Consider the following 144179-nt stretch of genomic DNA (forward strand, 5'->3'; position numbering starts at 1 on the left):
TTTCTCACATTTAAACCTTTCCACCACCCTGTTCTGCCTGTTTTTGCCACTTCTAAACCAGTTCTTGCCAGTTAAGCCTAATGTTGCCTCTGTTGACCCATTATTGCCACTATTAACCCCTTTTTTTAACCACTTTTTTACACCAAATTTTGCCCATTTTAACCACATTTTAATATCTGATGTGCCAATTTGTGCTAGTTTAACAAATCTGCCTATTTTCGCTTTCTCAGTTAACACTTTTTACCAGTTTATATCAATTTTTAATTCAATTTTTTCATCAAATTTCCAAACATTTTTACCAATTTAAAGCCTTTTCAGCCACTTTTGAACTCCCCTTTACCACTTTATATGCCCATTTTTTCAACTTTAACCAATTTTTGCCATTGATTTTGTTTTGTTGCCATTTTTATGTAATTGTTGCCACTTCTAACCCATTTGTGAAGCTCCCCCAAATTCTTGAATGGATTTTGCTTGACAGTCCTCTCAAGGCTGTGGTTCTCCCTCATGCTGGTGCACCTTTTCCTACCACACTTTTTCCTTCCACTCAACTTTCTATGAATATGCTTGGATACAGCTCTCTGTGAACAACAAGCTTCTTTAGCAATGACCTTTTGTGGCTTACCTCCTTGTGGCGGGTGTCAATGACTGTCTTCTGGACATCTGTCAAGTCTGCAGTCTTCCCCATGATTGTGTAGCTACTGACCCAGACTGAGAGAGCATTTAAAGGCTCAGGAAACCTTTGCAGGTGTTTGGAGTTCATTCAAATATTGAACTTTTTCACAATATTCTAATTTTCTGAGACATTGAATTTTGGGTTTTCATTTCTTGTAAGCCATAATCATCAACATTTCAAGAAATAAAGGCTTGAAATATTTCACTCTATGTGTAATGAGTCTATATAATATATGGGTTTCACTTTCTGACAAGAGTCACAAAAAGTATTAAACTTTTCATGATATTCTAATTATTTGAGATGTACCTGTTTCTGGACCATTTCAGCCTCTGCTGTGATCACACAGCCCAAAGTTTAGACACTTTTGAGTTTATTCAGTCAAACTTTACATTTCTTTTAACACTCATTATTTTTGGTTTACTTCTTCTACAGTTATAATTTAAAAAAAAAAACATATGTCAAGTTTTTCCTTCAAAACTAACAGTTCCTCTTTATTCCTTTTATTCACTCAGTTTTGTAGAGTAACCCTTAGAATGCCATCGCTACCTACTTTATTTTTTTATTTTATTTAACAGTGAATGCACACATGGAAATTTAGAGTTTACAGTCAAAATTTATCATTTTTCTAACTCCAAACCTCCAAGTTTGGTTTCATATTTATTTATTTTCCCTTTCATTTAAATTTAAAACTTAATAAAGAAAAGAAACAGTCACGCTATTCCCTTAGATGAACAGATCTTTATTTTATTCTTGTAAGCCTTTGTAGTCCAGGACATTTGATGAGTTTTTTATGTCTAACTGCAGCGTCAGAAATCTGTGTAAATCCACAGCCAAACATCCTGAGAGGACTCTGAGCCACATAGAGCTAACTTAACAACTTTCCTTTACCTGAGTAAATACTTCTACTTTCATTCTGTATTATATTTTATTTTGAAAGGGAACATGTGTTTGTGTACTGACTCAGGCTTCAGTTTAAGAGCTGCCTCTTCTTCAGTTCCAGGGTTATGAAATTCCTAACCTATAAGTTTGGTTTACACCACACATCTAAAATAAAAACGCTTCTATTCACAATCAGAAACACAAACTGAAGCTCCATCTGAGAGAAACAGACAAAGTTCATGTGCTGACAGGGAGGTTTCGTGTTTTTATGGATATCAGTTACAAACCAGGAAATGTATTTGTCTCTGCCTCACTGAGGCGATCAGATCCACTTTGACCATAAAAGGCAGCTGTAGGAGGGAATGCTATGACGGTGGAGAGCTGTCTTTCTCTGATCCTGTTACTGAGACTCCCCTGCACACCTTTAAACACACCTTCACAGACTCGCTGTTTCCATACATCAGAACTAAGGGGGAGCATCAGCTGGAGATTTTACCGCAGAAGGTCTCTGTGACTGTGGAACAGCAGGAATAGAGGATGAAGACCAGGGTCAGGGTGATGAAGGTGATGAGGAGGGTAAGGGTGATAAACCGACCCTTTCAATCCTCATTCACAAACTCAGGACAGAGGTTGCTATGGGGAAGTAGCCATCAGAAGCTACGATTGGCTATCAGAAGCTACAGTTGGTCTGAGATTAGCTAAAGTTGGTCTGAGATAAGCTACAGTTGGTCCCAGATTAGCTACAGTTGGTCTGAGATTAGCTACAGTTGGCATGAGTTTAGCTACAGTTGGCTATCAGAAGCCAAAGTTGGTCTGAGATTAACTACAGTTGGTCTGAGTTTAGCTACAGTTGGCTATCAGAAGCTACAGTTGGTCTGAGATTAGCTAAAGTTGGTCTGAGATTAGCTACAGTTGGCTATCAGAAGCTACAGTTGGTCTGAGATTAGCTAAAGTTGGTCTGAGATTAGCTACAGTTGGTCTGAGTTTAGCTACAGTTGGCTATCAGAAGCTACATTTGGTCTGAGATTAGCTAAAGTTGGTCTGAGATTAGCTAAAGTTGGTCTGAGATTAGCTACAGTTGGTCTCAGATTAGCTACAGTTGGTCTGAGATTAGCTACAGTTGGCCTGAGTTTAGCTACAGCTGGCTATCAGAAGCTAAAGTTGGTCTGAGATTAACTACAGTTGGTCTGAGATTAGCTACAGTTGGTCTGAGATTAGCTACAGTTGGCTATCAGAAGCTACATTTGGTCTGAGATTAGCTAAAGTTGGTCTGAGATTAGCTACAGTTGGTCTGAGTTTAGCTACAGTTGGCTATCAGAAGCTACAGTTGGTCTGAGATTAGCTAAAGTTGGTCTGAGATTAGCTACAGTTGGCCTGAGTTTAGCTACAGTTGGCTATCAGAAGCTAAAGTTGGTCTGAGATTAGCTAAAGTTGGTCTGAGATTGGCTAAAGTTGGTCTGAGATTGGCTACAGTTGGTCTGAGTTTAGCTACAATTGGCTGTCAGAAGCTAAAGTTGGTCTGAGATTAGCTACAGTTGGTCTGAGATTAGATACAGTTTATCTGAGATGAGCTACAGTTGGTCCAAGATTAGCTACAGTACTAATGGCATGGGACTAGTATGACCTGTTGACCTCTGATCATTAGTGATTGACCCCTGACCTCAGTGTTTGGTGCGGTGCATTCACAGTGAGTAAGTCAAGTCTGTAATGTTCTTAAATTTACAGACATTTCTGAAGAACATGAAGGTGCTGCCAGACTGCAGCAATGAAAACAGATTTTTAATTTCTAACATTCAGACTATAAAGAGCAATGTTGTTCCCATGGTATTCTGCAGGTGATGTTTCCTTCATGTGTCCTATACAGACTGTTAATCAGAGTTTATAATGAAGAACATTCACTCCAGTGTTTTTATGTTTTTAAAGGTAAACTCAACACCTTCCCTTTAAGTCTGGCCTTAACTAAATTTTAGATCTTCAACTTATTTTTTTTGAGTGTTTTAGCATTTATCTCTCTAGTTTTAATGTCAGGACTATCTTTTAGTATTTTATCCTCTTATTATTTACCATTTTCTCTTTATGTGTATTAGACTATTTTTACAATTTTATTGAGCTATTTCAGTGCTTTTATTACCTCCACCAAAGAGGTTATGTGATCAGGTGGGTTGGTTTGTTTGTTAGCAACATAACTGAAAAAGCTGTGGACGGATTTTGATGAAATTTTCAGAAAATGTCAGAAATGGCATAAGAAAGAAATGATTAGATTTTGGGAGTGATCCAGATCACCATCTGGATCCAGGAATTTTTTAAGGATTCTGTACTATTGGGAGATAGGACTATTCAAAGTTTTGGAGTTTACAGAGTTTGAAAGATGCACGCCCGGTCGAGGAGACGAGTCGGAGCATAACAGAGAGAAAGACAGCGAATTGTAGCAAGAATACTCAATGCTGGGAGGAATAAAGGAATATTCACCCTCTGCCATGACTTTCAGTTGCCGGTGAGACCATGGGTGAGACTGTCAGTGCATCTGATGCCACTGGCAGGCAACGCTTCCACCATGACAATCCACCCATTGTCAAGCCAATGCTTTGCCTCGCCGTGTTTCCACCTCATCGGGGGGGAGTAATCAGTGAATGCCATGGTGACGGATCCAGGAATTTTTAAAAGGATTCTTCACTATTGGGAGATAGAGCTAATGATGGAGGTCTGCGCTCTCTGAGTGCTTTTCTAGTTCTTATTTTAGTATCTTTATGTTCTGTTTTTATTTGTTATTATATGTTACTTTGTTTTAACATTTTAACCTAACCTCCAGTGTGTCCTCATTTGGAATTTTTAAGATGGAATTCCCTCAGTAAGGAACTCGCTGCTCTTACCAAATCATTGTTATAAAATGAACTTGGTAAATGGATTTGAGCTTCTATATTGCTTTTGTAGTTGTCTTACTACTCAATGCACTTTATGATATAATTGCTAATATTGTGTTTGGATTACGGGGAGGGAAAGAGGGGACAGGGATGGGGTAGGGTGGAGTCATGCATGTTTTTTTGTCTGTAGGTAAAGCATTTTGTGCTACATTGTTTTTTATGAAAGATGCGATACAAATAAAGATTGATTGATTGAAGTCTGTAGCAAACTGTCCATGACCTATAAACTAGAGCATTGGTGTCAAACTCAATCACAGCAGGGGCCGAAATCTGAATTTAGGTTTAACCTGGGGGCCTAACGGTCAAAATTTAACTGAAAACTGTCAACCATGTTTTCAAAGGAAAGGAGTTTTGGGGGAAATTAAACAGTGATGATAAATGGTTTAAGATTTCAACAAAAAAAAAAATCATAATTCTTAAATATCACAGCATACTGTGTGTCCATGTCAAATAAATGATAAATAATAAATGAGTTTAAAGGCTCAAAATCTGAGATAAAAAGTCAACTTTATAAGTCCTAAAGGTCAAAATACAAAATTTAAAGTCAAAATAAGATTTTTAAAGGCAAATATATGAGAAAAATTACAAAATCAAGAGTTTAAAAAGTAAATAGAAGATAAAATTCAAAGTTGTGACTCTAAAAGATCAAAATATGAGATAAAATTCTCCATTAGGTGTTTAAAAAGTTGAAATATGTGATTAATAATTGAAGTTAGGAGTTTAAAAGGTCAAGATATGATTTAAAATGAAAGACTGTGAATCTTAAAGGTCACAATATGAGAGGAAAGGTCAAAATTATGAATTTAAGGTCTAAATATGAAATAAAAAAATCAATATTCTAAGTTTTCAGTCATAATTTCTTTCCCTCATTCCTGACTTTTTATCTAATGATTTCTACTCTCTACTTTTTCAGATTTTTAGAATTTAAGGATTTTTTTTTTAATCTTCAAGGTTAAATGTACATTTTTATACTGGAGGAAATCTGCAGACCTCATAGCAGCAGGCCAACTAAGATATGATCTTGTGGGCCAGGTAAAACTGCACCACGGGCCACATTTGGCCCCTGGACCTTGAGTTTGATCAGACAGAGGAGGAGAGAAAGTTGAGCATCCCTCCGTTAATGTCTGAGAGAGGGAGATGTGGAGTGTTACAGATGTAGCCGTACTGTTACTCTAACAGTTTAATTCATGTGATGCTGCTGATGTTCTGCACTCACAACCCTCCTCACAGATCAGCTGTTACAGCCTAACCACTTTTGAGCCACACATTTTAAATCATACACGGCGTTTCATACCAAATATATGGCTACATGTGCTAGTTAGCAGTACCATGTTGTCTGATGGGAGTTTTGTCTTATAAGCCTTAGCTCGTCTGACAGGAACGTCAGCTTGAGTATGAAAGAGAAACCAGTTTAATGGAAACAGAATGTCAGAGCCAGTGTGTTCTCAGTAAAGGAAAAGAATCAATCACAGATCAAGAGTTTCATTAAAATACAAAAACAACACAGCAACCAAGAACAAACAGAAGGACATGTGTTTTAAGAACAAATCAAAGAAGGCAGACGTTCAAAATATTCCACCATCAACAGATTAGTGCAATGAGAATGCTAGACATGAAGGCAACTTGAAACAAAAGAGTGACATAATCAAAGAGACAGCCTGCTGGTAAAGACCTGAACAGCTTGTTCTTAATGTTAAATTATGAGGAGTCCCTCAGGGCAGCATCCTAGGATCCCTCCACCTCAATTCAAACCTCTACTGTTCCAAAGTCTCATGAGTAGATGGTCCACTGAAAAAGAGCTGTTCCATCAACTTTCAAAGTGCTTTAACATGAATCCTGGGTTACCGCTTACAATTTCTCTACAATTTACAGAAGAAACAGGAAGTTCAAAGTGAATTACAGGAGGTATTTCAGGGTGAGGGGCAGTGTCAAAGTTTCTCTGTGCTTACAGAAATCTTAGATTTTTTTCACTTCATTGCTTTCAGAATTATCATTAAGTCTTAAAATTCCAAAAACAGCACTCATACGAACATTACAGTTAAAGAGAAAGAAAAAATCCCCCATTGTCCTTAAAAACAGTCACATTCAGAGACAAAATAATCAAAAGATGCTCCAGCTCAGCATCTGTGTTAACAAACAGCATTTCATATTGGAGGCACTGGGAAATTAGCTTCAATTAGCTTAGCACAAAGTAGAACCATCTGTGGACACGTGGACTGGTGGGTTGGCCAAGGCACTGGATATGAGGATCAGCACGTTATAAAATCTCTGATAGAAAAATAACAGGACTATTTTAGATTAAAGCTGACTTCTGCTCGCCATCTTCAACCTCTGGGTTTGGATTTATCGGGAATCGTACAAAAAAGATGTCACCTTAAATCTCAATCCGTTTAATATTATCTGGACTAAAAAAAAATTCATTATATCACAATTCACCTGTAGCTAGGCCCCACCCTCTATCTTCATGAGCCAATCACATTTCTTACAGCTCAGACACCCGGCTGTTAGACTTCCATAGAAAAGCATCAGAAATGTAAATATTACCATGGTCTACGGGAAGTTTGTCGATTATAACTTACAAACAATGGTCATGGCAGAAAGGCAGCACTGATTCGAAGTATTCTGAGACTATTGAGGATGACGTGGATTTGATCCTGTTCCCTAAAGCTCACATGAACACAGCAAAGCGTCGACATTGGGAGGTCACTTTGCTCCATTTGTCTGAAAATAATAAGTGCTCCAAAAAACAATGACTTGCTCACTAGAGATGGAACCGTATTGTTAATGTGGCGGTGGGAGAAGCGGCTCAGTGACGTCGTGGATGTTTCACCGGCCGGTCTTCAGGGTAAAAAGTGGAAGCGAAGGCAAGTGGGAACTACTGAATACCCATCATCCTTTGCGCTCCACTTGCTGAACTAACAACATGAAAATGGAGGAAATGGAGAACGGTGACAAAATTTTTGAGACTGTGGCTTCAGTGACTTTTAAATCTGAGACTGGAAGCATTTTGGTTTCTCTATGTCTAGAAATGAGAGAGGAGAAAAGGTGACCGAGTGAGGGGACACACTGGGCAGGGAATATGGGGAACACGTGGAGCCTTTCGGCAAATCATCAGCCGGAAAAGCCAGGCCAAAAGCCTCGTAAGGGAGCATTCACAATCACACTTCACCACAACAGCGTGAGAGATCAACAGATCAGGGTGTATCTGAACATCTCAGCAGAGACCTGCAGCTGCTTTAGCGGTGGATGATGAAGGTGTAGGAGGTCAGTAAACACTGGACTCATATTTTAGTATTCTAAGTGTAATTGTTGTTTTAATAAATAAATAATATCAACAAATGCAGATGTGACTTTTTCTAAAGTCTTTATGTGTTGTTTTGGTTTCTTTTTTGAGACCGTAATAATTCCCCTGTCAACAGAGCCACTAGCCTCATCCTGCTGCTGTGAGATCAGCTTTTCTGTTTATTCTGATTTTTTTCACATTTCTGTGTGCTCGATAATGTTGGTGGCATGGCCTGAAGATATTTTTCTCTCTCAGATAAAGTCTGGGCCCCGGCAGCCCGCGGTAACACTGATAGTTGTGAAGTACAGACCCACACAGCCGACGTAAAGGCTAGTCTTCAAGGTCCAGGTCTGCCTGAGGAGCCTCATTTTATATTAGTGCTCTGTGTAAAGAATTCATCTGATTAATGCGAGGCCTTTTAATTAATTAATCGCAGTTAATCTCACATGTCGATCATTTAAAAGGATTGCATTCCTGGTAGATTTACATAAAACAGTAACAAAACTATCAGAAAGCACATTTTTCTGAATGGCTTCAAAACTTTTCAAATAGGATAAGTGGAGAGCGAGGACATCCTAGTCAATCTAGGACGGTGTCAGTCTGAAGATTATGGATTTATCCATAAATTATACAGATTAAGGGCACAAGGGATGTAAACCAGTCAAAGACACATGAGCGGGATTTATCAGCAAACGTTTTGAACCATATTTTCACTCCTGTGGTTAATTAATCTAAATTATTATTCTATTCAGCTTTTCAGCCGTAGATCAACCTCAACAAACTTTTCAGACGGGTTAAAGTGTGACCGATCAAATCTGAGAGTTTGCTGTGAACTGGACCGAGATTAAAGCAAACACGGCTCCCTCTGTATTCACATGACTCTTTTATTAATGGATAAATTATCTATTTGAAACCTGAGCTGGATGTTTGTCCTAAATAAGAGATATTAAACAGAGTTTAGGTTTAAATCTAAATGTCCTGCAGAATTGAACAAATCCTGCTTTCTTATGTGTGGCTTTGTCTCTTTAAAAAGATCATCACATGCAGTTTAACTGTGACTGACAAATCGGCTTCACCTGTGGGCTGGGCTTCACCCACTGTGAATCTCTAGTTCACTTGTCCTGCTCTCTGATTGGCTGCTGGTTCGTTGGGGTTTTATTTTACTAAATCGGGAGGTAAATGTGAAGAAAAGGAGCTTTTCGACCATAATGCCCTGGGGTTTAGAGTCACAGTTGGTCATCTTTTACAGTGTAAACTCTGGAGAGGGTAAACAAAGCCGGGCTGTCTAAGAACACAATTCTTTGTTTGGATCCGTTTAAGGCGGCATGACAGCATTCATAGCAGACCCACGGTTCTCTTTGGTGGACTTGCTGGGAGATTTGGGACCTCATGCTGAGCAGAGGCAGAAGGCACCAAGGATTCTTTTTTAACTCAGAGATTTGATCCACAATCATACATTCAGTTTTTTCATCCAAACGGCAGTTCTGCCAGCTGAGCGTCGCTTCTTACATTCTTCACTCTGATGTACCGAACATCTTCTGTACACTAGAAAAAATAAAATCAGGTTCTGTCTCTGTAGAGGGTCCCTTCAGGAGGATTTCCTTTATTGCTTTGGAGACGGTCAGTCCTACAGAGAGGAGGAGAGAATCAGTGAATATGACTCTGATCAGCTCCTCTGGCTGATGGACTTCACTTGAAAAAACCCGAACTATCCCTTTAAATCTGATGAGACTAAACTGGAATCAGACATGCTTTACCTGGCTGGAGGTGGGAGCGTCAGGAGCGGAAGACGTGGACGGCTCTGACCACGTACTGACGACAGATCGGACATTCACTCATCCTCTTGCCACACTTGGTGCAGGTGATCATGTGACCACACTCCAGCAGGACGCAGTCGATGGGAGAGTCCATGCAGATCTTACAAAGGTTCTCCTCCAGACCGCCGGCTCTGCCCCCTTCACCAGACTCTACACAGACAGAGAAGTACAGCAGCTCATGAGGGACAAAATCATTGCTTTAATAGACATGCTTTTAATATAGTAAGAAAATAGGAGAGGAATATGGAAGCCCACCAGGGCCAGTACACTGGTTACAACACTTAAACAGTTTCACAAGAGATATTTCTGAAATTATGGACGGTTTTTATTTGGAGGAAGTCCAGAGAACACAAACACTCACCTGAAGCGTTGACGATGTTGGCAGCTGGAAGACAAAAACAAAAACACTTTTATTATTTCATGTAAGACTGATGTAACCTCTAAGGCCTCACACACACATCATCAGCATGCCTTACTGACTAGAAGATCATACATAAACATTAGCGTGATTTCACCAGAGATGTCACACCAGTGTTTACTAAGGTACCACAGTGACTTCTGCTAGTTTTAGTATCCATCAGGGGATTTTAGTTAAATCTGAGAACTAAAAATTTGTCCACAAAAAAAAAAATCACCACAGAAAAATTTTTGGCTGTCTTTGGCCTGTTTCAAGCTGTGATTGTCTCCCTTCCTCTGGCTCTGTTTCTTGCCTTGTTTCCCCTGTTTTAAGGATTATCTGCTCTGTTCTTGGCCTGTTTGGCTCCTGTTAATGGCTCTGCCTCTGATCATGTTTTTGGCTTCATTTTTTGTTGTTAAGCCTTGTTCAGGCTCTACTGAGGCCCTGGTTTTGAACCAGTTTTGCCAAATTTGGCACTGTTCTTGACTGGCCCTGTTTAAAGCTCTATTAGCCCCTGTTTTAGCCCTGTTCTTGGTCTTGTGTTTGGCCCTGTTCATAGCTCCATTTTGCCCCTGTTCTTGTCCTCGTGTTTGGCCTTGTTTATGGCTCTATTTGGCCCCTGCTCTGGCCCTGTTCTTGTCCTTGTGTTTGGCCGTGTTTATAGCTCTATTTGGCCCCTGTTTTGGCCCTGTTCATGGCCTTGCATTTTGCCCTGCTTGAGGTTCTTTCTGGCCCCTTTTCTGGCCCTTTTCTTAGCCTTGTGTTTGGGCCTCTTTATAGCTCTATTTGGCCCCTGTTTTTTTTCCCTGTTTATAGCTCTATTTGTCCATGTGTTTGGCCCTGTTCTTGGCCCTGTGTTTCAACCGCTCTGTCCTGTCTTGGCCTCATGTTTGGCCCTGTTTTTAGCTCTATTATGCCCCTGTTTTGGTCCTGTTCTTAGCCTTGTGTTTGGCCCTGTTACTGGCCCCGTTCTGCCCTGTTTATAGCTCTATTTGTCCTTGCTTTTGGGCCTGTTTAAAGCTCTATTTGGCCCTGTGTTTGGTCCTGTTTATAGCTCTATTTGTCCTTGTGTTTAGTCCTGTTTAGAGCTCTATTTGTCCTTGTGTTTGGTCCTGTTTTTGGCCCACTCTTGCCACTGTCTTAGCCTTGTGTTGGGCCCTGTTTTTAGCTCTATTATGCTCCTGTTTTGGCCCTGTTCTTGGCCTTGTTATTGGCCCACTCTGGCCCCTGACTTGGCCTGTTTTGGCCCTGTTCTTGGACTTGCGTTTGGCCCTGTTTTTAGCTCTATTATGCACCTGCTTTGACCCTGTTATTGGCCCATCCCTGGCCTCTGTCTTGGCCCTGTCTTGGCCTTGTGTTTAGCCCTGTTTATAGCTCTATTGTGCCCCTGTTTTGGCCCTGTTCTTGTCCTTGGGTTTGGCCCTGTTTGTACCCTTTTATGCTCCTGTTCGTGGCCTGTTTTGGCCCTGTTCTTGGTCTTTTTTGGCCCTGTTCTTGGCCTGTTTTGGCCTCATTTGACCCTTTTCCTCACCCAGCAGGTTCTGTTGGTCCTGGTACAGCCGTCGCACTCTCTCCATCAGCTCCCACTTCTCACAGCAGCCCTTGTAGTTGACGAAGTTCCTGGCGAGGATTTCTTTCAGCTGTCGGACGCTCAGAGCCTCAATGTCTTCCAGACAGCTCAGGTCGGACAGAGATGCCCTGCGACCTGAAACGGGGGCCCCCTCGGTGTCCCAGATCTGAGACACAGGACATATGGTGCTGGATCAGTGATCAGAAACTTAATCTTGAAGCGCAGGTAGTGGTTCAGGCACACTCCATGTGATTTGTATATAAATTAATGAGTTTGTTTCTGTAGGAGCTTTTTTATTTGTCATAGTTGATGAATAAAACGTGGTGTTGAGTGATCGATCCAGACCTTTTTAGATCAAAGTTAATACTGTGAAGTTTGAACAACACAAACTAGAGGTTAGAATGGGATAAAAACCAGGACTGGGTTACCTGATCTTATCCAAGATCCCTAGGCCTCTTTCTTTCTTCTTAACAACAAGATTTAAGGACTTCATAGTTCAGACCCACAACTGGGCCCAGACTAAACAACACTTCTTATTTTGGGGTTTTGTTTTTATCCATTTACAGGATGCTTCACCGTTTATACGTTTAGAGATTACTGACTGCAGCACCCCATACCAGCTCTTTCCAGAACATTCCCTGCCAACCAGCTCCCCCCAGCACTACTCTGATGTCTAACTTCAGCACCGGTGGTCTACCAGGAACCTCATCAGGGTTTTACCTGATCCTCGTCCTCCACCTCTGCTTCTGCAGGAGCATCCTCTGTGGGCAGGGCTTCAGGCTGTGCAGCAGGAGGCTCAGGGGTCGGCATGGGGGGATCAGGAGTCAAGGTGGAGATGTCGGAGGTCAGATCAGGGAGGTCTGTAGTCACAGAGGGGGGGCTGACGTCGGGGGTTTCAGGGGCTGACTCGCTGGATGGAGACGACTGCTGACCGAGGACGAGCTCCACCAGTTCCTCCTGAATGACAACAGAGTTTAAAGCCTGGGTTATGTCTACACCATCATGAGCACTGTGGTAGTGTCAGCTGTGATCAACAGCTGATTACACTGCAGTTATTGCTCAGGAGAAAAGAGAGCAGCCATCAGAGGAGATGGACAGTACGATGGCTGAACCAGCTGAGGAGGAGGATGGGGACACGGACCTTCCACCATCACCTGTTATACTGCAAGGTTCAGTTTAAGGTCTGATTTTATTTTCTATTTCTATGCTGCCCCTTAGCCAAATAATCCAGAATCATAGAGTCTCCTTTCAATGCTATGCAGACGACACACAGATATACCTGCCCCTGAGACCTGAGGACCCTAGAATCCTAGTTGCTGTCATAGACTGCTTAGATGACAGTAACTTCTGGATGGCACAAAACTTCCTACAACTCAATCATTCTAAGGCTGAAATCATTCTGTTCAATATTAAAAACTCCTCCACTATGGTCACAAACAGCCTTGGTCCATTGTCATCTTATATTAAAGTAGAATCTGACTGCAACCTCACCTTCTCAGCACACATCAATAAAGTTAAACAGTCATGCTTTTTCATTTATGCACAATTGCGAAAATAAAACCAATTCTCCACCAGTCAGACATGGAAAGGGTAATCCATGCTCTCATTTTTTCCTGTGTGGACTATTGTAACTCTCTCCTGTCAGGTATCAGCCAGAAATCCTTCTCTCGCCTTCGACTGGTATAAAATGCAGCAGCTAGGCTTCTAACTGGTTTCAACAGACGACATCACATCAGCCCCCCTTTTAGCATCTTAACACTGCTACCATTGGTCTTAGAATTGATTTTAAGGTTATTACTTTTTAAAGACCCTGTAAAGTGTTATGAACCTAGAGGTCAAATTTCAGTCAGGTAAAACATCTCTAAGTTTGTAAAATTAAGCTTCAAAATCATGACAAATGAGGCAGTAAAATCTGCTCCAGGATGGTGTGGGCATGTCTGTTGAAAGAGCTGAAGCCACACCCACTCAGGAGAAATATGATCCTCTCAGATTTAAAAAAATGATACAGTCTGATAGGAGGAAAACTCTCATGCCATTATCCTTCCTCTTGACCTTTTGTTGACCTTAGAAGACAAGACAAAGTCTGCTTTCTGGCTCAAATCTCTGTTTTGAAGCTTTAAATGATCCATAGACTACTGTGGCTGATAGAATTGATAAATCTACCTCACACTGAACAAAAAAACAGCATTTAACTGAATGTTCATTTTTTCAACAGAGACAGTGACATCAGCTAACAACAGACTGGACTGAGATGAACTGCCCTGTGATTTTAGATTGGAGTGTTAGAGGGGCGGGGTCATTCCCCACTGTGGGCTCATGACATCACCAGCCCACATATTGGCCCCGCCCACATTAAACCCAGCCAGGTAAGAGGTGAAAAACTTCCTAACAGTCTAAATCCAGAATTCAGTCACATGTAGATCTCAGTGTTTTCACATGTTTACAGCAACTATATTCCAACAGATCTAGAGTGTTAGCACGCAAACTTTGGATTTCACATACAAGGGTCTTTAAGGCACTAAAGGGTCTGGCTCCAAACTATACGATAGAACCAGTCCGCAGCCTTAGATTCTCAGGTGGGAACCTACTGGTCATTCCAAAGTCAAGACTTAAAACTAGAGATGAAAGGACCTTCTCCATCAGGGCTCCTCGACTTTGGAACGACCTGCCTGATGAGATAAGGCGTGCAGAATCAGTCACTTCTTTTAAATTACTTCTTAAAACTCACTCTCACAGACTTGCTTTTATGTGATGTAGTCTTCTTAATTGGATTTTATCTTTTAACAGATTTATTTTTATTTTTTAACCTTATCCCTTTAATGCTTTTGCCTCTTCTATTGGTTTCCTTCTCTCTACATTTGCTATTAGATTGATCGATCTTAACGTCTTATATTTATAGAACTTTATCTTACTTGGATTTTTCCCCTTCATTGCTGTTCTTACTGTTCTGTTTCTCTCATCACGTCTGACTGCTTTTACCCTCCTTTGCCTGTTTTTATTTCTCTCATGTTTTTTACCTCTTTATGTCCCTTTTAACTGTTCATTTTTCTTACAATTTGGTTCTCTTGGTCTAAACCTGTGTAGCTGGGTTCCTATAGTTTTATGTCATGTGAAGTCTGTGCTCCGCTGATGTCTGATGCCTTAGTTTGCATGGTGTTTCTGGGTTCTATTGTTCTGCTGTCTTTTGCTTGAGTTTAGTTGCTTTGTTCTTTTTCTACACGTCAAAGCACTTCGTAAAGCCTTGTTTTTAAAAATGCTTTATAAATAAAGTTATTATTATTAGTACCTTCTGATTAGCCTGCTAACAGTGAACGCTGTCATTTCTGTATTTCTGCCCATGCCTGAATGTACTTGTCTCTCTCTGCCATTGTTGAGCTGTGTATCTGAGATACATGGGAGTTACAGTTAAAATGTCTCGTAGGGCTCCAGCTGTTCTCTCCCAGTAGTCCTTGATAACAGAGCAGTCCCAGAATCCATGGGAATGGTCTGAACTGTCCCTGTTTTCTCTTGTGGACAAGGGGATTCTGGCTACTCCAGAAATCATCACTGACCTTCTCTCTGCACAGGTGGGTGGAGACCTCATGCAGGTGCAGATAGTCCCTCAGCTCCTTCACTTTCAGCTTCATAAGCTCTGCCCGCTCCAGCAGGTTGCCGTAGAAACGCTGGCAGGTGTGACAGAGGCGGGGGCGGGGCTCCTGCTGGGCGGAGCAGCGGCTGCAGTAGTTCTTCTTACAGTCCACACAGACATGCTGACAGAGAGAGAAAGATGAGGACAGAGTCAGAGCAAGTTTTAAACACACGGAGGGAAGTCACAGACACCAGGATGTAACAGCTGGTTTTAACATCATCATCCTCTGAGCACTAACACTGCACAGCCGCTGTCAGTGTGGAGATTCCAGACATGACATCTCACAGAGACTAGCACACGTTTGGTGAATGTTATATGCTGTTATATGCTGGTGTGCATCGCTGCAGAGACAGAACAGAACCGATTCAGACTGACGATGATTGTACATTCTCCCCTGCAGTTGTATGGACTGAAAATAACTAAATAATAACCAGTTTACCTGTTTTTGATGGTGCAGCTCTTCTTGTCATCTCAAGTACTACAGGCTCTAACGACTGGGATGGATCATTGATAGACAAACTAAAAAGAACTGAGGACAACATTCATCCCTGTCCGACGCCAGTACTTGCATCTAAAAATGCTTTTAATGACACAGGAGGCTAACAGCCACACTTTCAGCTCAGATTTAAAATCCTAACAGGACGATCTGAAGTCCATTCTCATTAAATCAGAGATGTGTGAGAGCGAGGAGAAGGTGATAAAGATGTTTATTTTCAGGATGATTAACATTGATGAAAACTACAAACCCTCGTCAAATTTCATATTCGATTCACAACAGAGCAGAAACAACGCATCAGTCCTTAAACTGAGACACTTTAACATTTCAGGAAAATATTACCTCATTTGGAATCTGATGGCAGCAACACATCTCAAAAAAGTATGGACAGGGCCATGTTTACCACTGTGTAGCATCCCCTCTTCTTTAACAACAGTCTGTAAATGTCTGGTAGTGAGGAGACTAGCTGATTGGAGAGGGATGTTGTCACATTCTTGTCTGATGTAGGATTCTAGCTGCTCTTTGTTGCTGTTTTTTTCTATTTTTCCTTTTCTGCTGCTCCAAATGTTTTCTATTGGTGGAAGGTCTGGACTGCAGGCAGACCAGTTCAGGACCCAGACTCATCTCAATGAAGCTATGCTGTTGTGATGGATGTGTTATGTGGTCTAGCATCGTCTTGCTGAAACAGTAAAGGCCTTCCCTGACAGAGACGTTGTCTGGATGGGAGCATATGTTGCTCTAAAACCTCTCTCTACTTTCAGCATTGATACTTCCTTTCCAGATGTTAGAGCTGCCCATGCCATAGGCACTAATGCAACCCCATACCATCAGAGATGCAGGCTTTAGAACTGAGCCAAGAAAACAAGCTGGATGCTCCCTCTCCTCTTTAGTCCACAGGACGCAGCGTCTGTGGTTTCTTCTGACCACAGAACAGTTTTCCATGTTTCCTCAGTCCATGTTAAATGAGCTTTGGTCCAGAGAAGATGGCGGTGTTTCTGAATCCTGTTCACATATAGCTTCTTCTCTCCATGATCCAGCTTTAACTGTCATTTGTGGATGGCACGACCTACTGTGTTGACAGACAATTAAAGTCTTCACAACTTTAGAAATATGTTTTCCTCCAGAATTTTTAGACAGTTTTTCATAGATTGAAACTCTGCCCATTTTTACTCCTGACACTCTTCCTCTCTACAGTCCTCCTTTCATACCCAGTCCAGTTACTGACCTGTTGATAATTAACTCAATTAGCTGTAAAATGATCCTCCAGCTGTTTTTCAATCATACCTCTTACTTTTCCAGCCTTTTATTTACTGTCCTGTGGTTTTGACATGTGTTGCTGCCATCAGATTCAAAATGAGTTAATATTTTCATGAAATGGTAAAATGTCTCAGTTTCAAAGCTGGTATGTTGCCTATGTTCTATTGTGAATAGAATTTGGGTTTATGAGATTTGACAATTATTGACTTCTGTTCTTTACATTTTATACAGTGTCCCAACTTTGTTGGAACTGGGGCTGCAGTTCAGTCAAATTAGGGCAAAGGAAAAGCCCAACTTCATCTCTAAAACCTTAAAAATAAGATAGATAAGATAAACCACAGTGTATGGTTGAGGATGCTTCCCATCTTGATGAGTCCTGATGCTTCATGATATCCAGGGGAATTGTTGACATAAAAATAGTCACTGAATCATGAGAGCAGTGAAGACGGACAGCTCTGGGCTGCATCCCTGATATCAGGATATGACACTAATATCATCATGTGGAAATTTACACGCTGTCATCATAGATGACGGTAAGAACACAGCACGTCACCACGGCCTTTTGTTGTGGGCTGACTATCACAGGAACATTATAAACTCTGATTATTATATTAGACTTATTACACAGCATAAGGGTCTGACTGGCAACCCCACTGCCCTGGTTCGATTTTATCGTACTTTATTTATGACACCATCAATCCTCAGCACAGCTCCGCCCGCTTCCAACCTGTCCCAGTCTTATCAGAGAGAGTCATTAAATTCACCTGAGAGGTTGCACAGAGATTAAAAGCACTCAGACTGGTGGGAGGAGTTACCTTCTTTGCTGGTGTGTCAAAGCGCCCCCCGCAGGCCTTACAGGTGTGTTCAGGAGGCGGAGGAGACGGCTGGTTGTTATAGGCCGAGTTAGTGTACGACTGGTGAGCTCGTTCCATTCCTGAAGACTCATCGACAGAGTCATCGCACAACCAGCCACAGCAGGACGCAAACATCACTGGAAATACACAAAAACATACTGAGAAATACACACAAGAAACACAGACTAAGAAACTGAGAAATACACACAAGAAACGCACACCAAGAAACTGAGAAATACACACAAGAAACACAGACCAAGAAACCGAGATATACACACAAGAAACACACACCAAGAAACTGAGAAATACACACAAGAAACACACACCAAGAAACCGAGATATACACACAAGAAACACACACCAAGAAACTGAGATATACACACAAGAAATACACACCAAGAAACTGAGATATACACACAAGAAACACACACCAAGAAACTGAGAAATACACACAAGAAACACACACCAAGAAACTGAGAAATACACATAAACAGAGAGCAAAGCACAAACTGAGAAACACACACACAGAGAAAGCCCCCTGTACGAGGATTATAACTACAGATTTCTCTCTGTTACTGTGACTAGATGCTGTGCTTTTCAAAGTGACAGCATTCCCTGATCTTGTTTAATTTAAATGACAGTAAAAAAAAATGTATATTATCTCCTATTTTTATTGTATTTCTCTGTAAATAAGATAATCTTCTGTTAGAGATTCCCTGACTGATTGGCTAATATGAATAAATGACTGAGATATTGGTAATAATGCTGGTGCTGTTGTGTCTTTATAATGACTATCTGAGCCTCCAGTGGTGATGGGCCAGTGACAGCAAAACTCTGGAGCTTGTGCCAGTCTAATGAACCGCCGTGTTCCCACACTTTGTGTCCAAGCTTATATAAAAAAAACACGTATGTATGCAGATTCTGTTCAATCATATTAGCACTTTAAATAAACAGGCCAAGAGTGAATGTGCAATTTCCTTCAGCACACTCATGATCATGTGCAACACATTGGCACATTAACTACAATGGTGCTTTATTCCTGGTCAGTCTTAAAATCATGCAGCTACCTTTTAGATTTGGCTCTTTGTATTTTATTGGACTGTATTTGTTGTTTGGAATCTTGGTGTTTCTGATTTTATGTAGATTTTTACTTTCATTCATGTTTAATGTACACTTTTATATGTAAAACCTTCAACCTGCTCCAGACTACACATGGAAATTAGCCATCTGGCACTTTTACGTGTCCATGTTCACGAATGTGCTCTGTCCCTTTTAATAAATTAACTAGAATGGCCGCCTGAGGTGGCAGACCCACGCCTAAGCAGCGCCACCGAGGAACTTACGCTCCCATTGATTACTATGGTTTCAAAATTTCGAAGTCCGACACGGGTGCGCGGATCATTACCAAAATCTAATCGATTCTTCCCTGTCACTATCCCAATATTCCCTGGAAGTTTGGTGAAGATCCGACTTTCTGTTCTGGAGTTATCTTGTACACATACAAACAAAGAAACAAACAAAGATACGGAACCCTTTACATAAACCCCTGCCGATTTCATCGGTGTGGGTAATAAATAAAAATAAATGACAGCTGTCATGTGACTGATGACGCTTCCTAAAGCGTTACTAGTTTTTGACAGCTTCAAAGTTTTGGAGCCTGGATGTAATACCTCAGTGGCACTGAACACTGCAGTTATTCTAGGAGGTGGATTTAAAAACCAGCATTCTGCAGTGTCTGACCATTTTAATCTGACTCTACTATCATGATAGGGTCAGAGAACTCCTTTTTCCAAGGCTGGAGAGATCGTCAACCAGGACATGAAACGATAAAGTCCAACACTGTGATGAAACACTGTTCTAGATAAAAAAATAAGACAAAGAATGTTACAAAAAAACAAGCCTCTGTTCACAAGCTGTGTCCCAATCACTCAGAAGTGACTGATAAATCAAAGTACCACTGTGATCCATGAGTGCCAACAACAGAAAATGTACGAATCTATTGGCACAAAGCTGATTATGATGACTGAACATGTTAAATCTCATGATATTCGGAGCAGTTTTGTGGTTTAATGGACACTCCGGTCAAACAGACTTTTTTATCTTATGAACGCTTTATTTTATTGCAATAAAAAAAACTCTATTAATGGTTGCATATTTGGAGGGTGAATTTAAAGAAGGGAACGCAGCATTATATATTAGTGCAGAAATCTGAGATTGAAACATAGAGATGAGCCAATGCTACGGTCCCTCTATTGAACAGCTGCAGTTGTTTTAGTATACCACCAGATGGCACTGTTTGTTTTTTGGTTTTGTTTTATTTTTACCAAGAATGAAACCCCAAAGCTTCTAATGATTTTCAGCAACACTGGAAAGAACTTCCTGGTACTTTATGAGGCTTCATCTGCCCATCACTAGCTTCCAGCCAATCAGAATTAAACACATCAGCACTGTGAACCTAATTAATCTCTGCAGCTCTGTACACCGTAAGCTTGATCAATAAACTCCTAAAGCTTCTCTGATAGGTCGGTTTCAGACTGGCTGTGTGTTTGCTGTGTGACGGCTGTTTCTCCCTGCTGTCACAGACCTTTGATTTCTCAAACTGAACTTAAAACAAAAAGTAAGGAAATTTGTGTTTGGTACATTATTTCTTTGATGAAACAATGCTACTTGGTAATAAATCTTATACCGTTGGAAAGCCTGTTTATCACCTTTTTAAATGATGCCACATCTGTAAGGAACATGATGAGCAACAGAGCTGAGTATGTGGGTCGCGTTCATGAAAAACTTGCCAAATCTTCTCTGTCAATACCAAACAGCAGATTCTGCCATTGACTCTTGTTTGGTGTTTGATGGATTGGATGATTGAAGTTTGAAGAAACAAGACATATTGACAATTTAACAATTTATTCATTTAACAAACAGGAGCCTCAGAAGCCTTTGGAAGAACCAAACACAGCCACAACAGCCTGGCTCCTCCTCCTCCTCATGCTGGTCACCAGCCTGGTCACACACTGCTGTGGGATGGCATCCCAGTCTTCAACCAGCATTTGTCGCAAGTCAGCCAACGTGGTTGTGTTGGTCACTCTGGCACCAACAGCACGCCCAAGCTGATCCCACAAGTGTTCAATGGGGTTAAAGGTCAGGACTGCTGGCAGGACATTCCATCCTCTCCACTCCCAAATTCTGGAGGTTGTCTTTGATAAACCCCGCTCTGTGGGGGCGAGTGTTGCCATCTTGGAGGATAGAGTTCTTGCTGACAGGGTGAGAAAACAGTATTCTTGGGGTGTTGTCTTCTTGGGACGCCCACTTCGCGGCCTGTCTCTGACATTCCCCATTAAATGGAACGTGGCCTTCAGTTTGGAGATGGTACTAGGGTTCACTCCAAACAATGCTGCAACTTGGTTTTGCGGAACACCAGCTTGTTGCCCAGCCGACGGGCCCTATCCAGATCAGTCAAACGTGGCATGCCGATTCTTGAAGCAGACATCTACTGACCACTGTAGCCCCGCCCATGCTCACAGGTGCTGCCAATCAGGCATCTGACTGGCAGCACCTGGGGGTACCAGAAGCCCAAAACAAGAGTCAAAAGCAACAGCAAAATAAGCTGCTTAGCACCGGCAGAGAAGATTTGACACATTTTTCATGGGCGCAACCCACATACTCAGCTCTGCTGCTTGTCCCACAAATGCATGATCCTTACAAATGTGGCATCATTTAAAAGGGTAATAAACAGGCTTTCCTATATTATATTAGATTTATTACCAAGAAGCATTGTTACAACAAAGAAATAAGGTACCAAACACAAACTTCTTTACTTTTTGTTTTCAGTTTAGGAGAAAAAGGATGAAATCTGACATTTATCCTGGTTTTAATATCAGAATTCTGACTTAGAATTCTTAAATTAATCTCAGAATTCTCAAATTAATCTCACAATTCTGCCTTTAATCTCAAAATTCCATCTTTAATCTCACAATTCTGAATTTTATCAAGGAATTCTGTCTTTAATCCCATAGTTCTGACGTCAAACTCAGATTTGATTTATTCTCAAAATTCCACAATCTCACAATTCTTAGTTTAATCCCACAATTCTGACATTAATCGTACTATTCTGATTTCAGCTCAGAATTTGAAAAAAAAACAAAACTTTTTTTATGTAGTCAGAATTCAGACTCAGAATTTGAAAAGAATGTCTTTGTTTATATCCTTAGTCAGAATTCTGACTTCTTCTGTACCATTTTCTGTTTTGTTCCCAAGATTTGAAAAATAAAGTTGCGATAAACAAAGTAAAACAAGCATTTGTATTTGTTTCCATATATCATTATTTTAAAAATGTATTTACAAACATAATTGGCACTTGAAGTAATATATTGTTAAATTTAGAGGCATGTATCCAAACAGAATCAGGTAAATCTATAAAACAAGGTGTGATAATAAGACTGCTTTACTGCCATAAAACACTTGGGTAACGCTGGCAGGGAGCTGGGTTAGTCTGCCTTTAATGTTAGTGTAATGGCTTGATAAAATCTAAACGGACAGGCTTGGTGTTCGTTTGAAAACGTCAGGTATTTGTGCTAAGTAACAACACCTGTTGAACAAAACATTCTCCTCCACACCTGAAACAGCTGTTCTTAAACTATCGGGACTTTTTAATGAGGTGTTGACGGCGTTGAAAGACCAAATATAAAACTTGGATTTTTTAAACACTGAGTTAGTTTTCCGTTTTAATTAAAACATATGTCTTTACACCGCTGTCGTTCATGCGCAGACGGTTTCACACCAGGCTACGTTGGAAAACTCGAGTCTTTATGCTTCTCTTAAAAATTTAGACCAAACCAACGTAAATTAACCGATAAAATATAATAGGATAACATTTGGAACACCTGTTAAGAAATCGGCATTAAGTTTGAAGAGAACAGAGTCCAGAATGAGAAAATATCCGGTCCAAAACTTGAGCATACAGGTGAACTATCTCATTAGAATACATGAAGCTGAGCATGCTAAGCTAACCCTGCTAACACAAAGAAGTTTATATTGGATTCAGATAAACGTTGATTCGTTCTAACTCAACGCCGAATGATAAAGTGTCTTATAAAACTGTCTTACACTCGGAGAGGCCGTGTTTGAGAATGATTTGTCTTCTTGGTGTTCCGTGCTCCGTTTAAGTCATTAAAATGCTAACGGGATTCGGTCAAAGGACTGCGGAAGTTACTTTGGGCTGCTAGCATGCTAACGCTTAGGTAGCATAAGGCTAATCGGTTTAAAGTTTAAACAAACTAATGAGCCAAACAAACACGGGCCAACAGAGATGACAACAGCATGAACGGCTAATCTATAATAAATTAAACCTATCTGAGGCTAGGTTATCTGTTTACCAGAGAGGTTATCAGCATTACTTACCTGTTAATGACAGCTAGCAGCTAGCAGGGAGCTAACGAGCTAACTAGTTAACTAGAACAGAGTTAACCTGAAGTTAAACATCCAGCGGTTAGTTTATCCACATGATGACCGCGATGGGACGAAGACACCGGAGAAATAAACCCGAACAGAGTCCGAATGAAGTCCGAGATAACAACAGAGAGAACCAGGAAGAGCACAACTCCACAAAACTACACAAACAGACGTGGACGCGCACACGCACGACCACATACACACTGAATGAGAGCCGTTTATTAAAGCAGGAAGGAGAAGGAGCATTAAGAGACAGCTCAAAGTTCAGGACTCAGTGATTAACATAAACTTGACCAAAGTTCATTAGTGTAAATGATGAAGGCAAAGATCGTTTATTCATAAGGAGCAATCACACAGAACAAGTCAACGGGACTCAAACTGTCCAAAATATTAATATTTTAGCTTCATTACATTTATACACTGAGGAGGAAGGAGGATTACTGTACTCAAGAAAAACGTACAATTACTTTGGTTCAGATATTATCAAGTAAAAGTTAAGATTACTGGTCTATTAATCTACTAAAAGTAAAAAGTAATCAATGTAAAGTTCCCTTAAAGTCCAGAGTCTACTGAGGAGGGGGAGAGCTTTCCAGGGCCCAGTCAGATGAAGGGCCCATGGTGGTGCCGATATCATGGTCCATTGTAAAGCTGTGACATCCATATTTAATATCTAACCTGAATAATAACCACTCTAATCAGAGCAACAAAAATGAATTTTATGTATTAATGCTCTTGTACAGTATAGCCTTTGCCAAGATGTAAATCTATGAATTATTTACATATATATCCAGTATTAATCCTGTCAATGTACAACTTCAGTTTTGTACCATCATGACTTTCTTCAGGTAGTACAAACCTGCTGGATTATCCTGATTCATGTCTGTCACAGGAGGATCCATCTTCCTCCAAGCTGCATGCTGAAATGCTTATTCCTGGTTGGAGAAAGACTGGACCAATCAGCATCATTTTGAGAAAGAGAGGCTGTGATGAAGAGAGGAGTGTGGACTCAGCTACAGCAGCAATTTGATCAGAACGGGACATTTCTTTATCAAAAGAGCAAAGAATCAAACTTTCCTTGTTTTTGCTCGTCTCCTGATCAGATTCAACAAGCGTTGAATTTACCAACTGGCTCCACTGATGCGGACTCCTGGACCGACAAGTCCAACACCAAGCTTTCGAATGGAGTAAAGCACACTAACACTGGGCTGTGGAGTGACCAATTATCTTCTCTGTTTACAGTCAGATGGTGAGTCTGGGTTTGGAGGATGCTGGGAGGATGTTAACTGTCTGACTGTGAAGTTTGGTGGAGGAGGGATAATGGTATGGGGCTGTTTTTCAGGGTCTGGGCTAGACCCCTTATCTCCAGTGAAGGCCAATCTTAATGCTTCGGCAGACCAAGACATTCTGGACAATGCTATGCTTCCAACTGTGTGGCAACAGTTTGGGGAAGGCTCTTTTCTATTCCAGCATTACTGTGGCCCAGAGCACAAAAATGAACTAGAAAGACATGGTTCAGGATGAACTAGAACAGAGACTGTGAGCCTGACCTCACAAATGCTCTACAGAATGAATCCAGCACCTTGTGGAAAGCCTTCCGAGAAGAGTGGAGACTGTTAGAGCTGCAAAAGGGGGTCCAGCCCCATATGAAAGGACATGATCTGAATAGAATCCCATTACAGTCCCTGTTGGTGGAATGGTCAGGCAGCCATATAGTGTATATGCCTGCTACACAAGACCAACCTGTCTATCACTTTCTGTTTCGGTCAAAGACATGAGCAGTCCTCAGACAAAATAGGCGAGCTCTCTATTCTCGGTGTTCTCAGAGCGTTTGTTGTGGCGCCCACACTTACAGTCTCAAATTTTTGACTTGTTTAAACACAACAATGCAAATGAGGCCGGGACGCTGAGATGGGGCTGCCATGCATCCGGTCTGAAACTGCTGCCTTAAAAAGTAAGCTGCTCATGATCCTGCAGCACTGGACTGGATCCAGTGGGAGAGGTAACACACCGTTCAGTGGTGGATAAAGCAGGTAGAGATTTCTCCTTCTTCTTAGACACTCTGTTCTCCTTAGTACCCAAAAGATAACATCACTGAAGTTAGAAATCAACCTTGTCAGAAGAACTGACATGGGAGACCAAAGCCAGCAGTGAACCAGCCCTCTCTGCATAAAACCAAACGACCAAATCGTGGCGTTAAATAAGACACGTGGTCGTTGATGTATGATGATGATAGTTTTATTGCCATAAACAGTGTAGGAAAAAATTAACAACAAAAAGTTAAAACAGCCGTTTTTATTCTATAGTACAGTGAAGCAAATCAAAGTGTTCATCAGCGACAAACACGTTCTGAAAGCGACGCGACTGAAAAACCACCCACTGAAGGTTTAAACACTGCCCACCTGATCCACACTGAGAGCTCACCTGGACAGGTGGACGCCCCCGGCACGGTCCAGAGCCAGAAATTAAAGTCTCAAGCACAAACTGGGAAAACTTCATGGTCATAATTTTACTAATGGTTCTGTCTGGGAGTCAGCTTCAAATACTGAAATTAAAAAAAAAACAACAAAACGTTTTAGGTTTCTTCTTTTCTGTTGGCGAGTCGACGTGTCAGCACCACCTTCTGGTCAGGATGTGTGGCTGCTGATTTTAATGAATCAGGGCTGCATTCAAGGACAGCAGGAAGAAGGGGAGAGGTGGAGAACAGAAAGATGAAGAAAAACGGGGCAAAGGAAGGAAAATGGCAAATTAGACAAAATGGAAGAAAAAACACTTTTGTCAGTTTCTTCTCCTTCCTTTTTCTACATTCAACCAATAATGTAACACTTTGACCTCGTTAATCTAGTTCTTAGTAACTTTGTAAATTTACAAATTCTCATGATTTAACAATGTTTTTACAATTTTATTCTTGTTAATTAATAGAAAAAAGTTGTAAATCTGGAATTTTAACATCAAAATATAAGAAATTTGTTCTTTACAAGTTCATTTCTTATCAGCATGAATAAAGCAGAACAATTTAAAACAAGTTACAGAATATTCTCAGAATAGCATTATTTCCTTCTCTACCAATGTGTTGTTGTACCTCATCATTTTCAAACTTGAGTCCTGTTTCTTCTTTACGAGTTTTTTCCTGTAAATAGCCAGAATAAAATTGTCATTAATCCACATCAGTCTCATTTGATAAAATTTCTCTTTACAATTTGAGGAGAGTTGTTGAAATCTCAAATCAAACCTTCCTCCTCAGGATTCTCCTCTTAAATTTAAGAGAAAAATATTCATTAATGAAGCAGAACTTTACAACTTTAATCTCATCATGTTACAACGTTATTCCCATAGTTTAACAAGAATAAAGTCGTACTCTTCTGACTTAAGGCTCAAAATTTTACAGTTTTCTTCTTCAGAACTTCAGTCCTATACATTCCTAAAAATAATGTCGTTAGAACACATTCTCTCACCCCTCTGTCATTCCCTCATGTCCTCAATGAACCTTCAATGTTATTTCATATCAAACTCATCTTTTCAACTGTTATCATAAAAGTCCTGTTATTAACGAAGCCCTAGAGAAAGGGGTACAAAATAAACAAACAAAAAAAAAAAAAAAAAAAGAAAGACGAGAATTAAGGTATTTCCTTTACATCTTTTTCAACCCATCAGATCTTAAAAATGTCTATTTCCTGTTTGTAAAAATTGGTTGACCATGTCAAAATGTCATTACAGGAAAAAATGAAAAAATAATAACAACGAAAGAATAGAACCAAAAGAGAAAGGGGAAAATGCAGAGAAAATAGAGTTGAAAAGAAAAAAACTTGGGTTCCGTCGTTGTCCTTCATGTTCCTGATCTTGTTTTTTTTTTATCACATTAATGGTTCATTACCAGGGTTAAGGTTTTCAGCTTTTTTAATGTGGACACGAATTTAAGGAAAACCTTTCTCTTCACGTCAGTTCCTGTTGTCATGTTCAAAGAGCTTAACTGTGAAGAGTTCTTCATCAACAGGAAGTTACAAACGGCTGACCAAAAAAATCCTATTACTTAGATACAGAGCTGAATATAAAGACTCTGAGGCAGCAGGAAATTATGATCAGCTTCTAATGACTCTACTAATATTATGATGATAGAGTACAGCAGAGCTTCTGATAGAAGTTCAATGTCTCTACTAATATTATGATGATTGAGTACAGCAGAGCTTCTAATAGAAGTTCAATGACTACTAATATGATCATAGACTACAAAGGAGCTTCTAATAAAAGTTCAATGACTACTAATATGATCATAGACTACAAAGGAGCTTCTAATAAAAGTTCAATGACTACTAATATGATCATAGAGTACAGGAGAGCTTCTAATAGAAGTTCAATGACTACTAATATTATGATCATAAAGTACAGTATAGCTACTAATAGAAGTTCAATGACTACTAATATTATGATCATAGAGTACAGCAGAGCTTCTAATAGAAGCTCAATGACTACTAATATTATGATCATAGAGTACAGCAGAGCTTCTAATAGAAGCTCAATGACTATGATTATGATTGTAGAGTACAGGAGAGTCTCTAATAGAAGTCCAATGACTACTAATATCATGATCGTAGAGTACAGCAGAGCTTCTAATAGAGGTTTAATGACTACTACTATTATGATCATAGAGTACAGTAGAAGTTCTAATAGAAGTTCAATGACTTCTAATATTATGATTGTAGAGTACAGGAGAGTCTCTAATAGAAGTTCAATGACTAATATTATAATCATAGAGAAGAGTAGAGCTACTAATAGAAGTTCAATGACTACTACTATTATGATCATAGAGTACAGTAGAACTTCTAATAGAAGTTTAATGACTACTAATATTATGATCATAGAGTACAGTAGAACTTCTAATAGAAGTTTAATGACTACTACTATTATGATCATAGAGTACAGTAGAGCTACTAATAGAAGTTAGATGACTGGTCTTATCTTTGTCACTGGGCTGATAGAGTCGTAGATTGAAATGGTCAGAATCACCAGTCAGATCTTTCTATAGTATTCTTATTGTATGTAAGCTTCTACGCAGCAGTTTGATAAAAAGACATGAAAATGAGAAGAAAACATTCTGACGGCATGGAGATGGACTGTTGCATTTTTAACAGGCTTTAACATCTGTCAGTTAATATCAGAATGATCTTTACCATTAATTCCTTTTAAAACTGATTGTTTAAGGTTAAATATTTGCTGAGGATTAATGATATTCTCAGTATAATATCATTATACATTTCTGATAATATTTACAGCTGATATACTGGCTCTACATACTAGCAAAAGGTACAAATGTACCACACTGTGAATAATACATTTCAAATATCATGGACATGTCATCTGAGAAAATTACAGCACGTTTGTCCTTGCTAAATGTCTACATTTAAGGAAGAACACATCTATTCATTTGTTGTAGAATTAAATGTTATCCACCTTTTTTTATCAGTTTCTTAAATATCTACAACAAGAGGAACATAACAGTTCTAGTAAACAGTTCCAGTACAGGAGAGCCCTAGTGTTCTTTACAACACAAATTAAGTTTGTAAATGTATCAGTATCACCCATGTTGCGTAATCCTAAAGTCTAATTTATTCTGCCTGCCTGGGCGGTGCCATAATGTGGTTAGAAGAGTCTGGATATTGGTTGAAAAATTCTGGAAATACAAATGAAGTGTTGAAAAAAAGGAGAAGAAAAGAAGAAAGGTGACAAAGAGCATTGTTTTTTTTCTCGGTTTCCAGGCAGGTCCCAAAAGTTCAGGTGAGATTTTCAGTGTGGATCAACTGACCAATCAGAGAGAAGATTAACAGACCAATCAGAGAGAAGATTAACAGACCAATCAGAGAGAAGATTAACAGACCAAAGGATCAAAAGAAAGAATGATGTCATTCATTAGCTGTGTTATGAACTCTAAGTCTGATTGGACGGAACACTCTTCCTTTAAAAGGCATCACAATGGAGAAAACCCAGACAACCAATCGGAGGGCTGTATCTGCGCTGCGTTCAGGACGGCTGGTTTTTACAGGTTCGATCTTTTAAATGACCCACAGATTCTTCATCATTATTTCTGGTAGAGATGAAAACTGTTGCAATTTTTCTGATGAATTCATTTTTTAAAGTCAGTTTTCCCTTTTCTTTCCTGATCGCAGCGTTTGAGCTAAAGGTTTTAATCATAGACAATAATATACACAGACGCGTCATTTACTGGTTGCCTGCTGCTGTAGTACGTCAACGTGTCCGCCATATTGCCAGAGGCAAGACCGCCTGATAAGCATATACAAGCATAGCAGGAAACTATGGGTTTACTGCATGAAAGCACTCACACTGACATAAAATGGGCTTTAATGAAATTATGTTTGTACTCAACAGGCCGCATTCATGTGAATAATAACAATGACAATCACTGAGACCAAAATGAACGAGGTTAACCGTCACAGTGATCACTGAACAATAGATTAAATATCTGTTGTTACCGTGCTCTCCTTAGTGTCAGGCTCAGGTGTTAATTATTTTTGTTCATATGTAAAACTGACGGTACTGTTTGTAAGAAGCCTGCCAGTGTTTGAATGTGTCTGCATGTGTGATAGTAAGTGATAAACTAAGTTTACGGGTGCTGGTGACAGTACAGAGAGTGTGTGAGAGAACATTTGTATTATGTACTAATACATGAATATGGATTATTAAGTACAGCGTGGCTAATTAGAATCAGTTAAAGTGTTCGTTTGTGCTCTTTATTCTGGAAACTCACAATTCCTTCTCTACTTGTGTTGGCTCATATAGCAGACCTGCCTCTGGCAAAATGGTAGCAATGTTAGCGTACGACCAGCCAGTCAATGTGGTGTCTACACATGTCCATGGTTTTAATTCTACAGTCAGTGAACGCTCCTCTCTGATTGATCAACAGAGGTCGTTCTAACAGCAGTGCATCTTGGGATTTGAAACTTCAGGACTTTTTCATGTCATTAAAAGTTTCCATAACATGTGGCTGAAGCTCATTCCTGTGGGTGAGCGGGGCCTGTTCAGAGTCTGAAGTAACCCCGTCCACCGGAGATAACCTGCAGATCAAATCAAACACTCTTATGACAAAAATATGAAAGGATGTTTCTCAGAAGTGGGGAGTCGGATTATTGAGTCACCATGGCAACAAGCAACAGTAAAGAAAGGAAAAAAAAAAGTTTAGCCTCTGACTTGACCAATCAGAATGAGGGGGCGTGGCTGCAGCTCACCGACTAGAAAATACAAAAACAAATTGGCTGTACGGGTTTAATGTCTGGGCGTCCGTCTGTTGCCAAGTAGATGAAGGATGACCTTTGAGCCAGCGGCAGAGAGGGGGCGGGGCTACAGGACAAAGCGGGTATGACATCACAGTAAGCAGAGGCAGCGATAAGGGAGGGGGTGGGGCTGGGAAATCCAAAGTTTGGACATGCATTGACAAGCTGCTCGTCGTGTTTGTGTTACAGATTTCTTATTCATCAGTGTCAGAGTGTTTCAGCTTTGTTCCTAAGAAGAATAAATATTCTGCTCAAACTCAAACAGGAAGTAGAAGAAGAAGAAGAAGCAGAAGAAGCAGCAGAAGAAGAGGAGGGCGGCGTCTGCTCGAGTCAGGAAGGAATGCTAACTGTGCCGGTTAAACCATCCAACCATCCAGTTGGCGTTTCTTTGTTTTTGTGTTTTTTCCTCTTTAAAGTTCTCTATCTGTCCTCTCTCGCCCCCCTCCCCCTCTCCCTAACCCCGACCCCCGCCCCGCTTCCCCCTCCCTCTGGCCCTCTCGGCCTTCAGTCTCTATGGTTTATCCTTGACGATCACCTCCTCTCGCGGCCTGCCTCCGCCGAAGATGGCAGAGTTGGGGTTGGCGACCTGGTTGAGCGGAGCGGCAACGGTCCGAGGCTTCAGCTGCAGGCGGGGTCGCTGTGCACGCTCCTCTGAAACAAACAAACAAACGCACAGAAAACAAGAAGTTACACGCTGTCATGAGATGCCAAGGTAGAAATCAAACATTGATTTTAAAAACCTCCTGACAAAAGAGAACAAACGAGGGCAGAGATTCAACTTTGGCTGCACCATCACTTTGACCAGTGGAAGTTGTTCGCAATCATGTGATCCCAATTGTCTGTTGGGGGCCAGGAAGTGGGTGACAGCCATTAGGAATGAATGAAAACGGAGGGAAGTTAGAACTTTACAGCTCTAAATAAGACCTACGCTGCAGTTATCAGAAGATTTTAGTATGATCCCTACACTTTACAAAACTGTGATTTTTACTACAGTTGAACTGATTTACCTAGAGAGGAGGGGATCAATATCACAAATTAGTTTTAGCTTTACACATAGGAACTTCCTGAAACAGCACTACAGTACTCAAGAGTCCTGAAAGAAACGACCCTGATCTTTCCTGTCTCAGCAGCTGATGTCCGTCTCTGTTTAGACATCTTGATCATGTGGCTCAGTAATAAGAGTCGATGGTTCGGCTCCCAGTTGGCTCTTCATCTGGTGCAAGTTTAACTTTTTAAATGTGGTTTAAATAACAACAAAGGAAGGAGACAAGACACTGGCTAAGACAGGAAACTGTCGTTCATATATCAGACCGTTTCATCTGTAAACAACACAAGATCTCTATCTAACCCTGAAACTTTGGTTTCCTTATATCAGCGAATCCATTAAAAGCATGTTTCTGCAAAACAAAGGAGAAAAGCTGTTAAAAAGGTTAAGCTAGCATCGTATCTTGGTCCTAGACTCCTCTAGACTCTGCTCTCAATCCTAGACTCCTCTACACTCTGGTCTAAGTCCTAGACTCCTCTAGACTCTGCTCTCAATCCTAGACTCCTCTACACTCTGGTCTAAGTCCTAGACTCCTCTAGACTCTGGTCTCTGTCCTAGACTCCTCTAGACTCTGGTCTCAGTCCTAGACTCCTCTACACTCTGGTCTAAGTCCTAGACTCCTCTAGACTCTGGTCTCAGTCCTAGACTCCTCTACACTCTGTTCTCGGTCCTAGACTCCTCTAGACTCTGGTCTCGGTCCTAGACTCGTCTAGACTCTGGTCTCTGTCCTAGACACCTCTAGACTCTGGTCTCAGTCCTAGACTCCTCTAGACTCTGGTCTCAGTCCTAGACTCCTCTAGACTCTGGTCTCAGTCCTAGACTCCTCTAGACTCTGGTTTTAGTCCTAGACTCATCTAGACTCTGGTCTCGGTCCTAGACTCCTCTAGACTCTGGTCTCGGTCCTAGACTCCTCTAGACTCTGGTCTCGGTCCTAGACTCCTCTAGAATCTGGTCTCCGTCCTAGACTCCTCTACACTCTGTTCTCAGTCCTAGACTCCTCTAGACTCTGGTCTCGGTCCTAGACTCGTCTAGACTCTGGTCTCTGTCCTAGACACCTCTAGACTCTGGTCTCAGTCCTAGACTCCTCTAGACTCTGGTTTTAGTCCTAGACTCATCTAGACTCTAGTCTCAGTCCTAGACTCCTCCAGACTCTGGTCTCTCTTTATCAGTATAGACCAGTAGTAGGAGGTCTGAATGACTAAGTCAGTAGTGATCTGGATCTCTCCAAGTAAACCAGCTCACCTGTGGTAAAGTGCAGGGATCATAACAGATGTATGTAGAAATGTCCTGATGATAACTGCAGCCTGTAGCACCACCTAGAGGTTTGCTGGACTAACTTTACTACATCATCATTGATTCATAAGTACAGTGGCTCACTTCCTGAGACACTTTAAAATGTATGATTGGGGTCATGTGACCATGGACAAGTTCTGGAAGGGTCCTGGTTCACTAAGATCAGTATAATTTTACAGTTGATTAAATCTCATCTACTAACATCTTCATAAAATATAAAACACAAACCTTCAGATGGTTCCCTGAAGTCTGCAGTCTGTCCTCCACGTGGAGGGGGTCCGTCCCTGTAGCGACCTGATCCAGGTCCTCCCCCCCTTCTGTCTCCAGGGCGACCACCACCTCCTCGACTCCGCCCCCCCGCGTAGTCGTCATAACCTGGTCAGACAGACAGCCAGAGACACAGATAAGTCACACACAGACACCTTCAGCCGTGTCCTGCAGCGTCTGGGACCTGAAAGGTGACGAATGAACATGAGATGGTCCAGGTGAAAGGCAGGATGGGAGGACAAAATCAGGGGGTATGGTCCAGCAGCTACAGGAGGCCACCTGCTAGAGTAAAAACAAGGCTGCAGGACTCATCAGATCAGGATTAGAGAGGAAAAACAAGGTGGCAGGACTCGTCAGATCAGGATTGGAGATAAAAACAAGACAGCAGGACTTGTCAGATCAGGATTGGAGATAAAAACAAGACTGCAGGACTCATCAGATCAGGATTAGAGAGAAAAACAAGACAGCAGGCCAGGTCAGATCAGGATTAGAGAGAAAAACAAGGCAGCAGGACTCATCAGATCAGGATTAGAGAGAAAAAGAAGACTGCAGGCCTCGTCAGATCAAGATTAGAGATAAAAACAGGGCTGCAGGACTTGTCAGATCAGGATTAAAGATAAAAACAAGACAGCAGGACTTGTCAGATCAAGATTAGAGATAAAAACAAGACAGCAGGCCTCGTCAGATCAGGATTAGAGAGAAAAACAAGGCAGCAGGACTCATCAGATCAGGATTAGAGATAAAAACAAGGTGGCAGGACTTGTCAGATCAGGATTAGAGATAAAAACAAGACAGCAGGCCTCGTCAGATCAGGATTAGAGAGAAAAAGAAGACTGCAGGCCTTGTCAGATCAGGATTAGAGATAAAAACAGGGCTGCAGGACTTGTCAGATCAGGATTAAAGATAAAAACAAGGCAGCAGGACTCATCAGATCAGGATTAGAGATAAAAACAAGACTGCAGGACTCGTTAGATCAGGATTAGACATAAAAAAAAGACTGCAAGACTCGTCAGATCAGGATTAGAGATAAAAACAGGGCTGCAGGCCTCGTCAGATCAGGATCAGAGATAAAAACAAGGCAGCAGGACTCATTAGATCTGGATTAGAAATTAAAACAAGACTGCAGAGGCCTGTACAACGAAGCTGGATTAACACGCCTAGGATATCTTTCAGCTAGCTGGATTGACTTGTCAAGACATTCGCAATCCAGATCAGCTGTAGGATGAAGCTGGTTATCAACTTGGTAACTGCACTGCGGGTTTTCCAATCTGTATCAGTTCACGCTCACATAAAAGGGCTGGTGTTTGCAGTGTCTGACCAATCGCAAACATGGAGAAACCCTGCAGAGCATCTTATTTCTCAATGGAGGAACAGACAATCATTCTTAAAAAATATGAGGAATTTAAAGCAATCATCCAGGCCAGAAGCAACACTGTTGCCCCAGCAAAAGCCATTATACAATATGAATTCATCGGACAATATAAACGGACAGCACTCTGATCATTCAGTTTCACTCTATTACGGCACAGATGTTTGGGGCAGAGCTTTCTCAGTGAATTTTGTGTTGTAATATTAATTCCTCACCGTGACGGCACGAGTAGTTGTGTGTTCCATCAATCCATGTTTCTGCAGTTATGCCATGTGTGACCATTATTATTAACCCCATTATTTCAGATGCAATCCTAGTGGAGCAAAAAGGATTGGGGAACAAGTGAAAATCAAATATAAAAACATACATCAAAGCGGCGAGTGACAAGGCTTTATTTCTCCACACTGTCTCTGTTGTATGGATGAAATCACCAGAATTTATCTATCATCTATCCCCAAATATTCTTTCTCTTCTAAGCGCTCTTCTCATGATCCGTGCACCAACGTCTACAGGATCTTCTAAGAATGGGCAGGCCATTTTCCAAGACAACTGATAAGTCAGGGGGCGGTGCTTTCTACTCGCTGATCTCATATCCAGAACATAACCTGCTCCGGTGCAGGTTAGCCATTCAGCATAAGTTACCGTGGTGATTTATCCTGACAAGAAGTGAACTAGTGTCATCGTACAGAAAATCCAGGGTTAATCCTGAAGTTATCTCAATATGAGAAAATCCAGCTTCGTCGTACAGGCCTCAGGACTAGTCAGATCAGGATTAGAGAGAAAAACAAGACTGCAGGACTCGTCAGATCAGGATTGGAGATTAAAAACAAGACTGCAGGACTCGTCAGATCAGGATTAGAGATAAAAACAAGGCAGCAGGACTCATCAGATCAGGATTAGAGAGAAAAACAAGGCAGCAGGACTAATCAGATCAGGATTAGAGATAAAAACAAGACTGCAGGACTCATCAGATCAGGATTAGAGATAAAAACAAGACAGCAGGACTCATCAGATCAGGATTAGAGATAAAAACAAGACAGCAGGACTCATCAGATCAGGATTAGAGATAAAAGCAAGGCAGCAGGACTCATCAGATCAGGACTAGAGATAAAAGCAAGGCAGCAGGACTCGTCAGATCAGGATTAGAGATAAAAACAAGACTGCAGGACTCGTCAGATCAGGATTAGAGATAAAAACAAGACTGCAGGACTCATCAGATCAGGATTAGAGATAAAAACAAGACAGCAGGACTCATCAGATCAGGATTAGAGATAAAAACAAGACAGCAGGACTCATCAGATCAGGACTAGAGATAAAAACAAGGCAGCAGGACTCGTCAGATCAGGATTAGAGATAAAAACAAGACAGCAGGACTCATCAGATCAGGATTAGAGATAAAAACAAGGCTGCTGTTGGCGCAGCGTGATGAAAGTTTAAGTTGATAACGTCTCTGTCTCATTAATGTCTTCAGGTACAATTTAGCTTTTTTTTTACTTTTAGTTATAATTAATTCCTAATTATTTGTTTTATTTAGCCACTGAGGCACTGAAGCGTTGCAAAAACTGCACTTGGTAACTTCTCAGTGTATATTGCCATTGTAGTGATGCAAAAAGGCAGAGTTGCCCAAATATGTTTGCTGAATATGTCGTCAGTTTTTCAGTAGTAGACTCTGCTGTTTTAACTCTGCAGTGCTGCAGAGAAGCAGAAATCTGTCAGTAATGTTTTGACACTGTTAGACTGCCTGTGCGATTGTGTCACTCTGTTAACGGTTAACTGCATAGGCCTTGTTGCTCAAAAACATTTGCCAAATACTTTGGCACTATTTCAATGCTTTAAGACTTCTATTGTCGTTCAAATTTAAAACACTGTCTGATTGGCTGTGGCTCAGCAGTAATCTGATTGGTCCGCTGCTGTCCAACCTGAGCTGCTGAACTCTCTGACCGCACCTCCTCCTTGGTGGTCGAACTCGTCGCGGCCGTCGCGCCCTCCTCCTCCTCCTCTGTGACCTCCTCGAGAACCTCCTCGTCCTGCAGAGGATACGGGGAGTTTAACAACCAGAGGTGGGACGGGTGGGGCAGAAGGAGTGTAGAGGGTGGGGGAGCAGAAGAAGAGAGAGAGAAAGAGGAGGAAAGAATTCCAGAGATAAAAAGAGGAAAGAAGGTAAGACAAAGAGCAGGAGAAAGGGCAGTAACGAGGAAGAGGAGGAGGAAAAGGAGAAGAGTGGGAGGAAACAGGCGGCGCCCCCTTTAGGAAGGAGCAAGAAGAGCAGCACTGAAGTGGAGGAGCTCGTTAGTCGTTCATCAGCCAATCAGAGCAGAGAGGTTACAGAGAAGCAGCTAAACTAGGTGAAGGAGGAAAAACCATCAGTTTAGTTGGTTGAATGTGTCTGACTCAGTAGGAGGAGGGAAGGAAAGGGTGAGGATGACAGGATGAAGGGTAAAGGCCTGTGTCCATAGATGGCAGGGTCCATTTAGCTGCGAGCTAAAAACACCACACTACAATGGTCTGAATTAGAAATGGGCAGTGCCAGCACAATACACAGTAACTATGGACACAGGCCATAAGTGGGCGGGGCTTTGAATATGAAGATGAGCATATGGAAGGATGAAGAGTGGCAGATGCTCCTAAACACAGCAAGTCAGTGATCTAGCCACTGTCTGGCGTTGGTTCATACCTCTCCCCTCGTCTTTCCTGAAGCCGAAGCCGCCCCCTCCTCGCTCTTGTCTCCGCCCCTCTGCAATGTCCACTCTCAGCGACCGTGAATCTAACAACTGAGGAAGAGGAAGGGGGGTTCAGATTTACAGAGGACCGAGGATGAGGATGGACCCTCATCATATGGAGTCACAGAAGGGCCAAAACATTTGAAAAAAAACAGAAATGACTAGTCATATGCACAGAAACGATGTGGAAAGGTGTTTAAGCATATAAAACAGAATATATACGTTTATTTTAAAGAGTGAGATGTAAAGAAGGACAGAAGTTTATTCTAAAGACTTACTAACCTCTCAGGTCTTCATTCAGATATAAACCTCTGTACTTGTGGATTTAGTAGTCCTGCTGATCAGTTTGGGTCCAAATCTTCATATTTTAGAACAAAGTATTACAATTAACTTTTTTGGTTAAAGATGTGCATAGTGACTGCCTTCTACAGGATGACACCATCAAATATGGAAAGGAAATAAAGTTATAAAAGCTCTTTTCTACACGGGCAATCATTTCACCTACTACACCACAGAACAGCCTTCCTATTGGTCAGTTTAGTCAGATAAGTCTTTACTAGAGCTGACTATGAGAATAAGCCATGTTAAATCATAAGTTAATTGTGATTAACCACAGTTCCTGGAAAGCTGAGTTCAGTTTCACTGGCCACACCCAGGCCTAATTACCGCCAGATTAGTTGAATGAAGAAATCCCTTAAATAGAAGTTGTCAGACAAAGTGAATTAGGCTACAAGATCTCAGAAAGAAACGCATCATGCCACCATCCAAAGAAATACAAGAACAAATGAGAAACAAAGTGACTGAAATCTATCAGTCTGGAAAAGGTTACAAAGACATTTCCAAGGCTTTGGGACTCCAGCGAACCACGGTCAGAGCCATTATCCACAAATGGAGAAAACTGTGAACAATGGTGAACCTTCCCAGAAGTGGTTGACCAATCAAAATGACTCCAAGAGTGTAACGACGACTCATCCAGGAGGTCACAAAAGGACCCAGAACCACATCCAAAGACCTGCAGGCCTCACTGGTCTCAGTTAAGGTCAGAGTTCATGACTCAACCATCAGAAAGACACTGGGCAACAATGGCATCATGGGAGAGTTCCAAGGCCAAAACCACTGCTGACCAAAAAAGAACATAAAGGCTTGTCTCACATTTGCCCAGAAACATCTTGATGATCCCCAAGATTTCTGGGAAAATATTCTGTGGACTGACCAGACAAAAGTAGAACTTTCTGGAAGGTGGCCCGTTACATCTGGAGTAAAAATAACACAGCATTTGATCAAAAGAACATCATGCTAACAGTCAATGGTGGTGTCAGTGTGATGGTCTGGGGCTGCTTTGTTGCTTCAGGACCTGGACCACTTGCTGTGACTGATAGAACCATGAATTCTGCTGTCTACCAGAAAATCCTGTAGGCCAACGTCCGGCCATCAGTTCATGACCTCAAGTTCAAGCACTCTTGGGTTATGCAGCAGGACAACGACCCGAAACATACCAGCAAGTCTACCTCTGAATGGCTAAAAAATAAATAAATAAATAAACAAATAAACAAAAATAAATACATTAAAGTTTTGGAATGGCAAAGTCAAAGACTGGACTTAAATCCAACTGAGATGCTGTGGTGTGACCTTAAATGGGCAGTTCATGCTGGAAAACCCTCCAATGTGGCTGACTTAAAACAATTTTGTAAAGAAGAGTGGGACAACATTCCTCCACAGCGATGAGAAAGACTCATCAGGTTATCACAAACGCTTGATTTCAGTTCTTGCTGCCGAGGATGGAACAACCAGTTATTAGGTTCAGGGGGAAATTACTTTTTCACACAGGGACAGATAGGTTTGGATTTTTTTCCCTTAATAAATAAAGTCATCATTTAGAAACTGCATTTTGTATGTACTTGGGCTGTCTTTGTGAGATATTAAAATTGGTTTGATGATCCGAAACATTTAAGGATGATAAATATGCAAACCAAAAAGGAATCAGAAAGATGGCAAATACTTTTTCACAGTGCTGTAGCAGAGAATGGTTCGACATTTCTTCCCATAAAAGCTGCTGCATTGTACTTTAGGTTAGGGCAAGCCTTATAATAAATGACCTGGTTGGAGGTCCAGATTTTCTTGTTGTTATTGCTTGTTAAAGACCCTGTAAAGTGAAATCCAAAGTTTGTGTCCTAACACTCTTGATCTGTTGGAATATGGTTGCTGTAAACATGTGAAAAAACTGAGTAAGGCCGGTAAGGACTCATCTGTACTTGCAGTTCACTACAGGAAATGGTGGGGGCAGTATCGCTCCCACTGTTTACATTATTCACAGAAACTAAGAAGAAGAAGTTAAGCATGGCGGAAAGCACGTAGAACGCACCAAAAAGCCGACCCAGAGCTTCTAAACTTTGGGAACATTTTACAGAAAACAAATTGGTGAAACAAGTCAACTGCAAACTGTGTCAAGTCAAACTCTTGTACCATGGCAGCACTACGGCAATGCACGAACACCTGAAAACATAAACACACTGTAGCTGCCGCGTCATCAAATACCGCGAGTTGCAAGTTGCATGAATATCTTCTAGATCTTTTGCATTTAGTTACTGAGCCCCTTGTGCTTCAGGCACGAGGATTAATTCCAGTAGCCTACTTATAACGTTGGTGCCGTACGTTAATCAGTCGGAAAACCATCTTTGATATTTGTTAGGGTAACGTTTTTTTCAGTAACGCTATTTAGTGTGCAATTTACTTTAGTTATCAGTTCAATACTTTTATATTAGAAGAAAAACAAACCTTGACGATGTAGCAACTTGACATGTCATGTCAATTTGCTAAACCATTAAGTTTTCACAGGTGTGCATGCATAAGAAGGCAAGGTAAAATGGGGATCCAAAATACTATGCCAAATAGCCACGATTAGTCGACCAATCGTAAAAATAATCGCCAGATTAGTCGACATAAAAAATAGTCATTTGTTGCAGCCCTAACTGTCATACAACAAACCTAAACACAGATTCATTTTCACTTTACAGGGTCTTTAAGGACCAGTCATATTTCACCGTGAAAGGCCCCTGGGTATCAAAAGAAGCTACTCAGTACTTTGAGTAAATTTTAAATTATTTACTTTTTGCTTTAACTTGAGTAGATACATAGAGCAGTACTTTTACTTCTACTCATGTACATTTTATTTAGAGTAACTGTACTTTTACTAGAGTAAAATAGTCTGGTACTTTTTCCACCCCTGTGATTCAGAGAAAGAGAATGACAGGATCAGCACCTCAGAGCAGTGCCTTAGCAAAAAAGAGAAAAAAAACACTAAATAATATATTTAAAAGATTTAAAAGATTTTTAAAAATAAACCAAAAAAGTAGTGTCCTGTATGTACTCTATTCTATTCCATTGATTCTTCTATCAAGAACTTGAGTAAGAAGAAATTTTTCATGCACAGAATTTTTAAGTTAACCACTTTTCCCTCAGATACATGAGAAAAGACAATGGGTCTCTAAAATTAACTACAACTTATAAATTTAAAATAGTCATTGCTGCACATGACAGGTTTTAAAATGTGCATTTCAGCCCTAACAAGGTGAAACATGATTTGAAATTCAAAGAGAAAAATAAATTAAATAGTTTTAGAAATATTTCCACAGCTATGTTTGGGGATCCTCTACCTGGAGAGTTTGAGTGTTAAAGCTTTATTTCTTAGTAGTTCATTTTTTATGCTCCAATTCATCAACTAAACGACTTTTGTAAAGGGCACTTATTTCATAAAAAACATTTGAAATAAAAACTTATTGACCATTTCACACAACATGTGCAGTGAGGTTTATGAAATCCTTTCCAGTCTCAGCCTTTTATAATTTTTAAAATATTGAACTTTGTTTAACAATGTTAAACAGATGGCAAAATTTCACATATCTGCACTTTCTTCAACTCCTCATAATTTTGGCATTCCTTGGGCCATTTTCACTATTCTACTATCATACTCCTCAGCTTCTTGTGCTCTTTTCAGCTATTTTTAATACTTTAATACTATTCACACTTTTTCAACTATTTTGCTTTTTGCTGATCAAACTTTATCAAGATTTTGGCTCCCTCAAGACATTTACAATGGAGTACATGGAGAGACTTAGAGTGCTAACATCATCGCTACAGTGCAGGAGAAAGGTTGAGAGTAGAGGCAGAACTTTCTGAACAAACTGCTCTCCTGGAAAAAAATACTTTGTCTAGCACAATAATTTTAACAGCAAAATGTAGCCACACATCTCCTCTTGCTCTCAAAAAAGGTTTGAGGTCAAAAGGATCAACAGTTTTGGCAAGCGTGACCGACATCCCTTCAGCTGGCCATCTGCGGCAATATTATTGTTGAACAAAGTCTTGAGTGTGAACTTTCTGAACCACTTATTAACTTGCTCTTGAAGTATGATTTTTCGCTTCTCACACATAAAAAAAGACATATCACTGCATTCAGCAACGTCTGCTGATTCTTACACTATCTTTTGTTTTCTGATAGCTTTCACAACTACAGCTAAAATTGACTTTGTTTGAATGTGTGTACTCCATGCTTAACTCAGTTTTCTAAACTGTCTTTAAAGTGGGGGTATTGTGCCTTTTTTCAAAGCTTTACACCATCTCTCTGAGACCCATGTAGTAGCTTCACATGGTTTACGGCATGGACGGCAGGACTCAATGTTTTGTGCCTGCCCCCTCCAATGTGGCCATATTGCTCTGCTGGTACTTGTAAACTTTGAATGAACCGGTTCGACTGAGTAAAATATGGTGAATTTTGATATACGTCTGTACGTGTAAGACCCAGAGTCTGACCCTGATAGTTTGGAGAGAGAGGGGGAAGAAAACCAGCAGCAGCGAAGGATAGAGCAGGACGTATCTGTTTGGTAAGTGTTTAATTACTGTGTTACTAAATGGCTAAATGGCTAAAAGGCCTTGTGGGAGCAGTCTGTTCCGCTCTGCTGGCAGCACGGACGAACCAGTCAGGAGAGCCTATTGCGATGACCTCATCAGTTCGCTCCATCGTAATCTCGTCTCGGGAAGATCTTGGAGGGATTCCCAACGAACCGTTTTCATCAGTTTACACTCCAATTCAAAGATAACTGCCACATACGATCTTGCAGATGTGAGGTATGGACATCCACCATTGTGATCTTATATTTATGTTTTAAAAATTGGAAAAGTGTAATACCCCCTCTTTAACAGAAACTTTAACAGGTGTGACTTATAAGCTTTGATCTCAGCTGTGAGTGATTAGCTATGGTGTAATGCAGGCACTCGTTACCATAGCAACCCAGGAGCCCTGCACACAATTTATTGTTTATAAAGCGCTCATCTTCACATTATTATAAAACAATGTACTTATTTGTAAATCTTCAGTCAAAATGTTCTTCTTCTATTACTGTTTCTGTTTCTTACTGTTGAACCAGATAGTCTGATTGTCAAAATACACTTCCAAATTACACTCATACACAAAGCTTATACTATAATGGATTTAAAACTGTAAACAATATCTCCACCATCTTCATCACTTACATTTTCTTTACTTATGTTACGTCACTATAACGCTGCCATGATGCTACAGGCAAGTCCATGTGTACAAGATACACTGCATCATCTTCTATCTCCTCCATGAATTTCACCCCTCACATCATTTCTACTGCATGTTACATTACAGCAGCAGTCAAAGTGCTTTGGTCTGTGTAAAACACAGAAGACCGATATCATGGTGAAACCATGGGCATCTGTGGGTATGTACTGATCTGAGATTATTTTTGGGTGAATAATAATAATTATATCTTTATTACTCTCAATTATAACTATTATTCATGCTCTCATTATTCCTCAGTTTAATCTTTTTGGCCCTCCTGTGACTCCATACATAATCTCTCTCTGTGTAGAGCATTACAGTGTGAAGAGGAGGAAACTACCCAAAAACTCTGAACAGAAATGTTGATACTCACAGCACCATCGTACGTCAAAGCTTCTTTTAGAGAGCCCAAATCTTCAAACTCCACATAACAAAACCCTAAAAACACAAAAACACAAACACAGGAAGAGATTTACCAACCAGTGAGGAGAAAAGTGAGTTTAAGAGAAATGAATAATTTAGTGTGGACCCGTTTCATCTGACAGACACCGGAGAAGCTTGATAAGATCCCCGTCTGCTACAACACAGACATAACCAACCTCTACAGATACCAACAACTGTTTTAAACCTTTGATTTTAGAAAGTGTGTTCATTTAGAGCTGTTATTTTAGTCCCTGACAGGTCCTGACTGTGTTTTAAGAGTCTGCCATGACAGAAAGGATGGGTGTCATTTCACCTGACCAGGTCTTTCTCTGCATGAATACAGCCCTAGTCAGAAGCAGATGGTTTCAATGTTGTGTCAAACCAGTTCAAAGCTGGCATTGGGCACACCTTACCGGTGGTTAGGAGAAGAGATTAATGATTGGGCAGAAGGACCTGTTAGACAAACAGATCTGTTTAGGTGGTCAAGCATGAAAGAAATATTGCTCATCATCTTCCTACTAGTGGGCTAAGCAACTAGCATCTAAGCTAGCTGAGGTTTAACTTCTGTCACCTTTTCATTATTTGTTTGTGTGATGTACACAATTGGTGTCACGGTTTAACTGGTGCTGGATTAACTGGTGACCCTCCAGTAAACATTTAACTCTGCTGCTCACCCCTGAATGTTAAGAATTTATCAGCGTCTGCTGGACCACAGTACATATTTACTCAGATAAATATCAGAAAAGAAAATCACGTGGCTCTGCAGACGTCTGATAAAAACAAAATAAGGGGCAGAGGCTCATTCTTAGTGTGTGACTCCACCAACACTTTGACAATAAAGCATTTGCATTGAAATTCCCTGTTTAAAAAACAATAATTAAAGGTTTGAGTCTCATTTTATGTTTGTCCAGGGCCTAAGAATACTGGCAAAGGTTGCATTAGACAGAAACTGACATTCTGAACAGAAACCATCCTGCTACGGTGTCCTGGTTGGACCAAACTGTCCTCTCTGAGTGTTTAGAGATGGCATCTGTAGTTATAAAAAAAAGTCCTCTGACCTTTGAACTTGTCTGTCTCTTTGTCTCTGACCAATCGGACACTGCGGATGTTGAGCTCTTTGAATATGATGTCGATGTCTCCCTGCACCGTGTTGAACGGCAGGTTCCCCACGTACGCCGTGAAGGGGGGTTCTGTGGGCAGCTCCTTCTGCCTCCGGGGACCTCCGGAGCCACCGCCGCCTCCACGGGGCCTAACAGGGGAGCAGACAGAGAGCATCATGGGATATGAAGCATGGAGTAAAAACAGTCTCTGTGAAATTCTTGACCCAGCAGTGTCAGAGTTCTCCTTACTTTAGAACTTTCATTCAAACTTTTAACAACAATGATGGCTTCTTCTTCAGCCATGGAGGGAGCAGTGCAGGAAATTTACAAACACAGCAGTATTCCAGTGACAGAACATTCCCTATGGAATCATAACAGTGTTCAGGAGTTCGACTGAAAATCTTGGTACAGCTGATAAAATAAGAAACCACCCAAAATGATGAGCAGAGGCCAAGAGCTGGGAAATATTTATCCAATCCCTCTTTATCTGCCTGACAATGCTGCTCTAAAACATGCAAAGACTGTTGCTTTTAGCTACTTTTAACCTACATATCTTTAAATGGATAGATTTTGCACTGTTTTGATTTCACTGTATTTATTCTTGTCTACCTTTATTTAATTGAAGCGAAGGCTGCACAGAATTTCATTTTACTTGTGTGTATAAAGCTCATTCATTCATTAACATGGTCTAAAGTGTGGCTTCATTTCTCCAAAAATGACGTGCACAGGGCAATGTCTGTTAAACTGTGATTTCATGCAAGTCATGAATCTTTCTGCATAACTGTTAATTTAGGACTTATCTGTCCAGAGATCTAGGATCCAGAAACTAGTTTTATATTTAGTCAAAGGTTTTATCTGTTAAAGAAAATTAGCAGTAGTATTATTTTTTAATTCAACTTCACAGATTGAAGATCCAGAGAGTAGTTTGTTAGAACGGACACATTTCCAACAAAACAGAGAGTTTTTGTACATTTAGCATGTTCTCCTCCCAAACACGTCATGTCTAACATTTCCAGTTCTTTAAACTGTTTTTATAGCAGGAATAAGTCTGCTTGTCACTGACTCTCCTCGACTGTGTTTACATGGCCTTGAGTATCCCAGTTATGAGTCATATCCCAGTTTTTATCATAACCAGGATTCTGTGTTTACATGCAACACAGAGAAACCTGGCTATTAACATCCCTGTAAACATGAGAAAAACAAGCGACCCGGTTTCTGATCACTGAATCATCTGTGATGTTATTTTACAACACAAGATGAGGTAAGTTTGACATTTGAGAAACATTAGATCACTGTGGATTATTTTGGGCGTAACACAATTAAATGCCAACATCACTTTAAAGAAATGGTATCCACCTCATTCTAACAACGGGAGAAAACAAAATTAATCTTGTTTATTTTAAGAACGTGTGCTTACAGCTAATAAAGCAGAAAAGAGACAGAGGATGGCAAGCACTGATAGAGATCTCAGATGAATAAGCTTAATATTAGGGGTGTGACGAGACTCTCATCTCACAAGACATGAGACGAGACGAGATTTTACACTTTTTTTAATTTTTGAAAACAGATGGGTGGATAATATGTCCTTTATACAACTGAAAGTCATAGTTGCAAAGCATTCAGGTCTATTCAGAAATGATTAAACTAACTTCTTTTGTACTGAATAGGCTATCAATGCTTACACACAGTTTATGTTGTCTAACTCTGACTCAAACTGTACATTTTAATGCTCTTCAAATCAAACCTTTTATTTTAATAGTCTACCAAATTTTTACTTTACTACACTATACACTCGTTTCCACAATTACAATAATTATAATAAAAGCATTTAGATTATTTTGAAAGTACTTTAAACACTGTTTACAACAGACTGAGATATAAAGAGCTGCATCAGTAAAATGAAACTACTTCTCATCCTCTTTAAGGACATCCATATTTTAAACACTCATAAGAAACATTCCTGTCAATAACACATTGGCTGTAATGTAGACAAATAGATTATTTGATTGTTTTTGTGCACTTTTTGTTCATATGAGCTTTGACAGTGTTGGACATGATGCACAGATGAGCATGTGTGTTAATGTGTGTGCGTTGGTGAGCGAGTATGTGTCTCTGCTCTGCCTGTCAGACAACAAGCAGGGCGTGTTTAAATAGGGCTAAAACTGCGATTTTTGGAGCTAACAATGGACGATGTGGCCCTGAAAAGAGAGTCCGTTTCACTAAGTTTACTGCTTAAGTATACAACCGCCTGTTGCGCTGATTATGTTAATCTCCTGATTGATGATACGCACAGCCAACAGCTGATGGATGTGTGGCTGACAGACAGTGAGACGAGAAGGAGACATGACGAAGAAGCGCGGAAACAATACAATACAATACAATACAAAAACTTTATTTATCCCTGAAGGGAAAATCAATCGTCTGGGATTCTCATCTGTTTACTGTAGAACTATAAAGTCTAATTGCTGATGGTATGAAAGATTTTCTAAATCTTTCTGTTCTGCAGCACAGGGATAGGAGCCGTCCACCACCGTTGTTTCTTTGATCACTGAGGGAGATATGAAGTGGATGATCCATGTTTCTCAGAATGGCCTCCACCTTGCTCAGTGCGGGTCTCTCCACCTCATCCTCCAATGAGTTCAATTTGATTCCTACCACAGAGCCAGCTTTTTTAACCAGTTTGTTCAGACTCCTTGCATCCTTGTGTTTTACACTGCCTCCCCAGTGGACTGCAGCATAAAACAGAACACTTGCCACCACAGACTGATAAAACATCTGCAGCATCTTACTGCAGATGTCTATTGATCAGAGTCTTCTGAGGCAAAAGAGGCGGCTCTGCCCCTTTTTGTAGATGAAGTCTATGTTTTTAGACCAGCCCAACTTATTATACCGGTGTACACCTAAATATTTATACGATGTCACCACCTCGATGTCCACGTCACAAGTGTTCACTGGCCAAAGATGGGGTTCGGATCTGCGGAAATCTATGATCATTTCCTTTGTCTTTGAGGTGTTGAGTAGGAGGCAGTTTTTGTGACTCCAGTCTCTGAAGGCACTTATCAGATCCCTGTATACAGCTTCTTGTCAATTTCTAATACATGCCACGATAGCAGTGTCATCCGAGTATTTCTGGATGTGGCAGGACTCAGTGCTGTATTTGAAGTCTGATGTATACAGTGTGAACAGGAATGGAGCCAGGACTGTTCCCTGTGGAGCCCCTGTACTGCTCATTAATGTCCCAGAAACACAGTTCCCCAGCCTGACAAACTGTGGCCTTCCTGTCAGGTAATCTGTGATCCAAGAAACACTCCCAGGATCCACTCCCATCTCCGTGAGCTTGTCTTTGAGTTACAAAGTTACAAACTCACAAATACCGGCACTAAGATCGAGTCTGCGCGCATACACAAACTAATTTAACACTATATTCTCCTTACGGAGACTGCACAGCAGCAACATTTCATCATTTTGCACCGTTATGATGAACTTATTACGCATTAGTGGATCACGTGCGGCCCTAAGAAGCCCAAGCGGAGGAGGGGTTGGGGGATGGAGCGTGATCTGAACAGGTCACGAATCAGCTGCATTTCTTCTTTAGCTCTCCCACCAACAGTTTTAAAGTATCCAGGACATCTTTGTGATCTTTTATGACTTCCAGTTAGGTATTGTTTTCTGTAAGGAGAGCTGCTGCTCCAAGTGTCTGCGCAATATTGATCTTGCGAGACGGATTTTTCCTCGACGAGATCTCGTCACACCCCTACTTAATATAAATTCACATTTTAAATTATTATGACTATTAGGTGATTAGAATTATTATCATTAACCACCACAAAAGTTTGTCAGAGATGCTGAGAAAGAGTGAAGCAACTTGCCGCTAACTTACTTCACTAAATAACTGTCCTGGAAACAGCTTCAAATTAAATGTCTGTGAGGACGTTGGCAGCTCAAACTAGGGCTTGAAAAAGTTTACCCTTTACTCTGAAAAGTACACCAGAAGAGTCATCGTTTCTAAATTTCAGGACTGGGAAGCGTTGACAGACTGTGCAGGATGATTACCGAGGGCCACTGATGGGCAGTAACACGTTAGAAGTGATGCATTACTGTAATCCGATTATTTTTTTCAAGTAACTAGTAAAGTAAGGGATTACAATTGCAAAAATAGTAATTAGATTACTGTTACTTTCCCGCAAGCAGGCTGAGTTACTGCGTTACTAAACCGTGATTTCGTTTTGTGAGACTGTCTCATGAGTTGCATGACAATGACGTATGGTGATCAACAAAAGACAACATGGAGCGCAGGAGAGAGCAGGACCATGCAGCATTTAATGCTTGGAAGTACCGACATTAATTTGAGTTTGACTCGGCAAAAGATGACAAAAACATTAGCGTACGCTGTACACTCTGCGTGGGAAGAAAACTTTTATCTACAGAGAAAAATTCCACCTCAAATCTGAGCAAAGCACCTAGCAAGCCGGCACAGGAATGTGAAACTCACTGAAAACCCCCTGGATACCCCCACTTACATGACCGCTGCGGCTACCACATCCAATTCCGAGGGCCCCTCTCCTGCTAAACAGGTGAAAATAGACTTAAGCGCTGGCTACACTGTCGAACACATGTTGCTCATTTCCACTGTACACTCTGAATCATTCCGACCCATCGTAGAAAAAATACTGACCAAAAGCGGTGTCAAGCTGCCGTAGAGAAAGTCATTTGCAGCATACCTTGAGAGAGAACACGACATAATGGACTCTAATTTGAAGGCTGCACTCGGAGATGTAGACTTTGTTTCCACCACTGCTGACATCTGGACCAGAGCATGTGAGCAGAGCGGGAGCGAGCAGGGAGCGTGAGCGGAAGGATTTTGGCCAGAGCGCGGAGCGTTTTTTTTTTTTTCCAAAAAGCTGGACCAGCACCTTATCTTGCGCTCCATCCCGCTCCAATTTCGCTCTGGTACCGCTCACACCATGCGTCTCAAGCATGTCTCACCCAGAATGCATCTGCAAGAATTTGTATCTGTGAAGCATCCCGTGTTGGTTTCACTGCTCCTGCAGAGAGACAGCGACATCCAGCACGTCAGACTGGGCTTTCCGCCGGAATAATCTGAGAGACTTAAGATGCCCACACAGTATTGATATACTAATATTAACGCCATCGTCATTTTTGTAAAACATCAGTATTTCCCAGTGTCTGAAACCGAGATGATGGTAATGGTAATGCGTTTCCGTGTTTTCGTTGAGTGAGCGGTGAGTGATTTGAGTGGAGCAGGTAGAAATTTGAGTGGAAGGTGGAGCGATAATGAGCGCAGCGGCGTGAATCCCCTCTGAGCAGACGAGCGGGCGCAAGGAACAGCTCTGTGAGCGAGAAGCGGGAAATCTCATCGCTCCACTCTGCTCACATGCTCTGATCTGGATGGAAAATAATAAAAGTTTTATGGGTGTAACAGTTCACTGGATTAATCCCACTTTACAGCGCAACAAGGCCGCCCTAGCATGTAGGAGAATTACAGGTAGGCATTGTTTTATAGTGTATTCAGGTTGCGCATCATGTTTTTGAAAAGTAACTAAGTAAAGTAATTAGTAAAGTAACTAATTACTTTTCAAAATAAGTAATAAGTAAAGTAACTGGATTACTTTCTTGGAGAAGTAATCACTAATCAGTAACTAATTACTATTTCCAAGTAACTTGACCAACACTGCGGAGGGCCGTCTTTCCATCTTCAGCTCACAGAGCTCTAACTCATGGTGTTAGGGGTCTCCACAGTAAACTACACACATTTCATTCATGTCTGAAAAATCAAACTGTTCAGTTCATGTTTTATCTGAATATGAGCACGTTATGACACAAACCTGCTGTCAGTTAACAGGCTGATCTACTGCAGACACAGCCGCTCAGCTGTCACTCTCTCTGGGCAGAGCGGATCAGCTGTTTGGTTTCTCAAAACCAGGTTTCTGTAAACGGGGATACTGTAATATCCCCGTTTCTGAAGACATATACAGTGCATAACAAATTTACTAGACCACCTGTCATATTTGTCTCAGAGACCATCCAGCATCATGAAGTGCTTTAATGTGGACTCTTTCATTTTCAGTGAGCTCTCCATGTTTTACCATTTTGAACAGGAATGACAAATTTCAAACTGAATTCACCCAAATCTGAGCCGGCTCACTGGGCTTCTCTGAGAAGTCAGAAATGAATCAAGCATAACATTCAAGCACTAAAACTCATTTTTCTGTTCAGGAATGCAAGTAAATAACTATAATTTGACATATTAATCAAGAAATATTAATGTGCTTTACTATTTTTTCAGTTTTTTTTGTAAATCAGAAAATTTGAAAATTCATGGATAACAATAATAATTATATTTTAGCATTAAAAATATCATCTGGGTTAAAGAGCTTCTACATATTGGTGTATTAACCATTGTAGAAACATAAAAAAGTGATTTTGGTAATTACCAATGCTATTAATTTAGGGGAGCTGTGGAATAAACCTTACTTTGGGGGGTGGTCTAATAAATTTGTTAAGCACTGTACATGCACAAAGAGAAACCTGGATATTCTAGTCCATGTAAACACAGTCAGTGAAGGTGGCAGACGTGTTCAGTGTTCAGAGAGAAAGAGGCTCAATCAAAGTAGAGTTATCAGTGAAAACCTTTATAGTCTACTGTTTCTAAAGAGAACATTCACAGGGAGGAATCAATGAGGTAATCTATGAAGAATTTAATCAATAAGAATTGATAACAGCATTGATATCAATAAAATCATATAAATTCCCATCCTAGCGGCGTATCAGTCAGGCAGAAATCTGGGTAGCTAAAGCTGGTCACGACCAGAACTCTCTTCTCTTCCAGGAGAAGATGATCTGATATTAGTAGAGTGGACCTCACCTATTATGGGAACATTTCTGTTAGACATCTATCTTATAAAAATCTGTCTCATTTCTTAACAGAGTAAAGTTAAAGACAGTGATATTTCTTTCATTCATGACGTTACCAGACTGTCCATCATCCACCCTACCTTATCACTGGTTATGTTTAAATCCAGCTTGACTTTAGATTCCTTCTGGCATATTACCTCAATAAGAGCTATGAAAATCCACCTGAATCATTGACTCATCATCTAGTCCACAATCTAAACAGTCATTAGTTTCATCCCTACTCTCACCAGTCCTTTAGCCAAATCCACATCAACAGGACTTTCTAAATCCACGTCCTAGTTCATGGTTTATCACAAAAGAAGGATTTACTCTCCTGGACTAAATCTTTCCTCAGTATCCTCACACACAGTGGACTCTGGAGTCTCTGCCTGCTGAAACTTGACTGTAAGTTTAGATAAGAACAAATAAAATGTCAGAAATCAAAGCAGAGCGTGAACTCCTTACAGGAGGACACATCAAACTCTGGAATGTTCCACCGAAACCTCCGTCTCAGCGAGATCAAACCATCCAGTCTGACAGTCCCAGTGAGGACAAACAGGCCGGCCATGTTTCTACTGCTGAGAGAGGAGGAGTGTGCTGCCCCCTGCTGGACTGAGACAGCATTACACCGGCTCTGATCCCATCAGACACTTCCAACTATGACTTCTCCTTCCACTGATCTGGAATTTTATGAGCAGTTCAAGAGGCAAGCAACAACAATATCCATGTCTGTTACTGATTATCAGTTAATTATTCAATCAGTTGGTTCTGGTGTCAATAAAAATCAAGAACATAATGCCTTTATACGTCCAAAAACAGGACATGTGAAGTTAATTTTAGAGGAGAGAAAATATTCAGCAAGCTGAAATCAGACAGTTTGTCTCCAGTAATATCTCATGTTTGATTTTTTAACTCTGTGATGTATTAACTAGTGACGTATTGGTTATTAGCTATCAGGGATTGGTTCATACTCTCACATTTGCAGCTTTGCTCTGATTTATCGTTTAGTGTCAAAGAGGCAGAGACAGAAATGTAGATATGCTTCAGCTCTGACAGTTCAGAGATGGAAGACTGTTTTTAAATGTTCAGTGTACTGGTGAATCTCAGTGTACCACCAAATGGTGTCAATGTAATCCGTCAAAAACGCTCACACTGTCAGCTGATGAGACAGACAACAACAAGAGTATGTTGGCTTCTATAGGGACAGACATTAGCTGGTGATAAAGACCACACTGTCCTAGTTATTCTGATAGAGGCTGGATGGGCGGCATCTAAATGTAGCTTCGCTTAAAAAACAACACATCATCACTCAAACTTTAAAGTTTCCAAGAGCCAAAGAGAGCCGGCAGTGGTCCGCCATGCTGACGCTCCTCCAGACAGTCTGCTGTCTCCTAAGGAGGCAGAAGTGAACGTCATCAAACAGCAGAGGAGGAGACATCAGCATAGTTTAGCTACCCACACAGCACTCATGTTTATGTACAGTTCAGAGCCATTCAGGACATTTTTTACTATTTCTGATGATAAAAATTGAAAACAAATGACCCGACATTGGGTGTCTAGGCGTATCTTCGTTTCATGGAAGTTTTACAGAAATGTTCTGGTATGGAGAGGTACAGTAGCCGTAAGTCCATATCATGCTAGTTTTTGGCCTTTGCAGGGACTGTATTATAAGGCTGTATTAATTATGCATTTAAATACACATTCAGGTGTTCTACACATCAAGCATTCATTAAGTCTGATTCTTAAATAGATTTTAAATCACCCAGCTTTCAATATTTGTGTTTGGATTTTTTCATTAAAATGACAATGACATAAAAATTTGACATTTTTGTTATAGTATTGAAGGATTGATTAATTATGTTTGCTGAAAAATAAACAATATGAGGAACTTAAAATATAACTGCATATTAAATTGTAATGTTGGGGGAATAATCACATTTTTATTATCTTTCAAAAACGCTTTGCCCTACTTCAAATACTAAATAGTAGGGGTGTAAAGGTACATGTATTCGTACCGTACCAATTTGGTACGGGCCTCTCAGTACGGTACACACGTGTACTGAATGAATACAAGTGGAGCCAAGCACATACACAGACAGAAAACCAGAGAACAACTCACTGTCACACTGTCCTGGCAACCACACAACCACAGTAAACGACAGCAACAGCCTGAATATTCCCAGATAAAAGTGTCCTGTTTAGGAACACGTTGTTTCCCAGTAAAATACAGCAGTGGACAGGACAACAACAATCGTGCTGACATTATTCTGCAGCCGTGTCACTGACAGCACGCCGTGCAGCGGACCAATCAAAGCATTTGAAAAAGCTCAAACAAGAACGTCACTGTAAAGAGGAGGAACAACAAAGTCTCACCAGCCAGTTATGAATCTCCTATTCTTTAAGATAGTTTTTATTATAACACTGGTGCTCTGGCTCTGTGAATCAAATTAATTTTACCTTCAAACATCAGCCTCAGAGTAGGGGGAGAGAGAGGACTCCATCACGTCTGCAGCTGCATCATAGGTAAAGTTATCCTCAGATTTCACACGGCTCTAACCTCTTTTTCTGCCAAGTTGGGCTGCGAAAAGTTGTCCCAAACATTGTAATAGGTCCCATTGCAGGGTGTTTCCTGCATATAAAATTAAGTGGCAGCCGCCACCAGGAAATTTCGTGCAGCCACCAGCCCTCAAAGCTCTGATGTCATGACAAACTGTATTTTCTGAAAAGCATTACAGCAGGTGGATGATATTTTTTACTGAAATTATGGCGTTACGCCAAATGGGCGGCGCTGGGCCTAGGAGTTGGTGCCAAAACTGCCAAAGAAAAAAAAGAACCGTGAGTTTCCTCAACTTCCTAGATTGTCTTTGGATTAACACAGCATGGATAATGCTGCACCAGTCGCCAGATATTGCCCGTGCGGGCAAATGCCCCCCCCCCCCGTGGTGGTTAAATTTACGTGCGAGAACTTAGAGGTGCATTGTGTAGAATTTGGAATTTTAGCGACACCTAGCGTTCAGAATTTAGAATGAGCCGATCTGTTACAAAAACATCACATCACTAAGCGACAAGAGCCTGTGAAGACCAAAAAGGATCGTGAGCAGGACATCATTTACAGCAGTGATGAGGTGAGGGTTTATTCATTCATTTTTGTAACCATTATTTTTATAGATTATAGGTCAGTCTTCTTCTCCGCCTGCCTTCCAGGTAGCTTTAAGGACCGGCAGACAGGTTCGTATTCAAAAATCGCGTTTTGCTCTTTCTGTCCCCAAAACGTTGCTGTAGACAACGTGGCAGTTCGTTACGTCAGCCTCCGTGAGGGTGACCTGTGGTAATGTAAATTTAAAAAGCTTTTTTCTAATTTTGTAAAAAGAAAACAAAAGTTTAAAGGGGATGATTGTGCACTTATTTTAACATGCTTCTGACTAATATATAAACATTATATCCCATTTACACCGTTTCTGTTCAGAGAAATGCAGCCAAATTCTACACACTGTACCTTTAAAACCTGCTTGTGTGAAATAGTATAAACTGCTCGTGAGCATGTTTAACTCGCTCGCCCTTTTTGACATAAATATGACGCCATAGCCAGACACTCTGAGGAGAGCGCAGAGGGACGCTGCGCCTGGTGTGTGTGAGCTAAAGACACACAAAATAAAGTAGACTTTTAGCTTTAAGGATAAACACAGGGCTTTATCATCTCTGCATTTCTCCCTCCACTTAATGCTGTAGAATAGGCGTGTGACAGCGCGCTGTCCTTATATACGCACGCGCTGCCACTGTTTCCGTCTGTCATGTGTGAGCAGGCTGGTTAGCGTGCGTTTATACACCGGTAATGTCCTTTGATTTAAATGATTAAGCCATAGTGTGTCATTACTAAGACTGAGCGTCAATCAGACGTAACTGAACAGGAAATATGGATCAGTATTGACAATTAGCAGATTTAAAACATGATCAAAACTCGTTGCACGCACTAACCAGTCTAATAAGGCAGAGAGAAGGAGAGAGGAGGTCAGGTAAACGATGTGAAGCAACAGCTGAACCGACCGGTCACTGATTGTATGTTTTTGTTAGATATTTTATATTTCCTACAGGCAGAAGCTGCAGTAAACTTCTCAGTTCCTCTGATTTTATTTATCAAAAATATAAGCAGAGAGAAATAAACAAAATGTTGATCCTTCTGAACTTTACCCAGAAATCACATTAGCCTACATATCACTTATTCATATACTTTTACAGATAATTTGTTAAAATAGTTAATAAATAATATAATAAACTTAAACACAACACCAGCATTATTAAGGGATTAAGGGTAAAATGGAATAGCCTAAAGGGTATGACAGACAACTTTCTGGTGGAAATTAGTTTCAGTTAATATCAGAGATGATTATGCAGGTCACATGACCTCTTTCAGTGGACAAAAAGTCAGTTGTTATGGACATAAAATTAAACATTCATTGAAGAAAGACTAAAAAAGCTTTTTGATGTTAATAACAGCTTTTTAGGCACAACACTTGTATCATTAAAACCTTTGTCAGTTCAGACCAGGAAACCGTTCAAATTTAAAGCACAAACTTATGAAAAGAAAAATGTATTCAGTAGATTTAGCCTCTTTATTTCACTCTCAAAGTTTACTAAATTAATGTAATTACCTTTAAAATGTACAAATTTTTCTCCCTGGGGGAGCATGCCCCCAGACCCCCCTAGAAAGGTTGGGGTATGCATGATCAGAATGGTACCACCACCTCAATATGAGCCAGGAAAAATCCTGCATTGGTTAAAACGTCATCCAGTGCTGAAGTACATGTTGAAATTGGCAAGATAGACGCTAATTTGCATAATTGACAAGCTAGCTCCCAGTTGTGTGATGATGCATTCAGGTTGACTGGGAAATTTTAGTGTTTAAAGAATAGGTATAAATATGTAAATATTTCGACGAAAATAACCTAGTAATTCAAAAATGTATTTATTTATTAATATTTTTAATCATTGAAGAACTTTTGGAAGGAGGTCGCAGCATTATTTATAATTTAAATGTAATTTATTCAGCCTATTTATTTTAAACCAATTTAATGTAAAAAATGTAAATTAAATTTTATCTATTCGCTTCAATCACCGTACTGAAAACGTACCGAACCGTGACTTCAAAACCTAGGTACGTACTGAACCGAAATTTTTCTGTACCGTTACACCCCTACTAAATAGTGTTTCAAATACTGAGGTTTTAGGTCTGAACTACATTTAATTATCAGCATTAACCAGATTGTGTGCGCCCCTAGTAAAGCTGCTTCAGTGACCTGTTGAATCCTGATGATGAACTCTGACTTCTTTCTAAGTCACTGTGGAGATGTGTGGTTTTACTCTTAATTGATTCATCTGAAATACTCTGGGATGGTTCAGTCTTTTAAACACACGCTGGAACCAGGATGTGAGGGTGCTGAATATCACAGATATGATGTATCCTCTAGTGATGTGCACACTGAGAGGGAAAGAGAGATGATCAGGAAGAGAACGCTAAAACAGGACTGTAACCGTAAAGCCTGTAGTCACTCTGGACAACTTTCAGGTAGTCAGTGAAGTTTCTGAAATCCTCTGCAGTCTGCAGACACAAACTGACCACTGTCTCCGAAGAACCAGTCCTAGAATGCTGTAATTCAAACATAGAGTTGTCATGTTCTATATTTGTTAGAAGTTTGTATTTTCTAATTGACAGACCAGGTCTGTAGTCTGGAGAGCCTTAAAGAAGACTAAAGTAGAGCAGACTACACTCTGACTGGCTGCCAAGAGGAGGAGAGGGGACATAGAGGTAAAAACTAAACTTACATTAAAATCACTTAAAGGGCTGCAATGCTGATAAGAAGTGGTATTATTTCTACTCTGTTTCAATTTTCAAACCACTGAAGGTGCAATATTTCTCTAACCTGAAATTTGTGCCAAAATACCAGTTTACACCTTTATTTGCAGCAGAGATGTTATACATTATACATCATGCAATCATTCAAGTCACATAATTTTAGAATAGTCTGCAAAAACCCTACTTTCTTCACTTTTGCACATTTTTGTCCATTTTTCTGATTGAAGATGAGAATGATATAAAAATGACCACTCCCTTCAATACAAAAATTCAGATCTAATTTGCAATATGAGTCAAAATCAGCACAGGAAGTTATTTTTCATAAATGTTCAGCCCTGATTTAATCTAATATTGTGTTGTTATAGTATAGAGTGATTTATTGCTTGTGTTTGTTGGTTTGTTCAGCTGAAAACAACAGCAACATTCACAGGTGCGCTGGAAGTTACTAACAGGTGAGCATCGCTCTCACACTGCTGCAGTGATAACCCCGTAGGAGATATTTTCGTCTGGAATCTCATGGGTGCCTGTGCTTCGTATCTCAGGCCAAGTTTCAGGTCATTGTGAAACGTTTTGAACACATGAATCTAAAAACTGACATACAGTAGCTCAGGTCCTTTGACTCCTATTGTACTGACCTGACAGCAGGTGGTCTTCCTCTGTCACCCATTCCTATCGTCCAATCAGAATACTTCAATGCCAAGCAGACCTATGTCAGCTGAAATCTTTTTCTTTATTCATCATAACTCCTTAAAATGAGCAGGAATGACTGAAATTTGTTTGCTTTTTCATCTTCAAACTTTCAAGTGTGTGTTTAAGGACTGAATTTCAAGGTTTGAAAAACTTTTAGATATCCTACCAGCAAAAATTCATTTACAACTACCATACCAGATACAGGCAAAAATCCAGTATCATACACAGGGTTCAACATTAATGGTTGCCCAAATGCCTGGGGCAACTTCAAAAAGCTGACGGGCAAGCAAAACTTTTAAGGACTTGCCCAATCGGGCAGGCACGACTCTGAGCTCTTCTATTCATTCATTTTATGATTTTCCTGTCTCGTTTCTGTTACTACGGAGCCCCGAGTGGCAAGATGCAGTGTGTCGCTGCCTCCATTGGCTGAGCGTGTCTGCTGACGTGCAGACGGCTGCACAGACGTTAACTAACAACCTTTATGAAGGTAAACACCGTCATCAATAAAGATTCATGGTAGGTCACATCAATAAATCTGTCACCCACACAAAGAAGACAGGCTTTAACTTCCAAATTTAAATGTTTATTATTTTAAATCCATATGTTTTTACTGTCGGATGCGCTCAATGGAGGAGCGTGTGTAACGAAGAGAGCAGCGGAAGTCCGTCAGTGCTGCGTCTCTTCAGTAAGCTCACTCATTGAGGTGTGCCTTCTTTTGTTCAAATTTAAGCGTCCCATTTCCTCGTTTTAACTTTTTCTCCAGCCACATCCTGCCGATGCTCTCTCACACACGTATCTTATGACAATTATGCCAATATGCGCCATCAACAAGCATAACACACACGGATCACATGTGGAGATAACATAATATCTAGTGAAAGTTGTCCAAACGTGGGTGTTTTATTTGACCTTCAATGCACTAATGAACATAAATATTGTCAAAAGAGCAGTAATATAAAACCAAAGCTTCAGAATGAGGCAGGGTGAAACAATATGTCTGCAGAGCTGCAGGTTGTGAGGCAGGGCTGGTTTTAGTCGTTTGGAGGCCCAGGGCAAAGACCAATATGAGGCCCCTCCCCCTTTTACTCAAGAATTAATAATGAGTGGGAAGAAATTAAAAAGCATCTCTTTTATGTTATGGGCGATATGGTCTAACAATCATATCACTGTGTTTTTCTTGCCTTTGACGATAACAGTACTATATCACGGTATTAAAAAATTAAAGAAAGATAATGCTTTTTCATCCAAATTCAAGTGTTATGAACCCCCTTCTCCCCTTAAAACAAGCCTTTGATGGCATACTCAATTTATCTCCAAGTATAGAAACACAGAAAACATGTTTTACTTTTTTCAGTTACGTTTACTTCTAACTTCACTCCAAGTGAAATGTGTTAAGCTGCTAATGACTAGAATACGTTTCCTAGTAAAGGCATTCACATTAAAGCGTTTCAAAAAAAATAAAAGCCGCGGACTTCATCGACTATTCCATGGTATCTGACTGTTCACTAGAATCTGACTGTTCCTTAGAGTGCGACTGTGCCCTAGTATCCGATTGTTGCCCAGTATCCAACTGTTTCCTAGTATCCGACTGTTCCCTAGTATCCAACTGTTGCCTCATATCTGACTGTACCCCAGTATCCGACTGTTCCCTAGTATTCGACTGTACCCTAGTATCTGACTGTTCCTTAGTATCCAACTGTTGCCTTGTATCTGACTGTACCCTAGTATCCGACTGTTCCCTAGTATTCGACTGTTGCCTCATATCTGTTTGTACCCTAGTATCTGACTGTTCCCTAGTATTCGACTGTACCCAAGAATCCGACTGTTCCCTAGTATTCGACTGTACCCTAGTATTCCACTGTTGCCTCGTATCTGACTGTACCCTTGTATCTGACTGTTCCCTAGTATCCAACTGTTGCCTTGTATCTGACTGTACCCTAGTATCCGACTGTTCCCTAGTATTCGACTGTTGCCTCATATCTGACTGTACCCTAGTATCCAACTGTTCCCTAGTATTCGACTATTCCATGGTATCTGACTGTTCACTAGAATCTGACTGTTCCTTAGAGTGCGACTGTGCCCTAGTATCCGATTGTTGCCCAGTATCCAACTGTTTCCTAGTATCCGACTGTTCCCTAGTATCCAACTGTTGCCTCATATCTGACTGTACCCCAGTATCCGACTGTTCCCTAGTATCTGACTGTTCCCTAGTATCCAACTGTTGCCTTGTATCTGACTGTACCCTAGTATCCGACTGTTCCCTAGTATTCGACTGTTGCCTCATATCTGTTTGTACCCTAGTATCCGACTGTTCCCTAGTATTCGACTGTACCCAAGAATCCGACTGTTCCCTAGTATTTGACTGTACCCTAGAATCTGACTGTACCCTAGTATCCAACTGTTGCCTCGTATCTGGCTGTTCCCTAGAATCCAACTGTTGCCTCGTATCTGACTGTACCCTAGTATCCGACTGTTGCCTAGAATCTGACTGTTCCTTAGAGAGCGACTGCTCCCTAGTATCCAACTGTTGCCCAGTATCCGACTGTTCCCTAGTATCCGACTGTACCCTAGTATCCGATTGTTGCCCAGTATCCAACTGTTGCCTCGTATCTGACTGTACCCTAGTATCCGACTGTTCCCTAGTATTCAACTGTTGCCTCGTATCTGACTGTACCCTAGTATCCGACTGTTCCCTAGTATTCGACTGTTGCCTCGTATCTGACTGTACCCTAGTATCCGACTCTTCCCTAGTATTCGACTGTACCCTAGTATCCGATTGTTGCCCAGTATCCAACTGTTGCCTCGTATCTGACTGTACCCTAGTATCCGACTGTTCCCTAGTATTCAACTGTTGCCTCGTATCTGACTGTACCCTAGTATCCGACTGTTCCCTAGTATTCGACTGTTGCCTCGTATCTGACTGTACCCTAGTATCCGACTCTTCCCTAGTATTCGACTGTACCCTAGTATCCGACTGTTGCCTAGAATCTGACTGTTCCTTAGAGTGCGACTGCTCCCTAGTATCCAACTGTTGCCCAGTATCCGACTGTTCCCTAGTATCCGACTGTACCCTAGTATCCGATTGTTGCCCAGTATCCAACTGTTGCCCAGTATCTGACTGTTCCCTAGTATTCGACTGTACCCTAGTATCTGACTGTTGCCCAGTATCCGACTGTCCCTTAGTATCTGACTGTTCTCTAGTATCAAACCGTTCCCTAGTATCTGACTGTTCTCTAGTATCTTACTGTTCCCTTGTATCCAACTGTCCCCTAGTATCTGACTGTCCCCTATTATCTGTCTGTTCTCCTTAACTTTTAGAAGATTTTTAGCACATTTTGACAAAACTGTGATAATACCGATAATTTTGTTAATTATGATATGAGATTTCCATACTGTAACATCTAGGGATGCACTGATAGCTCATTTTACAGACCAAGTACAAGTATGAGCATTTACATACGGGTACACACTAGGGTACCCAGATCCAGACTCCCCATCATTCCTGTAGCCCTACCCTGGCTTTAGTTTAGGAGAAAATGAATGTTTTTGATTCATTTTGCTGCTGTGACCGTCTCTGCTCTGCTCGCATGCATCTTTATTTCATTTACTTTATGAGTTGTCTCTGATGCAGTCAGTGCCAGTACGCAAATTTGGCTAAGTCTTTGCTTTAGGAAGTCACAACTGTTTTTCTTATCCAGTGCCCAACTGACATATTCTAAAGGTAGCCTATTTCTCTGAACTGTTCAGGCCTATAGTGCTGAGACGGCTTTTATTCCTGCGCCCTGTTGAGTGTTTTAATAGATCCAAGAGAGCCAGCTACAGCATACCACTCTCCTAGTAAAGATCATTTTGATTCTGTTAAAGAGAAATCCCTCTTTTTGATGATCTAGATGGATTGTTATTTGTTTATATTCATAGCGGAGGGAGGGAGAGGTTATTAATAAGCGATGGCCTTAAATGAAGGCGAGTGCTGGGCACTGTATTGACAAGCTAGTCTCCGCAGAAAAGATATAATATAAACAATCAGACTCGGCAGGAACTTTTAGCTTTACCTCCTGTCCTTGACAAGTTTGTATTTATCAGTCTCAGTCTGAAAATGTTTTAACGGTATCAAAACAGACAAGAATGCACAAAGCATCGTCTCTGTGGATCAGAGGTGTCCGGCTTTTACCTGGATCAAAGTTTAGTCCATCTACTTCACTGTAGTTTTCCTCTCTGTCCATGGTGTCGTCAACCCAACACCATGTATTTATTAGTTTAAGAGCAGAGGTGGATCTAGACTTCATGGTTTGGGGGCCCAGGCCCTGATTTGTGCAGGGGGGAAATAAGGTTTGTGTGCACACAATCAACAGATCATCATGAATTATTACACTGTTTAACTTTATAAAACAATTGTGTGAAAAAATACTAAAAATATAATAAAACATTTGTAAGTTCTAGTAGTACTGACATATTTAAAAGACTCTTAAAAATTAAGTCATTAGAAAGCTTACAGAAGAGTAGAGGGCAGAGTTGTTGACAAAAAATACAATTGTTAGAGTTTAGTAATGTTTTAATTTATTGGATGAATGTGTTTATAGTGGATTTTAGATTTTACGAATTACAAGATTTCACATTGGACATATAAAGTTGCCTTTCTAGTTATAAAAGCACCGTTATCAGAAAAACCCTTTATTTTCGTCAATGTTCTTCATCCCTCCTCCTGGCAGTTTATCAGTGTGAAGTTTTTATTCTCTTCTACATCTGCCATCCTCATTCATTTTAAAATATCAACAAACTGCAGACGGGGCTCCAACGTTAACTACATGCTCACATAATGAGAGGCTAACATGCTTTAAAACGATTCTGAGCACAATGTCTGCAATGTTTTATGGGTACGAGTACCCATGATACCTGATAATGGTATCTGTATTTATGCATCCCAAGTCACATCTCTAACCAATGCTCAGAAATTAGACCTTTTACAGTAGGAGCCATGAACAGTAGTTTGATAATTGACCACAATATCAACCTATTGTAAAGTCTTATCTATTAGAGGATAACCACTTTATTTCAATTAACATGCTTTCCCCACAAACAAATGATGGCTGTTAATAGAAGTGTATGTGTAGTGTTTGACATTGGATCCACGTGGATTTGGCTCAAAAATTATTCTGGTTACACACACACACACACACACACACACATATATATATATATATATATATATATATATATATATATATATATATATATTCTAAAAAGATCCAAATAAAAACAGTGTATCGACATCCAGCTGAAAAATTGAGAGATATGATTTCTAATCAATAACGTCCAAGCTTGATTATTCATATCCAAACATTAGCCTCTGTAAATAAAAAACGTCAATTTATTTTCACTGCAGCTTCAAACATCCTCAGATTTTCACTGAGCTTCAGATTCATCAAAAACAAACATGACACCAGCAGCTAACTGGCTACCAGCTACAGTAATCACACCAATAACCAATAGTTCAGATCGATATCTTGCCTCATGTTTGGGTGTCAGAGTGAATGAATGTGGATGTGCGAACACATGAAGCAGCCATGCGGGCAGTCAGCAGCCGCAGCACCGCCGCCACCTCCACCTGCTGCGGCCTACTAACCTCCTCCACCCCGGTATGCCTTCTCCATCACCTACAATAAACACGTAGACGGGCTTTTTCTACCGAACCCCGCTGCGATCACTGCCACATGGGGCCGATTGTTTCGTTAGCTTCCTGCTAAAAGTTAGCTTGTTTGGTGTGACACCTCGGTGTTTCCTAACCGTTCTACACGGGCCTGAGCTCACTCCGGCCCGGCCTGCCAAGTAAGCGCCGGGCGGGAGGAGCTTCGGGGCCTGGCCGCCTACTCTGAGGCTCAGGGAAGACAGCGGCGGGAACACGGTGACAGCCAGCCCGGGGTTTATATTTTAGGCATGCGGCAGGATAGCCGTGCGAAGCGGAGACTCACCCTCTGCCGCCACCGAAGTTTCCGTAGGCCCGGTCCCGGTCGTCGTAGCTGTCGTAGTCCGCCATTACTGCTGCTGTGTGTCGGAGGAGGAGGTCCTACACGTCACACTGGCCGAGTTTAGGTGTCTACAAAGCGCCTGACCGGGAATTATTGCACTTACCAGCAAGGGTGGAACGAGAAAAAGACTACTGAAATCAAGTAAAAATACAGTTACACTGATTAAAAATGATCACAGTAGAAGTCCAAATATTGGTCTGTACAATAAAGTAAAAGTTATTCAATAGCATTTTAATCTACAAGGATGCCCCTAAGCGGGGGGATAAAGGGGAGAGCTTTCTTAGGTCCAGCCTAATGAGGGGCCCATGGAGGTCTGAAAATCATGATGGATTGTAAAGTTAAGCTTTAATAAGCATATTTTATTTTAAATCTGACTAATAATCACTCTTATCAGAGCAAACTATTAAGCTGTATTAATGAAGGCTGTAGTACAATATAGCCTTTTTCAAGATGTAAACCCCTTCCCTTTAAAAAGAATTACCTTTTTTAAAAGAAAAGACAGCAATAGGGATTGGCACATTGAAGTAAACCTTGTGGAAAGTTATGTTAGACGTCAGACTGCCAAAATGTAAGAAGAATAAACTGAGACAACTTTTAAGTGGAAAAATATCTAAATAGTTGCAGAATGGCGCAAAAATGGGTGGGGACAAATGGTGGAAATGGGTTAAAAGTACTAAAGAAAAAAGTGGCAAAAAAATGTGACAATAGGTCAAAATTGGCAAAAGATGATTGAAGAAGAAATGAACTAAAAGTGGTAAAAAGAAAAAAAAAGTAGTGAAAATGGGTTCAAAGTGCATGGCTGAGAGTGACAGAAAGGGGTAAAAGTAACATAAAGGTGTTAAAGTTTGCAGAAAGGTGTTTGTGATGGCAAAGAGTGTTAAAATGGGTTGAAAACTGGTAAACTTGCAAAGTGGGTTGAAAGTCGCAAAAATAGATGTCAAAAGGTACTTTAAATAGCAAAAAAAGTGGTTAAATGGTTGCAATTTTGCAGTTGCAAAAATGTGTTAAAAACTGGCAACAACAAAGGTGGAGAAAGTGCTTAAAGGGTTTTTAAAAGTGGCATTATTAAACAATTTCAGAATCAGATCCGGCTCCAAAATGAGGTAACAGTTAGCCGGGATGCTAGCACCAATGCTACTGATCTAACACACATGCACTGATATGTTAAATAAATCACAGCTGAGAAGGGCCCTTCACAGTTATCCAGCTTATTCTGTGGGCAGGCCCGACTGAGTACAGAATAAGGTTGAGCTATCCATTGAAATTTAGGTTCAAATGCAAAATGACCAACAGCAAGTTTGAAATGGCAGAAGGTGCAACATTTCATTAATGTGAAATTTGTCTCAAAATACCAATTTAAGACTTTTTTTGCAGCATACATGTTGTGCCCAAATCCTCAAATATTAAAAATTCAAGTGTCATTTTTTTCAAGAATAGTTAGAATAAAATATCCTACCTTTCCTGCTTTTGTTAGAGAATTATATTAAAATGATTATTACCTTCAATACAATAATTCAAATTGATTTTTTTTAAATAGCTATTTACAAAAACTTTTAAGCCCTAGTTTAATCTGTTTAATATTGAGTTTTATTATATAGAATGATATATTGCTTGTGTTTTAAAAAATATGTATGATGTAACCCAAAGTAATTTAAAAAAATAATTGCATATTAAATCTCAGTCGCAAAATTTGACAAAAATGCAATTAGATTATTTTCCCACATTATTCAGCCCAAGTACAGAATACTTACTGTTGAGGTTGGGAAATGTATTATAATAATTAAAAAAGCAGAAACCAAAATCAAAATACAAAGCGAGTCTTGTTTTCTTTGTCAAAAATGAATTCATAAAAAAGAATAGTTTGGTTTTCATTTTTTATTTCAAACGAAAAAATAACTGCCAAACAGATGCAGAAAAGGTCTTTTCCTGGTTGTAACCAACAGGGGGAGCTTATGTCTGATGCCATTTTCCAGCTTCTCTCTGGGGACCCTGTATTATCCCTCCAGTGAGTTCTAGCTGTACCCCAAAATCTCCCCCCAACCTGATGGGCCTGGGAGAACTCCAAAGGGAAGCATGAAGGATCAGATGTTTGAAACACCTTAACTGCAACAATAACAGTTCTACTCTTTGGATCACCACACACTTTCAGGGGATATTGAGTGGTACAAAGCTTAACACTGACAGTTTGAGAGGACCATAAATTAAAGATAGACACCATTGATTTAAATAGGCCAGAAATGAAAACGCAGCTTCAGATGAGTATAGGAACGTGTAGAAGATGAGGCTGTACATCAGCTAGTCTTTTCTGCAGTGAAGACATCTGCTGTACTTCCTGTTCTTAAACAGTAGAATAAGAATGAAGCAGAGAAACACAAAGACAGGATTCCTTATAGACATTTATTTACATCTCATTTAAAGCCTTCTACAGAAAACATTGACCTTTTAGCCATCAAAGACATATTAACTACATCTCTGTTGGAATAAATACAACTACAAATCTATAAAAAATATATATAAATATAGTCAATGCTATATTCTCCTCTCTAGTCTATGGGATTTACCTTAAGGACAGAAAAGACCATAAAAATAATGAATCTGCCTAAAATCAGTCTAAGAGCCGTTATCCATTAGGGACTAAGGCTCTTTTCAATTCAGGTGCAATAGGTCGTGGCTTGTGTTTGGCTTTAAATTCACCAAGAAGAAGAAAGAAGAAGAAACAATAATGGCGACCACTGTGTGGACAGTGGAGTCCATCCTGCTACTATGGATGTTTTTAATCATCTTTAAGACACCAAGACCCTCTCCTACGCCGACTGTGCAGCTCAGAGGATGAAACTCAGTGGTTTTTGAAGACAGGAGATGTTTACGTTTGACTTTACAGCTGTACTCGCTGACGAGAGCACTGTACTCAGGAATAGTGGGAGGCATCTGCTGCAGACCTCAATGGTGGGGCGACCTCGACCTCTGGGCAGGAAGTGATGGGCTTTTCCTTAGTTTGTGGTTTGGTTTCATCCCCCTAACCCTTACCTTTAAGGTTCAGTTGCCTAAGCCTAGCCCTTTTTGGGGTTTTCTTAGTTTGTGATGTGTTCAATTAAAATTGATCTGCCTCAGTATATTTTCAGATTTTAATTCAGAAAATTCCGATGTTGTGAAAAAAGTCACTTACTGTAACCTCTAACAGCAAGTGGAAAATATAGGTCATTCAGGACGCCATTCTGCTCCCAGCTTGGGTAATGTACGTCACTTCCTGCCCCATAGCGGAGGTCTGCAGCGGATGAGCCCAAAACGTCCCACCATAGAGGTCTGCAGCCAGATCTCAGTCAGGGGGCCTAAAAAAGGAAAATCTTATCTTGATCCTCTTGGGAATAGCTGCATTCACATTTCATGCAGACGGTGCTGGGGTACACAGAAATCAGTCCCAAGACCACCTCTAGAAAGAGGCTGTGGCCCGCCTTGTGTCAAATAACCTTAACTTTGAGTACTCAGTGTACTGAGATCCAGGCCCAAGTCTATGATGTGAAAGCAGCCTTAGGATGCACCCACACAAGGCCCAGTTGCTCTGCACCATGCTGAAGCACGCTTGTCCCCCTGCTGGCCCACTCTCACATTACTCCAAACCAAACCAGGCCTCAGCACGGATAAGTCATCATGCCATAACATGGCACACAGTTTACAAGATGAACAGTTTCTCAGAGTGAGCACAATGGAGACAACATGGCGGTAACTTTACTCACTTTGTGGCTTATTTTGACTTGTTTTGGTCACATACGGTCTCCAAAAATCTGCCATAGTTAAAAAGATTATCAAAAGGGACAATTATATCAATTACACAGCCACATGCTGGTGGAAGCTCATGAGTAATTGCAACATGCTGAAGTCTTCCATCCAGGACAGGACTGAGGGTCTGTACCATTCCTGAGCATGGTGCCGAGCTCTAAACGGCCAAACAAACCGGACTTTGGAGCTCAAACGTTCCTGATTCAATCTGATTCAAATTTTTGGATCAAAACAAGAAGATGAAATAAGTAAAGCTACCCAGACTAACATTTAATGTGCCTCTGATCTTTTGTCCAACGATTATCGTACTCCAACCAAAGAAATATGTGAAACACCCATCAATAAAGTCAATGACTCTCACATAGAATATAGTAAACATATCAGCAGTCTGTTGCACCAACTAAGCTAAGTTTGATCTCAGGTTCTGGTGGAAAGTCTGTTCTTAACCCTTCTTGTAAATGAGTTCAGTTCCATTTTAAGCTGTGCCGTTGTGTTGGCTACCACAGAAATGTAAGCTGAATTAGAACAGTATAACATCCTGACTAACCTCAATACTGCCACAGGATTGGTGATTTCATTTGGTGTGACCAAAAGCATTTTTAACCCGCCTCTTGAACAGGATCTTCACAGACAAGCAGCTGATGATTAACTGATGTTAATTGACAAAGAGTGAAGAAAGTGTGCAAACTAAACGTGTAAACTAACGCTTCCAGCCTGGGTAATACACCACCAGTAACATGGAGTGGTAATATCATCAATAACATCAGGTAATGTAACGCTACTTTACTGAACAGCTGAAACTACCTCTGCTCATGAAAACAAGAGGAAAGTCCTCCTCCATTAGTGAGGGAAGTGATAGACCATGGAGAATATTCTACTGACACCGAACAGTCTGCTCACTGTCATCTCCCACTAACCCCGCCTTTCTAAACCATCACCAGAACAAACAAATATCAAGGCCATTACACCCACTAGGTGTGGAGCCCTAATGGAACTTAAAGCACGATATTTTGGAGATCTTGGTGCTGAAGAACGTGTGGAAATCCTGCGAATGCTAGTTTGGATATTTCAGGTCTGGTAGATAATATTCAGGTGTAGTGAAGGCCTTGTAGATCTCAGATTCATTTGTGTGATCTTAAAGACTTCACATCATTTTTTAAGGGGAATGCTCAGACTCAATACAAGTCATAGATCTGAAGAACCACAGGAGTAGGGGGTCTTGATTCCCATTTGTAGTGCATGTGAAGGTTTGACCTTGAAACACTTGTGCCAGCTCATCATCAGGACTTGTTCAGACCCTGCCAACATTTTCCTGAACTTGTAGATTTAGATGAATCCCTGTAGATCTCGTAGCGGTCTAATTAATGTTCTTTATATCTTAAAGGCATATTGTGATTCTCTCAAAAGGTTCCTGTTGGGATCAACACAGAGCTGAGATCTGGTAAACGAGACGAGTTGCACTTTTAAAACCTTTACAAATCTTGCAGGGGGCTTCAGACCTCTCAGCCTCCGGACGTCGTGAAGATCTTATGGATCTCTTGCAGTGATCTTGCAGAAGTTAAGCACAGATCTGAGGATCTGTTCCTTCAGAGGTCCTTGAATCTTGGCATTATATAATTTGTTGAGATCTTTGGAGATCCATTGTCTGTAGGCCCTTAACTGGTCTAATTCCAACTCTATAGAAATGTGGTTGATCTTGCATATTTCTTAAAAAGTTCTGTGGGGACATGCAAGGACCTAGTACAATGCCTGAAAGTGGAAAAACCAAGGGCAATTGTAGATCTTTCATACTTGCCAGAGTCCATATGGAGCTATACTACTTATCTTGTGCTAACCTAGTGGAAGTCTTGCAGCTTCGGTTGATGACTCCCAGACATTTTGAAGCTCTTATGGATCTGTTGTAGTGATTTTGAGAGATCAAAAACATCAATCTGAGGTTCTCTTAAGGGCCTGGCAGAGTTCCTTGAATCTTCAAGTTGTATACATTGTGGTGATCCTTGGAGAGCCAACTTTTGTAGGTCCTTCACAGGCCTAATCTCACACATCTAGGAGATACATGGTTGATCTGATCTTCTAGATGTCTCATAAAGGTCTTGAGAGACATATTAGGGCCCAAAAGAAAATCTGAAGGTGTGGGAAACAAGAGGAGTCAGAGCTGTTACTGATCTTGCAGAGGTCTTGCAGCTTTAGAGGAGAACTTCCAGACATCCTGAACATCACCATGTAAAGGTTTAACATCACTGTTTTGTGGATCTCTCAAAGGGGTGGCAGAGTTCCTTGGAGATCTTGGTATTAAAGAACTTGTCAAGATTATGCAAACATCTTCTAGAATATGTAAAGGTCTGAAGAAACTATTGTAAATCCTTTATAGGTGTTTTGGTGCCTAGTGAGTCTTGAAGACCTTTTGCTGATCTTGCAGAGTTCTGAAAGAGTTCTTGATTGTCTTCCATTGGTCTTCCTTTGGAGATGGGAAACAAAGGTAGTTGTAGATCTAGTCAGACTCCCCTAGTGTTGCTACCTTGCCTTCCTCTGTGACCCTGAAGGCTATACCAGAGGGGGTTTATACCCTCAAAGGGTTCAACCAAGCCGAGCAGGTTTCTAGAGTAAAAGCCGGAAAGCAGCACCTGGTCCCCCAGGTTGGGGGTTGGGCGTGGGGCTAACAACTCCACCCGTAAAACATCTAACAGTTATAGAAACGCCAATACAGAAACCAAAAGAGAACTTTGTCCTGGGAGAGAAAGGTTCTACAGTCCAAAGAGGAATGACATCATGTGGTGAAAGCCAGGACCCCTGGAAGCCTCAAGACCGATCACCCTTCTCTCAGCCAGGAACAACATCAACATTGGAACATGGAATGTGAGGTCCAGCACCAGATGAAATTGGACGGTGAAGATGGGGATGGATTGGGCACACTACGAGAACTTGTGTCTGAAACCTCCAGACAGGCTCTGACTTGGAACCCCCAAGGGAAGAGGAAAAAAGGCCGACCAAACAACACCTGGCAGCAGGATCTCCAGTCTGACACCAAAAGACTGAGATACACCTGGTCACAGAGAGAGAAGAATGCCAGTGACCGAGTACTCTGGAGGTCCCTTGTCGACGGCCTATACCCCAGTAGGGGTGTCAGGCCAAAGTAAGTAAGGTCTTGTCAGACATGTCTGATTCAGGTAGAGATTTTTAGCCTTAAAGCTGTTGAAGAGGAGTCATGGACATTATAAAGATCTTATGGGCCTCTTTCAATGATTTTGTAGAGATTAAACACATCTTCAAAGATCTCTTAAAGACCTGGCAGAGTCCCTTGAAGACCTTGTTGTTGTTGAGGTCCTGCATGTATCTTTATTATTAGTATTTTTGTGGGGTAAGAAAGCCTCGTAGAACTTGTTGGCATGCGGTTGCTCTTGCAGACCCCTCATGGAGGGCTCAACACGAGATCTAGTAAACGTAAGCTGGGCGTGGATGTTTAGTGGAGTCCTTGCAGATCTCTAACAAATGCAGCAGAGATCTTGGCTGCTGGATTGGTTAATGGGTCTTGTATTTATGGTGGAGGCCTTGCAGAGCCCCCTGGTATCTATCAGAAGTGCTGTAGTCCCCATAAGTCCAGTGGTAGTCTTGAAGATCTAGATCTTGTTTGTCTTGCCAAGTTCTTGCAGGGCCTGTGTTGATTGTAGTCCTTGATCTTGGATAGGCTCAGTCCAGAAGGTGTGGGTGTTGAGGCTCTTAGAGGACAGCAGTGATCTCTTCTAGCTGCCCCCCGATGTGGTGGGTTCTTCTGGGATTCCTTCCAGGTTTGGGGGAGGGGATTCGCTCTGTGGCGGTGAGTCTCTGTGTACTCGCTGTCTCAGATCCTTGGACTGAACATCCCTCTCATCAGGAATCACGGTCTTCCCCAAAGACTGGGAGCAGAAAACAGAAAAGGAGCAAAACAAACTATAAATGAGCTTCTGTGGAAAAATACAGTCAGCCGACTAGAACAAAGAGGAATAAAGAAGGGCAACACACTTTGTAGACTTTGTAACCATTGATTGATTACCTGGTTTTCTGCCAGTGCCTCCTTAGCCATGTAGTGCTCCCTCTTTATCTTCATCTCTACTTCCTCGGGGATGTCAGGGACCATCAGATCGATCAGACGGCCGACGAAGAAGACCACATGCTGAGGAAGAGAGGAAGAGCGCTGATAATGAACAAGTCAGATCCAACCTTGTCACTCATCAACACTCAAACCACTGATTCAGAAATCAGAGCTCTGAATGATGGACGGATCGCGTAAACAGCTCGTGTTGAAGTAAATATCTGCTCTTTCAGAAAAGCCACCTTCTGATTTCAGGTTAAGACAGAAGAGCTCCTTCATCTGCTTGTATAGACACATGAACAGGAAGTGATCAACTGGAATCAAAGACAGCCTCTGGCATTTGTAATGGACTAGCTTTGTTTTTCAATACCAGCACATGAATGGCACAAAGACTGAAACACACTGGATTCAGGACCAGGCTACCATGGAGGAGATGTAAGGAGAAAGGAATAAGAGCCGTGTAAATAATCGTGTGTATATGCAGGTGACATCTCTCTGACAACGATGACCATCCAACTTTACTGTAGAGCATACAGTGGCGAGTGTTAAAGGCATCACCAGTAATGAACCTGAGGGCAGAGAGGAAAACTGCATCCAGGGGTTTTAAAGTAGCAGCTGAAGCATGCCTATACAAAATATCACCAAAATCCAACACTGATAAAAAAAAAAAAGTTGCCTCAACCAGGGTTTTTCTATAATGCTGAGGAAAACATGATTTATTTCTAAAGAAAAAGCCAATCTTTTGATGCAGTTTACTCACCAAGTTAGACATGAGTTTTAAATGTAAACTTCTTGTCAATCCAAATGCCAAGATATTTATATGCTATCACTCTTTCAACACTGGTGCCACCATGAGTAGTAATAATGACACTCTCAAAATCAATGTTCTTAGCTCTAGAAAACAGCAGAAATTTAGTTTTCTCTGCATTCAGAACTAACCTGTGTTTGGTTAGAGCAACTTCCAAATCATTAAAGCAGCTCTGAAGAGAACACACAGCAGACTGTACATTATCAGCAGTGCAATACAGAACTGTGTCATCTGCATAAAGATGAGTTTTACAATTTGAAACCGCTGACACAATATCATTTATATAAAGAGTGAAAAGCACAGCACCAAGGACTTATGTAAATAGATATGGTTTGAACCTCTTTGCCTGTTATTGTCTAAAATCTTTCATAGGGATTTTACTTTGAAAATGAACACTTTAAAATTTTTCTTGATCCTGCCCTCTTTGTGACAACATCCTGTCTCAGGATACAGAAAAAAAACCCTGCCGCCTTTTGGTCTTTGTGTTCCAGTCATTTTAATGTCTGAAAAGCTGTTCCTCATCCGTCCCTCTTATTTCAATTCTGATTGTTGTATCTTTTTAATTTTTTAAAAAATCTTTTTAAGAAACAAATTTCTCATGACAAAGAGATTAACAACCTTCTTGGCTTCATCAGCAACCACAGTTAGTGTTGTCAGCATTCTTATATATTCTGTTTGATTTTTTATCAGTGGTATGGTCGATCAGTTCTGCATAGCCCAAATAGACCACAGTACAATAGCTTTACTGTTTACATACGGCCAGTCCCTCACTGTTCACAGGTCCTTAGTCTGCTGAAACATTTTGATGCTAATGGTTTGAAGTAAAAAGTCTGGATTGTTAGGTTATCCTCAAGGGAAAAAACACTTTAAATGTTTGTTGGAGAATGGTGCAATTATCTCATCTATCTCATTATCTCAAACATGAGCCCCCTGCTTGTGAATTCTGTACATGGATGAACCAACCAGTGCTCCTCAAGATGCTAGTGCTAATTCTGTAGGAAAGGTCAAAAAACACTATGAGAACAACATCTTATAAAAAACTGACCTCGAACACGATGACAAAGGTGAGTCTGATGGCGAGGAGGTGATAGTACTCAGGGAGGTATTCTCCGTTTTCATCCCTGAATCCCCGATACCTGCACACAACATAAAGTGTTACAGCCTCTGCATCCTGTGTTATAACCTCTGCATTATGTGTTACAGCCTCTACATCATGTGTTACAGCCTCTACATCATGTGTTACAGCCTCTTCATCATGTGTTACAGCCTCTACATCATGTGTTACAGCCTCTACATCTGTCATGATCCCTGTCTGTTAAGTCTATTTTTTCACTTTTATTTTTGCACATTCTTGTCTGTTTTATGTTTTGCATGTTCTAATTTTCCTTTTCTGTTTTAGATTGATCTCGCTCTGCTCACCTCGCCCCGCCTTTCCCTCACTGACTCCTGATCCCTCATGTGTCACTCACCTTGTCTCTCCCCCCTGCTGCTCTCCGTCCTGCATGCTGCTCCTCACACCTGTCCTGCATCACTGATTAGTCATAGTATAATACTCACCTGCACACTCACCTCCTTGTCAGTCCGTTGTTCTTCACAGTTCACGTACCAGCCTTCTAGTTTGCTCTCGTCTAGCCTTATTGTTAACGACCTAGCCAGTTATCCATCTCCGCTCCTGCCTGATCCCTGCCTGTACCTTTGCCTGTGAGTTTTTGGATCTCTGGTTTTTGACTCAGACTGCATTAAAGATTTTGATTTTTGCTTCACGTCTACCTGTCTCCCGAGTCGTGCATTTGGGTCCTGATTTATTCTGTGTTCAAGTCCATGGTTCATGACAACATCATGTGTTACAACCTCTGCATCATGTGTTACAGCCTCTACATCATGTGGTACAGCCTCTACATCATGTGTCACAGCCTCTACATCATGTGTTACAGCCTCTACATCATGTGTTACTGCCTCTACATCATGTGTTACATCCTCTGCATCATGTATTACATCCTCTGCATCATGTGTTACAGCCTCTGCATCATGTGTTACTGCCTCTACATCATATGTTACAACCTCTGCATCATGTGTTACAGCCTCTACATCATGTGGTACAGCCTCTACATCATGTGTCACAGCCTCTACATCATGTGTTACAGCCTCTACATCATGTGTTACTGCCTCTACATCATGTGTTACATCCTCTGCATCATGTATTACATCCTCTGCATCATGTGTTACAGCCTCTGCATCATGTGTTACTGCCTCTACATCATATGTTACATCCTCTGCATCATGTATTACATCCTCTGCATCATGTGTTACAGCCTCTGCATCATGTGTTACATCTTCTGTATCATGTGTTACATCTTCTGTATCATGTGTTTATCCTCTGTATCATGTGTTCTTTCTTCTGCATCATGTGTTACATCCTCTGTATAATGTGTTACATCTTCTGTATCATGTGTTGCATCCTCTGTATAATGTGTTACAGCCCGTGCATCATGTGTTACAGCATCTGTGTCATGTGTTACAGCCTCTACATCATGTGTAACAGCCTCTGCATCATGTGTTACAGCCTCTGCATCATGTGTTACAGCCTCTGCATCATGTGTTACAGCCTCTGTATCATGTGTTACAGCCTGTGCATCATGTGTTACAGCCTCTGTATCATGTGTTACAGCCTCTGTATCATGTGTTACAGCCTCTGCATCATGTGTTACAGCCTCTGTATCATGTGTTACAGCCTGTGCATCATGTGTTACAGCCTGTGTATCATGTATATTGTCTGACTCTAGTGTGGGAGCTGGTAACTACCTGCAGGCCATGTGATGCTGGCTGAAGTTCTGAGGTGACGTTGCCAATGTAAAGTTGATGTAGCCGCTCATTGTGCTGTCTCTGGTGTAGCGGTAGTACAGGCGAGGAACAAAGGACGAGGTGAAGGCAATGAGAAATGCCTGAAAACAGATTCTTCAGGTCAGATTATGAGGGCTTTATTTACAGTTCTTCACAGTTCTAATATAAGGTAAATGGATTTAACAGTGGGTGGAAATAGCTGTTGAACTACTACTATAAAAGAAGTAGAAGATGGAAAACACCCCCTTGTTGTCACTTCCGGCTGTGTGCCATTTGGGGCTGCACTGTGCCACATTAGCGCTGTGTACTACATTAATGGTAACTGCTGTTTACACTGATGGAAGTATGGGATCTGGAACACATGAACACGGTTAGTTCTAATAATCCTTCTTGGTGAGGAAGTATTTGAGCATCCTCCATGATAAGGGCTGTAAGAATAACAAAATAAGGAAAGGACCTTTATTGCTTCCTTTCCTATCTCCTTTATCAGAGGAAATGCCGGACCATTCATTTACTAAAGGGGGGGGGGTGAACCACAGATCTTTGTGTGAACTTCCTTTGAGATAACACCCTCTTCGTTCATTCAACGGGCATAATAATGCCATCTTTATTGAACTGATGGAATATTTTTCATTCAAAGACACATAATTAATTTGGATTAATATTAGAGAAGAGGAGGGTGAAAATGAATAATTTAAATTTGCTTTATTTCAACCCAACCTCCAAACATCTGATCAACAGTGTTTGTGCTGCTATTCCTATTCCAGAATATTAAAAGCACCCCACAGAATCAGGGTAAGCTTTGTAGTTATCAAATAAAGATAGAATGGATAAAAAGATATGAAACAAGATGATATCACTACACAATTCCAGCAAAAACATAGATTTAAAAATGATTCCAGAAATCAGGTTTACTCATCCAGAAAGTTCAAAATAAGAATATCAAACCATCCAGGGCTTTTCAGACGTTGGTGAGGAGATGTTTTTTTAAAAACCTTAGAGCTCATATTCATCATCAAGGTTTTCACATTTTATCTGCAGTGTTAAACAGACAGATGTGAACTCTGACCTCCATCAGTGTTAAACTGTAGTTTTAAACCTACGTCAGACCAGTGACACCTTTCCTCGACTCTGAGACCTCTTTCACTGATACTAAGGTAATGTGGATAGGAAAGGACTTAGGAGGTAATTTTTGGACTTTTCAGACCCACAGTCTTCAGTCCAGCCTAGCAGAGCTCTGTGAGGAGGTAACTTGATGTAAGTGAAGCAGAATTTCACAATAAAAGCCCCTAGTGTGTTTTGACTGTTTTTTAATTAGCTTTCCAGGCTCCATGAAGTTGTTTGCTCATTCTTTGACCATGAGAAACTACATTTTACAGAAGGTTCCAGTAATTGTTGTTCCAGTTCCACATTAAAGATGATAAAAACCTCTACCACTAATATTAACAGACTAATAAACACCCAGCTCTGCCTCTACATTCAGAAAAAGTCAAACCCACTCAGGAGAGATGGGGGGAAAGGCTTACATTGCTTAGAACAGCGACGTGTGAGATGAACTCCAGGATGGTAAACCAGATGCCTATGTCCTGAGCTCTCTCTGCCACCGGGCGGCGATATTCAGTCACAAACTTCTGAGCGTCCAATCGAATCTCCACCCAGTTATTGATGAGAGCGAAGAGTGGAGCGAGAGGACACGCTGCCACAAAGATGGTGATGAAGCCAAACTGGAGCACTGAGGGGGACAGAGACAGAACCAGTCAGTACGTTTACATGCAGCTCAGCAGCCATTTTAACCAGTCCAGTATTTATAAACAGACACTGAGGGAGCATGGAGGAGTTACTGTAGGAGGCGTACTTAAAGGAATAACAAAGTTTGGATATGTCAGTAAATATATTATCAGAAATGGACTGTTCCATCTGAACACACCAGATAAAGACTGGAATTTTAAATTCATACCAGTTACTTTGCTGGTTCACACAGTCAAAAAAGTTTTTCCTTCACTCACACACCTGTTCTTGATTACCTGGTGCCTTAGATTTATACACCATTAGGATTAGGGATGCACCGAAATGAAAATTCTTGGCCGAAACCGAAAACCGAAAATGAGGAAACCAAGGCTGAAAACCGAAACACCGAAAGAAATTATTATACCAATTATTAGTACCATTGCATTTATTGCTATGACTGTGTACTAACCTCACTAAAATCAATTGCAAGTGCAAAAATTAACGTTAATGCTTCAAAGAATAAATCAATGACAAAATTATGTAAATATTTATTGAGCACTTCATTCCAACAATACACAGTATAAAATAAAATAAAATACAAAATAAAATGTTTAACTTGACCCCACTCATGTATACATTAAATCAGTGGTTCTCAACCTTTTATCAGTCATGTACCTCCTGTGAAGTATTTTTTCAGCCAAGTAGCCCCTAAACAGCGCAAAGCTGTTTGGCCCAAAAGAAAGACATTATAGAGTGCTGAGACAGCCGTTTGATTTATCAAACTTTGTCACTGATAAACACTTTCAAATTACAAATATTAGATTTGTTTTTCATACATTTTAAATGTTAAAAATGCATGACTAAAGTCATGGCACATCTTCTCATCTCTAAATGTGGGAATTCAAATCAATGTAGCTGTTGAAAACAGTGACTGAAAGGCTTTAAACCCAGAAGTGTGAAAAACTCTGCTCGGCTGCAGTGGTCTCTCTGGAACAATTTGGAAATAAAAACAGAGAGCTAGAAAAAAACTTAAAACCTGTAAATAATAAACATGTTATAAAAAAGACTTGTCTCTTCTCAAACTGAAATCATTTCTTCACAAAAAATAAATCATAAACCTTTAAATGAATGGAGAGGTTGTGAATACAGTGATTGACAGGCATGTGCCAGTGTGGGTCAAACCATTCTGCCATGGGGGAGACTCAGGGGGTTTTAGGGTGATTAAATCTAAGAGCATAAAACATATTAACTCCAGTTTATAAACTTAAGGTCCTTACACTCTAGACGCATTTTTTTCATGCAAAATATTTACATTTGAACCTGTAGCGAGTCAAAGCAAGCTTCCTCACCTGCAACATCATTTTGCAGCGTGACATTGCTGCGGATATTTAAGTAGCGCATTTGCGCTCAAGTGGACATGTTGGGCTGCCTGTTGCCTGTCTCCCTCTCTACCAGGCTAAAAAAAGAGGCACAAACACAAGCACTGATACAGACAGATATGAGGAGATATCAAACATCAGGTGGTGTTGGAGAGGAGGACGTTTTTGTTCCTCTGTCTGCCTTAAAAATCGGCACCACCACCACCATGTGCACTCGTTGGAGCGAAACTCACACAGCTGGAGCTGTTTCTAAACAAACGGGACTTTAGTGAAATATTTACCAACACAGTCTCCTCTGACCTCAGACAAACAACTTATAAAAGCTCTGGATCAACCAGTTAAATGTCTCCTCTGACCAGTCTGGAACACAAACAGGTGAGCCAGCCTGTGCGCTCTGGAGAGAGTTAACTCCTTTCAGCGCGAGCCTCAGCTGTGCCCTATTACTCTTATTGATCATATTTGACACAGAATGAATGAAAAGTCAGTCCCTCCTCGTACAAACTGGGCTGGCACAGTGAATGAAACCGTGAAACTACACGGCACTGACGTCCTGGCTGTGCGTAAAAGTGCCGCGTTACGCACAGAGTGAAGGACAGAGAGGGACACGTCTCCTTTTATCTTCCGCTCTAATAAATATCACTGTTAATCAGAGGACAGAGAAAACACACCGCAGACGTTTGCAGCACGAATGTGATTTTAGAATGTACGTAATATACTGGCAAAAGTGTCGCTCCTGACGTGCAAAGAAAGACACTATTTTTCTAAAATAGTCGGCATGTATTTTAAAATCTCACGTATCCCCTGGAGTGCCCTCACATACGCGTACCCCTATCTGAGAACCACTGATCCAAGCGCGTGCTGGCCACGGCTTTTGCTTGCGTCATCACGTCGTATTTCGGTCTTGTTGTTTCGGTGATAAAAGTCTTTCGGCCGAAAACCGAAAATGCACTTTTGGGCCATTTTCGGCCGAAAATTTTCGGTGGCCGAATTTTCGGTGCATTCCCAATTAGGATTAACCTTCAGACAACAGAACCTTCTTTCTCCCCATGCTTAAGCACAGAGGTTGAATCAGGCCGCCGTTACATGTGGCGGTCACATGTTTTCTTCATGCTAGTTATTAATGGACTTAGTTCTGGTTGGCTGTGCTAACGAGTTAGCATGCAGCTAACTGAACAGTGGAATTCTTTCCCATTCTTTCTTGATGCACATCCTAAGTTACTCAAACAGGGCAGCAAACCCCATTGTCTATAATGGGCTAGGACAGGTCTGGACTGCATGCAGGCTCGCCCTCCTTTCCAGTGAAGCCATGCTGTTGTAACGCAGGCAGAACGTGGCTTAATATGGTCTCACTGAAAAAAGCAGGAACATTCCTGAAAAGGCATCATCTGGATGTTGCTCCAAAGCGTGTATGTACCTCTCAGTATTGATAGTGCCTTCATAGATGTACAGGAGACCCATATGATGGGCACTAATAACCCCCACACCACCACAGATGCTGGCTTTTGTACTGTTTGTTAATAACAGTCTGGATGGTCCTGTCCCTCTTTAGTCCAGAGGACTCCACAGCCTCATATTTTCATACAGATTCTTCTCTGTTGTTTTGCCGATCACGCTCCAACAGCTGGCTTTACTGCTCAACACTGCCCGTACTGTGTCCAGTGGTACTGCAACATCTGGTCTGTATCCATACGCTTCCAGAACATGTGCAGAAATATGGATGAAATTTATGCAGAGAACAGACAAAGAGCTCTGTTCTTAAACCTCTGAGTGTAGAATATGTAAATGAAACCTTAGCAGCAGCACCAGACAGTACTGAAACAAGCTAGCTGACTTCTTTTTAGCTGGAGGCGTGTGTGTGAACTAGTGGCATAAAACTGTATGGACTTCTTGTCTATTCCTGCTTCTCATTCTACAAAGTGCTGAAAGCAGACACTCTGAGAAAACAGGATGGATGCCATTCTTTCTGCTCAAAGATATTGAACACCATCCCTTTAGATCCAACCAGCTGGTACTCACCCATCTCCAAGTATTCACTGAAGAGCCCCTCACAGACCAGCAGCTGGTAGTCAGCCTCCCATGGAGAAACCTCCACCTCACTCTTCATCTCCTCCCCGTCCTCCTTCTTCTCCTCTTTCTGCAGAGGACTGATCTTCCTCTTCTGCCACCATGACCTCACCTTCCTGCCACATAGCCAATCATTAGTCTTCCTTTCACTTTTAAAAGCTTCACCATGCTTAACTAACCCTGAGGAAGGCCACAGTATAGATGACAGTCCTGCTGGTTTGGGCTCAGATTCCCCCATTTAAACAAAAGTTAACAAAGTCCAGATCACTGGATGGTTCCACAGATTACTGTCAGGTTTTCCTGAGGCGCTTTTACTCCCCCGATCTGGCTGAAGGACATGTCTTGTAAAGGGACCACCAAGGTGTATGCTGTATTTTTACTGTTTCTAGCCCTGTGGACTAAAGGCCTTTATAACATTTCTCACAGTCTCTTTAGAGCTCAGGCTTGAAATATTTCTGCCGGGGTGTTTTTTTTTATTTTTTTTAAGTCTTCAAACGTCTCCATGATTCTTTCCCTTCACAAGCACCAGTGGTTTTAGGGACAGCATAAACGCTCCAGTTTGTGTCTGAGTTTTTATCCTTGGTTCCATTTTTGACTCATCAGGTGATATCTTTATTCAAATTAATCTGGTTTCTTTATTTTTCTTTGATCTGTGAAAAAATGAAGTTTTGTGATGACAAAAGTCGCTCATAGTTCATCTGGAGTAATTTCAGTTATAAATAAAAGTTATTATTCAAACTTTTGTCTTTTAAAATTATTTCACCTCCTAAGACCTTGCAGGTGTATTTGGAATTTTCAGGGATTTTCATGGAAATTTGGGAATTTTATTTGGAAATTTTGGAGAATTTGGGGGTCTTTGGAATTTTCAAAAATTTTCATGGATGGATGTTTGGGGGATGTCTTTGTCATTTTTTCAAAATACAATAAGAAATGGTAGAAGGATTTGGATGTTATTTTACTGGATGTTTATTATTATATATGAATATTATAATTTATATATTTTAGGAAATTTGTGTGAAATATTTTCAAGGTATCCAGAACTTATACTGGGATTTTTGTTCATGCTGGGGCTTAATAAGTCTTGTGGTTCATCTGTGGACTATTTGAATACAGTTTTATAATTGTATGTTTACTTTTTCTAACCTTTTCGGTCTCTTGAATTTCCTTGGGTTTAATAAAGTGTCTGTCTGTTTCCTTCTACTGAGAAAACCTATAAAAACTAAACTTAAACAATTTTCACAGAATAGAAAATAAACTAAACTGACAGACCAGCAGTAAACACACTAAAACTGAAATTACATTTAAAATTAAAAATTAAAAACTAGTACGACCTTGTTGCATGTACAAAATGACTCTCTAGTGTCCAATAATCCTGGATAATCTGACCATGTTTAAACTGTTCAGTAGGTCACAGTCAGCTGCTTTCTCTCTGAGTATATAACCATTTTAAATTTAGCTAGATGAGAAATTTCATCAACAACCTCTGCTGTGTTATGCTTTTAATTTGGAAGTCGTATTTCGTAAGCTAAAGTAATAACTTCCTGCTTGGATTTATTCTGCTTTTATTTTGAAAGAAAATGACAAACCTTTGAAGGATAAAAAAAAAAGTTACAGATGCTAAAGTCAAACATGTGCAATGTGGAAAGGTAAATATTTGACATCACAAGGTTCAGATGACCTTTGACCTTTCCGCTGAGCTGTCTGTGAGATTTTAGTGAAGTGAAATGAGACATTGAGGAGCAGTGCTGACTGATTTTACATCACTGTGAGCTTGAAAGGACAAAATAGCACCAGATGAATGTTAAAATGATTCAGGGCCTTACTCTCAGACTCAGACAGCTAATAATCATCTTTTGATTCTGTGTGTTTGAGTGTTTTCTCACGGGCAGATGAACTCCTGGACGTTGTTGATCAGCTGTTTTCCCACCATGATGACGAGCAGCTCCTGAGCCAGCTCAATCAGACACCCACCAGCTCCACACTTTAAACCAGCAGGAATGGAAACCATTAATGCTTCATCCTAGCCCTCATACTCCTCATTTTACCTTTAAAAATATCATTCAGATGTATGAGAAGCAAAAGCCAGCCTGCCAACCCCATCCATCACAAACGGACAGTTTTGTCACCAAATATTCATCTAATTATTCTCTAAACTCAGAGGACAGGATGCGGTCCCAACATGGCCGCGTTTCTGACTCACGTCTTCATTGCGGACTCCGAACAGCGTGTTGTAATGTCCGGGGTAACCGATGAACCTACAGACAGACAAACAAACAAACAAACATTATTACTCAGTAATCTAACATTCCATCAGTGTTTGACTGTGAGACCACTTCATCCAAATATCTTTAAACTCTTGTTTTTTACTGAAAACACAAAAGATGTTGTTTTTAACTGAAGTTTTTTTTTTTGTTAGACTTGGGTCACATATTTGACCCTTTATGACAAGTTTATATTGGTCTCAGAGATCCCCAAAACATGTCTGTGAAGTTCGTTGCTGAAAAATCACCCCAGTATTGGATTTTTACATGTCTAAAAAAAAAAAACCCTCCGTTTCAAGCTGTTTCTGTGTCTGTGGCTTTAAATGTTACTGAGCTGTCTGACTCCGCCCCTAACCACGCCCCTCTCAGGAAATGGATGTGGCTTCATGCATGAAGCTCTCTTGATCCTCCTCTCAGCTGGGATCAGGGGAAGAGGATGGAATTATCTTCCAAGTTGGGAAGGCCAACCGAACATGGAGGCGGGGCTAACTCTCTGCATGACATCATGAGGGGAAGATCTGAGAATGGCATGTTTCAGCACACATTTTCTGGGGGGGGGGGGGCGTTCTGGTACTTAAGGGGATTGTGGACCGGCTAGGGGCACATATTTTTGTTAGAAATGGCTGAAAAAATAATTTTTGCACAATATGTCCCCTTTAAAGCCCTGCCGTGAATAAATGAGGTACAAAGAGGTCATTGATAAAGTCTGCAGACATATGGAATGTAGTCTGCTGTGAGAGAAATGTCTGCAGAAGGAGATAAACCTAGTAAATTCTCTTCACCAACATCCATGTCTCTAAAATCCCCTCCTCTCCAACGTCAATCAAGTCCAGTTTCTTAAATGTATCTCTTTTTATGCAAGTCATGGCATGGATGTGAACAAAAAATAAAAACAACACAACAGCAAAACAACAACAAAAAAAGAATACACCATTAACCCTACTTCTAAACTTCCATGCACAGCAGGGGGTGCCATGGCTCTCTTTAAACCTTTCTGCTGTACTTCCTTATAATCCTGACTTTGAGCCTCACTTTGATCTGCTCCATGTCTGAAGAATAAAAGAGAAAATATCCTTCCTCATTCTGAAAACAAACTATATCCATATAAAGGATAAAGAAGGAGCACCTACAATTGAATCTGATTGGCAACAGCGGTGCTCACCTGCCTTTGAAGAATGCGATGTACACTGGAGATGAGTAGAAGTTGACGAACTGGAAGATGAACACTTTGAGGATGAACATGTCTTCATATTTAGTCTGGGTGCGATGCATCTCTGAGAGGAACACAAAGATGGAAACACAAGATCATCAGCTGAGACACACCTGGTTCACCTGTACAGGTAACTGCAGTGGAGAGACTACAACCAGAGAGACACACCTGGTTCACCTGTACAGGTAACTGCAGTGGAGAAACTACAACCAGAGAGACACACCTGGTTCACCTGTACAGGTAACCGCAGTGGAGAGATTACAACCAGAGAGACACACCTGGTTCACCTGTACAGGTAACTGCAGTGGAGAAACTAAAACCAGAGGATGCTCTCACACCTTTAGATTGTTTACTGTGGTCTGAATCATGGACTGACTGACCAACTCCAGTTGGACAACAAGCAACGTGGATTCTGTGCCTCTCCACTCTTCCTCCAGACTCTGGGACCTTGAAGAGGCACAGAATCCACGTTGCTTGTAGTCCGGTGTGAAGTTTCCACAGTCAGTGATGATTTGGGCTGCCATGGCATCTGCTAGTGTTGGTCCACTGTGTTTTCTGAGGTCCACAGTCAATGCAGCCATCTACCAGGACATTTTAGAGACCTTCATGCTTCCTTCTGCTGACAAGCTTTATGGAGATGTTGATTTTATTTTCCAGCAGGACTTTGCACCTGCCCACACTGCCACAGGTACCAAAAGCTGCTTCAATGACCATGGTGTTACTGTGCTTGATTGGCCACCAAACTGGCCTGACCTGAACCCCATAGAGAATCTATGGGGGATTGTCAAGAGGAAGATGAGAGACACCAGACCCAACAATGCAGATGACCTGAAGGCCGCTATCAAAGCAACCTGGGCTTCCATTACACCTGAGCAGTGCCACAGGCTGATCGCCTCCATGCCACGCTGCATTGATGCAGTAATTCATGCAAAAGGAGGCCCAACCAAGTACTGAAGGCATAGAAATGAACATACTTTTCAGAAGCCTGAAATTTCTGAGTAAAATATCCTTTTTTTAATTGATCTTATGTAATATTCTAGTTTTTTAGACACTGAATTTTGGATTTTCCTATCTGTAAGCCATAATCATCAACATTTCAAGAAATAAAAAGCTTGAAATACTTAACTCTATGTGTAATGAGTCTATATAATATATGAGTTTCACTTTAAGAAAAGAGTGACAAAAAATGTTGGCCTTTTTCATGATATTCTAATTTTTTGAGATGCACTAGTATTGTGGCATAATCATCTCTGTGCTCTTGAGGGACTTTTACAGGTTTCATTTATTTACAGGATCTTTGAAACCCTTTCTCCACTAAGCCAGTCTCAGGATGGGGTCCAGAACCAGGACTACATCCAGCAGCAGTTCTGTTAGTCTACACTAAAGAGACAGAAAGAGGAGTTCCAGCTAGGAGACAGTGATTGCTCTCTCTCTATCTCCTTTAGTCCAAAAACCCCCCACATGGCTGATCATCTGACTGGTCCTGATCCCGGTCTATCATCAGTCTGGTCCTGATCCAGGTCTACCATCAGTCTGAGCCTGATCCAGGTTCATCATCAGTCTGGTCTTGATCCAAGTTCATCATCAGTCTGGTCCTGATCCAGGGTTATCATCAGTCTGGCCCTGATCCAGGGTTATCATCAGTCTGGTCCAGATCCAGGTCTATCATCAGTCTGGTCCTGATCCAGGTCTAGCATCAGTCTGGTCATGGTCCAGGTTTAATCATGAGTCTGGTTCTGATCCAGGTTCACATCAGTCTGGCCCTGATCCAGGTTTTTATCAGTCTGGTCCTGATCACGGTCTATCATCAGTCTGGTTCTGATCCAGGTTTATCATCAGTCTCGTCATGATCCAGGCTTAATCATGGGTCTGGTCCTGATCCAGGTCTATCATCAGTTTGGTCATGATCCAGGTCTATCATCAGTCTGGTCCTGATCCAGGTTTGTCATCAGTCTGGTCCTGATCCAGAGATGATGGTGGAGTCATGTTGACTGTCTGTATAAACCATGTACCAGAGAGTCTGGTCTAGACTGGCCTGGTTTGTGAAGTGTATTGAGGATATGCTGGCTCTGAATCAGGGGGACAGGGTTAAAGAAAGCTTAAATCTCAGGCCTGGGTCATCTGTATGTGATAACGATCAATGGTCTGCTGTTGCCATGGCGTTATCTACTGTGTTCACAACTGAACAAGGTCATGGGTCACCCAGGAGGCGGGTCAAGGACTGTCAGTCATGACTACATTAGAAAGACGGTGTCTGATGTTAGCAGTCTTATGCTCTGAAAAGAAGAAACCAACAAAGAAGAAATGATTGTAGACCCGTTCTTGTGGATCAGGAGGAGGACTGTGTGGATGTATCCTTCAGGTAAAACTGGAGCTATAAATGAGACACTATGGAGGGACAAATAGCCTGGTTAGCCTGGCTAAGTACCAGTTTGTCTGTTAGCTGTAAATGGTGCAAACTTTAACTCCTATTGGTCGGTGTCAGGATGCAGGCTGTGACGTTAGGTCAGGGTGTTGAATTTGTGTTTTCTGATCTGACCTTTAACCAAACAGGCTTGGTGTGAAAACGCCCTATGGCTTTGCCATCTTCAGAGAAAACAGGTCCTATTTATCTAGTCGTATTCTGTTTAATGTCCTGGGTTTGTAATCACTCAACACTGGAGGAATACCTGAGATAAGGTAAGATATCCAGATTCATCCAAATCCTGACCCAAAGGGACAACTGGTTTGAGATTCTTCACTAGCTTTTGTTCTTCTCCAAAGTCTTGTTTGTTTAAGAGGTGACACATTCATGTCAAGAAAGCCTTCTATGTCTATAACGACTCAGATCATGTGACCTTAGACACCTGAAAAGGTCCTGACGACATGCCCTCAGGTAAACTGGGACTCTGCCATGACTCTCAGGTGACCACCAGGATTATTAGCATGCGAATGGTCACTAGCTCTGGCCTCAGGCACTCCCAGAACTGAAGGAGAGGGGAAAGACCGTCAGAAACTCCAGCCAAGTCCAGTTACCCCATTGGATTAAGTTTTGGATAATATCATCAACAAATAAACTCAAACATCACTAAATCAGTATTCTGTTAATGTCTCAGGACGTGGAGATGGTGAGACTCACCCCAGCGGGTGAGGATGTGGGCCAGTGAAGTGTAAACTCTGGACAGCATGAGGATGACCAACAGGTTCAGCACGGATCCTGAAATACTGGCTATCCTGGCAGCCTAAACACACAGACATGGAGAAAATAAGATGTGGCGTCCCTCAGGGAAGCATCCTGGGGCCCGTTATTCCTCCATCAAACTTGTGTATATTTAACAGTAAACATGAGAGATGCTGCTTCGTACTTACAGACAAACTGGCGAATTTGTTGCCGGACCTGTAGATGATGATTCTGAGGATGCTGCGGTACAGAATGATGGCGATAAGAAACATCAGCACCACAATAATCTGCACACAAAAAGAACAACTTAGACTTACTACACACTGACAGAAAAGACTTTCAAATGTTTGACTTCCGTTGACATTTCAGCCAAAGACTATCTGAAGTAAACACAAGATCCCTGTGCTGTTCTGAAAGGATTAGTGCTCAGAGAAGAAACGCCTCAACCCAGAAACGCTCTTAACTGAGAGTCAACCCTGCAGAATAATGGGCAGAAACACCTTTCATTCACAGAAGTCAAAGTTATGACAGGGTTTTTAGACTTCTTACTGCCTCTTTTATGCCTCTGATTGGTTACAGTGAGGTTTTATATATGCATGCATCTCAGTTCCTTAGTTCTTTAGATATGTATGTATACCATGGGGCTCTGAGGTTCATGACCTTTCCAAAGACCTTAACTCATTACTGTATACTGTATGATCAAGTTGTTTGGCCTTTAATGACCATACCTAGGCTAAATCACTGGTAGATACATATTTTAAAAGGCTACCCCAGCTAGCATGTCATATGTGGGCTGCATATATTGGACCCAAGTGGATTTGTCCATAAGTTCTATAGTTGCTCTGACTGTGAGGATCGATTGAGATGGGGCCAATATGGGTGTAAGTGTACATATCTTTATTTTTGATGTCTCTAATATATCAGGTATTTACGGATGAAATACTGAGTGCATCCTGTCCTGCATGAGTGATCAATGCTGAGCTCCAAAAATAGACAGGTGACAAACCTCTGCGTGATCAGAGTTAGACCTCTGCATGGTCAGTTAGACCTCTGCATGGTCAGAGTTAGACCTCTGCATGGTCAGAGTTAGACCTCTGCATGGTCAGTTAGACCTCTGCATGGTCAGAGTTAGACCTCTGCATGGTCAGAGTTAGACAGCTGCATGGTCAGAGTGAGGCCTCTCAAAAGAATGCAAGACTTGGATGCACATGACCTAGTGACTTTTTGATGGCCATGAGAAGTATTTTGGAAGAGGGTGAAAACTACGCTGATGATGTAACACATGCTACAGTGTATGAAGTCTCTGTCAGACTGCAGACTGAGGATGTTAGGATTAGAATGTTGCCTGTCCTATTCTTTAATAAAGCTCATAAAAATATAGATCCTAGTCTGGTGTTTATGAGTTCAGTGTCTATTATCTTAGCATCCACCTTGGGATATGATTGACAGTTTAGTGACTGGGACTGTTTGGTCACTGGTCACACAATGATAAGAGGCATAAAACATTATCCTATAGTGGGTCTCATATAAGTTAAAGTCCACAATGGCAGTCACAGTTGGGGCCACCATGGAATGCACGGATTTAGTACTCATATGCATATGATTGGCTGGCTGGGACTCAGCCTGCAGCCTTTATTTTGCTTTATGACATTAGAAAATGGCTCACTGGTGTGAGACAGAGACACTCATTTAGTCAGCAAACCCTCATTCTTCTATCTAAAAACATTTTTCCCTGCAGCAGGTTTTGACCTGCTGAACCAGGCGTCATGACTGTTGATGAAATGTAGAATGGCTGAACGTGATAGAGATAAAGACTCACCATGATGAGGATGACCATGCAGCCCGTCAGAGTTCTGTTGAATCGCTTGTTCTCAGGAAAGTACGGTTCCTCCGCTCCAGTCACCGGGTTCCTCATGGTCATCGGTGCCATGGCTGTGAACTCTGGACGAGGTCGTTCCTGTGATAACAACGGACGCCATTCATGATCTTATCCATTAGTTACCATCAACACAGCTCAGTCTAACTGATCCTCTTTCGCTGATGTCGTACCTCAATGTCCTCGAACTCGGAACAGTCCCAGCGGTGAGACAGGGATGAGCACGTTCTCTTCCAGTACTCGAGGAAGGTGACAGCCCACAGCGCCATGAAGACGCTGAGAAACACTGTTCCTCCATTATCAAAAAACAGACCTGCCTACAGAGAGGGAGGGAGAAAGTCAGGCGAGGATTCTTGAAAACTAAGGCAACCAAAATGAAACCATCCGCACATGCTACAGTGGACCGTGGAGCACAGGAACACAGTAGAGGAGCCTTTAACCCTCTGTGTGTGTTTGTGGATTAGACACTGTCTTTGTAGCAGGTTTAGAGGACACATTATCCCTACAATTCTTTTTAGAGTGAGAATAAGTAAGCGGTCTTTCCATTGACTGGTCCCTCAGTGTGGAGGCTGTGATGTCAGACAGGTAGGTACCTTATAGGTGACACAGATGCTGGAGTAGTTCCAGTAGGAGCAGATGTTACAGAGAGGACACATGAGAAAGTTGTTTCCTTTGTCACACACCTCCCTCCTAAAACCAAAAACACACTCAGTTCAGATCAGAAAGGAGGGTGACACGTCCCTCCTGTGGATAAATCCCAGTGTCATCTGTGTATTAAACAACACATGGATGACACACCACTGTGTTAAAACCTCAGCTTTATTCTGGCATAAAGTCTGTAAAATCACAAATCATTCTACTTTGAGGGGCAATTATGGTATTTCTAAATATTTTATACGTTTATGGATTCTGAAGCCATAAAGCTTACGGGTCTGGCAGGCAGGCCAAAACAAGTCGATCCATAGACCAGTAGCATAGGGCTTATCTAAGGCCAGCAGGCTAAAAGCAGAGATACTGGATTATTTCAGGATTCTACAAACAGATATGAGCCATGGAAGCTGTAAGAAGGTAAAACACTGCAGTAACACCAGGCTTATTAGCAGTTAGCAACAACAGCTAGGCTCCCACTCGTTACACTGAATGAAGCTGTTAAGCCAAAGTTTCCTTCAACTTCTGATCAGCAGCACTTTATGCTTTATTAGTTAAAACGTGAGTGGGACAGCGGCACTGATTTAGGCTTCAGGCAGCTGCTGCAGGCTGTCTTATTAATGCTGTTTAATCCTCACTTGTCCGTTCATCACAGAAACAGCAGTGCCGTTAACACAGAAGTAAAGCAAAAACCATTCTTACAAATTAAAGTGAAACCAGAATATTACATGTAAAGTATAAAAAACAACAGCGAGATGGCAGCAGAGGGGGATATTTAAGTTTAAAACTCAAATATTAGTGTATTTGAATTTGCTAATAGCTAAATTATTATAGACCGTTTTAATTCACTCTGTGGATCAGAATGAAACTATACATTTTCTGTCATTCTCTACTACAAAGAACAGCTGCTGCAGTGAATTCAGTGTAGGACATGCTTATTATGACAGGTTTATTATACCAAATTAACCTGTATCAGGATACGGACTGTATGGTGAGGCTCGGGGAAATACCCAGCCCTAACACAAAGATGCTCTGATGCTCATCTATGGGTACCTTAGACAGGTGGTTTGCTTTAGTTCTGTGATTTTATTATCTAATAGTCAGATAAACTAATGCAGTGCTATGTACCAAAACTCAAACTATCAAGTAGTCCGAGCTGGCCTCACCGCTACGCTCTACCACAGCATATGCAGGTTATTTCGAGACGTATTTATATTTATAGTCAAGTGAAAGTCTAAAAATCCAGCTTTAAAGTCAGACAGAGTTGGGACTTACGCTGGAACATCAGTGGCCATGAGCCAGAAGCCGACGAAGAAGATGACCGTTCCCACGACGGACGCTGGCACCAACCAGCCGGTGTAGAAACCTGCAGTCAGACATCAGAAGTCTCTGCTGTTACTAAATTCCCCTCACGACTGCAATAATCAGAGAAATCACTGGTAACGTTACCGAGCCAGGCAAAGTAGAGCGCTATCTTCTCTCCAAAGTACTCCCTGATGTGATCCAGAGGCTGGTAGCGCCTCCAGCAGGCCCATTTGGCCCAGTACGTGTACAGGGTCTGTCTCAGACTCAAGGACTCAGGGGGCACTGGGGGGGTCGGTGGCTGGAAATCCCCCTGAAAACAAAGAAGCAAAGTCAAACTCTGTTAGGTCATTTTCAGTAAAGTAAAATACTTTAACTGTTCAGTCTAAAAACTTCTCCATCAATCTTCTATAAGACATCTCAGAGCTCTTAAACCAATCAGACTACACGTTCTAACCACAATTATGAGAGCTGACAGTGCTAGGGCTTCAGGACTCGTCTGCCATGAAAATCAATGATTTTTATCTCATTTAGTGTTTTAAAGAATGATGATCAAGGCCTTTCATGCCTTACAAAAGTCGCCCATGTCTGAGTTTTCGTTGTGTTCTTGATTAGCGTCAGCTAGTGTGGAATTCATTATCAGAGTGGTTGTGATAGTTGGTCTGGGTCGTCTGTCATGTATGCTGATGGAGCCATGAAGCTGTGGCTCTTAGAGCAAAATAAAGATGGTGGTCAGAACGCTCTCAGGACATGGAACAGTCTGGAACGGTTTGGTCACCTCATGGAGCGGATATGCAGCGGTGAAGACCTGCTCGCTCAGCAGACGGTCAATTCCCACCTCGCCGTTTTTCACTGAACCATATGGAGTCCTGGCCAAGATTTCATACAGCTGCAGGCATGAGAAACAATCACAGCAGGGAAACGGGATTAGATTCATATCAAGCATGGAATGAACAAGAGTCACTTGACAGGCATTCATAGTTTCAGTGTGAGCAGCATTTAGTGAAATCTGTGTGAAAACTGTCTTTTAAACAAAAAAACTGAGCTAGTTGGTTCACAATGATCCCAGGACAATGAGAGCAAAATGATCCACTGTATGGTGTCTCATCAGCCATAATGAACTTTTAATACATCTGTGGTATTTTTGCTGCTGTCACGGGGCGAGAGGCGGGTACACCCTGGACTGTTTGTCAGTCAGTCACAGGGCTGACATACAGAGATGGACAACAAGTCACACTCACACCTACGGCCAATTTTAGAGTCACCAATTAACCTAACAAGCATGCTTTAGGTGGTGGGAGGAAGCCAGAGAACCTGGAGAGAACCCACGCATGCACTTCCACACTCTCACCAGGGGGACGTGCATTCCCAATGCTTAAGCCCCCTCCCTCAGCAGGTTAACCCTTAGATGCACAAGTGACTGGACCCTACACTCTTCCATAAGTGGGTCTAAAATGACCTGTGTTAGAACCAATGTTTTTTTTTTGCCAGTTTTGTCAATTTGGTTGAGACTAATCATTTATATTTTGTTTTTTATTTTGGTCCAAACAAGAATGATTGCATGTGTGAAAACTTGTTATTTTTCACTTTTTGAACATTTTAAACATTTTGGAAATTTGAAAAGAAAGTTACACAACAGCAATAGGACAATGTCAGCATCCATTTTGTGTGTGTGTGTGTGTGTACGTGTGTGTGGTGTATGTGTACGTGTCTGTGAGGTGTGTGTGTAGGTGTGTGTGAGGTGTGTGTGTACGTATGTTGGATGTGTTTGAGAGAGTATAGGCCTTTGCACACTGAGTCATTTTTTTCTGTCACAGTTATTTTTTCCAGATCAGAGTTGTTTTAATGTGAATTTTTGTATCAGTCCTAGTCATTTAAATAGGGATTGATTATTCAGAGTAGTGCCTGCTGCTTCCTCATCACTCACTCTCACCTCTGAGAGAGGACATCTACAGCATCAGCATCGATCTTGAATAAACCATGTTTTTCTTAAATTACAGCCTTTTCGTCTACAGGAGCTTAGACTGTTGTTCCACACTCTAGCTAAGAATCTTTCAACCGTACGTCTGATAACCCGATCTGCTTTTGAGAGAATGAACGGGACTTCTACCTCTGGATCCACACTACTATTCTCTGAATGATCAGTCTGCCCCTATTAACATGGTACATATCTATGAGCAGGCTGGTAGTGGCTGATAAGGGACAGTAGGAGATGCCTCTATAACATGTGATGTCCTATCTTTAGATCCCAGTGTAAATGAGCCTCAGCTGAAACCCTGGGCTTTAGTTACTCTCAAATAAATAAAACCTGATGGGTGTGTAAATAAGGGGAGACTTTAATAATCCCAGCTCTTCTTTAAATTCTTTGAGACTGAAATCATTCAAACAGAGTCCATGTATGACACTGACATGCAGCCATGATATCTGAGAGCAAACATTTAAAACTGTTTGTATTTTTCACAGCTCCTGCTCTGTGTGTTTTCATCCGCTCTCTGTGTTCGTCTCTGTGTGTGTTTAAGGATGCCTGTGCGTGTTTGTCCATGGTGTTTGAGGACGAGGCGTCGCCGCTCTCAGTATCCGTCTGATGACTGAAACATCCTGGAATGTGAGAGGTCAGCAGGGCTGCCTGTCTCAACCAATCAGGCGAGTCCATATGGGCCACGCATCGATCCAGGCGATAAACCCAGCTCAACCTGACCCAGGACTGGATGTTGATCATTTATCAATAATATGGAACATAAATGTTTTATTATATTGTCATATTACATATGAACAGGAGAGAGATGAAGTCACAGAGACACATGCAGGCAGTGTGCGGGGGGGGGGGGGGGCAATTGTTGAAAAACGCATGCTAAAATGCCCCCTTGGGAGGCAAAACACGCGCTAAAGTGCCCTCTTGGGAGCCAAAAAGTGTGCTTAAGTGCCCTTCTGGTTGGCAAAAGACACTAAATTGCCCTCTTGGCTAGTTAAAACATGATAAACTGCCCTCTTGGGTAGTAAAAACGCGTGCTTAAGTGCCCTCCCGGTTGGCAAAACACAACTGCCCTCTTGGGTGGAAAAACACACTAAACTCCAGAAGGCCATTAGGACCAAGAAAAACTATGAAACATTACTGTTGCAATGACTTTTATGTTGGGCCCTTTCTTGATCTATATTGAGCTAGAACTATATCTCACAGAACCAGTTTGGATTATCTGGTGCTAATATGGTGTTAAAATGCACTAGAATACAGGAAATGGCATCTACTTCATTGAAAATGTTCTGGGGGAAGACCCCAAGAATTAAAATAGATTTGAAATAGCTAAAATGGGTTAATAATGGCAAAAGATGGTAGGAAAGGTGTTGAAATTAGATCTTGAAAATAACAGAAATGGGTTTGAAATGCCAAAGATTACATACAAGTGGCCAAAAATAACCAGAAAATGGTTAAAGTGGCAAAAATGGGCATATTAAGTGGTAAAAGGGAATTCAAAAGTGGCTGAAATGGTGTTAAAGTGGCAAAAATTGGTTGAAATTTGGTGAAATGGGATGAAAATTGATGTAGACTGGCAAAAAAGGGTTAGCAGAGGCAAAAATAGTCAGAAACTGGCAAAAATTGGCATATCAAATTGTGAAATGTTGTTTTAAAAAAGGTAAAAGGAGTTAATAGTGGCAATAATGTGTAAGAAAGTGTTTAAAAGTTGCAAAAATGTGTTAAAATTGGCAAAATTGGTGGGAAAAGTTATAAAAATGGGTTAAAATTCAATTTGCAATTTGGTGTAAAGTGCCAACAGTGTTATTTGAAAATGTTCTTAGTTTTTTAAGGCATCTGGAGACCCCCTCTCAGTGTCTTGCTACCCCCGACGAAGTCCCGACCCCAGGGTTGAGAACCCCTGCCTTAGGGGACCCAGAGTGATGACAAGTGGAGTTTAGAAAGGCCAAATAAAATCAAAGCACCCAGAGCTGCACTTTGCACTGCTGACAAATGATTTCAGACGACATCCTAGTAAACTTGGTGCCTAGCAGACAGCACCATGACTGAAACAGACAACAAGTGGGATGAGTCATAGCTCTGCTTCACCTTTTCAGGTATTACGGAGACAGCCACCCCCACCTTAACCCACATCTACCTGTGTCAGGTAGGCTTTTACACCTTCATGTATAGATTTTTATTGTGGTGGAAAGTTCAAACTGCCTGTTCTGAGTGGTGTTTGCTTCACATTTGCTCTAAGCTGGACCATGAACACAACTATGGCAACACTACTGGGACAACCTATACTTAACGAGAACATTCATGGAAATGGAGGAGCTAAAGCATCGTATTTATCTTTCACGTGTAGAGAAATAAAAATTTTAAACTAGAAATAAGACTGCAGTAAAGTACAAACAAAAGCCCAGATTACACGGCTATCACATCGATTATCTCTTAAAATCAACTTTGTTTCATCAAACCAACAGAAAGCTCAGAGCTGTGTTTGACTGTAGGTGTTCTGGGTGTGTGCTGCTTTAACGCTGCCTTCTTCTGTTAAGACGTTTATGTTCGAGTGTCATTGAAAGGTTTACTCTGGATTCAGCACAAGCAGGAGCGGAACACAAACTAGCTAACCAGACTGAAGCACCAGGGAGGAAATCAAGGTCAACAAGCTGTATCTCTGCAGGATCATTCCTGCTCAGGCTCAGCCCCATTTCTAGGTAGACGTGGATTTACCATTTATCTACCTGTGATCTTACATTTTATGACTTTTAATATTTTTGAATATTTAATTCCGGGTGCATCTCACTAAACTAGATTATTGCGGAAAAGTTTATTTATTTCAGTAGTTCTATGCAAAAATTAAATGTATATATTTTATAGATTAGATTCATTAAACACTGAGTGAAAATACTTAAAGTTTTTATTTCTTTTATTTTGATGATTTTGGCTTACAGCTAATGAAAACTCAAAATTCAGGATCTAAAAAAATAGAATGTTATATAAGATCAATGAAAAGAGTTTTTAATGCCTTCCGAAAAGTATGTTATCTGTATGCACTCAGTACTTGGTCTGGGCTCCTTTTACAAGAATTACTGCGGCACTGTGGTGTGGCATGGAGGCGATCAGCCTGTGGCACTGCTGAGGTGTTATGAGCCCAGATTTCTCTCATAGCAGCCTTCAGCTCTTCTGTATCACTGAGTTCCATACCATGAAACTCCAACTCTATCACAATATTCTAACTTTGTGAGATCCTGAATGTCAGGTTTTAATTAGTCGTAAGCCAGAAGACATGAATCTACAATATCTAACATGAGTTCACCTTTTGAATAGAACTACTGAAATAAATCAGCTGTTCTAGTTTAGCGAGACTCACCTGTATAGACATATGTCAGAATAAGCTGTAGAGTGTTTGCATGTACTCACCACCTGGTGTCTCTGAGTCATCTTGAAGAAGTTCTCGCGGTCCTCGCTGCCCAGAAACCTGCAGACAGAAAGCATGTAAAAGCAGCTGCTGATGTAACATCTACACACTGTCCCTGCTTTTATTTTATTATCTAATCCACACTGCACTGCTCTCTTCAGATCAGACAGGCCCTTCCTCCAGTCATTCTTCTCTAAGTCTCTGCATCATTGCCTACACAGACGTTGAAGTCTCTCAGTAGAGCACAGGAGTCCACCTTCCAGGGTGCACAGACTCCATGAAGGCTCTACAACATCAGAGTCATCGTCTCTGAGATCTGAAACTGCAAACAGGCGAAGCTTTCATTCCTCAAGGAAAATTCCAACATTGCAGCGCTCAGCTGGGGTTTGTGAGTGCCTCTCTCCCCCGGGGAAGCTCCAGAATAGAGGAGTGTCCAGCCCCCCCTTCCAGGAGTTAGGTTCAGGCTGACAGTGCATGAAGGAAAGCCTGACTATATCTAGCTGGTAAAGCTCCAGAGATGGCATTTTATCTCCTGAAGGCATGAAACAGTCTGTGCTGTCAGGATCAGAATGACCACATTCCCACCTTCACCTGCTGCCCACCTTTCCTCACAGCGACCCCCACGCCCATCCCTAGAGGTTGTAGACCAGCAGAACACCTAAAAACCCTTGTTGCATCTCAATTTGATGCCTGACACATCAGCTGAAATGCCATAGGTCATCTTTCTTTAACTAATCCATGTGTCCTAGCTCAGCAGATTTACAGAATGTTCCACTGGTTCTTAGACTAATGACACCAAACCATGAATAATTACAGCAGAACAAAGAACCAAACCAGTGTGGGTCTGATATTGTCACCTCTCCAGCTTGTTGGTCCTGAACTGACATGTGTAGTAGTCTGGTGGGGGGTTGGGGACATCCAGAGACAGAGGACTGCTCAGGCCCAGCTGGGATAAAACCTGTTCAGACCAGTTAACGATTGGAGCATTGACCACCTGCAGGACGACAGAGGACACTTTATGAGGACAAAATGAGATCAAAATGAGGGGGAATGAAGGGACAATGAGGAGGAAAGAATGAAGGGACACTGAGGACAAAATGAAGGGACAGTGGGGACAGAATTAGGTCAAAATGAAGGGGCAATAAGGACAGAATGCAGGGAATATGAGGACAAAATGAAGGGACAATCAGGACAGAATGAGGTCAAAAAGAAGTGGAAATGAGGACACAATAAAGGGACAATGAGGTCAAAACGAAGGGACAATAAGGACAGAATGAAGGGAGAATGAGGTCAAAATGAACAACAATAGGGACAGAATAAAGTAGCAATGAGGACAAAATGAACGATGATGAGGACAGAATGAAACTACAATGAGGACAAAATGAAGGAACAATGAGGACAGTATGAGGTCAAAACGAAGAGGCAACAAGGGCAAAATGTAGTGGCAATGAGGACAAAATGAAAAGACAATGAGGACAAAATAAAGGGGCAATTAGGGCAGAATGAGGTCAAAATGAAGGAGCAATGGGGATAAAATAAAGGGGCAATGAGGACAGAATGAGGTCAAAAAGAAGAGAGGCAATGGGGATAATATAAAAGGACAACGAGGACAGAATGAAGGGATAGTGAGGAAAGAGTGAGAAAAAAAAGGAAGGGACAATGAGGACAAAATGAGGTCATAATCATTGGTGCTACCAGGCCTATAATTGGCAGGAGTTTACCTGCAGAGGTGCTCTCAGACTTATCTCCTCGGCGTAGTAACACAGGACGCTCCATGGAGCACTGAGGAGGACATAGCAGATCCTGGTCTTTGTCTGAAGGACTTCCCTCTGTAGAGAAACAAAGAAATGGATTTAATCTGTTCAGTTCTAATCATTTCCTGTGCATGTTTGCAGTTTTCAGGTCTTCCACCAGGTTCAGGTCCTGGTCTACCTCTCTTTTCTTCTTCAGTTATAAACCAATCCTCAGTGAAAGAAAATACGGTTACTACAGAGATTTTTGGGGTATTTGTAAATCTGTCTCCTATATCTAAACATCATAGAATTAAAACATGTTGTTTTTGCCCCTTTATGTATAAATACAGATGTGTGGGTTTAAACAGCAAAGCCATGACTGCCCACTAATATGTTCACACTCACATCAGGTATTCGAAGACTTCAGACTAACAGCATTCTGTATAAATGAAGGGAGTTTCTCCACAGACATGTTAACTAGGCTTTTACTCTGAAAAGCTCAACAACAGAAGTTAACGATGCTTTCCTGTTCTGTTCATATTCTCCACATGTAGACATAATCTGCTACAGCACGGTAAATATGGCTCTACTTATGTTATCCTGATGCAGAAGAATAAAAATCAAACTGGTATATCTGCCGCGACCTCACACCATCTGGATGTTGCTCAGTGGCAGAATCCTGCCAAAGTGTATTTCATTTTATGTCCCAGTCAGACCCTCTCCTTTGTGTCAGTTGTTGTTCTGTTTTATCCTGATGCTACGGTTGTTTAAATTCATTTTTATTCTCATTAATCTACACTCAGTATTCCATCCTGACTAAGTGAAATCAGAGTTTTAGAAATGTTTGCAAGTTTATCAAAAATAACCTGAAATATCCCACTGACATCAGTTTTCAGAGGCTTTAACAGCTCTGTAAATGTAGCTCAGGTTCCTCCATGTCTTTGGTCTTTGCTGAGATGTTTCTACACCTTGACTGGAGTCCACCTGTGCTAAATTAACCTGATTGGGCATGATTTTAAAGGCCACACCTCTCTATAGAAGGCCTCACAGCTGACAATAAAACCAGAGCAGAAACCAGGGGTCAAAGGTCAGAGGAGCTGCAGAGCTCAGAGACAGGATTGTTGACAGGCTCAGATCTGGGGAAGACTACAGAAACATTTCTGCTGCTCTGAAGGTTCCAAAGAGAACAGTGGCCTCCAGAATTCTCACATGAAGGATTGTGGACCAACCAGGACTCTTCTAGAGCTGGTCACCATTGGGGGAGAAGGACCTTAGTGAGAGAGGAGACCAAGAACCTGATGGTCCCTCTAACTGAGCTCCGGAGATCCTGGAGGAGATGGGACAAAGTTCTAGAAGGACAACCATCACTGCAGCCCTCCACTGATCTAGGCTTTATGGAGGAGAGGAGAGATGAAGACTGTCCTCAGTAGAAAACTCATGAAAACCTGCTTGGAGTTGGAAAAAAGCTCCTGAAGGACTCTGAAGGACTCTGAGACTGAGAAACAAGATCCTCTGGTCTGATGAAATCAAGACTGAGCTATTTAGCCTCAGTTCTACACGTCATGACTAGAGGAGACCAGACACCAGTCATTACCTGCCCAATACCATCCCCACAGTGAAACATGGTGGTGGCAGCATCATGCTGTGGGGGTGTTTCTCAGCAGCAGGGCCTGGGAGACTGGTCATGGTTGAGGGAAAGTACAGAGATATCCTCAATGAAAACCTGTTTGCTGTCCTCAGACAGGACTGAAGGTTCGCCTCCCATCATGATAATGACCCCAAGACCACAGCAGAGACAACACCGGAGTTTAGGGACAGCTCTGAGAATGTGCTGGGAGGGCAGCCAGGTGGGCGGGGCTCCTTTTGCATGAATTACTGCAGCAATGTGGGGTGGCATAGAGGCTATCAGTCTGAGACGGCATTCCGACTTTAGCTGGTATTCAGGATGATGTGTCTGACTGGCATCTTGGAATTTCTGAGCTCATCTGGAATGTAACATCAATCCTGCACACCTGCAACTACACATCTGGCCAAATGATGGCACACAAGAGTCTGGAGGCTTCTAAATTATTTGGATGAAAAGCAGCAGAGACCTGCCATCTTGTTTTACCTCAGGAGAGTATGTTTGCCTGAGAATCACAGTTTTAAAATGTTTTTCTTGCTGTAGAATAAACTGCCCTATTAGTATTGTATGTTTCCGGAGTATTATCACTCTGGTCTGTATTCTAGATTTTACCCAGCTATATTAAGAACCTCATCTTTAACCAATGAGATGCTGCATTCGTAAACACAGACTCAGCTCATACTGACTTTAGATGGAGGTTTTTAATCCATGTCTGCTGCCGTTCATCCCTGAGCTTTTCAAACTTTTAACTTCATTTGTCACATTCAGGACTTGGAGGTGGTTTTACTGGTAGGTATCGAACTTTTCTGTGTAGGAATCACTTCCTGTTCCTCCATCTGGAGCTCTCTGGTTGATGTGGTGTCATCTCCAATAGCCCATTGCCATAAATGAATCTACCACTGGTGCATTTTTTAAGCTCTGTGCTCCAGAGCAGAGCCTTCTTCATTTTGCAATAAAAGTTTAAATCTATGATCAGAGTTCTCCCAATAGAATTTGTTGTGAACATTGATTTTGGATCCAACACTGTAGCTGTGATGTCTGGTGTCATTTCTGTGTTTGCTCATGTAAAGGGTGTGAATTTCTCCTGGAGCAGTGACGCTGTGTACCAGCTGAGTTTAACTACAGAAGTAAAATTAACCAGTTTAGGGTCGTCACTGTTGGAACACTCAATATTTGCTCACATGTCAGAGTTACTCACCTGCTCTGAATGAACCCCAGACTTTTTCACTTTGGATAGAAACTTCTCCCTCTTCTTCTTCTGGTCCTGGCTATCATCTGAATCCTCCTCATCCTGTGGAAACCGAGGCTCCTCCCACACCAACACGAAGTCTGAAAACAAAACAAGACACGTTCAAATTCACACAGAGAAGATGTTATCACTGCTAATGCTAACTAAACTACTGCTAACAAGGACTACAATACTGCTATAGCTATCTGCTAATGCTAACTAAACTACTGTTGACACGGACTACAATATTGCTATAGCTAACAGCTCATGCTAACTAAACTACTGCTAACAAGGACTACAATACTGCTATAGCTAACTGCTAATGCTAACTAAACTACTGTTGACACGGACAACAATACAGCTATAGCTATCTGCTAATGCTAACTAAACTACTGTTGACACGGACTACAATATTGCTATAGCTAACAGCTCATGCTAACTAAACTACTGCTAACAAGGACTACAATACTGCTATAGCTAACTGCTAATGCTAACTAAACTACTGCTAACAAGGACTACAATACTGCTATAGCTAACTACTAATGCTAACTAAACTACTGCTAACAAGGACTACAATACTGCTATGGCTAACTGCTAATGCTAACTAAACTACTGTTGACACGGACAACAATACTGCTATAGCTAACTGCTAATGCTAACTAAACTACTGCTAACAAGGACTACAATACTGCTATAGCTAACTGCTAATGCTAACTAAACTACTGCTAACAAGGACTATAATACTGCTTTAGCTAACTGCTAATGCTAACTAAACTACTGCTAACAAGGACTACAATACTGCTATAGCTAACTGATAATGCTAACTAAACTACTGCTGACATGGACTACAATACTGCTATAGCTAACTGCTAATGCTAACTAAACTACTGCTAACAAGGACTATAATACTGCTATAGCTAACTGCTAATGCTAACTTAACTACTGCTAACATGGACTACAATACTGCTATAGCTAACTGCTAATACTAACTAAACTACTGCCAACAAGGACTACAATACTGCTATAGCTAACTGCTAATGATAACTAAATTACAGGTAACACTGATTACAACACTGCTATAACTAAAGCACTGCTAATTCTAACTAAACTACTGCTAACACAGACAAAGATACTGCTATAACTAATGAAGTCACTGGTTATGCTAACTAAACTACTGCTAACACAGACTAAAATACTGCTATAACTAACTAGTTTACTGCTAATTCTAACTAAACTAATGCTAACACAGACTAAGATACTGCTAATGCTAAGCCACTGCTAATACTTATCCATTGCTAGTACTTACTAATACTGAGTCACTGCTAATACTTATCCATTGCTAATTCTTATTTATGCTAAGTAAGTCATTGCTAATGCTAAGTAAGTCATTGCTAATGCTAAGCCACTACTAATGCTTAGTCACTGTGAATGCTCAATTGTTAACTGAGTCATTGCTAATGCTAAGCCACCGCTAATGCTAAGCCACTACTAATGCTTACTTATGTTAACTGAGTCACTGCTAATGCTAAGCCACTACTAATGCTTACTTATGTTAACTGAGTCACTGCTAATGCTAAGCCACTACTAATGCTTACTTATGTTAACTGAGTCACTGCTAATGCTAAGCCACTGCGTATGCTTGCATATGTTGATAACTAAGTCATTGCTAATGCTTAGCCACTGCTAATGCTTACATATGTTAACTGAGTCTTTGCTAATGCTAAGCCACTGTTAATGCTTACTTATGCTAACTAGGTCATTGCTAACTCAGTCACTGCTGCTGCTTACGAGAATGAATCAAAATGATGAGAAGAAAGGAAAAGTCCAGAAAAACACTGATAGATAATTTAAGAGTCATCATTTTGCGTTTTGTTTCAACATTCAAACACCAGGAGGAAGAACATCTGCTAGAAACTCCTCAGCTGGTCCTGAGGGGAATGACTGGATCTGTAATAGTTTTTATTTTCTCCATTAATGATGGTTCATGTAGATGATCAGAAACTAAAAGAGAAGGATGCCGCCTTAGAAATAGATTCGATAGATCAATAGATGCATGTTTTTAGAACAGTCTGAGCTATGAACACATCAATGAATTCTCCAGCATCCTGAAAAAGAAGTCTTCATCTAAAGCCATCAGAGAGAGATGACACCACATGACTCTCTTCCTCTTTACAGTCTGGTTCCTACTCATCCTCTCTGCTAATATTGACTCAGTGAAACTTGTTTTACTCACCGACTCGACTCACTCCGTCACTGAACACATTTCTGTCCTGGGGCTGTGCTGGAGGCTGGGACATGAGAGCAGATGGAATCTTAAAACACAGCTTTAAAAAAATCTACATTAGCCTTAGATTTGACTGGAAATAGAAATAAACTTTTAAAACTCCACTATATCTCAGAGTTAGTGTTTCAGAACTAAAGACCACAGCATGATAGACGTTCAGTGTTTCCCCTTCTATCTGCTCTTTTTGACACAAAGGGATGCTGAACAAACTTTCCTGTGCAGACTTTTATAAAATCAAAGAATTAAAGTTTAAATATTCAATGTTTGCTGAAAGTTTTTCATGCAGTTGAAGTGTTCCAGCTCTTAAATGTGCTCACAGATCCTGCTCATTTAACACAGGTGATTGGATACTGAGTAACTAGCCTTAGCTCTCATATTTGACTAAAATTTACTTATAATATTGACCCATGCCCCATCTATTAACATGGAGGTGGAGCTCTAATGCAGACAGGAGAGGTGTTCTCTGCTGCAGGATAATTCTACTGAGGATGTGGTCAGGAGGACCGATCAGATCAAGAACGGTCCTAAACCGGCCTCTTCTGATTGAGTCTGATTCGCCCCCTCTCTAACTGCTTTTACACTCTTGTGCTGTCTTAATTTCTGTTTACTTCACTTATCTCCAGGGAGAGAAAACGACTCACACGTACTAAAAAAAAATAAAGAACCTCTAAACATGAGGTTCAAACCCTTTAAATCTGCCATGCATAAATAATTAGCTTAAATTCATCACAAACTGTTACTATCTTGATTTTTTCTCTTTGCATCACAGAAAGATTGTAATGAATCAGTGCACCTCTTGTTTTCATTGCAACACTCCAATTTAAAGTGTTTCCCTTTCTAAAAGGTTTATTTTATCATTATTGCTAAATAAATACATGCAGACCCTGTAAAGGTCACAGAATTTATCTGAGTGCAAGATTGAAAGTTTGGTGAACTTAAGGTAATTTGGTGTATTCTGATTTAGGTAAAGGGAAGATGTCAACTGCAACAAACAAGTTTTTCCCTTTTTTCCCACATACAGTGCTTAAAGTGGGGGTATTATGACTTTTTTCAAAGCTTTCCCCATCTCTCTGATACCCACATAGTAGCTTCACACGGTTTACAGCTCAAAAAACTCCTCATGTTTCTCACACTGGCGTCCTGAAAAACCCTTATTTTAACCTCCGTCTGAAATGCTTTGTTTTCGCTGCTGTCTCTTTAACACCCCCATGGACCTGCTTTCTTCCGATTGGCCAATTTTCTGCAGGCTGGCCGGCAGCAGGACTCAGTGTTTTGTGCCCGCTCCCTCTAATGTGGCTATGTTGCTATGCTAGCACTTGTAAACTTTGAATGAACCGGTCTGACTGAGTAAAATATGGCGAATTTTGATCTATGTCCGTACGTGTTAGACCCGGAGTCTGACGCTGATAGTTTGGAGAGAGAGGGGGAAGAAAACCAGCAGCAGCGAAGGATAGAGCAGGACGTATCTGTTTGGTAAGTGTTTAACTACTGTGTTACTAAATGGTTAAATGGCTAAAAGGCCTTGTTGGGGCGGTCTGTTCCGCTTTGCCGGCAGCACGGATGAACCAGTAAGGAGATCTTATTGCGATGACCTCATCATTTCACTCCATCGCAATCTCGTCTCAGGAAGATCTCGGAGAGATTCCCATCAAACCGTTTTCATCAGTTTACACTCCAATTCAAAGATCACTGCCACATACGTTTATCTTGCGGTTTGAAAATTTGCATAAGTGGAGTATGGACACCCAACATTGGGACTTTATATTTATGTTTTAAAAATCGCAAAAGTATAATACCCCCTCTTTAACAAATTTATTAGACCACCTGTCATATTTGTCTCAGAGACCATCCAGCATCATGAAGTGCTTTAATGTGGACTCTTTCATTTTCACTGAGCTCTCCAAGTTTTACCATTTTGAACAGGAATGAGGAATTTCAAACGGAATTCACCTTTTTATACCCAAATTTGAGCCGGCTCACAGGACTTCTCTCAGAAGTCAGAAATGAATCAAGCATAACATTCAACCGCTAAAACTCATTTTCCTGTTCAGGAATGCAAGTAAATAACTATAATTTGACATATTAATCAAGAAATATTAATGTGTTTTACTATTTTTTCAGTTTTTTTGTAAATCAGTAAATTTGAAAATTCATGGATAACAATAATAATTCTATTTTAGCATTAAAAATATCATTTGGGTTAAAGAGCTTCTACACATTGGTGTATTAACCATTGCAGAAACATAAAAAATGATTTTGGTAATTACCAATGCTGTTAATTTAGGGGCAGCTGTGGAATAAACCTTACTTTGGTTAGGGTTAGGGTGGTCTAACATAACAATAATAATAATAATAATAATAATCCATAACTAATCACAGTAATTCATTCTTCTTTCATTTCCTATCTCCATTATTCAGACATACTTCTGTGCTTTCCTGTGCTGATGTTTCAGCCTCTGCCTGAGTTTATCTCAGGAAATCTCTTCATGTGACCTGATTCATTGTATAACCGAACCGAGAAACTTCAGAATAAAAGCATTCTGAAAAATCAAGGGGAGCTTCCCCACAGAAAATGTGACTTTTACTTTGAAAACAGCGGCTAATTTCTTTCCCTTCCCCTTTTTCTGCTGATGTGGAAAAAGACTAAAAGAAAACCAGCAGTTAAAGTTTAGGGAACACAGAGACATCCTACTGATGTGGACGTACTTATCTGCTCTAAAAAGGTTAGCACGGCCCTTTGAACATCATTTTCATGTATGTTTTGGCAGAAAGATGACTGCAGTTTGTGGGAAAAATAGGCGAGCTCTCTGTTCTGTAGATTCTCCACATGTGAGTCGCAGCATTCATGCAGGAGGTCTGAAACTCTGATGTGTTAAAATGCAAATGAAAAACAGAAATGAAGCAGTGACGCTGCAAAAACACGTCTCACATTTACAGTTTTAACCCAGCTCAGACCAGAGATTCCCAACAGGACCAGGTCTTTTGTAGAATGATGCTGGCACCGCCACAGCCGTCTGAACTGAGCTGATGTAGTCAGTTCATTAGTCTTATCATGTTTCTGGGATTCAGCTCACAGACAGCTAGTTTCACAACATTGTTCTATGAATTATTCATGAATTTTGAATTTTGGTAAACTCTCCTGTCTCCTCCAACAGCCCACCTTATTCTAACCGTGTTCCAGAGGCATTTGGCCAACCTTTCTGTCCAGAACATCTGAGAATGGGTCCACCACAGCAAAGATCTAAACATCGGGAGGAGACACAGAGCTTCACGTCCAATCGTAAAGGCTTCTTAGAAAGTTTATTTTTGTTTTTATCGATAAACAGCACCGAAACAACCTCTCTTTATCCCTGCTATGTCAACTGTCCTCTCTTAACCTTGTAAAGCAGCAGGACTGTCCAGTCTCCATGTCTGTCATCAGGCAGATCCGTCTTCCAGCGCCTAAAATATCCTTGCCCAGTCGCACAAATCTGACCAATTAGCACCATCGATGTCGTAGCTAGGGGCTGGGTTTAGTTGTACTGGAAGCGGATAGCAATGGCTGCTGCTAGCTTAGCAATTGGCTTTTTAAAATCAGAAAGGAAGCATGTTTATTTCTTAAATAAGAGCAAAGAACAGCACTGAAAGCTTGTTTCCACTCTTCTACCTATCTACCTATATGAGTTTTATCCACCAACAAGCTCCACTCTTCATAAATGACAGCAGCTTTAACTTGTGAGCTAATGCTGGAGCTGTGCATGCCTCCTGCCTTATTTATCCTCAATGCTCTGATTATCCAGTCATGAAGGTGACAGAACATTCGTCCAGTCACATTCTGAGATTTTTTTTAAAGTCCTGCCCTTCCCACACACTTCGCATGGAATCTTTCCCAGATTGGTGTTCCATATATTCATGCATATATGGGACAGTCAATCTGGCGTGCTGGGTTAGCTGTATTCACCGACACATGAGAAGTTCAAGGCTGTAGGAGCTAAATTTGTCTGTGATCAATTAATCATTCTCTGCAGATATCTAAGTTATAACTAGGCCGAGCAATTCTGTGTCTATTTCCATCCATCCATCCATCCATCCATCATCTTCCGCTTATCCGAGATCGGGTCGCGGGGGCAGCAGCCTAAGCAGGGAAGCCCAGACTTCCCTCTCTCCGGCCACTTCATCCAGCTCCTCCCAGGGGATCCCGAGGCATTCCCAGACCAGCTGAGCGACATAGTCTCTCCAGCGTGTCCTGGGTCTTCCCCGGGGCCTCCTACCAGTGGGACCTGCCCGAAACACCTCACCAGGGAGGCGTCCAGGAGGCATCAGGACCAGATGCCTGAGCCACCTCATCTGGCTCCTCTCAACGCGGAGGAGCAGCGGCTCTACTCCGAGTCTCTCCTGGATGGCCGAGCTTCTCACTCTATCTCTAAGGGAGAGCCCAGACACCCTGCAGAGGAAACTCATTTCAGCTGCCTGTATCCGCGATCCCGTTCTTTCGGTCACAACCCACTGCTCATGACCGTAGGTGAGGGTGGGAACGTAGATCGACCGGTAAATCGAGAGCTTCGCCTTTCGACTCAGCTCTTTCTTCACCATGACAGACCGATGCAGAGACCGCATCACTGCTGATGCTGCACCGATCCGCCTGTTGATCTCCCGCTCCATTCTTCCCTCACTCATGAACAAGACCCCAAGATACTTGAACTCCTCCACTTGGGGCAGGATCTCATTCCCTATGTCTATTTGTCGTGTTTGATATAAACGTTAAGCATTATAATGACGACAAAAACACAAGAAAATCAGTGAATTATCACAGACAGATTTAGTGTTAACTTCAGAAATAAATCCTCTAAACTGAGTAACTGTGGTTGTAAAGGACATGATGCATCATCTCCTTTAGTCCTTTCGATGTGAAGTGTCAGAACTTTCCAGAGCGACTTGTAGCAACCAGCTGTGACCCTGAACCCGTCTCACTGTGAACCTGTGGTCTGAACCGAGCTCAGAGTACCTTTGTATCTCTGCAGTGGTGATAGGTTGGTCAGGAGGTGTTGTGTTTGAGGGTTTTCCCTCCATCTCTTCCTGATGTTTCTTTTAGTCCCAGAGAATCAGGAGAAAGAGGGAGTGGAGCTAGAAGGTTCTTCAGTCCCACTATCACTTTTTGACATTTGGATGGAGACTGACTGAATGAGACCTCTGATACCAGGAGACTTCCTAGAAGGATGTCTGCTCATCTATTTTAATGTTTCTAAGCTAAGATATGCTCAGGCATAAGGACGGAGGAAGTCTGGGTTCTGATTCTCCTCTGGGAGCTGATGGAGGACTGGTGGCTATTTGGGGATTTAGATCTACCATTTGGGTTCTCTGGATTTGGGACCTGAAGAAAGAGGCTTGCCATGGTTGGTTTTAGGTAGGCCTTTGTCCTGGGCCACCCCCGTAGTAAAACCAGCCCCGGCTCTGGGCTGGGTCTGACTCCCAGTCTATGATCCAGCTCGGTTGATGAGCTCTTCCTGCCGTTTCACGTCTCCATAATAAAACTGAAGACAAACATTCCCAGCAGAAGGGGAGCAGAGCAAACAGCGATTGTTCTTCAGCTTTTTTACAGCTCCATCACTCAGTTACAGTTAAACATGAGAGGAGCTGCTCTGCCTCGTTAGATAACACACTTCCTGTTTCCTGCTTCTCCCTAGCAAGCACAAACACGCCGTCGGTTTAACTAAGAACATGCTGGAACGCTCAGCGTACAGTCCAGGAAAGTTTATAACACAAATCAACTTCCTGTAAGCTCCAGAATATTTTTACATGAAACAGCCCATTTCCACCTGAGCCTGGCTATGAAGTAGACCAGTGGTATACCTTTGTCCTCATGAAAAAACAGCTTCACAATAAAGACACTAGGGCTGGGAAATTATCGCAAATTAGATTAAATCATAATACGGCCTGCTGCAATTTTCAAATAGCAGAAGTTGCAATATTTCTTTAACTTGAAATGTGTCAACATACCAGTTTAATAAATCATTTTTTGTTTGCAGCAGAGATTTTATGCACTTTATACAAACATTCAATTGTCATCTTTTATAATGGTTTACAAAAATCCTCCTTTTTGTGTTTTATGTGCTTTTTTAAAATCAAAATGAGGGACATAAAAATGAGAATGCCCTTAAACAAAGCAAATGACATCACATTTGCAATATGAGCAAAAATAGTTAGCTCATTCTATCTAAAACTGATGAAACCTAGCGTTACTTCACAAAAGTCATACCCCAGCTACGATCAGCTCCTCCACCCCAGCCTCCTCCTTTATAGCTTGTTGCACCCCCATATTCAGTTTCCTGCTACTATGGATTAATTGCTTCGGAAATAATTTTATTGTTTTCATTACACATGGTCTTATTTATTGCTGAAATTTGTCAAAAAATACATACAATTAATCTAAGAATAATCACATATTAAATCGTAATATTTGGGGGAAAAAAAATCAAAATTAGATTATTTTTGCAAATCGTTCAGCCCTAAAAGATCCAACAATAAACATCCTTAAACTGAAAGAGGCTGGTGGGCGCTCCCCTGAGGAGCTCCAGACTGGTCTATAAAGAGGTGTGTAACATGTTTTATCTGTCAGTCACAAAGGCACTGATGGCTGTTACCATGGTGATGCTGCCATAGTTTTCCTCCGACTTGGTGTCCATGGTGATCAGCGTGGCGCTGTCCTCCTTCTGCTCCCCTCTCCTCCTCATCTTCCCTCCTCTTCCTCCTTCCACAGATAAAAAAACCCACATTTAATACACAAATATGTCTAAGTCACAAACATATAACACACATATAGTATATGACGTTCTTGTGTTTTCTTTATTATATCAATGTTAAAAATCTAAAAGCTAATGCTAATTGCTAGCTTACTCATTAGCTGCATTTTCTCTCCTCTTCATTCAGTCAAATAAACCTCTATCAGTAATGTTTGCAGAGATACCTACTCTCTGAAGTTCCCCTCATAAAATAAATCATATGGACAAAAGTATTTGGTCACGTCTGTTAATTATTGAATCCAGGTGTTTCCATGAGACTAACAGGCATGGGCGGAGCGAGGAGGGGCTTATGGGGCTTCAGCCCCGGATGTTTTCTTAACTCATTGAGTGCCTCTGACGTATATACGTCATTTCAAAGCCAACGCTTGAGTGCCATTGATGTATATATGTTAAGACTTTTGAGTTAATGGACCAAATGATATTTATGTTGAGTTAAAATGGGAACAGGTTTTATCCTTTCGTTTTTTAAGTGTCCAGATGTTTCCTATTTTTTTTTTCTGGCTCTGTGAATGTAACACGTATGCGCAGCTACGTCAGGTAAACGTTACGTTTAGCAGTGGGCTGTTATCTGTTATTTTCACAGCCCGTTGGTATGTAACTAACTGCTAACTCAGCTTACTAACACTGTTTATATCATGTATAGCGTTTCTGCACATTAACGTTTACCGCTGTGTGTTGTGTTAGTTAAAGCTAATGATTATTAGCCGGGATAGTATAAGTTTCGGGTTGTTGACGTTAGCCATTAGCATAATGCTAGTTGTGTTGAACACTCGGTAACTTACTATAACAACAGCAGTGTTGTCTAATAAAGAGTGATTTTGTTCCTGTAATCCATTGCAGAGTGTCGCGTTGTGTTACGCTTGTGTGTTATGAATCTTGTAAGCAACACGTGTGGTAAATGAACGCAGGCTCCGCGTCCATAGCAACTGCCGGTGACAGACGGCAGAGAGACGTTTGTGCATGATCTCTTAACACTAAGCATTCTGGGTAATGTAGTCAAATGTGATTATTTTGAGTCAGCTTTGTTATTATTGAGATAATGTCAAAGGTAATAACACCTTAGGCATTAAAGGCTTGGATATTCACTGTTTAACACAATATGTTAAAAAGACAATATTTTAATCTTTATCTTTTTGTTGTATTTCAGGTTTATGACCTGTGGTCATTTAGTTTAATAAACACAAAACAAAGACAAACACGAGTCATAACATTGTGTGCTTCCTGGTGAGAAACTTTGAACTTTTGCCTGAGAAATCACTTACTCGCTGAAACCGACACTGAATTTAATGACAGCGAATCCAGGGATCAGTGCGTTCATTAATCTGCCTAGGCCGGCCAAGAGGCTAAAGAATGCTGGAGGTCTCCCCTGTGTGTCGGAGAAATAAGGCAGCCGCTCGCCAGCTGGATGGATACAGTGACGACACTTCAGAGACGGACTTCCGACCCAGACTCTGAGGAATGGCTGCCAAGTGGATCACGTTCTCTGTCCCAGAGCGATGGAGGTAAGTTATCGTTAGAAACCCACTGATTATTCAGCCAAATTTATCGAATGAAACCATCACTCATGCTGCTGTGATTTCAGAAGCAGACTTGAGAGAAGAGCAAGCCCTATGCAGTTCTACAACACCGTCTGTTGGCAGAAAAAGAGGTAAGAACAAAACAATTATATATTAAAGATTATATATAGTATATATAAAAAATATTTTATATTTCTTCTATAATTTACAGGCAGTGCCAGGGAACACGCAAGCACGAGAGGACTTGGGCGTATAGAGGTGTCTCGTGGGGCTGTCCAGTTCCAGAGTGTGAATGACAGTGACTGGAAGCATTGTTATTTATTTTACAATAAAATAACAATTGTAATACAATTTTCAGATGTCTTTTATGCCATTGAAGGCAAAATCATAAAATTCAAATCACTTTTTTGCTTGACAGTCTCTCTTTCACAAAAATTCATTTTTCTCAGCTTTCTAGAAAAAAAGTGGTTCAACTTCAGATAAACCAAGAACAGAACAAGGTGCAAGAAAATGGATTTTTCCATGATGAAATAGAGAATTTCTTCTTTCATTTGAGCTATTTGGTGTTTTCAGAGTCATAGTACAAAATATTCTGTGGGTCTTGAAAGATGACTCAAAATGGCCAAAAACACTGGCACAAGCCACTTTCTATTTTATAAAAGGGCTGGCACTCAATGAGTTAAAAGCCCCCAATCTTTCAAGTTGGGTTTAAGCATGTTGCTAATGTCCTTGCTTATCACAGCATGGAAAATTAATCTTTAAAGTAATTTTACAAATCAGATCTTTTTTTTTTTTACATTTAAGAACGCATATACAGAGGAGGATCAGAGACATTTAACAAAAAATTTGGTATACATTTTTTCATTCTAAGAAACATGACAGAAATCTGACTTTTTTTTTTTTGGCAGAATTTTGACATTTTCTTAGAATTGAAAAAATACATGCAATTTTTTTAATGGCAATGAAAAAATACTTTTGAAATTGTTCTAAAAATACATATAAAACATTTTCCTCATTTTTGTGAATAAATTAATATCTCTTACCTAAAATGTTGCTTTTTATTTGCTTTCTTTGAAAATGCAGCGCTTCAGTTGTAAACTTTTCACCAAATTCCTACCCTACCTATGCAATGTTACTGAAAATATAAACTTCAGACATTTTTAGTAGGCAAAAGTGAAAATTATTGGACTCCAGCATGATGTATCATGATTTTAGAATGATAATGACACTTTAAGCTCAGTAAGGTTAAGAAAAAAATGGTGTTATCAACTAAGTAATTTTTGAGGTTGAGCAAAATTATTTTTGCCTAAATGATGTGTAGATTTGTTGCCATTTTGAATTTAAATTTTTATTTAAAAGTGTGCAAAAATCATGCATCAAACGGTCTGATTCTAGGGAAGTGCCCACCCCTCGGCCATCTTTTGTTTCGGCTTAGCCCCTGATTTTAGACATGTGTGGCTCCGCCCCTGCTAACAGGTGTATAAAATCATCACCTAGCCATGCAGTCTCAAACATCCGTGATCCTAGGGGTTGTTCTGAAGAGGATATTCCACAGTCAGCTGTCAGTGATAGTGTTAGAGGAAGAGTTTAGGAGCAACAGCAGCTCAGCCATGAGGCAGAACATGAGGTGAAATCACAGAGCGGAATCAACGATCACTAAGGTTCATGATAAAATGGTAAAAATGGCCAGAATTCAGTATTAAGTAATCCCATTCAAATGCACCCATACTCTTTTACACGCCACCCATGAAGCAGTGGGAGCAAACTGGGCTGAAGCGTTTTGTCCTAGGACACTTGACTTGAGACTGCAGGAGCTTCTAGAGCTGACGAGTTCTGATCTTCCACTGGCATCAATGCAAACACTAAAACTGCAGCAGGAGCTTCATGAATGGGTTTACCCACCAAGCCCTGACCTCAACCCCATCCAGCACCTTTGGGATGAAGTGGAACTAAGATTGTGAGCCAGACCTTCTGGTCCAACATCAGAGCCTGACCTCATAAATGCTCTACAGGATGAGTGTGGAGGCTGTTAGAGCTGCTAAAGAGGGCCGACTCCAGAGTAAATCTGACTACATTACTCTCCCTGATAGTGGAACGGTGAGGTGAACAAATACTTTTGTCCATATAGTGTTTGATGACTTTAAACTCTGCTTAGGCTTTGCTGATAAAAAACACTCTGATAAACAGATATCCAAAAATGGCTGTATAAAAAACATAAAGAAACAAAGACTCCTAGTAGGTGAAATGGATCCTGGGAAGTGAGCAGAAATAGTCCACCGGCTTTGTCCCAAATGTTCACAGTCAGTACATCTCTTGTCTTGCAATGCACTTTGGTTTTAACAAACCTAAACATCCAAATTAACTCTACAACATCATAAAAACCCGGTTTAATGGAGAACAGGCCCCCCCGTCCCACCGCCCCCGAGAGATTCACTGATGAAGTATTAGACCACTCACCTCTGCAAGGTCAGCCCTGGGTCCAGGAGAGCCTCAGTTAGACTCCCGCCTGAGGCAGAGCAGCTGCCTGTGTGAGTTCAGCTTCAAGCTGCAGGTTGAGTTCTACATGTAAGCCACGCCCTCTGAGCTAACCCCACCCCTCCAGCCTTCAGGCTGTGACCAGTGAGAGGTGGAAAAAAATCAGCTGTTCTGTAAAAGAAATCCTACTGCAGAAGAGTTCTACAACAGAGAATTTTATCAAGCCAGGGTTTTAAGTTTGTGTCCTCCTAATGCACCGTGATAGATTTTACATACTGATGCATTATGGGAATGCAGAGGGAGCAGTCCACTGTAGTCTGGCTAATCTACAGAGTGTATCAACCGCCTCAGCTGTTTTTAAATGCTGCACTCACAGTACTTAGTTGTAGTTATTGGTTATGATAATAGCTTGGATTCATGTAGATCAGGGGCTTTCAAAGTGTGGGAGAGTGAGCCTCCCCTAAGAAGAACTTATTCATTTGGTGGACCCCACTCACAAAAAGGATTCAAATTGGAAAAAATAAAAAATAAAAAACAGCATTTCAAACATTTATGTCTAATCTTTAAACATTTTTAACATTAATATATTTTGATATTTTGGTTTGCAAATGTCCTGCCTTTTATTCCGTTATAATGCCATTAAATACCCCTTTTTCGTATTTTTTGGCCATTTTACAACTTTTTTTTGCCACTTTTCCCCATTTTTCCACTTTATTTTTGCCCTTTTCACCTTTTTGCCCATTTAAGCTACCTTTCATCATTAAATATCCCTTTTCCCCAATTTTTTAAAATCATTTTTGCTACGTCTTTTTGCAACTTTTTCCCAATTTTTGCAACTTTTTGCCCACTTAAGCTACCTTTTGCCAGTAAATACCACTTGTTTCCTTCTCCCCCCCCCAATTTTTGCCTCTTCTTTTTGCCATTTTTTTCCCCATTTTTGCCCTTTTTAACCTTTTCTTTGCCACTTTTCACCCATTTAAGCTACATTTTGCCATTAAATACCACTTTTTCCTCCCAATTTTTTGCCCATTTTGACACTTTTTTTTGCAACTTTTTACCAATTTTTTTTGTTACTTTTATCCCATTTTTGCCCTTTTCACCATTTTTCTCCCAACTTTCACCCATTTAGGCCACATTTTGTCATTAAATACCACTTTTTCACCTAGTTTTTGCCCATTTTAGCCACTTCTTTTTGCCACTTTTATCCCATTTTTGCCTTTTTTCACCATGTTTTTGTCACTTATCAACCATTTCAGCTACCTTAAGCCACTAAATACCACTTGTTTCCTCTTTTTTGCCCATTTTTGCCACTCTTGACTGCTTTTTGCCCATTTTAGCCACTTTCCATTCTTTTTTTTGTCACTTCTCAGACTTCTCAGACCCATTTCTGCTAATTTCTCACCATTTTCCCACTTGTTCTCCCCCTTTTCCCTCAATTTGTTTTTTTATTTTTTATTTTTATTTTTTTTGCTGCTTTTTGACCATTTTGCCACCTTTAATCTATTTCTATAGCTACTTCAAGTTGTTTTTGCCACTTTTCACCTCTTAGATTGTGGCTCTTGCAAAGGAATTTTCAATAATTTGGCTCTTTGGCTGAGTAACACTGCTCTAGTCCCTATCGTAACTTTATGTCTATTCATTTTGCTCCATGCACAGCAGAGGTTCACAAAGCAAGTCACCTTTTTTCTGGTTTATGGTTCCGCGCCTCCCCTGAAGCTCTGTGGCGCCCCCCAGGGGAGGCCCGCCTCACACTTTGAAAACCACTGATGTTGAGCTTTTCATGGGACCAATGGTAGCTTTACAACAAAAATGAAGACATGACACAAAGACAAACAGTAGGTCTAGTGTTTGGAGAGAGGCAGGTTTAGGAGAGATCAGGCTGAGGTGATCAGGAGGATCTTCAGGAGTTTTTTAAAGATGGAGTATTAGCTCATTACAGGTGACCTCAGCAGAGACAGGGGCCAGGAGCCGGGGCCGAGCTAGGTGTTGCCAACATAAGGGGCTTAGCCCAAGACTAGGGGGGCCAGGGGGCATTTTCCTAGTGAGATTTTTTCCAACAGGGCGTCCTCCCCCAGAAATCCTTGAGCTTCAAAAGCTTTATTTCCTATATTGTGGTGTGTTTTGCACTAGTTTTTACTAAAAATGAATGGGCTAAATTAGCTGTGAATTGAGGAAAAATTCTCAAGTTAACTGTTTCCACATGATTGGAGTCAAGAAGGTCAGACTAAATCACCCTAACACAAAATCAAACCATCTTCTGAGTCTTAAAGCCACAAAATATTTTTTCTGTACAAGATCCAAGTTAAATTGGAAATCAAATCCTGTCAGACTTTCATAATAGCCAAAATTTTAAAGAATAAAAAAGTTAGTGTTTCCTCTCTGATGTTAACCTCTCCAGTCTACAGTCAGCTCACACTTCAGCAGAAACACAGGGTCACCCAGGCTAAATCATGAGTAGAAGTTTAATCTCCCCTCTTTTAGATCATCCTTTATTCTAGATGGTTCATGTCTGACTGCAGTGTTTTAAACACAGCTTTAACCAAATGTTAGAGTATATGCTAAGAGTTCTGTTCAGAAATATAATGGTTATCTTTTTCTGTCTTATTATTATTCTTGTTTTGTTGTTTGAGAGAGAGAGGGATTTTTACCCCAAAATGAGTGAGACCGTATTTAACATCTCTGTGCTCAGTGTGTGTATGACAGACTGACCCAGGGTCAGCAGCCTCACAGCTGACAGGATCAGATCACTGTTTACCAAACATGTTCAGAACTCAGAGGAGAACTTTCAGAAAGGAGTGTTGTCTGAAACATGGAGGATGCAGATTTATTTTCTCAGTTATAGCTCCATAATCTAACTGGTTCATGTGACGGACGTGTCTGTGTTTTTAGCTTTAATCAGAGTAGTGAGTCTGACTGAAACGGCACAGACACAAGCAGACACATGACGTGTATGAGTATACTTGTATTCTGACCATCTGCTGTCCACTATGCTGAATGTTTCTTCATTCAACTTTGGTTTTACTACCGCGGCCTCGGCATTTACCAAAGTGAGAAGAGCACTCACTTCATCCCTAATTCATGCACAATCAACTTACTGGTGGAGCGAGTCGATCTGAGACAAAAAGGTTCAGGGCTTAAGCTCATGTAGCCACCCCATCACTCCGCCGATGGCATGGAGAAACTCTACCAAAAGCCCATGTTTGCTTAGAGCGGTTTATGACTATGACAAGCGTGTGAAAATAAAAACGTTTTTCATTCTTGGGCTACATTTGTGCCTGAAAGCAGTGAAATATTCAGGCACAAATCAAAGTTCACAAAAACAAACTCACAGTGAAAACACCAGAATTAAAAGCCTCCTTTTAAAACCTGGATGAACACTGTTACACAGCGGTCATGCAGGGTCTGTTTTGGTCCAGTCCTGTATGGTCCAGGCTGGTTTGATCTAGTTGGGTTTGGTTGAGTCTGGTTTGGTCCAGTCTGGTTTGGTCCAGTCTGGTTTGCTCCAGTCTGGTTTGGTTCAGTCTGGTTTGCTCCATACTGGTTTGTTTCTTTTTGGTTTGGTCCAGTCTGGATTGGTTTAGTCTGGATTAGTCCAGTCTGGTTGGGTCCAGTCTGGTGTTTTTCAGTCTGGTTTGCTGCAGTCTGGTTTGGTCCAGTCTGGTTTGCTCCAGTCTGGTTTGGTTCAGTCGGGTTTTTTTTTAGTCTGGATTGGTCCAGCCTGGTGGGTCCAGTCTAGTTACCTTCAGTTTGGTTTGCTCCAGTCTGGTTTGTTTCTTTTTAGTTTGGTTCAGTCTGGTTTAGTCCAGTCTGGTTTGGTCAAGTCTGGTTTGGTTTAGTCTGGATTGGTCCAGTCTAGTTGGGTCCAGTCTGGTTTGGTTCAGCGTGGTTTGCTCCAGTCTGGTTGGGTCCAGTCTGGTTTGGTTCAGTCTGGTTGGGTCCAGTCTGGTTGGGTCCAGTCTGGTTTGGTTCAGTCTGGTTTGGTCCAGTCTGGATTGGTCCAGTATGGTTTGGTCCAGTCTGGTTCAGTCCAGTCTGGTTTGTTTATTTTTGGTTTTGGTTAGTCTGGATTGGTACATTCTGGTTGGGTCCAGTCTGGTATAGTCCAGTCTGGTTTGTTTCTTTTTGGTTTGGGTTAGTCAGGATTGGGCCAGTCTGGTTTGGTTCAGTCTGGTTTGGTTTAGTCTGGATTGGTCCACTCTGGTTGGGTCCAGTCTGGTTTGCTCCAGTCTTGGTCGCTCCAGTCTGGTTGAATTCAGTCTGGTTTGCTCCAGTCTGGTTTGGTCCATTCTGGTGTCGGTCCAGTCTGGTTTGCTCCAGTCTGGGTCGCTCCAGTCTGGTTGGGTTCAGTCTGGTTTGTTCCAGTCTGGTTTGGTCCAGTCTGTATGGGTTCAGTCTGGTTTCATTCCGTTTGGTTTGCTGCAGTCTGGTTTAGTCCAGTCTGGTTTGCTCTAGTCTGGTTTGTTTCTTTTTGGTGTGGTTTAGTCTGGTTTGCTCCAGTCTGGTTTGGTTCAGTCTGGATTGGTCCAGTCTGGTTGGGTCCAGTCTGGTTTACTCCAGTCTGGTTGGTTTCTTTTTGGTGTTTTTCAGTCTGGTTTGGCTCAGTCTGGTTTGTTCCAGTCTGGTTTGTTTCTTTTTGGTGGTGTCCAGTCTTGTTTGGTTTAGTCTGGTTGGGTTTAGTCTGGATTGGTCCAGTCTTGTTGGGTCCAGTCTGGTGTCGTTCAGTCTGGTTTGCTCCAGTCTGGTTGGTTTCTTTTTGGTGTGGTTCAGTCTGGTTTAGTCCAGTCTGGTTGGGTCCAGTCTGGTTTGGTTTAGTCTGGATTGGTCCAGTCTGGTTGGGTCCAGTCTGGTTTGGTTCAGTCTGGTTGGGTCCAGTCTGACTGGGTTCAGTCTGGTTTGCTCCAGTCTGGATTGGTCCAGTCTGGTTTGGTCCAGTCTGGTTGGGTCCAGTCTGGTTTGGTTCCGTCTGGATTGGTTCAGTCTGGATTGGTCCAGTCTGGTTGGGTCCAGTCTGGTGTCGTTCAGTACGATTGCTCCAGTCTGGTTTGTTTCTTTTTGGTTTGGTCCAGTCTGGTTTGGTTCAGTCTGGTTGGGTTCAGTCTGAAATGGTCCAGTCTGGTTGGGTCCAGTCTGGTGTCATTCAGTCTGGTTTGCTCCAGTCTGGTTTGTTTCTTTTTGGTTGGGTCCAGTCTGGTGTCGTTCAGTCTGGTTTGCTCCAGTCTGGTTTAGTCCAGTATGGTTTGGTTCAGTCTGTTTGGGTTTAGTCTGGATTGGTCCAGTCTGGTTGGGTGCAGTCTGGTTTGGTTCAGTCTGGTTTGCCCCCCTCTGGTTTGTTTCTTTTTGGTGTGGTTCAGTCTGGTTTGGTTCAGTCTGGTTGGGTTTAGTCTGGATTGGTCCAGTCTGGTTGGGTTCAGTCTGGTTGGGTCCAGTCTGGTGTTGTTCAGTCTTGTTTGCGCCAGCCGGTCTGTTTCTTTTTGGTGTTGTCCTGTCTGGTTTAGTCCAGTCTGGTTTGGTCCAGTAATGTTTGGTCCAGTCTGGTTGGGTCCAGTCTGGTGTCGTTCAGTCTGGTTTGGTCCAGTCTGGTTTGTTTCTTTTTGGTGTGGTTTAGTCTGGTTTGCTCCAGTCTGGTTTGGTTCAGTCTGGATTGGTCCAGTCTGGTTGAGTCCAGTCTGGTTTGCTCCAGTCTAGTTTGTTTCTTTTTAGTTTGATTTAGTCTGGTTTGGTCCAGTCTGCTTTTTTCCAGCTTGGTTTGGTCCAGTCTGGTTTAGTCCAGGCTGGTTTGGTTAAGTCTGGTTGGGTTTAGTCTGGATTGGTCCAGTCTGGTTGGGTCCAGTCTGGTGTCATTCAGTCTGGTTTGCTCTAGTCTGGTTGGTTTCTTTTTGGTGTGGTTCAGTCTGGTTTGGTCCAGTCTGGTTTGGTCCAGTCTGGATTGGTCCAGTCTGGTTTGGTTCACTCTGGTTTAGTCCAGTCTGGCTTGGTTCAGTCTGGTTTGCTCCAGTCTGGTTTGTTTCTTTTTGGTGTGGTTCATTGTGGTGTAGTCCAGTCTGGTTTGGTTCAGTCTAGATTAGTCAAGTCTGGTTGGGTCCAGTCTGGTTTAGTCCAGTCTGATTTGGTTCAGATTGGTTTGCTCAAGTTTGGATTGGTCCAGTCTGGTTTGGTTCAGTCTGGTTGGGTCCAGTCTGGTTTACTCCAGTCTAGTTTGTTTCTTTTTAGTTTGATTTAGGTTTGGTTCAGTCTGGTTTGTTTATTTTTGGTTTGGTCCAGTCTGGTTCAGTTCAGTCTGGTTTGGTTCAGTCTGGATTGGTCCAGTCTGGTTGGGTGCAGTCTGGTGTCGTTCAGTTTGATTTGTTCCAGTCTGGTTTGTTTCTTTTTTCTGGTTCAGTCTGGTTTGGTTTAGTCTGGAATGGTCCAGTCTGGTTTGGTTTAGTCTGGATTGGTCCAGTCTGGTTTGGTTCACTCTGGTTTAGTCCAGTCTGGCTTGGTTCAGTCTGGTTTGCTCCAGTCTGGTTTGTTTCTTTTTGGTGTGGTTCAGTCTGGTGTAGTCCAGTCTGGTTTGGTTCAGTCTGGATTAGTCAAGTCTGGATTGGTCCAGTCTGGTTTAGTCCAGTCTGGTTTGGTTCAGTCTGGTTTGCTCCAGTCTGGATTGGTTCAGTCTGGTTTGGTCCAGTCTGGTTTGGTTCAGTCTGCATTGGTTCAGTCTGGATTGGTCCAGTGTGGTTGGGTCCAGTCTGGTGTCATTCAGTCTGGTTTGCTTCAGTCTGGTTTGTTTCTTTTTGGTTTGGTTCAGTCTGGTATGGTCCAGTCTGGTTTAGTCCAGTCTGGTTTTGTCCAGTCTGGTTGGGTTCAGTCTGGACTGGTCCAGTCTAGTTTGGTTCAGTCTGGTTGGGTCCAGTCTAGATTGGTTCAGTCTGGATTGGTCCAGTCTGGTTGGGTCCAGTCTGGTGTCGTTCAGTCTGGTTTGCTCCAGTCTGGATTGGTCCAGTCTGGTTTGCTCCAGTCTGGTTTGGTTCAGTCTGGATTGGTCCACTCTGGTTGGGTGCAGTCTGGTTTCGTTCAGTTTGATTTGTTCCAGTCTGGTTTGTTTCTTTTTTCTGGTTCAGTCTGGTTTGGTTTAGTCTGGAATGGTCCAGTCTGGTTGGGTCAAGTCTGTTTTCGTTCAGTTTGGTTTGCTCCAGTCTGGTTTGGTCCAGTCTGGTTTAGTACAGTCAGGTTTGGTCCAGTCTGGTTTGGTCCAGTCTGGTTTGGTCCAGTCAGGTTTGGTCCAGTCTGGTTTGGTCCAGTCTGGCTTGGTCCAGTCTGGTTTGCTCCAGTCTGGTTTGGTCCAGTCTCGATTGCTCCAGTCTGGTTTGGTTCAGTCTGGTATGGTTCAGTCTTGTTTTAATCCAGTCTGGTTTGGTTTTGGCTGGATTGGTCTAGTCTGGTTGGGTCTAGGCTGGATTGGTTCAGTCTGGTTTGCTCCAGTCTGGATTGGTTCAGTCTGGTTTGGTTTAGTCTGGATTGGTCGAGTCTGGTTTGGTTCAGTTTGTATTTGTCAACAGGAATAGAGAAAGTTTCAGTCCTAAGGGGCTTCGGTATGGTACAAGGTCCCTGTGACTTTTGACCTCCAAAATCAAATCAGTTCAGCCTCATTTCCAGGTGTTGACAAAAATCTTTTCATGCATTTCTCAGGTATTGTGCTCACAAGATTTGGGGTCACGCGTACATTTTTTCCAGGTAAATAATAAATAAATTATATATCCATAACTGCTATAGGATCCTGTGAGGATCAAAACATCTCAGATAGCAACAAAGTGAGCTGTGTAGTGCTAAAATGCTCACACTTTTAATACTTTAACATTCCTATAAAAACCGAGCACTTTTAATGCAGAATCAACCTTTAAAAATAACCACGTTCAATTATAAGTATATATAAATGAGTGTATGTTTAATATCAGAGCAGGACAATGAGAGTTTTCACCTTTATTCTTTATTATATTCTCTTCATGTTCTCTGACAGCTGAATAAAATCCAATTAAATCCTCCATCACATCTCTGACAGCAGCTGTTTGGAACGCAGCTCTCTGATTGGACGAGCAGAGCGATGACGCCCCCTTAAGGACACAGACAGACATTACAACAAGCTGAGTGTAATCTACATCAGATCTACTGAGCACACGGACTACAACACACACACACACACACACACACACACACACACACGCACATATATCTATCCTTGTGGGGACCATCACCCTAAAAGGAAAACTTAATCACCCTAGAAACCCAGACGTCCCCGTTATCCTTCTTTAAAACTGAAACTAGTCCCCACAAACCCCAGATGTCCCCGTTATCCTTCGTTAAAACTGAAACTAGTCCCCAGAAACCCAAAATGTCCCTGTTATCCTGAATAAAAACTGAAACTAGTCCCCACATCCCTCATTAGTCCCTGTTATCCTAAATAAAAACTGAAACTAGTCCCCACATCCCTCATTAGTCCCTGTTATCCTGAATAAAAACTGAAATTGGTTCCCACAAGGACAGATTGACAGGAACAGTGATGTCTTTGGCAGGAAGCAGCTTCTTCTTCTGCTGAACAAATAACGACACATAGAGCTGGACGGCGTGGACAGTGATGTCATCAGGAGGCGACTCACACACACTCTGAGCATAATGTGTTGATTTGTCAAACATAAATATCACTTTGTGTTTGGGCCCAGGCAAGTTGACAACTCCACTTGCTGTCAAAGGAAGGTACCTGCACTCAACAGCAACACTGAAGGATTATGGGTAATGAAGTTGAGGTAATTTTTCTGTGAGATAAGGTTTGTGTTTTAAGCTAAAGACGGTTGATTTGAGATCCAATGGAAATTCCTTAATATATTTCATCTTTCCTATTATTTTATTAAAATGTTTAAACTTTGTTTTTCAAAATTAAAGTTTTTGCTTCTTTCCTGAAAATATTCCATTTAAAGCTCAAACAGATCATGTGTTTAGTTTTGTTCAGGGTCTGTTTTTTTTTTTTTTTTCAAATTTTATTATTTTATTTGAGTTGTTTCATCAAGGATAAAAAAGTGAGGTCAAAGAGGAAACTGCCAGAGAAAATTGTCCATGTCTGCTTACCAGAAATACTCAGAAAAAGCATGAGGCCATGGCAGCAGCCAGCCGAGCTCCATAAGCATTTAGGTCTCTGCTGGGTTTCAGGAGTTCAGAGGACTCACTGGTGACGGCTGTTCTCCTTAGCGCTATTTTCACCAGTTTTAAGAACTAAAAGATTATTAGAGTGTGGATATTTAAAACCAAATTATAGCTGTTTGGAAATTATAAAATAAGCTGGTACCAATACATTAGCCTTCAAACCTCAGTACTTAACAAACATGTTTAAAGTTACGGCTGATATTTGCAGCTGATATAGGCTGACTTTTTAGTCAAAATATCAACTGTAAATATCAGCAGAAATGTTCATATCTGCTGATACCGATAACTGACTTTTTAAGCTAATATCTGCCAGTATCATACCAATAATATCGTACATCCCTAGTTACAACAGATCTTATAGAAGGTCTGATTTCAAGTTACTTTATTATCTTTTAAAGTTTGCCAGTTATTCAAAAGCTTGTGTGTTTTCCCAGCTTCTGTTTGGGTTAAACACCCGCTAACGCTGTCATTGCTGAATTTATCCCATATTTCTGAGTCCAGTTAACACGGTCGCTCTTTAAACCATAACACCGGCTGCTATGGATGTCCTCCTCATCTCACTCCTCTGCTCTCTGTTCTCACTGAAATATCAAAATGATTTTCTGACTTGTTCTGCCAGCAGATCTCAGACAGACTGTTTTTAATTCCAGCTAAAGGTTGAAACACATTTTGTTCATCTATATAAAATATTGATATTAAAGTGAGCTTAGAGCTGGTAAGGTCCGTCTTTGTTTTATGAGTAACCTTCTTCTCTTCATGACCTAATTTTAAAATAAGACCAGTAAATTTAAGTTCCTGGATGCCTCACATTCACTGTAGTCCACTCGACAGCCCAACTTCTTATTCCTTAGAGCCCCACATTCCTTTAAGTCCCTGAATGTCTCGTGGCTGTCTTGCTGCATCAAGCATTGTCATGTTGGAGATTTTAAAGAAATAATCAGACTTTTTGGAAGAAGTTATCTTCTCTACATAAACAATCAGCGGATAATTCTACTTTTAAGGCGTCCATGTTAAGGCATAATACCGAGTCCGTTTGATTATTGTCTAATTGTTAAGGCGCTTGTTATTTCTGAAGCCACTATGTTTGATTATTTAACACGAAACTCTGACAGTTTGTACAGATGCTAGCTTTAATGGTGGTCACTGACTGAAGAGGCATGTACAGTGGTTTAAAGAGAAATAAGAATGTAAATGACACCTTTATGATTTAAGGCTCAATCCCTTCATTTTCACCTTAAAATGTCATAATAAGTTGTTTGATTAAGGTATTTCTAATGGGATTCTAGTCAGTGATGACACACAGATAAATTAAATAATGAGGATACTATTTTCCAGTCATCCTCGACCTTAGAATACATTAGGATTTAATAGTTTTGTTCACAAATTCACTCCCTTTTATCAACTGAAACATTTTAGTTTCTCCTTATCCATCATTTGCACTTTAATTGAAAAAGTAATTACAACAAAAATATTTTAAATTAAAACCTTAAAGTTTCAAGAACATTCTATTAACATTTTTTAAAAAACACAGAAAAATTAGCTTTATAATATTAAAATATCTCAAATGAGTGTGAGTCATTGAGAGAGGTCTTTAGTGCAACAAGATGGCCAACGTCATGCCTGTGAATTTACTTTGGAATTCAGTTACACAACGGGTAATACTGATGTCATTACATTTTTAAAAATAATATTGTATAAATTGTCCTTTGGATTATAATAATGGATTTGTAACTGTTTAAAGGGACAATGTGTAGAATTTGGCATTTTAGCGACATCTAGCGTTCAGATTTCAGAATGAGCCGATCTGTTACCAAAACGTCACATCACTAGGCGACGAGAGCCTGTGAAGACCAAAAAGGATCGTGAGCCGGACATCATTTACAGCAGTGACGAGGTGAGGGTTTATTCATTCCTTTTTGTAACCATTATTTTTATAGATTATAGGTCAGTCTTCTTCTCCACCTGCCTTCCAGGTAGCTTTCAGGACCAGCGGGCAGGTTCGTATTTAAAAATCGCGTTTCGCTCTTTCTGTCTCCAAAACATTGCCGTAGACAACATGGCGGTTCAATATGGCAGCCTCCGTGAGGGCGACCCGCGGTAATGTATTTTATAAAGCTTTTTTCTAATTTTGTAAAAAGAAAACGAAAGTTTAAAGGGGATGATTGTGCACTTATTTTAACATACTTCACATAGATATATAAACATTATATCCCATGTACACTGTTTCTGTTTGGCAAAATGCAGCCAAATTCTACACATTGTACCTTTAAGTAGAGAAACTGACCAGAGAATATTAAACCTGGCCCTGGATAGGAGGATGGAGGATATCAATACCTCTGATTTTTCAAAAATGATCAATGTTTTTCATGCATTTTTAAATATTTATGTTTCTTTTCCACTAAATGTGGCACAGATCCAACACATATAGTCCAAAGAAGCCTTAGATGTAGCATAACTAATGAATGTTCAAGTCATTCAACCTAAATCTGGATTAAACTGAAGAATTTACACTTCAAGACCCTGCATGGAAAACTTAGAGTTTCCTAAAAAGCAAACTTTAATACTAAAAGTACTAAAGGTGACCTAATATTGGGGATGAAGGAGGATACAAACTCATAGTATGAAATTCTTGTGTACATGAGGAATCCCTGGATGTAAACGTTAAGTTTGGAACTGGCTGTGCTAAACTGCCCTACAATGCACTGCAGCTCTCAGGCTATCTAACAGCAGATCTTACCAGCCAACGAGCAGTATAAAAATAAAAGTAATTATACAGTGATATGCTTTAGTGTTACAGAACAAAAAATAACAAATAACTTTATAGCTATTAAAAAAGAACGTGGTTTTGCTGTTGTTGGACCGACAGTCATGCTAGGTTGTTGCTTACTTAGCCGATGAAGCTCACACTGGAGATATGTAAAGGATAAAGTCATGTGATTCAGGTATGACAGGCTTTTAAGTATAGTGGAACGGCTACTGCACGCTAAGCTAACTTTAGCCTAGCATGCAGTACATACTGTATGTTTCAGTGTTTAGTAACAAATGTTTAGCATGCAGACACAAGTGAAGATTCATCTGAGCGGTACTTCAGGAAACGTCCGTAAATGATGATGTAATATCTTAAATCTATGTGAGGTCATCACAGTGATGTCATCAGGAAGAGAGAGAGAGAGAGAGAGAGAGAGAGAGCACTCTTTCATTCAACATTCAACAAACACATGCATACACACTTTCACACCCTCCAACCAAAGCCCATAAATAATACTAATAATAATAATAATAATAAAGTGATGACAAAGCACAAATTCGCAACATTGTCCCATGTGGCTTCATCACAGTCTTCATCATCATCATCATCATTAGTCCTTCTTGTCTCCCTGTGAAGTCCATGAGTCCGTTTCACTTTCAGACAGGACGTCTGTCTGATCGTCTCTACTGAACAGATTTATATTTACTGTATGAAACTAAAAGTATACTCTCAACGCCCCAAACGAACCACCATCACCTCCTAACATCATCTGTACTGCTGAACTAAGAGGCGGAGCTTCTCTAGTTAAGACACTGACCAGCCGGCGAATAACAACCTCAGCTGCTGCCAAACTAAAGATTTTCTGCTGAATAAAAAACTCACTCCTGGCTAACGTTAACTGACCGACCTAAACTAACTTCACCGTGTCCTTTTGTCTTCTTCTACCAGACCTCGCAGCGCTTTCCGGTGTTCATCGGTGTCCCTGTTGGACAGTTGAAGTGGCGGCTGAAGTCTGGAGAGTTCGCTAAGGTGCCAATGACTCTGTATCTTGGCGGACTGTGGGGGTCAGTCACCAGGCCCTCATGAGCGCTCTCTGGAGTTCGAACTGAACACCAGACCTGAAAAAATAAAGACGTGACAGGAGAAGTGACTCAGTCATGAACCCAAAACCTTCAGACCACTAAAAATGAAACAGACTAAAAATTTCAGACTTGCAGTTCTCATAGTGACCTCAAGGGGCTGCGTTTTAATGTGAGTAAATCTCTGTAGAGCTCCATGTTAAAAACATATTTGACCTTTGACCTGAGCTTTTACTATCCTGATAAAGGATAGTTGTTGGCAGTGATATAAATCAAAGAGTTGTCAGCATAATACTGGAGTCTACAAACTTTTACCATGTAGGATTACTGATGCAAGGTCTACAAATAAGTTTATCAACATTTTTCACCACAACAAAGGCACGGCGGACTATAGCTGTGCATAGCAATGATGATAGCACACATTTCTATATTGTCGAATTAAAGCCTCATATAAAAGGAAATACACTTTGCCATCCAATATCATTCTAAAAATATATTGGACTATAGATGCCAGTACACAGGTTTATCACAGATACAAATAATTTCATTTAGTCATATTATCTGTTGTCTAATCTCAGGACCTTTTAGTGACATGATACTACATAGGTTGATAATAAATTCACCAGAATTTAAGCATTTTTGAAAATATTGAGAATTCTGTTTTATAGAATGTAGGGGTATCTAAAAAAATATAAAATGTTCTAAATACTTATTTTGAGAGAGGAATAACTTGGATTCAAACCGGTTTGAAATAGCATTAAGTTTTTGTACCCATGAAGCTTTTAGTCTGTGATCCAGATCTCAAAGATGTATTAAACCTTGGCCACCATTTTTACGTATCTTATGTGAAAAGCTATGCTTAATTTCCTCAGGTTTACTGTTCCAAATAAACTAAAACATTTATTTTCATTAAAGACGATAGCATCAGGAGAAGGTAAAGATTAGCAATATGTGAACTGTGGCGAGTTGATTATTGTGATGTTACTATAAAAAGATAAATGCTACTCCAGGCTTGAAGACTTTTGTCAATGTTTTTGAGAAAGGATTTTATATTTGGAATAAACATTTTTGAGTTTGGCCAAACCTAAACTAAAACTATAAAGGTTAAAATACGGTTTAAAAACCAAAAATAATTACAGACCACAGTCTAACACAAAACCTAAAAACGCTGCAATAATGACTAGCATGTCTCACCTGTGCAAATCCCACGAAGAAGAGCTGATCGTTGGTTAAGTTGACTGCAGGAAGTCTCCTCTCCTCGCCGCTCTTCAGGACCCACGACCGATAGGCCTGAAAGAAAGATCACGTATTTAGTCGTAGCTTTGTAAGGAAAATACATGATGTTGGCGGGCTAGGGAACGTTTATGGTGGTCTTTATGTATAAAAAGGATTAAACATTGGCCTAAGATCAAAATAACGAGACAACCGACAGCAATGGCACCAAAACAGCATCAACAAAGCCCCAACCATAAAAGACCCTGAACAAAAAACCTAGACAATAAATTTAACAGAATCCAGACACTGTTAGACACCATGAGAACCCGGACACTGTGAGACACCATGAGAACCCGGACACTGTGAGACACCATGAGAACCCGGACACTGTGAGACACCATGAGAACCCGGACACTGTGAGACACCATGAGAACCCGTACACTGTGAGACACCATGAAAACCCGGACACTGTTAGACACTATGAAAACCCGGACACTGTGAGACACCATGAAAACCCAGACACTGTGAGACACCATGAGAACCCGGACACTGTTAGACACCATGAGAACCCAGACACTGTGATACACCATGAGAACCCAGATACTGTTAGACAGCATGAGAACCCAGACAACACAGGACCCCAGCTACATCAACTGAGCCAAACCGGGACAAATATTTACCAGAGAGAAACAGAGAAAACTCTGGGGGGTTTGTGTGAGTTGGTGGTTAGAACTCACATGGTACGCTGCCTTCAATCCCCCGTTGTCAGCGATGTTTTCTCCTAGCGTCTGTTTCCCGTTGACGTGTTCTCCGTTGACGGTGTAGTGACTGTACTGATCCACCATACACTCCGTTCTCTGTCGAAACGCCTCCACTGATGAGTTCTGCCACCACGGCCTCAGGTTTCCTTCTTTATCATACTCACGCCCTGATGATGGGAAAGGAAATGTTAAAAGAAAATATGAGGATTTCTCATTCAAATGTTAACACTGTAGTGTGTTATATAATGCCACTACAGTGAAGCCATTGTGCATCTGTCAGCTAAAAACACCAGAAGAGTAAGCACAGCTGATCAGTTATGATCACTGATGATTAGCAGAACTAATGCTGATCTGATGATCATGCATTACTGATAAAAATCAGCTGATAGCGATGAGGTGCAGATCAACTGGGGCATCACTAGTGTGACAGGGATGTGAGAGGTACAGGGGTAATGGAGAGCCTTGAGAGTAAGAAGCAGAATGTTGAAGTCAACATTAAAACAGGAAGTAAACAGGATTGAAGGTTTATACCCACCCTGATCATCGAAGGCGTGTGTGAGCTCGTGACCCATGACAACACCGATCCCACCGAAGTTCAACGCCCTGAAAAAAAAAAATGCACACATGCATTGAAAAATAAAAGTCATACCAGCGCCACCTACAGGCAGCATAGTTCTGCAGAGACACGCTGGTGATTCAGTATCAGAATATTATCTGTGGCTAAGTGTGTGTGAGTGTTTGTATCATAGCTGGTAAATATGTGACGTTTTGAGGATAAATATTTTTAAATGAGATAGAGGGTAAAAAATAATGTCTATATATTTATTTTTTTTAAGAGAAAATTCATCCAAACCTACCTGGCCCTATGAAAAAAGTCCTCCCTCCTTGTTAAATCACTAATTAACTCTGATTAACCACATCTTTATAAAGCTGCGCTAAGTTTGACCATCCACACCCAGACCTGATTACTGCCAGACCAGCTGAATCCTAACCTTGCAAAGCAGATGGATACACCCATTTCCTGATTTCTCACTGGCAAATCCATCTCGCAAAGCTCCAGTCTGAACCATTTGGGCCCGGTTAGAAAGCGACAGGACCAATCAGCGACAAGGGGCAGTACTTTCAGGTGCAGCAGAGTCGTGATGTAAACAAGCAGCAACAAGAGCTGGTGCAGTTGTGGAGGAAGAGCTTAGCGTGGATGCTGCTAAAGCACCAGTTTTATCAGAACTTGAAAACATTTCTTCATTAAAAGAAGAACAAAGAAAGCAGTGAGTTGTTTTCTTTTAAAAAACAACAAAGTTGAGTACTTACATGTCTATAGTCGCTATGTTTCGCGTTATTCCTCAGTAGCTGTGCACTCGCAGCTGGATAGCGGCTACTGACATGTCTACAGTCGCCATGTGCAGCTATCTATGGATTTTATTCGTCGGTAACAGTTTACCTCATTTTGGGGCTACGACGTCACGTGTTTTGTTGCTCTGATTGGCCCGTAGAGATGTGATAGACAGAACGTTCATCCAACCATACTCCAAGTTTTTTCAAAGCTTCTGCCTTTTCTCAAACATTTTCTATTGAAACTTTCCCAGATGGATGTGTGAAACACATCCATCTGGCATGTCAGGTTAGCTGAATCCAGAATCCCCATAAATAGAACCCGTCTGACAAAGTGAAGTAGGCTAAAAGATCTCCAACACATCATGAAACCATCTAGAGAAATTCAAGACCAGATGAGAAACAAAGTCACTGACATCTATCAGTCTGAAAGGGTTACAGAGACATTTCCAAGGCTTAAGGAGAGCCATTATCCACAAATAGGGAAAACTGTGAGCAGTGGTGAACCTTCCTAGGAGTGGTCGGCCTACCAACATGACTCCAAGAGAACATAGACAACTCATTCAGGAGGTCCCAGAAGAACCCAGAACCACATCTAAAGACCTGCAGGCCTCACTGACTCAGTTAAGGTCAAAGTTCATGACTCAACAATCAGAAAGAGACTGGGCAACAATGGCATCATGGGAGAGTTCCAAGGCCAAAACCACCGCTGACAAAAAAAGAACACGAAGGCTCATCTCACATTTGACTAAAAACATCCTGATGATCCCCAAGACTTCTGGGAAAATATTCTGAGGACTGACCAGACAGAAGTTCTAGAAGGTGTGCGTCCCGTTCCATCTGGAGTCAAACTAACACAACATTTCATCAGAGGTGGTAGTGTGACAGTCTGGACCAGGACCTGGACAACTGGAACCATGAATTCTGCTCTCTAGCAGAAAACCCTGAAGGAGAATGTTGGACCATCAGTTCATGACCTCAAGATCAAGCACACTTGGGTTATGGAGCAGGACCATGATCCCAAACACACCAGCAAGTCCACCTCTGAATGGACTAAAAACTAAATAAAGGTTCTGGAGTGGTCTAGTCAAAGTCTGGACTTAGATCTGACTGAGATGCTATGGCATGACCTAAACAGGCCGCTCATGCTGGAAAACCCTCCACTGTGGCTGAATGACAACTATTCTGCAGAGAAGACTGGGACAACATTCCTCCACAGTGATGAAAAACGACTCACTGACAGTTATCACAAACACCAAAGATGGAACAGCCAGCTAAGTTTAGGGGGAATGACTGTTCCACACGGGGCCAGGTAGGTTTAGATGGATTTATCTTAAATAAATGAAATCATCATTTAAACTCTGACTTTAGTTTTTACTCGGGTTATCTCTGTCTGATATTAACATTAGTCTGATGATCTGAAACATTTCACTGTGATAAAAATGTGAAAAGAGAAATCAGGAAGGGGACAGTACTTTTAAATCACTGTAAATCTCCTCTTCACTTCTCTGTGTTCTAGAGCTCAACAGTTTGGGTCAGAGAGTAAAACTCCTGTTCATTTCCTCCATTATTAATTTGATTATTCAGCAGAATGTCATAACCATGGACAGAAGTCTCACCAGGAGCTACCTGAGTGTGAAACCATGGTATGTGCTTCAGTAGAGGACACAGGTTTACATCAACCTTTTCAAAAGAAAACCATGGCTTATTCATGACCATGCTTGAAAGAACTACAACACCCATAATCCTTGGGATTGCATGGACTGATGGGTTCACTGGGAAAGGTGATACCTCATGGTATCTGAGTCTTTTAGTCCTTGGTCCTTCAGGTCTTACTATACACATGTGAGACCTGAACCTGAAAAGGGTTTACCTCTGAACCAGACCCGGTGATGAAGTGGGCGGTCCCTGTTGAGCTCTGTTAGGGTTCTACATGTCTAAGGAGACCCTAATGGACAGGTAGACACAGGTAGCTACATGCAGAGAAACACCCAGAGGTGGATAAAGAGGAACACAGACTTGGGGTGGTCGTGGGCGTAGAAAGGTGCTTGGAGGATCCCTGCAGGGAAGACGATGCCGTTCTTAGTGGGCATGTAGTAAGCATTAACTGTGGGAGGAGTCATACTCCACCTGCAGGAGGAGAGGAGAGGAGAGGAGAGGAGAGGAGAGGAGAGGAGAGGAGGGGAGGAGGAGAGGAGGAGGAGAGGAGGAGAGGAGAGGAGAGGAGGGGAGAGGAGGAGGAGAGGAGAGGAGGAGGAGAGGAGGAGAGGAGAGGAGAGGAGGGGAGGAGGAGAGGAGGAGAGGAGGAGGAGGAGAGAAGGAAAAAAGTAGAAAAGACAAGGAAAAGAGGAAACAAGAAGAGGAGGAAATGAGGACAGGAGAAAATGAGGAGAGGAGGAAACAAGAAGAGGAGGAAACGAGGAGAGGAGGAAACAAGAATAGGAGGAAACAAGGAGAGGGAAAAGAGGAGAGGAGGAAATGAGGAGAAGCAAAGGTTACTAAATGGAGAATATTCATCTGATTGTAGGATCAAAGAAATCTTGTTTCAGGCACAACTACACTGGCTTCACCAGCAGAGAGAATTGTGTGTCCCATGGTGGCTCTTACTGGTCTTTGTTGGGAGTCTTCCTCAGCTGGTCGGCCATCACTCGGGCAGAGAAGTTGTAGAAGTTCAACATATTTTGGAAAAAGCTGTCGTCTGATACCTCATACTGAAACACAGGGCAGAGCTTTTAGAAAACATGGATTTATCTTCTTTATTACAGAAACAGCTGAGTCAGCATGCTGCTGAGGCACAGGGAGAGTGGACATCAGACCCAGAGAGTCAGGAAATAAAGGTGTACTTCCAGTCATTACAGACAAAAATCACTGCTTAATGTTCTGTGATTTCATGGATTCCTGTCAGCATCAGAACTACAGACTCTGTCAAAATAAAAGCATTTTAAATACTCTCTCCTCACAATAACAAATATAAACTGATTTAAAATAATCTGGTAGTGAAAAACATGTCAGAGCATCAGTTTGCGGTAGTGTTCACCAGCAGGGGGCAGCAGAGCATCACGTCAGACTGGAACCATGAACTCCAAACAAACATCAGTACATTTCTTCCCAGTCTACCTGTGTACAGGTGACAGAGGAGATGATTGACAGCTGTCACTCACTCCATCATAAACGTCGTCCAGCTCTTTAGGGTCCAGGATGAATTCTGGGAAACCGATCATGTCGTAGATGGCGTCTGCCTAACAGGTGACAGACGGAGAACGGTTAGAGAGCTAGCTTTACCAGGAGAGTCTGAACATCTTTAAACTGTTTCAATGACAGACATTTGTCTGCTCTGTGGATTCTTTGTAACCTCTCCAGCTCCAGAGGTCTTCTGTCGTCATAAATCCCTACACAGCCTAATTTCTAAATAAACCAGAATCCTCTGACTAAAACAGAAGTTTCAGGGCCAAAGGAATGATCTATCAGGGGTGTCATAAGGACATGGTCGCTGTGAGAATAACAACTGTTACAGCCTCTAGCTCTCAGTTCATCAGTCATTCAGAACTTTGAATAATAAAGAATGTTCTTGTGTGTACCTTGTCTTTGGCAGCCTGTCTGGTCAGGTCGTCCATCCAGCTGAGTCGGTCCAGAGAGTCTTTGAATGCTGAGCGGATCTCGTTAATCATCTCCTCAGCCTGACAGGAGGAAAGAGAGAGACGACAGTTTTATCTAAACTGGTGGAGTTTTCAGGGTTAAAGAACAAATGTTAGTGATTCAAAATAGCCACAACAGCAGACTGGGCCTGCAGGGGCGTCTGCTCTACGAGGAGGGGCACTGAAAATATTTGGCACCAAAAGTTATAATGCATTTTAAAAAAAGATGACAAATCAAAACCTATTCAACTTTTTATTCACAAAGACACAGAGGAACTTAACCTTTTACCAGGAACCTAAGGTACTTCCTGACATTTTCTCCCCTACATGTGCCGTCAATGGGCATGTGCACCAAAAAAAAAAAAAAAGAGAATTTTGAATTTTGTCATATTTTGTCCACCTAAGAGGCACCGTAGAGGACACTGTATCGTATTCTGTCTACTTGGAGGGCACTCTTCAATTTCTCTACCATAAAAACATCCACTTTGGTGGGTTTTTTCAAACATAGGCCAACCCTCCCCTCTGAGTCCTACGGTGATCTTCGGCTCTAAAAATGGATTATTTCCTGATTTTTATATCTCAAATATTCTAGATGAACTCCACCTCTCTGTCTGTCCACAGGAGGCATGAATTGTAAATGTCACATTCTAATGAGACAAAACAAATCTGTTTGGTGACCTCTGGAATGAGTGAACTACCTTTCAGTGGCAGGAGCTTTAGAATAAAAATTTTTCTCATGTTTATTTATTTATTTTTTGCTCGCTGACAATATCAAAGAAAGAAAATATACTGTTTAAAACCTGGCATATCAACACGGCGACATTTGGACAGCATCAACTCTCTGTTCACTACAACTGTGCTGCATTTTTCTTCCTGATTAAAGAAAAGTAGTGAGTAGAAAAACATAATCATAAACCCCAGTTCCAAAAGAGTTGGGACGCTCAGCCAGTGATTTACAAATCTTTCTATTTACAGTGCTTAACAAATTTGTTAGACCACCACCCAAAGTAAGGTTTATTTCACAGCTGCCCTAAATTAACAGCATTGGTAATTACCAAAATCATTTTTTATGTTTCTGCAATGGTTAATACACCAATATGCAGAAGCTCTTTAACCCAAATGATATTTTTAATGCTAAAATATAAATTATTATTGCTGTCCATTAATTTTCAAATTTACTGATTTACAAAAAAACTGAAAAAATAGTAAAGCACATTAATATTTCTTGATTAATATGTCAAATTATAGTTATTTACTTGCATTCCTGAACAGAAAAATGAGTTGTAGTGGTTGAATGTTATGCTTGATTCATTTCTGACTTCTCAGAGAAGCCCAGTGAGCCGGCTCAAATTTGGGTGAATTCAGTTTGAAATTCCTCATTCCTGTTCAAAATGGTAAAACTTGAAGAGCTCACTGAAAATGAAAGAGTCTGCATTAAAGCACTTCATGATGCTGGATGGTCTCTGAGACAAATATGTTAGGTGGTCTAATACATTTGTTAAGCACTGTACATATATATTTGACTATACAGCACCAAGACAAGAGAGTTGGTGTTCAAGCTACATAACTTGGATTTCTTTTTTCATTCTAACATTGAAAAGAGCAGGGCCGGCTCTAGCCATTTTGGTGCCCTAGGCGAACTTACAATTTGGTACCCCCCCCCCCAAGTGTGTAGTCACAGATGCATATTTCTTAAAAAATACAAAAATATTAATAGTGAGGATTTTATTTATGCTGTAGCAAGTGCTTTTAAGCTTTTTAAAGTAAAAAAAAGACATCTGATTTGGGTTTTTTCAGTTTGGCAACAAGAATGAAATTTCTATGTTGTGATCAGCAGGGTTAATCTGTTTATCAAAATCCAAGATAGTTCTTTTTACATTCATCAGTTCTCAGAGATAACGTACTTTTATCAAAGTTAAAGACTCAGGGATTTGGAGAAAAAATTAGGGGCATAGACCCTCACAAGCCCCCCCATTGCTCCATCTCTGATAAACTTATCCACCACACAGGATCACCTGCAGCAGTTTTTAAGGAGAATTATCCTGTTATCTCTACTAAAAGAACCAAGTTAGAGGGCTGTGTTGGGATCAGGTCTGAATTAAATTTTTTGCTTGCACTAAAACTGTTTAAGTTAATAAACAAGGAACAGTCTAATTCCTTAAATGCGCATAGAAGCTTTAACGCTCTTCATAGTGCTGCAGACCTGTGAGTGTCTCCACTGTGCTGATGCGCCTCATGACACACAGGAAGGGACACTGGCACAGAGATACTGAGCCAACATTCTGTTATTTGAGGGGAAATCCCTTCTATCCATACAAATTGGCCTCTTTTCATGAAGCGTTTAATTTACAGACAAGGACAGGGACAGAAAGGGGCAAACAGAGTAGAAAAAAACTCTCTGCAGGAGCGGACTGAAGTACGCTGCGCTTTTTGGCACTCGTGAACAATTATCAGGAAAACAATTCCACATGCAGCTTAAAAAATAAAAGATCTGTACATAAAGTCTGTAAATATGACCCTGACATTACTCTTATTAATATAACCTGAGGTTAAATTAGTCGGGGTTGTCAGCTGTTACAGTCGATGTTTTTGGAGCGTTATTGCTGACGAGGATGTGCTTTCTTTCATGCTCCACTCAGTGAGAAGACTTTGACTAGAACAGTGAAAAACCTTATTTTCAAGGGCAGTGCTTAAGTGAACGTAATATTATAATTTCTTAAACTGAACACAGCTTCTGTCAGTCCGTGTTTTACGAGGATGATCAGGCTTTAGGAGGAATTGGACACGCACATTGCAGGTGAAGGTGGGAGGGAGGGATAACACACTGCACAAATGGTTAATGGCCAGGAAATCAGGGGGAATGGGCAGGTAGGGTGTTAACTGTCCGACACAGGACTCTATCTCTACATCCTGTCTGTTAAGCGCTGTGTGAACGAGGAAAAAGAAAACTTTTTTCTCTAAATGTCTTGCTGGGCTCCCAGTGTGCGTATGCTGGGGGTGTGCATGGAGAGGGAGAGCGGCGAGGTGAGGCTGGACTGTTTCATGAACGAGGGGCGTAGAGGTTAGAGGAGTGCAGGAGTTGATGATCTGTTACATTGGTGGACCTATTCAAAATGTTCAGGGCTCGAGAAGGCGCCCCCCTCACCGTGGCGCCCGAGGTGAATGCCTATATTGCCTATGTCAAGAACCGGCCCTGGAAAAGAGATTCCATAAAAGTTGGGACAGGAGCATGTTTACCACTGTGTTCCATCAGCTTCTAACAACACCCTGCAGGTGTCTGCAGAATGGAGACACGAACTGTTGAGGGACTTTTACATTCTTGTTTGATTCACATCTTAAACTGATCAACAGAGCAGAGTTTCTGAGACAGGTCTGGACTGCATGCTGGACAGTTTAGGCCCTGCCCTCTTTCACAGTGAAGTCATGCTGTTGTAACTCGTGCAGAATGTGTCTCAGTATTGTCTTGCTGAAATAAGTAGAGAATGTCTTTGAAAAACACGTCATCTGCTCCAAAACCCGTATGTAGTGTTTATGATGCCTTCACAGATGTGCAAGTGACCCATGCCGTGGGCGTTAATACACCCCTCTTTGTGCTACATACAACAGACTTTCTCCCTGCACATGAGGGTAATGTAAATACAGAATAACATGGAACGTTCTTCACTCCACACACTAGTGGACCTGTGCAGCAGCTTTTACTGTCTGTTAGGTAATGGAGGGGTGAGTATTGTAAACCGCTGGGGCAGACTGAGGCTGCGATGCAGAGGTCCAGTGTGAGATGTATTCATGTGGACAGCCCGTCCTCAGCATCAGTCCCTGTAGAAACATTCACAGTTTGACATAAATAGTGCTGTGACTCACGATCTCTTTGCTGTGTTTGTCGAAGGTCGCCTTGACGAAGAGCGCTCCCAGAGCGAAGCCCAGAGTGTCATCAGTGTTCCCGATGCACGTCTGCCAGCGGGGGGTACAGGACTGCAATGAACCAGAACCAGTCAGAATAAGCCAGAATCAGCCTGAACAAAACCAGAACCAGTCAGAATAAACCAGAACCAATCAAAATAAACCAGAACCAGTCAGAACAAAACAAGAAGCAGCTAGAATAAAACCAGAATCAGTCAGAACAAAACAAAAACCAGTCACAATAAAACAGAACCAGTCAGAATAAAACCAAAACCAGTCACAATAAAACAGAACCAGTCAGAATAAAACCAAAACCAGTCACAATAAAACAGAACCAGTCACAATAAAACAGAACCAGCCTGAACAAAACCAGAACCAGTCAGAATAAAACCAAAACCAACCAGAACAAAACCAGAACCAGTCAGAACAAAACCAGAACCAGTTAGAATAAAACCAGAACCAGTCAGAATAAAACCAGAACCAGTCAGAATAAAACCAGAACCAGCCAGATTAAGCCAGAATAAAACTTAAACCAGTCAGAATAAACCAGAACCAGTCAGAATAAACCAAAATTAGTCAGATTAAAACCAAAATCAGTCAGATTAAAACCAAAATCAGTCAGATTAAAACCAGAACCAGCCAGAATTAACCAGAACCAGTCAGAATAAACCAAAACCAGTCAGAATAAACCAGAACCAGTCAGAATAAGCCAGAACCAGTCAGAACAAAACCAGAACCAGTCAGAATAAGCCAGAGCCAGTCAGAATAAAACCAGAACCAGTCAGAATAAGCCAGAATCAGCCAGAATAAAACCAGAACCAGTGTTAATGACAATTATAATATTATACAATAATCTAGTAATAATTGAGTTTCATGCCCACCAAAGACAAAACCACTGAGTCCACAGGAGCACCTCCTAAAACTCTCATGACTAGATCCTGACTTTGGACATTGGTCCGTGTCTTTGACATCATTGAAACGTCATTTAGTGCTGGAGCAGCCTCATCAGAGCCCAGAACAAGACAGAGAAATAAAAAAGACAAGAACCCTACACACCCCAGTAGAAACGTCCTGATTATTCCCAGTTCGAACCCATTAAAGCCAACACACATAAAACAAATAGAACACGTAGAACACAGGGTTAGGGCCGGTTAAAAGCATGGTGTATGAGTGAGCACCAGCTGAAGCTTTACCATTTTAACCTCATAAAGATTTAGGAGCACTGACTGCTGTGACATCAGAGTTTTACCTGCTGTGGTAAGAGAAAGGTGTTTATCAGTAAAATAATAACAGAGATGGTTCGGGTAGTTAATAAAAGCAGTATTAGTTGAAGTTTCTGTACCTTCTTGGTCCCGTACAGACTCTCCAGAAGTTTGTCCTGGGCGTTCTCAAAACGCTGATCTAAACTGGCGACGCTCTTCTGAACCAGCGTCCACATCATGTAGTTATTCAGCAGACTGAAGACAGAGAGAGACGGTAAGGTTGGGGAGGAGAAAATGAAGCTGTAAGTTCCGCTAATGTCCACTAGAGGCTGGCTCCTACGGTGAGTCGAGACCCATAAAGCCTCATGTTAAAACTACAGCAGAAATAATCATCGTGTTTACAGGCTGGGACAAAAACAGGTTTGGTCTCTGGAGCTCATTTTTCTCTTCATGAGGTCTGAATATGCTGAACTTTAACAAAACTCAACTTTACCTGATACTAAGGTTTCAGTCGATGTAGAATACTGGACTTGGCCGACTGCTGAAGACCTTTGAAGATGCTTTCATGGTATAAGACCTAAAATCTGTCTTGCCATGCATTTTGTCTTACTAACAAACTGTCCAACAAGTCTGAGCTCTTCTCAGTTTTTACATGCTCATATTATTTCTTCCATTATTTATACTCTTACAGTGGCCCGAATTATGGAGGACCAAACATGCCAAATTAAAAAAAAATAAATTAATTAAAAAAAATAAAATAAATAAAAGTAAAAATTAAAATTAAAATAAAAAAATAAAAAATAACATTAAAAAATTAAGTACAAAAAAAATATAAATGGAAATAAATATAAAAATAAAAAACATATACATAAATAAATAAAAGTAAAAATAAATACAAAAATAAAAAAAAAATAAGACTCAAAAATTAAGTATAAATAAATAAATAAATAAAAGTGGAAATAAATACAAAAATAAATATAAAAATAGAATTAAATATGAAAAAATAAATAAAAGTGCTCTGCTCTCACATTTATTTATTTCATGCTGCAGACACTGTCAGCATGAAATGCAAAAGAAATGTTATTCAAGTGTATTCATGTATGTGAGATTAAAATCATCATGTAGAAATAAGATAACTATTATGAGAGAAAGAGTCTGTTTTTCTCATTATATTGAATTTTTCTTTACATTACTACCCCTGAATAATATGTTGTAATGCAATACGTTTTAATAAATTGCACAAAATGAAGTTACTCATGAAGTTACTCACTACTTGAGTAGTCTTTTAATAAGGTATTTATTTACTCTTACTCAAGTACTTATTTTTATGAGTACTTTTACTTCTACTTGAGTAATTATTATTGTTAAGTAACAGTACTTTTACTTGAGTTCTGTAACTGTGTACTCTACCCACCACTGCACCTGCCTCTGTTAACTATGGCAGCCACAGTGATGGTTCTGAAAGGTGGGATAACTCGGAGGATGACAAGGAGACGATTTCGCCGGCTGTTTGGCGTCAGCTGTGCATTCTCCGTGATCAGTAACTCTTGAGTTGTTAGCGATTTCATCCCCCATGTCAATGTTATTTCATACTGGCACTGTGTTTAGGCTGCAGGCTTTGGTACTCATCTATGCAAAATGCCATGTCATATTTTTCATCCCATCTTAGCTCTGTTTGAGGATTAATGGCAGTAAGAATGAGTTATTTTAGCTGTTAGCCTGTAGAGACACGATAGGCAGCCCTCTAACAAACACTGGGTTTAAAATGCTTTTCACTGATTGGTTAGATTGAGTAAAAACTTCATATCTGTGAGAATATTTCAGTTAGTTTGGATGTAAAGCTCTGCTAGTTAAAGTCAACCTTATATCTCCGTGGTGCAGCCAAATAAAGCCAGCTCAGTAACATCTTAACTAGTTTCAGTGTAGTTTAGTGTGGACCTTAGTCCATAATGCCAGACAGAACTATTGTAGAGCTGGTGCAACAGGCTTCTGAACGGTAGAACAGTACAGGAACAGAGATTTGTGATTTAGGCACACTTATAATCTCTGGGATTCTAGTTAACGCATCAGTGCTGCATCTAGCGCCTCTGCTTGTTCTGGATTTCTGTTGGTTTTGTGTTAAAGTGCCATGTCCACACCTTCACTCTGCCGTCTGTTAGCTCTCTGATGCCAACAAACTATCACGTTAAGAATCTGTGAGTACATAAACCATCACTGACTGATGATGCTAACATGCTAACATGCAGAGGGTGAGGTCTGACCTTCGCTCCGTCTTGTTGATGAGGTCGGACACCTGCTGCAGGTATTCTCTGGCGTACAGGACGACGGGTTCAGTGTCGTTCAGCTCCAGCGGAGACAGAGACGATGTCAGGTAGTCCAACCACTCCACGGCCGGAGCCAGCGCCTGAAAACACCAACGAAGAAGAGAGACATGAGGTCTGGTTTAGCTCATTTTTACACAGTGAAGTCTTTCTGAGCTGGTCATACACATCTGCTGTTCTCAGCAGAAGACTCCCACTGTTCGGGGCGTCTCAGGAGGCTAGACTTGACATTAGAAAAGGACTCAGAGGTGGTAGCACAGTGACAGCCTGGTCTTGATAAAACAATGAAGAGTTTCCTGAAGTCTGACACAATACTAAATCAATATTTATTACAAAGCATGGAGATTTTCTAGAGCAGTGATACTCAAGGTATGGCTCTTTTGTGATGATTTGTGGCTCTTTTATGTCTTAATTTAAACTATTTTTCTCCAGAAAACCGAAACTTTGACCTCAACTCGGCTGCAAGTCACACTGATCAGTTTGTTTCCCACACTTCTTTTCCCTTTGTTGCCACTTTCAATCAGTTTATACTGCTTTTAGCACATTTATCCACTTCTTTTTGCCACTTTTCACCAATTTCTGCCACTTTGTTCCTGTTTTTTCCCTTTTTTTTGCTAATTTTGTCATTGTTTTGCCTTTTTTTTTTTGGCCAATTTAAGCTGCATTTTGCCATCAAAGGCCAAATTTTCTCCCATTTTTGCTCCTCCTTGCTGCCTTTATTCCAAATCTTCTCACCTTTTTGCTGCTTGTTGCCCATTTTAGTCCCTTTTTTAGTAATTTCTTGCTACGTTTTTGGTGTTTTTTGACAAATTTTGCCATTTTAAGCCTATTTTGGCGCCTTATCGACCATGTTTGCCACCTTTAACTTATTTTTTCTGCCACTTTAACCCCTTTTGCCACTTTTGATCCTTTTGTTGCTGCTTTTAGCACATTTTAGCCACTTCTTATAGCCACCCTTCACCCACTTTTGCCACTTTAATTAAGTTTTTTTTGCAATTTTTCCCTTTTTTCCATTTTTTCGTCCATTTAAGCTTTTGCCAATTAATGCCACTTTTCCCCATTTTGTCCCATTTTTGCTACTCTTTGCAGCTTTTTAAAAAATCAAAATTCCCCCACCTTATGCTGCTTTTTGCCCATTGAAATCACTTTTCACTTATTTTTTGATCACTTTTGCCATTACAAGCCTATTTTGCCCCCTTCCCCCCATCTTGCCACTTTATGTTTCTTTTTGACCATTTTGGCCACCTTTAACTTATTTTTATTGCCACTTTAACCCTTTTTTTGCCACTTTTCACTTCTTAGAAGATGGCCCTTGCAAATTTATTTTTCAACAATTTGGCTCATTGGTTGAGCAGGGTTGAGTAACACTGATCTAGAAAGTTTCCTGCTACACACTCAGCTCACCAAAATAGGTCCATGTTAACAGAAAGTATAGCAGGTGAAGTTACAGCAAATATGTTTCGTCCGAGTGTGGATGCACCAAAAGTCTGTCAATCGTAATTATTCCACCTGACTCCGCCCCTGTGCTCTGATTGGTTAGAACTCACTGCTTGGAATTCTGTCAAAGTATTTACAAATATATAACTTCCACTGGTCCAAATGTAAAACACAAATAAACCAAGCAGACTTGTAATTACAGTCCAAGCTGGAGGCAGGCCGATCAAACGTGGACCAGAGGCCCCATTTGGGCCGCAGGTCATAGTTTGGACACCCGGTGCTTGTATACACGACAAGGACAGTAGCTGGAGATTTAAACGGGGAAACGGTGATGTATGCTTCTGTAGAGGACATTACCCACAATTCTAGGTTATGACAGTGACAACTCTGATTGGTGGAGCCTGCTGTTACCTGCAGAACCTCCAGATTTAGCTGCAACCAGTGGCGTGCACAAACTTTTTCAAGGGCAGGGGCGAAAAGAAAAAAAAGGGCACATACAGCGCATTCTCGCCACTGAAGAGGGCCCTAAGTTTTGCGTGTTTTGGAGGGCACTTTAGACATGTTTATATGTTATACAAATGGCACATTATAAAGCCTTAAAACAGACTAAATAGACAGACTACTCAAGTTAGTTTGTAGTCAGAATCAGCATCCACAAGAACTGTGTAGATTCAACGCTGGACTGTGAAGAACACAGAAATAAATAAATAAATCCCTTGAGGGTCTGGGGGTCTTCCCCCTCAACATTTTCAATTAAATAGATGCCATTTCCTGTATTCTAGTGCATTTTAACACCATATTAGCACCAGATAATCCAAACTGGTTCTGTGAGATCTAGTTCTGGCTCAATATAGATCAAAAAAGGGCCAAACATAAAAGTCATTACAACAGTAATGTTTCATAGTATTTCTTGGTCCTAATGGTCTTCTGGAGTTTAGTGTGTTTTTTCCACCCAAGAGGGCAGTTTAGTGTGTTTTGCCAACCTGGAGGGCACTTTAGTACACGTTTTGGCCCCAAGAGGGCACTTCAGCCATGTTTTGACTCTAAAGAGGGCACTTTAGCACACATTTTGGCTCTTGAGGGCACTTAAGCACATGTTTTGCCTCCCAAGAGAGCACTTTAGCGAGTGTTTTTCAACAATTGGGCCACGGGGGGGACAACCCCCCCCACCCCCCCCCCCGTGCACACCACTGGCCGCAACACTCAATTTAATCTGTGTTTTTAAACTACAGATGATCTAAACAGGTAAATGATGGTATATGCTCCTGCAGAGGAAGAGTACGTGTGATACAGGGGAGGGCGCTAAAATGCTATACCGCTGTATTTAAAACAATTCTATGGATATTTACCTCCGCCAAGGATGTTATGTGATCGGGTGGGTTAGTTAGTTTGTTAGTTTGTTAGTTAGTTAGTTTGTTCATTTGTTTGTTTGTTTGTTAGCAACATAACTTAAAAA

The 144179-nt window shown here is 41.1% G+C and overlaps 4 protein-coding genes across 8 annotated transcripts in view; all 4 read right to left on the reverse strand.

Annotated features, from left to right (window-relative positions):
- Positions 1–5941: 5941 nt before the first annotated feature.
- On the reverse strand, positions 5942–23405 carry rffl (ring finger and FYVE-like domain containing E3 ubiquitin protein ligase). Its single transcript, XM_041808571.1, has 8 exons — positions 23173–23405; positions 17737–17912; positions 15092–15289; positions 12261–12497; positions 11502–11706; positions 9935–9958; positions 9514–9723; positions 5942–9383 (listed from the first exon to the last, which is right to left on the reverse strand). The coding sequence occupies exons 2-7, from the start codon at positions 17908–17910 to the stop codon at positions 9533–9535; spliced, it is 1029 nt and encodes a 342-aa protein (XP_041664505.1). The 5' UTR covers positions 17911–17912; positions 23173–23405; the 3' UTR covers positions 5942–9383; positions 9514–9532.
- Positions 23406–25442: 2037 nt separating this feature from the next.
- Positions 25443–63847, reverse strand: eif4h (eukaryotic translation initiation factor 4h). Of its 3 annotated transcripts, none has more exons than XM_041800884.1 (9): positions 63727–63847; positions 44260–44450; positions 43152–43216; positions 37152–37248; positions 36424–36504; positions 33070–33216; positions 31039–31154; positions 26303–26350; positions 25443–25883 (listed from the first exon to the last, which is right to left on the reverse strand). In XM_041800884.1, exons 1-9 carry the CDS (start codon positions 63789–63791, stop codon positions 25878–25880), a joined length of 816 nt encoding a protein of 271 aa, XP_041656818.1. In that variant the 5' UTR covers positions 63792–63847; the 3' UTR covers positions 25443–25877. The 3 variants fall into 3 exon arrangements, with proteins under 3 accessions (XP_041656818.1, XP_041656812.1, XP_041656827.1); XM_041800878.1 differs by having other exon boundaries at positions 36397–36504; XM_041800893.1 differs by lacking the exon at positions 26303–26350 and having other exon boundaries at positions 36397–36504.
- A 2327-nt stretch (positions 63848–66174) lies between these two features.
- ano7 (anoctamin 7) lies at positions 66175–113966 on the reverse strand. 3 transcript variants are annotated; one of them, XM_041809368.1, is made up of 24 exons: positions 113904–113966; positions 109771–109877; positions 103100–103154; positions 100837–100967; positions 98003–98110; positions 97139–97275; positions 96284–96341; positions 91685–91795; positions 91054–91219; positions 90880–90970; positions 89550–89646; positions 89130–89273; positions 88900–89037; positions 87269–87367; positions 87039–87141; positions 83873–83984; positions 82650–82704; positions 82333–82430; positions 80402–80565; positions 76805–77010; positions 75240–75379; positions 73483–73573; positions 71591–71710; positions 66175–71453 (listed from the first exon to the last, which is right to left on the reverse strand). In XM_041809368.1, the coding sequence occupies exons 2-24, from the start codon at positions 109858–109860 to the stop codon at positions 71301–71303; spliced, it is 2667 nt and encodes an 888-aa protein (XP_041665302.1). In that variant the 5' UTR covers positions 109861–109877; positions 113904–113966; the 3' UTR covers positions 66175–71300. The 3 variants fall into 3 exon arrangements, with proteins under 3 accessions (XP_041665302.1, XP_041665292.1, XP_041665283.1); XM_041809358.1 differs by lacking the exon at positions 113904–113966 and adding an exon at positions 111192–111400; XM_041809349.1 differs by lacking the exons at positions 103100–103154; positions 113904–113966 and adding an exon at positions 111192–111402.
- Positions 113967–125247: 11281 nt separating this feature from the next.
- The window catches only part of ece2b (endothelin converting enzyme 2b), a 62290-nt gene continuing 43358 nt past the window's right edge, over positions 125248–144179 (reverse strand). The window contains exons 9-19 of the mRNA XM_041810031.1: positions 141227–141369; positions 139106–139220; positions 137725–137835; positions 133807–133905; positions 133390–133467; positions 132836–132939; positions 132248–132358; positions 129432–129499; positions 128873–129063; positions 128115–128210; positions 125248–126959 (exon numbers count right to left, since the gene is read on the reverse strand). Coding sequence (XP_041665965.1) covers positions 126783–126959; positions 128115–128210; positions 128873–129063; positions 129432–129499; positions 132248–132358; positions 132836–132939; positions 133390–133467; positions 133807–133905; positions 137725–137835; positions 139106–139220; positions 141227–141369 — 1293 coding nt within the window. The 3' untranslated portion in view covers positions 125248–126782. The remainder of the gene's footprint in view (positions 126960–128114; positions 128211–128872; positions 129064–129431; positions 129500–132247; positions 132359–132835; positions 132940–133389; positions 133468–133806; positions 133906–137724; positions 137836–139105; positions 139221–141226; positions 141370–144179) is intronic.

The sequence above is a fragment of the Cheilinus undulatus genome, linkage group 2, assembly GCF_018320785.1.
Source record: "Cheilinus undulatus linkage group 2, ASM1832078v1, whole genome shotgun sequence".
NCBI classification, from domain to species: Eukaryota; Metazoa; Chordata; class Actinopteri; order Labriformes; family Labridae; genus Cheilinus; species Cheilinus undulatus.

What these genes read in the sequence shown, in the direction of transcription:
- ano7 (XM_041809349.1), bottom strand. Translation starts at nt 111,247, where the DNA reads ATGAACGCACTGATCCCTGGATTCGCTGTCATTAAATTCAGTGTCGGT. An exon ending in GCATGGTCATCCTCATCATG is followed by an intron (nt 87,368 to 88,899) that starts GTGAGTCTTTAT and finishes TTTTGTGTGCAG; the next exon opens with ATTATTGTGGTGCTGATGTT. An exon ending in ACAAATTCGCCAGTTTGTCT is followed by an intron (nt 87,142 to 87,268) that starts GTAAGTACGAAG and finishes CTGTGTGTTTAG; the next exon opens with GCTGCCAGGATAGCCAGTAT.
- rffl (XM_041808571.1), bottom strand. Translation starts at nt 17,910, where the DNA reads ATGTTTGCGTCCTGCTGTGGCTGGTTGTGCGATGACTCTGTCGATGAG. An exon ending in CCCACCTGTGCAGAGAGAAG is followed by an intron (nt 12,498 to 15,091) that starts GTCAGTGATGAT and finishes GTTGTCATTCAG; the next exon opens with GAGGAACTGGTGGAGCTCGT. An exon ending in CAACATCGTCAACGCTTCAG is followed by an intron (nt 9,724 to 9,934) that starts GTGAGTGTTTGT and finishes CTGTCTGTGTAG; the next exon opens with AGTCTGGTGAAGGGGGCAGA.
- eif4h (XM_041800878.1), bottom strand. Translation starts at nt 63,791, where the DNA reads ATGGCGGACTACGACAGCTACGACGACCGGGACCGGGCCTACGGAAAC. An exon ending in AGAGACAGACAAGTTCAAAG is followed by an intron (nt 43,217 to 44,259) that starts GTCAGAGGACTT and finishes TTGTGTTTTTAG; the next exon opens with GGTTTTGTTATGTGGAGTTT. An exon ending in CAGAGAGTTCAGCAGCTCAG is followed by an intron (nt 33,217 to 36,396) that starts GTTGGACAGCAG and finishes CTGTCTGACCAG; the next exon opens with GTTATGACGACTACGCGGGG.